Here is a 136,399-nt window from a genome sequence, read left to right as displayed (position 1 = left end):
AACAGTTAATGGTGGAAAAATATGCTACGTTTATTTTGTATTTTATTTTTTTAAGAGGAAATGAGATTTGCTTTGGTCATCTGGCTGTATAAAAATCACTTTACGATCACTAAATCATATACGTATAGTATAGTAGCCTATATGGGAAATCCTCAGTACGCTGGAGGATTTTCATGAGACAGACAGGACATGTGCTTTGGTCCACAAATTGACACCTTGTACACTGTCTCCTGTGTCCATTTGTTGTTGAACGCAGAATAAACCCCCACCTGAGCTATTGCCACCACATGAGTTCCAGAGTGTGATTAATGCAGAGAAGACATACATCGGTCACATTGGTGCCGTGACTCGTCGAAGACTGTCGGACCGGGTTGGTGTCTTCTCATGACTGCATCACTGGAGCTGTATTCCTTCGTGGTGGACTCTCAGCTTAATTATTAATATTATACGAGTGGGAACTTTGTTATCACAAAACAAAACATGAGCTCTGGTCAGTCTGGTGAGTGTGATGGAACCCCTGTTAGTTGGGGTAAGGATATTGCATGTGGGTTAAATCTCACACCTGTCCCATTTTCATTACATGAGGATCAAAGGAGGGATGAAACATGTATAGTTATTGATCCTGTGGACAGTCCTGTTGAATATGACAATGTATCCTCACCACATGATCAGTCTATGCATGGGTTACATCCACCTCAGTGCGCTAGCACCTCCGCCCAAAACCCTATCCCTGATGAAGTGAGATTTGCTGAACAAATGAACACTGTTGTACAACAGATAGGACAGCAGATAGCAAATAGTATTATGACACACTTCACATCGACCCCTGCATCACACCTCACATCAACCCCTGCAGTTACGGTGCACGCGGCCCATGGAGATGCATGCAGGAAGGAAAGCTCTCTGCCCAGCCAGACACTAGACCTCTCCCAGGTCCAACTGGTCACTCAGAGGCAAGTCAAAGAGCCACCTCCATTCAGAGGGGAAAGCTCAGATACAATAGCTGTTGATGAATGGGAGGACTTAATGAGAACCTACATTAGGAAGAGCGATATTCGGGTTGAACATCAGGCTGAGGAGATTCTCATCCATCTGAGGGGCAGGGCAAAGGATGTTGTGCGATTTGGAATAAGGAATGGTGAGATTGATGTGCAGCAGAACCCACAGGCCATCTATTTACTCCTGCGTAGACATTTCAGTTCTAGCCACTGCTCCTCTGTTCCCCTAGCTGACTTTTATTCCACCCTGCCAAAAGACCAGGAGGATCCATACGAGTATTGGCTTAGGTTGAACAGAGCTGCTGATGTTGCTGCCAGTTGTCTGAATGCACAGGGAAAGTTGTTCGACAACCCTTCTGTTGAAGTTACACGTATGTTCATCAGGCACTGCCCCAGCAGGGACTTGGCCCTTACCTTTAGGTCCAAGACAGTTGATAAGTGGTCAACTCGCGAGGTTCAGGAAGTGTTAGATGAATATCATCTGGAAGGTGGACTTAGGTCCTCGCCTCAGTTGTATAACAGAGTCAACTTGAATAAAATTGAGGTGAGCCCTAATGCTACTTTCGACGCAGGCATACCTGAACAGAAAACAACTGTGAGTCAAGATAACCCTACCCTTGAGAAATTGATAGGCATGCTAGAGAAAGTGTTACTTCAGGGCCCGGTTCGTGCACGGGCAAATAGAAGGCCAAATAGCAGCAACAAATATCCGAGGATTGAGGGCTTGAATGACATACCTTGTTCTATATGTAAAGACAGCTCTCACTCTGCCTTCACGCACTGTCGAGAAGGAGGGCTGTGCTTCCTGTGTCACCTGCCTGGCCATTCAAGACTTAACTGCCCAGAAGGCAAGCGTCCCCATTCCCGTGGCCAGCAGGGAAACTGAATGATCTGCGTGCAGGGGAGGACAACGCAGATCAAGTGAGTGAGCCTCCCACCTTAACAGACACAGATTATGAGACATTGTGCATGGCCTTCAGCAGTGCAGGACCATCTAAGAAAACTGTGATTTTCCAAGATCTGCAGAGACTCTCAAATACTGATAGCCTCTTCTACACGGATGTGACTACAGATGATGGACATGTCCTCAGGGCATTAGTGGACAGTGGTTCAATGGCATGCACTATAAGTGTGACTGCAGACACAGAGCTCTCACAGTCGACCCCTAACACTGAGAAGAAGTCAGCTGAGGGTTTCGTCATTGTTGGCTGTGGGGGTAACCTGGTCACACCTACTTCAATGTATGACCTCACTGTATCCGTTTATGGCCACAAGATGATAATCCCAGTTCTTGTTGTGCCAGGCCAACGTGATGATATGATTCTGGGCAGCAACGTCATCAGGTGGCTCATTACACAGACAAAGATGATTGTGAGCAGCCGGAGCACAGCATCTCCTGCGAAGAGTACTTTGAGTGATGGTTTGCCCCATCTAATGTCCCTGTTGTCCTTCTCAGGTGAATGTAATGGCACGGCGATGCCGCTCAGAGTTGGAACTGCTAAGCTCAAAAGGTGTGTAACTCTGAAGCCACTGTCTGAACATTTAGTGTGGGCTAAACTACCAGCGTTTGACGTCTCAGCGGTAGGTAGCACAGTCATGGTTGAACCCACCCAGTCTAAGACTAGGCCTGCACAAATTCTGGTGGGCAGAGTTGTCACTCCCTTATGGGGGGATGGCTATGTCCCAGTTAAGATAGTAAACCCTACTGATAAGCCACTGACACTTAGGAGAAATGCAAAGGTTGCGGATGTGTCCCATTGTCTTTCTGTGCAGGACATGCCAGAACCAGATCGTGTCCAGTCCAATACACAGTACACACAAGTCTCGTCACCTGCACCACGGTCAGAAGCTGAAATGTCAGCTGTTCTGTGTGACATGGGCCTGCAGGAGTTGGACCTCTCATCCTGTGAGATCTCCCTTGAGTGGAAGGAGAAATTGTTGCAGATCATTGAGCAGTATGAGTCAATCTTTTCAAGGCACAAAATGGATTGTGGTGAAGCAAAAGATTTCGTGCACAGAATCCGCTTGTTAGATGATAAGCCTTTTAGACTTCCATACAGGCGGGTCCCACCATGCCATTATGACAAGCTGCGGACTGCGCTGAATGAGATGGAGGAGCTGGGGATAATACGCAAGTCTCAGAGTGAGTACGCATCTCCCCTTGTCTTAGTTACCAAACCCAATGGTGACCTTCGCATTTGCAATGACTTTCGGTGGCTGAATGCGAGGACAGTAAAAGATGCTCATCCCCTCCCTCATCAAACTGACGCCCTCGCTGCGCTTGGTGGCAATGTGCTGTTCTCCACCATGGACCTCACATCAGGGTTCTACAATGTCAGGCTACATGAGGATGACAAGAAATTTACAGCTTTCTCCTCCCCATTCGGTCTTCATGAATATAACCGAATGCCCCAGGGCCTGACGAATAGTCCAGCTACCTTTATGAGAATGATGATGTCTATCTTTGGCGATGAGAACTTCACAAGCCTGCTTTGTTACTTAGATGACCTCATGGTGTACGCCCCATCTGAACAGGTGGCACTAGAGCGTCTGCTGATGGTCTTCTCACGTCTGGCTGCAAACAACTTGAAGCTCTCGCCTAAGAAATGTCACTTTCTCCGCAGGTCTGTTAAGTTTCTAGGACACATCATATGTGCAGATGGTATTAAGACAGACCCAAGTAAAGTTGAGGCCATAAATAATGTGCAGGAGACAGACTTGATGGAGTCCGATGGGATGACTCCATGTGCAAAGAAAATCAGATCCTATTTGGGGATGGTTCTTTACTATCACCATTTCATTAAGGGATGTTCTGCTAAAGCCAGGCCACTGTTCAACCTCATCGCTGAGCCTTCAGCACCGCACAAGAGAAGGGGCGGCCATACACCCAAGTTCAAAAAGGGCCATGTGAAACTGTCTCCGGCAGACTGGACAGATGAGTGCAGAGACGCATTCAGAGCTTTGAAACATGAGCTTGTGCAGAGTGTGACGTTGGCCCATCCAGACTTCAATACACCGTTCATCCTTGCAGTTGATGCTAGCTTTGATGGCCTCGGAGCTGTCCTATCACAGTTGCCCCCTGATGGGAAGATTGCTAGACCAGTGGCGTTCGCCAGTAAGACGCTCTCACAGTCTCAACTGAACTATCCAGCACACCGGCTGGAGTTTCTGGCTCTAAAATGGGCAGTGTGTGACAAGTTCAGCCACTGGCTGAAAGGTCGGAGCTTCTCCGTCTGGACAGATAATAATCCGTTAACATACATCTTAACTAAACCGAAGTTGGATGCATGTGAACAGAGATGGGTATCGAAGCTTGCAGCATACAGTTTTGACCTGAACTATGTCCCTGGCACAAAGAATGTAGTCGCCGATGCACTGAGTAGAGAACCATTTGTCAGGTCATGCATGAGCCACCGTCTGGTGACTGAACCCTACTCTTTGCTGCTGAACCAAGTGAATGGTATGGTGGATAGTACAGTTCAAGATGCTTTCAGATGTACTAATAACTGCCAGCTGGTTGTTGATCAGTCTGGGGAAGGAACCGACATCACCCCACCTGCATCTCAGGGTTCCCTCTCTTCGCGAGAAGTGTCAGCCGTGCTTGATGCACATGAGTCTGGTGGTGTTTGCCAAGTGAGGGGTACAGGTCCGACAATCCCTCAGCTTGCCAGAATTGATCAGTCTACCTCTTTACCTAAGAGTGAACTAGCTAATATGCAGGAGCAGGATGCTGTCTTGGGCAGGGCTCTCTTTTATGTCCAGCGTCACAGGAGGCCAACTAGGCGTGAGCGTGCTGATGAGTCTCGCAGTGTGTTGAAACTGTTGAGGCATTGGCCCAAACTCTCTATCTTGAACGGCATGTTGTACAGAGTTAAGAAGGACAGGCAGATGAACATGGCAATACACCAGTTTGTTGTTCCAGATTCCATGAAGGTTCAGGTCCTCCAAGGATTACATGACTCAGCTGGTCATCAGGGGCAAGCTCGAACACTTTCTCTCGCGAGGCAGAGGTTCTTTTGGGTGGGGATGGAACAGGACATCATCAACCATGTGAGGAACTGCTTCCGCTGCATTGTCGGGAAGACCCCAGAGCCTCGCGACCGTGCTCCCCTGGAGAGCATTTGCACAACGGAACCTATGGAACTAGTCTGCATTGATTTTTGGACTGCTGAACAGACTGATAAAAAGTGCGCGGATGTCCTAGTGGTCACAGATCACTTCTCCAAGTTGTCCCACGCGTTCCCCTGTAGAAATCAGTCAGCGAAGCAGGTTGCCCGTCGTCTATGGACTGACTTTTTCAGCATTTATGGATTCCCCAGACGCATCCATTCAGACCAAGGGGCCAACTTTGAGAGTCGACTCATTAAGGAACTCCTCGAGATGACTGGTGTTGAGAAATCCCACACCACCCCGTACCATCCTATGGGGAATGGCGTTGTTGAGAGATACAACAGGACTCTTGGAAGCATGATCAGGACTCTGCCATCGCAGTGCAAGGCTAGGTGGCCGCAAATGCTACAGATGCTGACCTTCTGTTACAATTGTACTGAGCATGAGACCACAGGCTTTGCCCCATTCTTTCTCATGTTTGGGAGGATTCCACGTCTGCCTGTTGATGTTGTGTTCCAGCATGCCCTCCCCAATTGTGCCGTCGTTGACCATGGCAACTTTGTTTCTCAATTGAGGCGAGACTTGTCTGAGGCTGCACGCATTGCCCAGCAAAACAGTAGGGTAGCACAGGCTCGTCAAGCTGAGAATTACAATCGCAGGGTGAAAGGATCTCCACTCATAGTGGGTGACAGAGTCCTGCTTGCTAATCGTGGTCTGAAAGGGGTGAAGAAAGTCGCAGACAAATGGGACTCTACAGTTTATGAAGTGGTTTCTGTGAAGCCTGGAATGAATGTGTACTGCATCCGTGACCCTGTTTCGTCTAAGGAAAAGGTTGTTCACAGAAACTTGCTCCTCCCTGTGAGCTTTCTCCCCATGGATGATGATAGTTTTGAGGCAAGCCGCTCTTTGGTGGCTGAAAGTGAACAGAGTGGCCCTGTAGTTCCTGTTGATGTACAGGACAGTGAGACAAAGACGATTAACTGGCTTCTGCAATTGGAGAATAGGAGTGATTGTGATGAAATAGCCAGCCAGTCTGACTGTTCCTCTGCTGGAGCTGTGGGTGCCCCATCGTCTGAGGTTGAAATGGCTGTAGTCCCCCACTCTTTGGGTGAAGTCTCTGTTGCCTCAGATATTCCGCCAGAGACTGCACAGTCCCCTTCTTCTACCCCCCCTCCTGGATGCGCAATACCCCAGGATTCACCTTCCCAGCCCTTGGCTGAAGCAGCACAACAAGTCCACTCCCCTCCCCTTGACATTGACATGAAGACAGATAACTCACAACCACACGCAGCTGACATGCAGACAGGTTATCTCACGCATGACCAAGTGTTGTCTTCACAGCCACGTCCACGTTGTACTAGGACTGGTAGAGTAGTTAAGCCGCCTGTTCGACTCATTTGTGACATGAATGAACAAATCATTGATGACTCAGTGTCAATATCAAGTGTTGATACTGGTTTTCTTTCATGAAGAAAATGTTTTCTGGCTAGATTGATGATTTAGTTTTGTTACTATTTTTTTTACATGTATTGATAGTTGCAAGAAGTATTTTCTAGTTGAGTTGACTCGTTATAGAGCATTGGTTATGAACTGAAAGGTGTATATGGCATCTTTTGTGTCTTATATTAGTGAGGTGATCCTTGCTGATTTAATTCCAAGTGGAAAGTTTTTTTAACTGACTTGAACTTTGGTTGCTCTTACGTGTCGGCTGCATTCTTTAACTGAAGACTTGAATTTTGAATTTTGGAGTTTGTCTGTGCCCCGATTTAGCAGGATTTTAGGGGGGTGTATGTAACATAGTTGAATAAGTTGTAGTTAAAATCCCGCTAAAATGGGGAAACTACGCCATCTACTGTTCTACATGTTTGCATCATGCCTGCTTCATGTTAGCGAAGCATGATGGGAAATCCTCAGTACGCTGGAGGATTTTCATGAGACAGGTAATGTCCGTGCGTCTGTGGACAAAATAAATTATAATTTTGAAAAGCACTTAACAGTTCATCTGGGATACATGCCTGAAAGGAAACACCATTAGACTAACTCTGTTTCATTTTGTGTTAGGTCAAACATTAACTTTGTGTACATTGTTTCACTTGTAAAGAACGTGTCCAGTACAGTTAGCTAACAGGTGGTATCGGTGTTTCCCCAGACAGGACATGTGCTTTGGTCCACAAATTGACACCTTGTACACTGTCTCCTGTGTCCATTTGTTGTTGAACGCAGGTATGTTGCAAGTGTTATAATTTAATGTGTATTTCTTATTGCAAGTTCATGTGATTTGGTTAAATAAGCTAAAATAATATAAAAAGATGGTAACAGTTAATGGTGGAAAAATATGCTACGTTTATTTTGTATTTTATTTTTTTAAGAGGAAATGAGATTTGCTTTGGTCATCTGGCTGTATAAAAATCACTTTACGATCACTAAATCATATACGTATAGTATAGTAGCCTATATGGGAAATCCTCAGTACGCTGGAGGATTTTCATGAGACAGACAGGACATGTGCTTTGGTCCACAAATTGACACCTTGTACACTGTCTCCTGTGTCCATTTGTTGTTGAACGCAGAATAAACCCCCACCTGAGCTATTGCCACCACATGAGTTCCAGAGTGTGATTAATGCAGAGAAGACATACATCGGTCACATATATATATATATATATATAATGTACGATTAGTTCACTTTTTTCCCCAATTAGCTTGCTAACATTCATCTACGGTATTCTTAAACGCCGCCCAGCGCAATCCATGATTTGCCAACACAATCTTACGTCACCACCTTAATTTTGGACTATTTTGGGCGCGCTTGGTTTATAATACCAATACTTTTGTTTTCATATGTTTAGTATGGAGATTGATATTATTGTTTTATCGTAGAATTTCCACGGGTTCCCGCTGGTTACATTGAAAAAAATATACTTCGTTATTTTGATGCTTTTATTTTGAGAGCTCACCGGAAAATAATATACATTATATCCGTGATTACGTCCAACTTTATATAAACTGTATGTTGGGTCTACACTGCCCTCCTGTGGTCAATGGCAGTATTACATATTCTGGCTTTACTCAGTTTTACCGTGATACAGCATTGGCGTACGAACAATCATCTACTTTACCTTCAGGAAACTTTGACGAGAAAGGAGAGGGGGCTACTGGTAGTTAGCATTTCGAGCACTTTTCCGATTGTATACATTTCAAATAGACATGTTAAACTCTATTCCTGATGAAATATTCAGAAGTCTCTTGATGGAAAAATGTTGGACGTCCTCCTGTGGCCAAAATGAGGAACTACAAATGATTCATTTTCATTTGATCGCAGGTGTAACACGATACCGATGCGTCTGGATGCAAATTTCAAAATAAAGCGTCAGAAGATAATTTTTTGTTACTTTAAATATCCTAACAAATCGAATATTTTTTATTTTACTTGATAGAAGGCAACATTTTGTTAAGATGAAAGAAACGAATTAAAATATTTCCTTCAAAATTGGAGTGACTGGGACGCATTCGGTTCGATGGAAATGGAGAATTATAATTCAACGTGCAACATTCTTGATTGTTGAATAAGTGAAACCAATAATTAAAGGATGTGACTACTGAGGTGAACTCAAAAACCAAAAACAACACAAAAACACAAAGACAAATAAAGCTTTAAAAGAAAGAAAGTACAAGAAAAACTGTTAATCTGTTAAATCTGTTAAACTATTCCGTGGAAAACTACACAACAAAGTTATTTCGGAAGACGTGTCAATAATTATTCTACGGTCGTGAATGATCTGTAGTCGCGATCCCCTCTTGTGGACATAGTGGGTAACTACAAAAACATTTAGATAAAGTTAGACGTTGTTAGACTGTCAATAACTTCCGGTTGTGACTATCACAATAATTTTAATCGACAGAACTAATTTTTTAAAATTAATTTTAATTTTTTTGAATTTTTTAATTTTAATTTTATATACTGGTTTGATCCCCGAAGGGAAATTAAGAATGCACACTCTAGCTAATGATTCAAACGCATGCATACATACACTAATGTGTGTTTGCTTGCCCCCTCCGTCACAACAAATCATCTTTATATTGTAATGACAATTTCGCGATTTTATATTTCAAATATTTCATGTCACTACTGGAGGAAAACAAGGTCTATGTTGTGAGATAAAAGTCAGAATTCTGACTTTAATCTAAGAACCGACTTGTTTGCCATCATTACTTGTATGCGTATGTTTATATTCTAATACATTTGTTTTGTAAATGTTTGTTTTCATACGCTAGGGTCAACTGGGGGTTCTGTAAATGATGCGTTTGTTTGGGAATCAAAGCTCTTCGTTTTGTCACTCTGGAGGCACCATGAGACCGAGTTCATGATCCCACCACAACATCTGTGTGTAACCTGATGCCCGCCATAGGAACCACAAAGTTGTGGATAATTATAGTGGTGCGTTCAAGTACAAGGATAGAGGCCCGCTTTATATCAGTCTGGTGTGTTTGGATCCCAGGGGCCCCATTCAGACAGACGGAAGATCACATGTTGTGTGTGTTTGCAAAGAGGGAACCACGTCCTGCAAAAACAATTCTGGTATCGTTCATTAACACTTTTACTGAAGTGACTGCAGCGTCGCTTCAGAACACGCAGCTGATATTTGATGCATGCACCTGCGCAGACGCCCAAACTCAACAGCAAACCACGTCTCCAAATCCGATGCTACTTGTCCGTGTGCGTTCTCATGTGTCGTGCCAGATGCGACGAGTCAAAGTAGGTTTTCCCACAGATCTTGCAGAGGTACGGCCGCTCGCCGGTGTGGGCTCTCCTCATGTGAACCGTTAAGTCTCCACTAAACCTGAAGTCTTTGCCGCAGGTCTTGCAGGTGAACGGCCTCTCACCCGTGTGGATTCTCATGTGGACTCTCAACTTCGACATTTCAATGAAACTTTTCCCGCAGATCTTGCACAGGAACGGCTTCTCCCCCGTGTGGGTCTTGGTGTGAACTTTCAGTCTCGACATTTCGATGAACATCTTCCCGCAGATCTTGCACGCGTACGGTTTCTCACCCGTGTGGGTTCTGATGTGGACTTTCAGCTTTGACATGTCCACGAATCTTTTGTCGCAGGTGTTACAGGCGTACGGCTTCTCGCCCGTGTGGGATCGCCTCACGTGGACTTTCAAGGCGTTGCTGAACGTGAACTCTTCCCCACAGGTCTGACAGGAATACGGCTTCTCCCCTGTGTGGATCCTGATGTGGGAGGTCAGAACCTTGGAATGACTGAAAGTTTTTCCGCAGATGTCGCAGGAATACTGTCTCTCATCTGTGTGAATGTTTAGGTGATTTTTCAGGTCTGACGCCTGGCTGAATCTTTTCCCGCAGATGTCGCAGGGATACGGTTTCTCACCCGTGTGCGTTCTCATGTGGACCGTCAGACCGCTGCTAAATCTGAAGTCTTCTCCACATATTTTGCAAGAATACGGTTTCTCCCCCGTGTGGATTCGAATGTGGGCGTTTAAAATCGACGACTGGCTGAATCTTTTACCGCAGGTGTCACATGAATACGGCCTCTCACCTGTATGAATTCTCAGGTGTGTCTTCAGTTTGGACTTGTACCTGAAAGCTTTGCCACATATCTCACACTGGACGGACTTTTTATTGATGAGAGGTGTGAGTTCATAAGCACCTTCCTGACATTCCTCCTCCGGTCTTTGCTCTTCATCCCCCTCGACATCAGAGTTGTCGAGGGGGAGCTGGGGGACAGGTTCAGGTTCGCTGTCCTCGTAGATTGAAGATAAAATAAAGGAATCAGTCTCCTGTTTCAGTTCCAGCTGCTCTACCTCCTGACTGGTGCACGGTTCCTCCTCTTCCTCTTTAATCTGCAGAGGTTCTGGATCGTCTTGGTCCAAACTGCAGTCGCTTTCATTGTAAACTGAAGACACAGCAAAGGTGTCGGGCTCCACCTTCAGTACCAGCAGTCCATCTTGATCGGTGCAGAATTCCTCCTCCTCTTCTTTTATCTGTGGAGGCTCTGGATCCGGGCTGGAACTCGTCTCCTGGTTGTAGAGCTGCTGGTCAGCCTGAAATGTCTCCTCCTCACAGCCAGGTTCTGGTGGGGGGGGCTCTGGAAGAACAGGAGAAGAAAAGGAGACTGAGCTGGTTTGATGCAGGAGTGCTCTCAGCCTCCTTCGTTCTCTCACTTTTCTGATCCCCATATGCAAACCTCTACATGTGGGCTGTTAGCAGGTTTGAGATAATGACTTTAAACTGACTACTCATATGAGATAAATGAAATTGAATTTCATTAAAGACAAAAGTGAAGATCTTAAAATCAAACTAAAATAATTTCCAAACCATCAAAAGACGCCTCAGGGGGTAAAATGTGAAGTTTTCTGCCTTCACACAAATTATTCAGCACTGTAGTAGTCTGTAAATTAGGTTTTTAATACTATTTTTAAGCTTTCCCTGTAAATGTAGTCCCAATGTACCAGAAGGCTGCTCATCTTGTCCCTAACATGTAACCTACACTACATCCTACATCCCTGTAGGCCATGTCGCACACCGGCAGACCTGCTGTAAGAGTCTGGAGGCTGTGACGTCATCTCCAGATGACTCTTGTTGGTGTTTCTGCTGTCTGATTCCAAATGGCATTTCTATGCTGCTTCTACTCTAACATATTTCTGTTTCTGGCCACACCAGGACTCCGTAGTTTGCAGTTTGTTTGTAGTCGGATTATCCTCACCGATCCTGTGTAATCTGAGCTCGGGTTTCCAGCAAATGTCCAACAATCTGCGCTGACGGTCGATTTCTTCTTCATAACGGACGACAGTTGTGTTAAAAAATCTGAATATCTCGTCGGCGGCGGCAGTTAGCCGCTGGTTGACGAACTCTCTCAGGTATTCAGCCGAAGACATCCTGGTCAGGGTCCGGTACGATCAAGACAGACGCGCCACGGCCACGATCCTCCATACAGTCATAAAGTAATGCTAAAGCTAGCGCCGTCCCTCCCCTGACGTCACGGTGGAAGTGAGGCGTTCAAGGGGCGGCAGAAGAATGGGAAAATATGCCTGTAGGTTCTCATTCATCCAGGTTGTTGTTATTCAAAGTTAAATCAATCCACTGGACTTTAAGAGTTTCTTGAAAACGTTTCACCTCTCATCCAAGAGGCTTCTTCAGTTCTGGAACGTCTTCAAGAAACTTTCGTAAAGACCAGTGGATTCATTTAAAGAACTTTAAATGTGAACATTTAAAGAATCCAGTTCACTGAGGAACATTCACCTCTTTTTCAAGATTATTACAGAACTTCACCAGTGCATGTTTACTTGATTTCATTTAGCTAAAAATTTAAAACTGTGGCACCAAGACCTCTAGACTGAAAATATTTCATACACTTAAGAAAGAATACGTTTTACTGTGTAAATTTGAAGATATATTAAATAAGTGTATGGAAGTAACATGAACCCAGAACTTCGTCAGTTTTGTGAACCCCGTCTACAGGCTAACTTTTGATGAGTTTTAAGTCATCTTCAAGCTAATTTATTGTTTCTTCATGTCTGATGTTTACTAACAAGCTTTAGTTTAAGTGGCTGATTTCTTCATCTTTTGAGAAATACTTATTCACACACAAAAAAATAGAGACATTCATGTATTACAGTTACATTGATTTGAACAGTGACACTATTTAGCGCGTCATATACAATATCTGTCAATATACTAGTCAGCAGGATGACAACAGAGCATTCTTAGAGCATTCACAATCCACTAATTGAACTGAGGTATTGAATAAAACGATCAAATCATTTTCATTACAGGTTCACAAAATTCATGAAAGCTACAAAAAGTCTGTGACAGGAAGATTATAGTGCAGATAATTAGAAATATGACAAAGTAGAATAACTTAACAGAAGTCAAAGTAATCGATAATTAGACAAAACAATTAAGACATCAAATTCAAAGTAATAAATAGATAAGTCAATATATAAATAAAATATAACTCTTAAACACTTTTTTCCAACTCTAAATCATTGAAAAAAACAGAACTGATCAATATATTCAACAAGAAGCCCATGTCTGAAAGATTCTTATTCTATAAGCTGTTATTTCTCAAAAAGTCCACATTGGCAATCATCGATCAGCCGTACTGAGAGATCAGCTGACACTGAAGTTACAGCAAAGACTTCAAAGTAGTTTCGGCAAAAATTACACAACCAATAGAAACATGAACACTACAGTAGTGATTACTGAAAATGTGTTACTTCATAACACAAACATCACTTTATGTCACAGATATTAAATCAGGGCTGCACAGTAAGCTGTTTTCACATGGTGAGATGCAGTGTGACGCAAATAAACTCAATCACATCGCGTTACAGAAGATAAACAGTTTGGATTCATCTGTCGCTGCCGATGAGAAGAGAAATGCCTGAAAGGACAGAATTATCTTAACTCCACCATGAAGCAGCAAAAAAAAATTTTTGTCAGGTATTTCCTCTAGCTGAAGTAGTAGCTGGTTTTCACTGAACTTCACACACATGTAGGTCTTGCGTGTGGAAAAACATTCAGCTGTAGGCCTGCCTTTGGAGAGACATATGCTCCACTGACAGACATTCTAAATAGTCGTGTTCTCTGGTGTTTGTGGTCCCACATTTCATCGAGTTCTTCTGTTCTGACCTGAATCATGTATCTTAGACACACAACTCTACTCACTTGTGTGTGTTCTTATGTGTTTGGCCAAACTAGAAGCATCTCGGTATCTTTTATCACAGCTACGACAAGCATACGGCCTTTCACCTGTGTGGGTTCTCATGTGCTTTTTCAAGTCGCCGTTAAATCTAAAATCTTCCCCACATGCGTTACAAGAATAGGGCCTTTCTCCTGTGTGGATTCTGATGTGATTTTTCAGTATTGATGTGCGACAGAATCTCTTCCCACATATGGTGCAGAGGTACGGCTTCTCACCAGTGTGGGACCTCGTGTGGACGGTCAAGTCGCCCCTTGACGTGAATGGTTTCCCACAGGTGTTGCACAGGTATGGCTTCTCACCCGTGTGGGTCCTCATGTGCCACCTTAAGGCGCTGTCGAATCTGAAATCTTTGCCACATAATTTGCATGTAAACGGCTTCTCACCAGTGTGAGTTCTAGTGTGGAGTTTTAAGTTTGACATTTCAATGAATCGTTTCCCACAGATCCTGCAGAGGTACGGCTTCTCGCCCGTGTGGGTTCTCATGTGTCTCGTCAGGACGCTGTTAAGTCTGAAATCTTTTCCACATACTTGACAAGAATATGGTTTCTCCCCCGTGTGGATTGTCATGTGAGTCTTTAAAATGGATGGCTGACTGAAACTTCTTCCACAAGTGTCACAAGAATACGGCTTCTCACCTGTGTGGCTCCTCAGGTGAGTTATTAATCTGGATTCATGCTTAAAAATCTTGCCACACGTGTCACATTTAAAGTTCTTTTTACCCTGAGGAGTACTTCGAGGTTTGTGATTGTTGTCACATCCATGCTCTTCTCCTATCTGATCGTAACTTTCAGCTACATCAGGGTTCTCAGTTTCTGGTTCACTGTCATCACTTCCTTCATAAGGAGGCAACATGAAGGTATCAGTCTCCTGATTCAGCAGAAACTGTTCTCCACCTTGGCTGGTGCAGGGTTCCTCATCCTCCTCTTTAACCTGGGGAAGTTCTGGATCCTCTTGTTCCAGACTACGTTCCCTTTCTTCACAAGTGAGAGATGAAGTGAAGGCATCAGTCTCCTGCTTCAGTACAACCTGTTCTTCCTCCTGACCGGCACACACTTCCTCCTCCTCCTCCTCTTTGATCTGCGGTGGTTCTGAGACAAGACTGGAGTTCCTCTCCTGGTTGTAGAGCTGCTGGTCAGCCAGAACCTCCTGCTCTGTGTGGACATGCTGCTGCGGGAGCTCTGGCAAAAAACGGAACAAAACATACAAGTTAAAATACCGCAGACCTTGATCAGTTAATCAGCAAAATCAGATGAGAGGATCATATATAGGTAAATAGAAAAGACATTGCCCTACTTAATTCTCTGAATATCATCATCAGCAGAGACAAGCTGTTAAAACACGGAACCAGCCTCCATAGACCTGCTTGTGTCATCGGTTATTAGCGGCTAATCAATAGTAGATTTTTTTCCAGTAAACTGGGGATTGAATCAATTTGCTTCCAGCTTGTATAGAACATATTTATCTCTTGTCTTGAAGCTCGACAACCGAAGCAGTCACTAACACGATTATGAAAAGAATTCCATTCCGGCTCACCGATCTGTTTTACGGACTCTGGTTTCCACACGTTCTCCATCAGTCTGCGCTGGCGATTCTTTTCTTCTTCATACTCGACAACAGTTTTAATAAAAACTCCTAATATTTCTTCGGCAGCGACAGTCAGCCGCTCGTTGACAAACTCTCTCAGAAACTCAAGGGACGACATCGTTTTTTTTAAAACCACAACAATCAGCTGCGCTCCAATGACAGGAACGTCCTCTAATTAATGAAACGCACTCATCACGCTAATGCCGCTAGCTTATTGTAATGTTTACTTCCGCTGGGCGTGTCCCGGGAGTTTAAGCACCGACTGCGAACATGACAGATATTTGGTTCCGTCTCATCTGAAAGCCTGTGGCGACCAAAAAATAAGAAAAAGAATGACGATAACAACACAGAAAGCCTGAAATAGAAAATGAATGTTTAATTTAGAATTTAGAAGCTGAATCGATTCCTGTGTCTGCTGGATTACTCAAAAATTCTGAACCACACTTTATTTTTGCAGGGGGTTTTGCTGCTGCCATTAGATTAAGGAACGGTCAGGACTAACATGTAAAATCAGTTTGTGTAATTTTCTTCAGGATTAATAAAGTAAATATTTGGACATTAATGTAATGATTAATTATTAATTTATCTAATTATTACCAAAATTCAATTATTGCTGCTAATAATTATTTGTATTTGTAATACAAGTTCAATTACAGCAGCAGTTAAGATTCACTTGAAGGTGTTTTACAATATGCTATTAAAAACAATGCATAAAATACTAAAAAAAACCCTAACCCTAACCCTGATGGCCACAGGTAGGAAAGATTTCCTGTGGCGTTCAGTAATATATTTAGAAAGGGTCATCCTACTACTGTGTTCTCATGTCTAATCCGATAAGAAATATCCAAACACGCATCTCCACAGCTTTGACCAGCATTCAGTCTTGTGTTAGTTTGTACCGTTTCAAAACACAAATCTAAACCCGTCCAAACGTTTTAACCTGTGTCATCCCACAGGTACGGCTTCTCACCAGTGTGGCTCCTCAAGTTCAATTTCAGGACACTGTTAGATTTGAACTGTTTCCCACATGTTTTACAAGAATACGGTTTCTCTCCTATGTGGCTCAGGATGTGGACCTTCAATGCTGGCGCCTGCCTGAAACGTCTTCCACAGATGTCACAAGAATACAGCTTCTCTTCGGTGTGTTGTCTCATGTGGATGGTCAACCCACTTGTGAATGCTAAGGCCTTCCCACAGGTGTGACACAGGTACGGCTTCTCACCCATGTGGGTCATCATGTGCCATTTTAAAGCGCTGTGACATCTGAAATCTCTGCTACATAATTTACATGAAAATGGCCTCTCACCTGTGTGAATTCTGCTGTGGCATTTTAAAGCTGACGCATGAGCGAATTTTTTCCCACAAATCTTGCACAAGACTGGCGTCTCACCTCTGTGTAATCTCATGTATTTATCTACGCCTGATTTCCAACTGAATCTCACCACATATGTTACAGAGGTACGTCTTCGCACCGGTGTGGACTCTCATGTGTTTTGTCAGGGCACCGCTACATATGAACTGTTTCTCACATATTTTACAAGAAGGCTGTTTCCCTCCTGTGTGGATCCATGTGATTTTTCAGTAATGATGCCTGATCGAATCTCTTCCCACATACGGTGCAGACATGTGGCTTCAACCCGTTGTGGCGCCTCATGTGGCCGGTCAACTCCCTCGTACATTTAAAGACTTTCCCACAGGTGTCACACAGGTACGGCTTGTCACCACTGTGAGTTCTGTTGTGGCGTTTTAAAACTGACATTACACTGAATACTTTTCTGCACAAGGTGCACAAGAACGGCTTCTCACCTGTGTGGATTCTCATGTGATAGTTCAAGAGACAGTTCTGTTTGAACTCTTTCCCACATATTTCACAAGAATAGGGCATCTCACTTGTATGGACGCGCATGTGTGTTATAAACTTGGACTCATACTTAAAAACTTGCTAGATGTGTCACATTTAAAGTACTTTTTACGCCCGGGAGTACTTTGAGAGTTGTGGTCATTATCATCCCTTATCAGCAGAAGCTTCTCTCCACCCTGGCTGGTGCACTGTTCCTTCTTCTCCTCCCTGTTCTGTGGAAGTTCTGTATCCTTGTGGTTCACACTGTGGTCCCTTTCTTCACAAGTCACAGAGGAAAGGAAGGCATCAGTCTTCTGCTTCAGTACAACCTGTTCTTCCTCCTGATGGACACACATTTCCTCGTCCTCCCATCTGATCAGTGGTAGCTCTGGATCTTCTCGGTTCAGACTATGGTCGTTTTCTTCATAAGTCTCAGAGGAAATTAAGGAATGTATATGTATACATATATGTATATGTGTATATATATATATATATATATGACAAAATATTTTGTCATCTTTTTGAAAGATGCAAGCTTTTTGTTTTGTTTTTTCAGTTTGATGAGGGAACAGTCAAACTAATAATGATTCAAATGTGATTCCAGATTCCAGTGACAGGTTTTCATAGTTCAGGGGTTTAAGTATTATGTTTTGACGGTCTACATTTCATCGGAATCGGACTACTGCTTTTGATGACCTATTAGGCAAAAAAAGCATTGCCACTTCGAGAATTTGTTCGAGCATTACAATAACTTTTGTTAGAAAAAATTTGACAAAAAACACACAAGACATTTCATGTACTGCACTGTACATCATATCCATTACTGTCACTTGGTTTTTATTGCTTGTAATTCATGAGATACAAAAGTCTGACAAGCGCCGATTAATTTTTTACTAGATTTTTGTTCCAAATATGTAAATAAAACAAAGCTTCCCAGTTGGTGCTAGACAAATTCATTACACAATATCACAACATAGACATGAATTAATGTTAGGGAAAAAAACACAGAAAAAAATGGCATTCAAAAAGGAGTGACAAGAAGCATAGCTTGTTAGCTACCACGCCAATGACTAAAACAAATTGAAACCCTAACCCTGGGCTATTTGAATGAATGCTGGAATATGATGTAATGCTGGACTAGACCAGAGAAATGTCGGCCTTTATCCTCACCAATTCTTCTACAGGGATTCTTGAAGATATAGTGAGTTAATTTTTTTAACATTCTTATACAACCAGTCATGTCCTGTAACAGCTTCCCCTGTGTATGGTTGTGGGTGTTCATCACAGCACTACACAGACAGACACACAACCAGCCACACTCACATTCATTCTACTGTAAGAATACAAACACCAATTCCCCTCTACTGCACGTTTTTGGTGGAGAAACAGGCTTGAGACCTCGGAGGGAACTCGTGCAGCCACGGGGAGAACAAGCAATCTCATCACAGTTCTAGGTCCTCAGTATTTGTCTGTGTGTGTTCTCTCATCTAATCAGACAAGAGACATCCATCTTGTGTTGGTTTGTGGTCTTTCATAACATTTAAATCCATCCAAATGTCTTAACCTGTGTGGTTCCTCATGTGATTTTTCAGTAATGATGCCAGATAAAATCTCTTCCCACATATGGTGCAGAGGTACGGCTTCTCACCCGTGTGGCGCCTCATATGGACGGTCAACTCACTCCAAGACGTAAAGGCTTTCCCACAGGTGTTGCACAGGTACGGCTTCTCTCCCGTGTGTTTCCTCATGTGCCATTTCAAGGTGCTGTCAAACCTGTAACGTTTGCTACATAATTGACATGAAAATGGCTTCTCACCTGTGTGAGTTCTACTGTGGCGTTTTAAATTTGACATTTGCACAAATCCTTTTCCGCAAATCTTGCACAAGAATGGCTTCTCATCTGTGTGGATTCTCATGTGTCTCGTCAGGACACCGTTCTGTTTGAACTCTTTCCCACATATTTTACAAGAATAAAGCTTCTCACCTGTATGGCTCCTGAGGTGAATTATTAATCTGGACTCATATTTCAAAATCTTACCACATGTGTCACATTGAAAGTACTTTTTACCCGTGGAAGTGCTTTGAGAGTTGCGACTATTATCACGTCCATGCTCTTCTCCTGTGTGATGATAATTTTCAGCTACATCCCAGTTGTCAGTTTCTGGTTCACTGTCATCACTTCCTTCATAAGGAAGCAACATGAAGGTATCAGTCTCCTGCTTCAGCAGAAACTGCTCTCCACCTTGGCTGGTGCAGGGTTCCTCCTCTCTGATCTGTAGAAGTTCTGGATGCTGTAGGTCCAGACTATGATCCCTTTCTTCACAAGTCAAAGAGGAAATGAAAGCATCCTGTTTCAGTACAACCTGTTCTACCTCCTGATTGACACACACTTCTTCCTCCTCCTCTTTGATCAGAGGAGGCTCTGGAACAAGACTGGAGTTCCTCTCCTGGTTATAGAGCTGCTGAACCTCCTGCTCTGTGTGGACATGCTGCTGTGGGCGCTCTGGAAGGAACAAAGAACAAAAGAAACCAGACATCAGTGTAGTATTTCCCTTTTGTAGTTTCGGACCACGTAATGACATGTTCCTCACCTATTCTCTGTAACCTGACCTCGGGTTTCCAGCACATATCCAGCAGTGTCCGCTGCCGCTCGATCTCTTCTTCATACTGAACAACAGTTGTGTTAAAAACTTTGAATATTTCTTCAGCAGCAGCTTTCAGCCGCTGGTTGACGAACTCTCTCAGATACTCCGCTGAGGACATCTTTAATTGGCGTTACAAAGTCAATAAAAAGGCGATAAAGCCGTCTGTTAACGGTAGCATCAGGCTCGGCGCCTGTATTGTTTACTTCCGCTCGGTGTCAGGCTAATACATTCCGACAGTCCAAGAGCCGGAGTGTTTTGTTCCGTTTTCTTCTATTGTGTCTGCTGTACTATTAAAAGTTATTTATATTTGCATTACAACTTTCATTTACTGATGCAGTTACGTTCTGGTTATATAATAATAGTTACCTGTACGACCACCAGAGAAAAAAATTCTCCTTAAATTTGGATGATTGGGATTTCTTTTTGTCTCTGCACCAATTTGCTCATCAGCTCTCAAACAATTATATGATGTCCGATAGAAATATAAATATTTGTCAGGATTTAAAACGATCTTTTTAGCATTGTTGATAATAGTTTCGTTTATACCGTCATCATTAGGTCGGTTAAGTTCTGATATACTGTACTCTGTTAATACATTTTTGCAGAGGTTTATGCTGGCGATCAGTTTACCTAATTTTCTTCAGGATTAATAAAGTATGAATGAATGAATGAATGAAAATCTATCTATCTGGCGGTTAGGCTTTTGCCAACATCACTTTGTCTGATGTCAGGAGGACACAGAAACTCCCCATTGATTTTCATGGCACCTGGTAGAGGTTGGGCTCTGAATAAAGGGATGGAGGCAGAATCTTTAGTTATCTTTTTGAAAGATGCAAGCTTTTGGTCCGGTTTATGTCACTGGACTTTGATGAAGGGAAAGTCAAACTAATAATGATCCAAATGTGATTCCAGATTATAGTGACAAGTTTTCGTAATCCAAATGTTATGTTTTGTAAGTCAAAATATCATAGCAGTACTGATTTTTGATGATGTATTATTATTATTTAGTATTCAGTTTATTTTTTCGGACATGTTATTACAACAGACTTTACCACCTTCATCTCATTTACAACATCAACAACATCCAAAAAAAGGGCTGACAGGTAGAAGCCGTCTGGTTTGTGTAGTTCTCGTCCCCAGAATCAAATGAAATACCTCTCTCATCACGATGTTTTCAAAAATTCATACAGTAAATCTTGACAATCACTTAAGCAGATTGTTGTTTCGAACCATCCATTCATTCCCGTTGGTCATGTGTGTGTTTACACACATGTCCATCAGTTCACCTTGAATGAAACATCCGCTAAACTGCAAATCCAGATATCATCTGTCATGGGTAAAAAGAAGCAGCATAACTACTTAGATTAGATATACTTTAATTATCCCAAACTGGGAAATTCTAATATTGATTTCAGCAAAAACCATCCAATAATCAGGTTTTCAATTAAATATTTCAGATTCAGGGAGAATTTTCTCTTCTAGCATTACAATAACATATTTATTAGAAAACAAATGTGATAAAAGTACATCCAGTGGTATGAAAAAGTTTGGGCAGCCTTGATCATTTTCAAGATTTTCTTTATAAATCACTAGTTGTTTGGATCAGCAATTTCAGTTAAATATATCATATAGCAGATGACCACAGTGATATTTGAGAAGGGAAATGAAGTTTATATGATTTACACAGAAAGCGTGACATAATTATTGAAATAAAAGTAAGCAGGTGTCGCGCCACACAAAAATCACATCAATATTTAGTAGTTCCTCCTTCTTCAGAAATAACAGCCTCTAAATGCTTCCTATAGCTTCCAATGAGGGTCTGGATTCTAGTTGAAAGTATTTTTGATCATTCTTCTTTACAAAATATTTCCAGTTCAGTTGGTTTGATGATTAACTTGACCTGTGTATATAGATGAAGGATCAATGAACTGACCAAACAAATTTTATGTTTCAATAATGAGTGCTAAAGATATTCAAGTCAAGAAAGCGACGAGTGTGCCCAAATGTATGCATCTGCATTCTTGTGTTTAAATAATTATTTCACACTTTCTGTAAATTCTATAAACTTTCACTTATCACATATCACTGTGTTCGTGATATATTTAACTGAAATTGCTGATCCAAACAAACAGTGATTTATAAAGGAAAATCACTGATTTTTTTCATTCAATTTTCTCATTGTACTGTTTGTTCCAAATATGCAACTAAAACAAAGCTTCGCAGTTGCTGCTAAACAAATTCTTTGCACAATATCACAACATAGAATGTATTTCAGGACGAAAAAAATAAAACAATAAAAAATAAATGAGTTGGAAAGGAGTAAAAAGAAGCATAGCCTTTCTATGTTTTTTTATTGTCTTGATTTTGCCTCCTCAAATTCAAGTTGATGTTGTCTCATTGTGCAAAAAATCTGTTTGGTAACCAACTGGGGAGCTTTGTTTTACTTGCATTTTTGAAGCAAACAGGCAAACCTCGGTTTCCGACCACAATTTGTTCCAGAAGGCTGTGCGAGTAGCGATTTGTTCGAATTCCAAATACATCTTTCCCATTACAAATAATGTAAATGGTCTTAATCTGTTCCAAGATGTTAGAAAACTACCTTTTTTCAACATGTTATTTCATGATGTCATTTATATATCAAATTGTATAGAAATGAAACATATCAAAGAAAGCTACAAGAAAGAAGCAAACACGAGAAAGAAAAACAAAACATCGATGTAACCAGGTTAGCCTAAGGCACGAGTTACCGTCGTCTTTTGGAAAGAAGTTTATGGTACTGTAACTCGTACCATAGGCAATGGAACGCAAATTACTGTATTCAATAATTCTTCACTTAAACTAAAATAAAAGGCACATTACCATCACGTTTTCTCTTGAATTTTTCGCCTATTCTCGTGCTTGGCGGCAAGAAAAAGGCGTTTGTTTCGCCTTCCAAATTTTGTTCGACTTCTAAGACAAAAAAGCTGGTCAAATTCCAATTTGTTCGATGTCTAAAGCATTTGAAAACCAAGGTTTGCTTGTATAGGACATATGCAGAGACTCACACACACCAATTCACCTCTATTTTGGGTGAGAAGATGGTGACCCTTGAAGGGAACCCACACATAGGAGAAAAATGCCAGCTTAACACAGTTCTAGGTCCTCATATCTAACAGGATTAGACGTACAAAGATGTTTCTCTACAGCTTTGACAAGCATACCATCTTGTTGGTTTGTACAATTTCAAAAACACAAATCTGAAACCACACATATGTCTTAACCTATGTGGCTCTTCATGTGTGTTTTCAATGCTGATGTCCAACGGAATCTCGTCCCACATGTGTTGCAGAGGTACGGCTTCTCACCGGTGTGGCGCCTCATGTGGACGGTCAAGTCACTCTTAGATATAAAGGCTTTCCCGCAGGTGTTGCACAGGTACGGCTTCTCACCTGTGTGTATTCTCATGTGTCTCATCAGGACACTTCTACGTTTGAACTCTTTCCCACATATTTTACAAGAATACGGCTTCTCATCTGTGTGAATTCTCATGTGTTCCGTCAGGACACTTTTCTGTTTGAACTCTTTCCCACAAATATTACAAGAATATGGCCTCTCTCCCGTGTGAGTCCTTGTGTGCCATTTTAAGGCGCTGTGAAATCGGAAATTTTTGCTACATAATTTGCATGAATATGGCTTCTCACCAGTGTGAGTTCTGCTGTGGGATTTTAAATTTGACATTTGACTGAATCCTCTTCCACAAACCTTACACGAGAATGGCTTCTCACCTGTGTGGATTCTCACGTGATTCCTCAGGACACTGTTCTGTCTGAATTCTTTTCCACATATCTTACAAGAATATGGGTTGTCACCTGAATGGCTCCTCAAATGTTTTATAAAACTGGACTTATACCTCATAATCTTACCACATGTGTCACATTTAAAGTTCTTTTTACCGGTAAGGGTACTTTTAAAGTTGTGATTGTTATCACATCCATGCTTTTCTCCTTTCTGACCGGAACTTTCACCTACATCAGGGTTCTCAATTTCTGGTTCACCATCATCACTTCCTTCATAAGGAGGCAGCATGAAGGTATCAGTCTCCTGGCTGGTGCAGGGTTCCTGCTCCTTGTCTTTGATCTGTAGAAGTTCTGGATCCAGACTATGGTCCCTTTTTTCATCAGACGGAGAAGAATCCTGTTTCAGTACAACCTGTTCTTCCTCCTTACTGGCACACAATTCCTTGTCCTTGTCTTTGATCAGTGGAGGCTCTGGAACAAGACTGGAGTTCCTCTCCTGGTTGTAGAGCTGCTGGTCAGCCAGAACCTCCTGCTCTGTGTGGACATGCTGCTGTGGGAGCTCTGGAAGAAACAAAGAACAAAAGAAACCAGACATCAATGTCATGATTAAAGTAATTTTTTTGTATATACAACACACACACACACACACACACACACACACACACACACACACACTTCTATACATATGTGTGTGTCTATTCACATATGTGTATATATACATCTATATGTATATACAGTATATACACTGCTCAAAAAATATGTAACACTTTTTAATCAGAGTATAGCAACCTATCAGTCAAACTTCTGTGATATTGATCCGGTCAGTTAAGAAGCAGAGGGGTTTTTTAATCAGTTTAAGCTGCTTTTTTGTGAATGAAATCAACCACTGGTGCATGAGAGGGGCAACAACGTGACGGCCCCCAAAACAGGAACGGCCACTGGAAAACCCGTCCTCATCTATTTTGGCTGATTTTTTACTGACTGACTAGATCTGATGTGTTTTCGAAGTGTTTCTCTAATTTTTTTTTCAGCGGTGTATAAAAACACGGCTGTTAAAACCCATGCATTAAGTGAGAAAGTTATTTCCGTTTTTGTAGTTTCGGACCAGGTAATGACATGTTCCTCACCTAATCTCTGTAACCTGACCTCGGGTTTCCAGCACATATCCAGCAGTGTCCGCTGCCGCTCGATCTCTTCTTCATACTGAACAACAGTTGTGTTAAAAACTTTGAATATTTCTTCAGCAGCAGCTTTCAGCCGCTGGTTGACGAACTCTCTCAGATACTCCGCTGAGGACATCTTTGTTTAATTCACATTAGAGATTCAATAACAAGACGATAACGACGTCTGTTAACGACAGGATAAGAATCGGCGCCTGTGTTGTTTACTTCCGCTCGGTGTCAGGCTAATACATTCCGACAGTGCAGGAGCTGGAGTTTTTTTGTTCCGCTTTCTCTTTGTCTCTTCGGATGTGCAGGGATTGTCTTGGTTGACACGTCTCTGTAACATGACATGTAAGTCATGGACAGTACCTCTGGATTGGCAGACCGGGGCGGTGGCCCCAATTTCTAAAGGGGGACCGAAGGATGTGGTCCAACTGTAGGGGGATCACACTCAGCCTGACGGGGAAATTCTATTCCAGGGTACTGGAGAGGAGGAATTCACTGATCTTGGATTCAGGAGACACAACGCAGTTTTCTTCCAGATCCAGGAACACTGGACCAGTTCTCCAATATCCACTCAGGTTTGTGTCAGTTTGCCCACAAAGCCTGATCCCTTCATGACCCAAGCCAGAGCTTGGTTTGTATTGTAAGTCAGACCTGTTCCAGGTGCATGTTGGACTTCAGCAGAGCTGCCCTTTGTCAACGGTTCTGTTCATAATCTTAATGGAGAAAATTTCTGGGCCAGGGGCCTCAAGGGGTCCAGTTTGGGGACCAAAAGATTTCATGTAGTTTTTTGCAGATGATTTCCTGTGGGCCTCATCAAACCCAGACCTTCAGCATGCACCACTGGGTGGTTTACAGCTGAGAGCAATGTGACTGGGATGTGGATCAGCACCTCCAAATCCGAGGCTGATGTTTTATCCATCCACCAACTAGCAGTGGTGTCCTGAATCACGACTTATAGCTCTGATTTCTGCTCTTACCTCGAACATATTGACCAAGCAATGGCTGGTATCTCAAAAAACTGGTATGCTGAGTTTTTAACTCAACGTACTACTTTATGATGTAATGTACAGTATATCACAACTGTCACTTGGGTTATTGTATGTAATTCATGTACTCCTCTAGTTATCCGATGGAAAACATCAGTCTGAAAAGCACAGGTTGTTTTTGATTTAATTTGATTTTTTGATTGTTGTCTTTATATTTAAAAAAAAAAAAGCTTCCCATTTGCTACCAAACAAATTCTTTGCACAGGTATCGACCGAATTTGAGGAAGTAAAAAATAATTACATATTCATAAAGGAGTTAGAAGCATAAATTGTTAGCTCTCACAACTTTGACAAAAAAAGAAGAATTCAGATTAATTTCCAAAGACAGTATGAAATGAAATCAACTTTATTCAAGGTACCCAACTTTACATCACACATTAGATGACATTGATGCAGTCAGAAATGTATTAGGCAACATGACCTAAACATTCATTCGTGTTTTGTGTTTGGCTGCTCATCTGAGTGGTTCTTCATGTGTTTTCTAAAGGTGCTGTCAAATAGGAAATATTTGCCACATAGTGTGCACAAAAATGGCTTCTCCCCAGTGTGGATTCTCACATGTCTCATCATGACATGGTTATGTTTGAACTCTTTCCCACATATTTTACAAGAATACGGCATTTCATCTGTGTGGATTCTTATGTGTTCCGTCAGGACACTTTTCTGTTTGAACTGTTTTCCACAAATATTACAAGAACATGGCCTCTCACTTGTGTGGGTCCTCATGTGCCATTTTAAGGAGGTGTGAAATCTGAAATTTTTGCTACATAATGAGCATGAATACGGCTTCTCACCAGTGTGAGTTCTGTTGTGCCGTGTTAAATTTGACATTTGACTGAATGCTCTTCCGCAAATCTTGCACAAGAATGGTTTCTCACCTGTGTGAATTCTCATGTGTCTTATCATGTCATAGTTATCTTTGAAGTGTTTACCACATATTTTACAAGAAAACGGCCTCTCGTCTGTGTGGATTTTTATGTGTTTTGTCAGGACATTAAGTAGGAACTCCTTCCCACAAATTTCACAAGAATACGGCTTCTTATTTGAATGGCTCCTCAAATGTTTTGTAAATAGGGACTTTTGATTAATAATCTTACCACATGTGTCACATTTAAAGTTCTCTTTACCTGTTTCAGTACTTTTAGGATTGTAATTATTATCACGACCATGCTCTTCTCCTGTCTGATTGAAACTTTCACCTATATCAGGGTTCTCAATTTCTGGTTCACAGTCATCACTTCCTTCATAAGGAGGCAGCATGAAGGTATCAGTCTCCTGGCTGGTGCAGGGTTCCTGCTCCTTGTCTTTGATCTGTAGAAGTTCTGGATCCAGACTATAGTCCCTTTCTTCAAAAGACATAGAGGAAATGAAAATATCCTGTTTCAGTACAACCTGTTCTACCTCCTTATTGACACACACTTCCTCCTCCTCCTCTTTGATCAGTGGAGGCTCTGGAACAAGACTGGAGTTCCTCTCCTGGTTATAGAACTGCTGGTCAGCCAGAACCTCCTGCTCTGTGTGGACATGCTGCTGTGGGAGCTCTGGGAGAAACAAAGAACAAAAGAAACCAGACATCAATGCAATGATTAAAGTGTTTTATACGTGTATATACAGTGTATGTACACACAAACACAGACATTGTGAGTGTGTTTATATATTATATATATATAAACACACTCACAATGTCTGTGTGGAACAACATCTGAAGCCTCAGTCCAGAAGAGCGCAGTCGTAGGAACAGCTAAGATACTACACAGAACCCTCAAACTCCCAGGCCTCTGGTAGAGGACCCAAGCTTGAGGATGACACACAGATACCACCCCACAAGGGTGAGAGGGATATTTTTTTAAATACTTACTACCGGGAACCCATGGAAATTCCACGATAAAACAATATCAGACTTCATGCCAAAAATATGAAAACAAATGTACTGGTATTATAAACCAGACTCTAAAATTATGTTTACTGGGAAGTCCATGTACAGTATAGTTATTTCTTCTCCTAACATAGCAGATGCCTTACGGCGTATTGTTCACGAGATTCCTTCTGGCGGATGCGCCGTGATTGGTTGAGCGCTTGATTGACAGGTAGTGGATGGAGTTGTGACAGCGTGAGAATTTTTCAAGTGAGCTTCTTCAAGTATATAGGTGGGGAGATTATTTTATATAACACAGCTGTTCTTAACTTAATGCATGGGTTTTAATTCCGTTTTGTATTATCGGGCCGCGGAATGACATGTTCCTCACCTATTCTCTTCAGTCTGACCTCGGGTTTCCAGCACATATCCAGCAGTGTCCGCTGCCGCTCGATCTCTTCTTCATACTGAACAACAGTTGTGTTAAAAACTTTGAATATCTCTTCAGCAGCAGCTTTCAGCCGCTGGTTGACGAACTCTCTCAGATACTCCGCTGAGGACATCTTTGTTTAATTAACCGTAGAGATTCAATAAGAAGACGATAGCGCAGTCGGTGAATTGAATTAGAATCGGAACGTTTATCCTTTACTTCCGCTCAGTGTTACGCAAATACATTCCGACAGTGCAAGAGCCGGAGTGTTTTTGTTCCGCTTTCTCTTGTCTGTTCGGGTGTGCAGGGATTGTTTTTGTTGACACGTCACTGTAACATGGCATGTAAATCATGGACAATACCTCTAGATTGGCAGACTAGCAGAGGTGTCCCGGATCTCGACTTGTTGCTCTGATTTCTACTCTTATCTCAGAAAAATATTGACCAAGCGCCTATACATATCCCAAAACACTTGTATCCCGAGCACCTTTTCTTTCAATGTACTACTGTATTGTATCCACTACTGTCACTTGGGTTATTTTAATTTATGTATTCCTCCAGTCATCAGATGGAAAACGTCTGAAAAGCACAGATCAATGTCTTAAATTTTGTGAATGTACTCTTTATATGCAAATAACGCTTCCCAGTTGCTACTAAACAATTTTTTGTACATCGCATCGACATGAATTTGAGGAAGAAACAAATAAATGATGTATTCGAATAGGAGTGAGAAGAATAGCTTGTTAGCTCTCACAACTTTGACAAAAAAAAGAGACTAATTCAGACAAATTGTCAAAGACTGAAATGAAAACTTTATTCAAGGTATCCAACTTTACATCACAAATCAGATGACATTGCACTTAGAATCCAGCAACATGACCTGAACATTCATTCATGTTTTGTGTTTGGCTTGTCACCCAATTGATTCTTCACTTGTTTTCTAAAGGTGCTGTCAAATTTGAAATCTTTGCAATATAATTTGCACAAAAATGGCGTCTCCCCAGTTTCAGTTCTGCTGTGGTATTTCAAATTTGACTGAATGCTTTTCGACAAATATTACACATGAATGGATTCTCACCTGTGGATTCTCAGGTGTCTCTTCATGGCATAGTTATGTTTGAATTCTTTCACCACACATTTTACAAGAATACAGCTTCTCACCTGTGTGGGTCCTCATGTGCCATTTCAAGGAGGCGTGAAATCTGAAATTTTTGCTTCATAATATGCATGAAAATGCATATTCTCACCTGTGTGAATTTTCATGATTCGTAAAGACACTGTTCTTTTTGAAGTCTTTGAAGGCCAATTTATTTATATCTCTTTTGCATAGGATGCTTGCATCATCCCCAAAAAGTATCTAGTCTGTTACTAAACAGCTTCTCTGGAGTTTCTGATAACTGTGGTAGTATTGAAACAGATTTATAATTTGTAAAATGTTTTGCATCGCCATTCTTAAATATAGGTACAAGTTTGGCAATTTTCATTGTTCGGAAACAGCCCAGTTTGAAATGACAGATTGCATATGTGCATCAGTGGTGACAGCATTTTGTCCAGTATGTCCTTGACTAGTTTCATATCAAATACATTCATATCAGTAGAAGTTTTTGCTACGCATTGTGTGACTTTTGTGACTCATAGCATTTATTTCTGTATTTCTTATATCTAGCTTCTACTTGGTCTGTCCTTTTCCTAAAAATCTTTTATATAACATACTGTAACTGCTACCAAAGTTTTCTTCTTCCAAGACAGAGAAGCCACGTTCTGACTGATGTTTGACCAGCGTTTATTTCCTTCATTTAATCGCAAACACTGTGGAAAAACTGAAATTAAGTATTACAAACACAGGCATTTTATTCGTACAAAAATGATATAAACATAAATATTATACATGCAAAATAAAACAAATATAACTTGTGCGCTTTCTTCCCAGAAATTTCGGAGGAGTTAGGAGTTGTTCTAATTGCTGACCACACAGCTTCTCTTCTATGCCACTGTCTGCTGCATGTGGCGTCTGCAGACAGCTTCCACCAGAACAAACCTTGCCACACCCTTACAACAATTAGGTAGCAGAGTAGCACAGCTGCTAATCACAACACAAAGGTTTGGCCAGTATATCTCGGGACTTCTTTCAAAACAAAGGTAAACATCAAAAGAAAAAAAAAAATTACGATTTCTCCAAGACAAACAAAACAGACATTCCACTCTCTGGTGATGAACGTTTTCTGGGACAGCTGTACATACTCTTTATTCGACAGGCATTTATCAGTGACATAGTCATCCATGGTTTCTTTACCCCCCTTTTCTTGACGTGGATTTTCTTCACCGGGCAGTGCATTTTGTATAGTTTTTCTATTTTATCAATGGAATGGTCATATGCGGTGTTAACATTCTCAGCAGTGTAAACATAAAACCAGTTTTGAGTGAATAGGTCATCTCTTAATGCATTCATCCTTTCTTTGGTCTTGACTCTCTTGTAGAATACTTGGACTTTTTCCTGACACATAGTTTGCTTCCAGTCATAGTAGGTAAATATTGGGAGGTGATCACTTATGTCATTGATCAGCAGTCTGCTCATTGTATCGTTGAGCATAACATTGGTGAAGATATTATCTCTGGATTGGCAGAACAGGGTGGTGGCCCCATTTTCAAAATGGGGGACCGAAGGGTATGGTCCGACTTTAGGGGGATCACACTCCTCAGACTGCAGGGGGAAAGTCCATTCCAGAGTACTAGAGAGGAGGATTCGACTGATATTCAATCTTGGATTCAGCAGGGACAACACGGCTTTCTTCCAAAAATGGCTTCTCCCCAGTGTGAGTTCTGCTGTGGGATTTTAAATTTGTCCTTTGACTGAATGCTCTTCCACAAATCTTACACATGTATGGCTTCTCACCTGTGTGAATTCTCACGTGTGTCTTCATGACATTAATATCCTTGAAGTCTTTCCCACAAATTTCACAAGAATACGGCCTCTCATCTGTGTGGATCCTCATGTGCCTTTTCATGGCATTGTGAAATCTGAAATCTTTGCTACATATTTTGCAAGAAAATGGTTTCTCACCTGTGTGAATTCTGCTGTGCCGGGTTAAATTGGACATTTGGTTGAACCCTTTTCCGCAAATCTTGCACAAGAATGGCCTCTCACCTGTGTGAATTATCATGTGTTTCGTCAGGACACCGTTTTCTTTGAACTCTTTCCCACATATTTTACAAGAATATGGCCTCTCATCTGTGTGGATTGTCATGTGTTTCGTCAGGACACTGTTAAGTTTGAACTTTTTCCCACATATTTTACAAGAATACGGCTTCTCATTTGAATGGCTCCTCAAATGTTTTATAAATCTGGACTTGTATTTCATAATCTTACCACATGTGTCACATTTAAACTTCTTTTTACCCCTCGAAGTACTTTTAGGATTGTAATCGTTATCACGTCCATGATCTTCTTCTGTCTGATGGGAACTTTCACCTACATCTTCATTCTCAGGTATTGGTTCACCGTCATCACTTCCTTCATAAGGAGGTAGCATGAAGGCATCAGTCTCCTGGCTGGAGCAGGGTTCCTGCTCCCTGTCTTTGAGCTGTAGACGTTCTGGATGCTGTAAATTCAGACTATGGTCCCTTTCTTCATAAGAGAGAGAGGAAATGAAAGTATCCTGCGTCACTACAACCTGTACTACCTCCTGTTTGACACACACTTCCTCCCTCTCCTCTTTGATCAGTGGAGGCTCTGGAACAAGACTGGAGTTCCTCTCCTGGTTGTGGAGCTGCTCGTCTGCCAGAACCTCCTGCTCTGTGTGGACATGCTGCTGTGGGAGCTCTGGGAGAAACAAAGAACAAAAGAAACCAGATATCAATTTAATGATTACAATAAATGTTTTATATATACAGTGTATGAACACACACACACACAAACACAGAATTTGTGGGTGTATTTGTATCTCCCCACCTATATATTTGAATAAGCTCACTTGAAAAAGTCTCACGCTGTCACCAGCTCCACCCACTACCTGTCAATCACAGGGCCCAACCAATCACGGCGCATCTGCCGGAAGGAATCTCGTGAACAATACGGCGTAAGGCATCTGCTATGTTAGGAGAAGAAATAACTATACTGTACATGGACTTCCCAGTAAACATAATTTTAGAGTCATACCTGTTCCAACAATTTTCATGTTTTTGAGCAGAAAGTCCAAACAGCAGGAACGACACAGAAAGCTCCAACGATTTCTGAGTGAAACTAGCTGGCTAGCGCCAACAGTCTGTCCAGCTATGGTTTCTGTTTGGAATGGGACAATCGATGTATCCAAAATGCTCCTCGGGCATCTGACAAAAACGCTCTTCAAGTAACTACGTACAGTTCTGTTCATGTCGTCAGCTAACAGAACTATCACTTCTCTTTGTATATATATAGAGAAGTGATAGTTCTGTTAGCTGACATATGTGTGTGTATATATATACATATACATATGTATATAATATATACAGGTGTATATATATGTATGTATAAATACAGTACAGTAGAGAGAAGAGGATGCAGAAAACAAAGTTAAATGGAGGCAACCATTCGCTAGGGCGACCCCTGAAGGGAAAAGCCGAAAGGAAAAGAAGTATGAATATACAGTATTGTATATATGTACATATATGTATGTATAAAAATACAGCTGTTAACTTTCTAACTTAATGCACGGGTTTTATTTCCGTTTTGTAGTTTCGGACCACGTAATGACATGTTCCTCACCTATTCTCTGTAGCCTGACCTCGGGTTTCCAGCACATATCCAGCAGTGTCCGCTGCCGCTCGATCTCTTCTTCATACTGAACAACAGTTGTGTTAAAAACTTTGAATATTTCTTCAGCAGCAGCTTTCAGCCGCTGGTTGACGAACTCTCTCAGATACTCCGCTGAGGACATCGTCGTTTAATAGACGTTACAAAGTCAATGCAAAGGCGATAAAGCCGTCTGTTAACAACAGTACCAGAATCGGCGCCTGTATCGTTTACTTCCGCTGGGTGTCAGGCTAATACATTCCGACAGTGCAAGAGCTGTAATGTTTTTTGTTCCGCACGGATTGTCTTAGTTGACACGTCTCTGTAACATGGCATGTAAGTCATGGATAGTACCTCTGCATTGGCAGACCGGGGTGGTTCTGTTCATTATCTTAATGGAGAAAATTTCTGGGACAGGGGCCTCAAGTGGTCCGGTTTGGGTACCAAAGGATTTCATCTTGTCTTTTTGCAGACAATGTCCTGTTGGCCTCATCAAACCCAGACCTTCAGCATGCACCACTGGGTGGTTTACAGCTGAGAGCAATGTGAGTGGGATGTGGATCAGCACCTCCAAATCCGAGGCTGATGTTTTATCCATCCACCAACTAGCAGTAGTGTCCTGAATCACGACTTATAGCTCTGATTTCTGCTTATCTTGAACAAAAATATTGACCAAGCAACGACTCATATCTCAAAAAACTGGTATGGTAGTTTTTTATCTTTTACTACTTTATGATGTAATGTATATCAATACTGTCACTTGGATTATTGTAATGTAATTCATGTACTCCTCTAGTTATCAGATGAAAAACTTCAGTCTGAAAAGCAGATTGTTTGATCGTTGTCTTATATTCAAATAGTTTCCAAGTTGCTACTTAACAAATTCTTTGCACATCGTATCAACCGAATTTGAGGAAGGAAAAAATAAATGACATATTCAAAAAGGATTAAGAAGCATAGCTCGTTCACTCTCTCAACTTTGAACCCCCCCCCCCCCAAAAAAACAACAACAAAATTTCAAATTTCCAAAGACCATATGAAATGAAGTCAACTTTATTCAATGTACCAAACTTCACATCACAAATCAGATGACATTGACGCCGTTAGAAATGGATCCAACAACATGACCTGAACATTCATTCATGTTTTGTGTTTGGCTTATCATCCGAGCGGTTCTTCATGTGTTTTCTGAAGGTGCTGTCATATTGGAAATTTTTGCCTCATAATTTCCACAAAAATACCTTTAGTTTATTTTTTCGGACTTGTTAATATCAGACCTTCATCACATTTACAACATCAAAATATATATATTAAAAAAAAGGGCTAACGGGTAGAAGCCAATAGGCTTGTGAAATTCCCATCCCCCAGAATCAACAAATATATCTCTCATTATAATATGTAATCAACAAACTCAGACATTAAAAGTTTTCAACCAGTTCATCCATATAATTTTGACAGATGTTCATACTCTTATCCACTTCCAGATATTAGCCTTTTCACATAGAGCATAAACATGTTTACATTCCTCCTAGGAACACTTTTGTTAACATCATAGAGTCAAAACAATAAGTTGATCTTGCCAGTGTTCTCCATAAGAATATAACGATCATATTAACCTCTTTCAGCAGACTGTTTGTACAAGAATTAACTAGTTTGTTGCACACACTTAAACAGTTTCACATGCTATTAAATTGTCAAAAAATATCAACATGCTCTTTAAGGTCTCAAACTTAATGTTATCCCAAGTTATCAGAAATCCATATTTGTTTTTGTTTTTTTGTTCATTAGTCCATGTTTCTGACATTGATATTGTTGGTTTTTTCAACTGTTCCATGTAATATTTGACATGTCCAAAATTGGTGTAGTGCTCCCAATATTGAAGTTACTGTTGTACTGGTCTTTGGTGCAGTAACAATTCTTGTCCATCTTTATTGCTTGTATTTCACCAACTCTTCTGCACTCTTGATCACCATTGTTTTCATCTGGTCCGGAGAAAGTCCCTTTGTTTTGACGAAGATCCTGCAGTTATTTGTCCAGGTGTTGTCGATCAGTCTTTTTCAGCGATATCAGCATTCTTTTTAGTGAGATTCTCATTAATGTAGAGTTTGAAGCCTTGTTTCAGAAGAGCAATTTTGTGTTTACGATTGTTGATTTTATCAGCACTGCAGGTGGTCTCCTACCTCCAGATGGTCATGGGTAACATGTCTCAATCTGGTCCGGATCCATAGTTATCTCCAGATCCCTCAGTTGAGAACTCACTTGTTGCTCCACAGATTCAATGTCAGTGCTGTGCAGAGTTTCATCTCTCCTGGCCACAGCATTTTGTAATTCCTCGGCTTAATTTTGATTCCAGTGATGATCACATCATTTATACGAATGCTTTGTTCCAAATCATCCATTCTTTGTTGTCCCTTTTCTAAGACAACAATTCTTGTCTTTTTCATCCATGTCTGCATTTTCTTCATTTCGTCCTTCATTTCTACCATGGCGTCTAGCACCAGTTTTAGATTTTCTTCCAACTTTTTATCAAAGTCACTCCTTAACTGATAGAAGTCCCTCTTTAATAACTCTTTCATAGAAGAGACCATCTGGTCATTAGTATCCTCCGATTTTCCTCTTCCTCTCGTCATTTTGCAGAGAATCACTGAGTCTCCCCAGCGTGAGTTTTGCTGTGGGATTTTAAACTTGCCATTTGACTGAATGCTTTTCCACAAACCTTACACATGAATGGCTTCTCACCTGTGTGGATTCTCAGGTGTCTCTTCATGACAAAGTTACGTTTGAACTCTTTCCCACATATTTTACAAGAATACGGCTTCTCACCTGTGTGGATTCTCATGTGTTCTGTCAGGACATAGTTATCTTTGAACTCTTTCCCACAAATTTCACAAGAATACGGCTTCTCACCCGTGTGGATTCTCATGTGTCTTGTCAGGACACTTTTACGTTTGAACTCTTTCCCACATATTTTACAAGAATTCTGCTTCTCACCCGTGTGGGTGCTACTGTGGACGGTCAAGTCACTCCTAAATGTGAAGGCTTTCCCACAGGTGTTACACAGGTACTGCTTCTCACCCGTGTGGGTCCTCATGTGCCATTTGAAATCTTTGCTACATAATTCGCATGACAATGGCTTCTCACCTGTGTGAATTCTGCTGTGGGATTTTAAATATGACATTTGATCGAATCCTTTTCCGCAAATTTTACACAACAGTTGCTTCTCACATGTGTGAATTTTCATGTTTTTCATTCGGACACTGTCCTGTTCGAAGTCATTCCCACCTATTTTACAAGAATACGGACTTTCATCTGTGTGGATTCCCATGTGTTCCGTCAGGACATGGTTATCTTTGAACTCATTCCCACAAATTTCACTAGAATACGGCTTCTCACCTGTGTGGATTCTCATGTGTCTCGTCAGGACACTTTTACGTTTGAACTCCTTCCCACATATTTTACAAGAATAAAGCCTCTCATCTGAGTGGATTGTCATGTGGTCCGTCAGGACACTTTTCTGTTTGAAATCTTTCCCACAAATTGTACAAGAATATGGCCTCTCACCCGTGTGGGTCCTCATGTGCCATGTTAAGGCGTTATGAAATCTGAAATTTTTGCTACAAAATTTGCATGAATATGGTTTCTCACCAGTGTGAGTTCTGTTGTGGGATTTTAAACTTGACATTAGACTGAATCCTCTTCCACAAATCTTACACATGAATGGCTTCTCACCTGTGTGAATTCTTATGTGTCTCGTCATGGAATGGTTATTTTTGAAGTCTTTCCCACATATTTTGCAAGAATACAGCCTCTCATCTGTGTGGATTTTCATGTGTTTCGTCAGGACATTGTTATCTTTGAACTCTTGCCCACAAACTTCACAGGAATACGGCTTCTCACCTGTGTGGATTCTTATGTGTCTCGTCAGGACAGCTTTATGTTTGAACTCTTTTCCACATATTTTACAAGAATACTGGTTGTCACCGGAATGACACCTCAAATGGTTTATAAAACTACACTTATCCTTCATATCAATAACACGTGTGACACATTTAAAAATCTTTTTACCCATGGAAGTACTTTTAGAGTTGTGATCGTTATCACGTCCATGTTCTTCTCCTGTCTGACAGAAACTTTCAGCTACATCATCATTCTCAGTTTCTGGTTCACCGTCATCACTTCCTTCATAAAGAGGTAGCATGAAGGTATCAGTCTCCTGGCTGGTGCAGGGTTCCCGCTCCTTGTTTTTGATCTGTGGAAGTTCTGGATCCAGACTATGGTCCCTTTCTTCATAAGATAGAGAGGAAATGAAAGTATCCTGCGTCAATACAACCTCTACCACCTCCTGTTTGACACACACTTCCTCCTCCTCCTCTTTGATCAGTGGAGGCTCTGGAACAAGACTGGAGTTCCTCTCCTGGTTGTGGAGCTGCTGGTCAGCCAGAACCTCCTGCTCTGTGTGGACATGCTGCTGTGGGAGCTCTGGAAGAAACAAAGAACAAAAGAAACCAGACATGTGACATGAGCGTGTTTATAAATATATGTACAGTGGATATAAAAAGTCTACACATCCCTGTTCAAAGTCTAGGTTTTTGTGATGTAAAAAAACTAAATCAAGACAAATGATTTCACAACTTTTTCCAGCTCTAATGTGACCTAAGCTGTACAAGGTAATTGAAAAACAAACTGAAACTTTTAAGAAAAAACATGGAAGATAAAAAACCTTAAGTAACCAGATCACATAAATATGCACACCCTCAAACTAATACAGTGATACCTCTACTTACGAAAAATTTCTCAATAGGAAAATATTACCTCTACTTACGAAAGAAATTTCGACTTACGTAATGTAAAAACACAGTATCGGCTGATGCTCGAATAAAAATACAGTATCGGCTGATACTCGAATCTCCCACAGGCTCCTGAACGCAACATTCTCATAGCTGCTCTGCCATTGGCTATTACCTATGACGTATCTTCCTGGCATCCCATTGGCTAAGAATGATGCCACTCAACCTCTGTGTGGAGCTAGAACAGTGCTTATGGAGTGTCTTGGCATTCGGCACTCGACCCGTGAGGTAGTCTGATAGTTTTGCGCAAATATAATAACTTTTTCAGTACGTATTCGCTATGGACCCCAAGAAAGTGACGGAGAAAAGAGGAAAAGAAAAGACGAAGAAAATAGTTTTTTGTACATACAAACAAAGCAAGAGATAATAGAAAAGCATGAGAAAGGCATGCGTTTAGTTGATCTCGCCAAAGAATATGGCCAAAAATCAACAATCGCCACGTCATTAAAACAAAAGGAAGTTTAAGGAGTTTAAGGCATTGCGTGGGTGGTTGGAGAAGTTCAGAAGGTGGACTGGAATTCACTCTGTTGTTCGGCATCGTGAGATAGGAGCGCATGAACCAAATAGGGCCAAAAACAATGGGGACAGCAGAATAATAATGACCATCATTATTATTCTTTACTTTGTTTTTTATGTTATGCACAACTCTCATTTATTGCGTAATAATCTAATCGTAATATGTATTTGTTACATGTTTTGATGCATTTTCATGCTTTATAAAACATTTATGTCAGAATTTTTGTGGGCTTGGAATGGATTAGGGCATTTACATGGAAAACGCAACTACGTAATTTTCTACTTAAATACTTTCTTCCAGAACCAATTAATTTCATAAGTAGAGGTACCACTGTATTTTGTTGCAGCACCTTTGGTTTGCCTTTGTGAAATGGGCCCAGTGTGTACACTGAAGAGGAGGCATTGTTGAATGCTGGAATAGGAAACACTGACGAAAATGTTCCTCCTCCTCTAAGTCAGCTTCCAGCCAGTATTACACACCCCCAAGTTTCCCAAGATGCATCAGTCCCTTCTTGCTCTGAAAGTAAATGTGCCCAAGGAACCCAAAGTGTTCCAGTCCACTCTTGGTTTTAAAGAAGGCCTGAACTAGAGCCAAAAGAGAATGAAGCCTCACTGATTCCTACACCAGTGCCAAGACAGAGTAAAGCCTCCTTGTCCAAAAGACGTTCTAGTAATGACAAGACTTCCAGCGGGAGAGCCATTTATATTTACAGGGGGCCTACTGAAATACATTGAATGGAGCACCTGCTTTAAGGCTCTAATCAAAACAAGCTGCACACACCCAGACTCCACACACTACCTGTCAATCAAGCGCCCAACCAATCACGGTGCCCAACCAATCATGGTGCATCAGCCAGAAGAATCACATGAACAATATGGCCTATGGCATCAGGCAGCAAGGCTTTTTGTTTTGCGGTTACGCCTTTCGTCCACATGACAACACAGATATCCAGGAAGAAAACGCTGGCCAAAGTTAAGCTGTGACATTAGCGTGTCACCTGTGTCCACATACAGGCAAACCTCAGTTTCCGACCACAACTCTTTGCGGAAGGCTGTTCGAATACCGATTTGTTCGAATTCAAAATACATTTTTCCCATTACAAATAATGTAAATGGTCTTAATCCATTCCAAGACGCTAGAAAACTACCTTTTTCAACATATGTTATTTCATAATGTCCTTTATATATCAAATTGTAAAGTAATGAAACATATCAAAGTAATGTAAAAGAAAGAAGCAAACACAAGAAAGAAAGAAAGAAAGAAAGAACAGAAAACGACGTAATCAGGCTAGCCTAAGGTACGAGTTACCGTCGTCTTTTGGATAGAAGTTTACAGTACCGTAGCTCCTACCATAGGCAATGGAACACAAATTAAGTGAAAAATTAAAGAATACAATAAACTAAAATAAAAGGCACATTACCGTTACGTTTCCTCTCGACTTTTCTCAACTTTTCTGGAAGTTGGCAGCGAGAAATAGTAATATTAATAATAATAATAATGATGGATTAGATTTATACAGCAATTTTCTGGACACTCAAAGAAGCTTTATGTTTGATCCATTATTCATTCACTCCTCATTCATACGTGGTGATGGTGAGCTACTTATGTAGCCACAGTTGCCCTGGGGCAGACTGCAGAGAGTTGGCTGCCAATCTGCGCCTAGGGCCCCTTTGACCACCAGCGGAACAATCACACACATTCACACACCAGCGAGTGCCCCACTGGAGGCAAGGAGGATAAAGTGTCTTGCCCAAGGACACAACGACACATGCTTCCTAATTTTGCTGTCAGTTTTATTCACAGGCGTCCTGCAAATTGCCACACACTTCAAACTCATGCCAACTGATATTTTAGCATCCAGTAGATGGCGTACTAGAGCAGATGAAGCCTCATGAAGCTTTGAACCGCAGTGAACCGATTGGGATGAAAAGCTTCAGTGCTACAAGGCACTTGCTACAATGCCACTTAACATAATTTTAGAGTGTCATAATTGTTCCAACAATTTTCATGTTTTTGAGCAGAGAGTTAAAACAGCAATACCAGTGCATTTGTCGTCATGTTTAGTACGAAGTCTGATATTATTGTTTTACCGTGGAATTCCCACGGGTTACCGCTAGTGCATATATAAAAACACAGCTGTTAACTTCCAAACTTAATGCATGGGTTTTATTTCCGTTCTGTAAATGTTCCTCACCTATTCTCTGTAGCCTGACCTCGGGTTTCCAGCACATATCCAGCAGTGTCCGCTGCCGCTCGATCTCTTCTTCATACTGAACAACAGTTGTGTTAAAAACTTTGAATATTTCTTCAGCAGCAGCTTTCAGCCGCTGGTTGACGAACTCTCTCAGATACTCCGCTGAGGACATCTTTTTTAATTGGCGTTACAAATTCAATAAAAAAAATGCGAGAAAGCCGTCTGTTAACGATAGCATCAGGATCGGCGCCTGTATCGTTTACTTCCGCTCGGTGTCAGGCTAATACATTCCGACAATGCAAGAGCTGGAGTGTTTTTGTTCCGCTTTCTCTTGTCTCTTCGGATGTGCAGGGATTTTCTTGGTTGACATGTCTGTAACATGGCATGTAAGTCATGGACAATACCTCTGCATTGGCAGACAGTGCACTTTAGCGTGCATCACTGGGTGGTTTACAGCTGATAGCAATGTGAGTGGGATGTGGATCAGCACCTCCAAATCCAAGGCTGATGTTTTATCCATCTGCGCAACTAGTAGTGGTGTCCTGAATCATGGCTTGTCACTTTCTGCTCTCATTTCGAAAAAAAATATTGACCAAACAACGGCTCGTATCTCAAAAAACTGGTATGACTAGTTTTTATCTTTTACGCTTTATGGTGTCATGTATATCATTACTGTCACTTGGATTATTGTAGTGTAATTCATGTACTCCTCTAGTTATCAGATGGAAAACTTCAGTTTGAAAAGCAGATTATTTGATTGTTGTCTTTGATTTCAAATAAAGCTTCTAAGTTGCTACTAAACAAATTCTTTGCACATCGTATCAACGGTATGTGAGGAAGTAAAAAATAAACGACATATTCAAATGGATTGAGAAGCATAGCTCGTTCAATCTCTCAACTTTAACTAAAAAAAAATCCAAATGTCCAAGACCATAAATAATGAAGTCAACTTTATTCAAGGTACCCAACTTCACATCACAAATCAAAACACACTGATGCAGTTAGAAATGGATCCAGCAACATGACCTAAACATTCATCAATGTTTTGTGTTGTGTGTTTTGTTCTTCATGTGTTTTCTAAAGGTGCTGTCAAAACGGAAATTTTTACCACATAATTTACACGAAATAGTGTGAATTCTGCTGTGGCATTTTAAACTTGACATTTGACTGAATGCTTTTCCACAAATCTTACACATGAATGGCTTCTCACCTGTGTGGATTCTCAGGTGTCTCTTCATGACAAAGTTACGTTTGAACTCTTTCCCACATATTTTACAAGAATACAGCTTCTCACCCGTGTGGGTGCTACTGTGGACGGTCAGGTCACTCCTAGATGTGAAGGCTTTCCCACAGGTGTTACACAGGTACTGCTTCTCACCTGTGTGGGTCCTCATGTGCCATTTTAAAGTGGTGCGAAATGTGAAATCTTTGCTTCATAATTTGCATGAAAATGGCTTCTCACCAGTGTGAATTCTGCTATGGGATTTTAAATATGACATTTGATTGAATCCTTTTCCGCAAAAGTTACATCAGAATTGCTTGTCACATGTATGAATTTTCATGTTTCGTCAGGACACTGTTCTGTTAGAAGTCTTTCCCACATATTTTACAAGAATACAGCTTGAAATCTGAAATTTTTGCTACATAATTTGCATGTATATTTCTCACCAATGTGAGTTCTGTTGTGGGATTTTAAACTTGACATTAGACTGAATCCTCTCCCACAAATCTTACACATAAATGGCTTCACACCTGTGTGAATTCTGATGTATCTTGTCATGGAATGGTTATTTTTGAAGTCTTTCCCAGATGCATGTTGGACTTCAGCAGGACTGCTGTTTGTCCTTTTCTCTCAAGGTGCTACCGTATAATGTAATGTATATCATACCCACTACTGTCACTTGGGTTACTGTAATTCATGCATTCCTTCCATCATCAGATGGAAAACATCAGTCTGAAAAGCACAGATCAATATTGTATCAAATTTTGTAAAAGTACTCTTTATATGTAATGTACTCTTTTAAAGAGCTGCTCTTCTTTAACCATCATTAGTTTCCAGATTGAAGTGTTTAAGGTAAATGCTAAGTAAATATGAGGACAATTGAGATTGGAATTCATATAAATTGTAATTCAGAAAATTGTCAAAGACAGTATCACAAATTATATCACATTAATGAAGTTACAAATGCAGCGACATGATCTAAACATTCATTCATTGTTTGTGTCTGGGAGTGTCTAAGCTGCCTACTCCCTCTCTCTATACAAGCAAACTAACCCAGGTCTATTTGCTGGGTAGGTAGGTAGATAACTTTATCAGGGAAATTGTCATCTCTGTTACACTAAACACAGCACAGTAAGCACATAATAAGAAGTACCCGACACCATTCAAGATATAAAAAGTGGACACACCATAAAATATAAAGAAAAAGGCATGAATAAGCATAATGAGTCTGCTATTCAAAATACAGTATAAATAAGTATAAAATTTGAATGAATGCTGGAATACTATGTAATGCTGGACTAGACCTGAGAAATTTTGACATCCAAACACGTTTCTGCAGAGCTTTGACAATCTCCTGGTCTTGTGTTGGTTTGTGCTGTTTCGAGATACAATTAAATCCAAAGCCATCCAAATGTCTTAACCTGTGTGGCTCCTCATGTGATGTTTCAGTACTGATGTCCGACAGAATTTCTTCCCACATATGGTGCAGAGGTACGACTTCTCACCGGTGTGGCGTCTCATGTGGACCGTCAATTCATTCCTACATGTAAATGCTTTCCCACAGGTGTTGCACAGATACGGCTTCTCACCGCTGTGGGTACTCATGTGCCATTTCAAGGCGCGTTGAGATTTGAAATCTTTGTTACATAATTTGCATGAAAATGGCTTCTCGCCAGTATGAATTCTGCTGTGCCGTTTTAAATTTGACATTTCAGTGAATGCTTTTCCGCAAATCTTGCACAAGAATGGCTTCTCACCTGTGTGTACTCTCATGTGTCTCGTCAGGACACTGCTGCGTTTGAAGTCTTTCCCACATATTTTACAAGAATACGGCTTCTCACCTGTGTGGATTCTCATGTGTTCTGTCAGGACATAGTTACCTTTGAACTCATTCCCACAAATTTCACAAGAATACGGCTTCTCACCTGTGTGGATTCTCATGTGTCTCGTCAGGACACTTTTACGTTTGAACTCTTTCCCACATATTTTACAAGAAAAAAGCCTCTCATCTGAGTGGATTGTCATGTGGTCCGTCAGGATACTTTTTTTTTTGAACTCTTTCCCACAAACTGAACAAGAATATGGCCTCTCACCCGTGTGGGTCCTCATGTGCCATGTTAAGGCGTTATGAAATCTGAAATTTTTGCTACATAATTTGCATGAATATGATTTCTCACCAGTGTGAGTTCTGTTGTGGGATTTTAAACTTGACATTACACTGAATCCTTTTCCACAAATCTTACACATAAATGGCTTCTCACCTGTGTGAATTCTTATGTGTCTCGTCATGGAATCGTTATCTTTGAACTCTTTCCCACAAACTTCACTAGAATACAGCTTCTCACCTGTGTGGATTCTCATGCGTCTCGTCAGGACAGCTTTTTTTTTAAACTCTTTTCCACATATTTTACAAGAACACTGATTGTCACTGGAATGACACTTCAAATGTTTTATGAAATTACACTTATCCTTCATAATCTTACCACGTGTGACACATTTAAAGTTCTTTTCATCCGTGAGAGTACTTCTAGAGTTGTTATCATTATCACGTCCCTGCTCTTCTCCTGTCTGAGGTAAATTTTCAGCTACATCATTGTTCTCAGTTTCTGGTTCACCGTCATCACTTCCTTCATAAAGAGGCAGCATGAAGGTATCAGTCTCCTGGCTGGTGCAGGGTTCCTGCTCCTTGTCTTTGATCTGTGGAAGTTCTGGATCCAGACTATGGTCCTTTTCTTCATAAGACAGAGAAGAAATGAAAGTATCCAGCTTCAGTACAACCTGTTCTACCTCCTGTTTGACACACACTTCCTCCTCCTCCTCTTTGATCAGTGGAGGCTCAGGAACAAGACTGGAGTTCCTCTCCTGGTTATAGAGCTGCTGGTCAGCCAGAACCTCCTGCTCTGTGTGGACATGCTGCTGTGGGAGCTCTGGAAGAAACAAAGAACAAAAGAAACCAAACATCAATGCAATGATTAAAATGTTTTATATATACAGTGTATGTACACACACAAACAAGATATTCTGAGTGTGTTTATAAATATATATACAGTGGATACAAAAAGTCTACACACCCCTGTTCAAATGCTACCCCGACCACCCTCCCCTCACTGTACATGTTTACTGTATTTTTCATTTTCGTCATGTCCAAATGATCATTTTCCACACTGCCAGTGTGTGTGTGTACTGCATACGTGGGCAAGCATTTGGAGTTAACCAAAAAAGTCATTTTTCCTACGGGAGTTATTAATAGATTTGATTCATTTCACACACACACACACACACACACACACACACACACACACACAGTGTACTGCCATCACTAAACATTAGTAACATTAGTGATGTGACGCTGGGGATCCAAGCTGTCCCGAGTAGGTGAGAGTTGGCTGGTTCCGTCAAGTTGTTTCAAGTCTGACATTGTTTTATAGTGGAATTTCGACGGGTTCCCGCTAGTGTATGTATAAGAACACACCTGCTAATTTCCTAACTCAATGCATGGGTTTTATTTACGTTTTGTAGTTTCGGACCACGTAATGAAATGTTACTCACCTAATCTCTGTAGTCTGACCTCGGGTTTCCAGCATATATCCAACAGTGTCCGCTGCCGCTCGATCTCTTCTTTATACTGAACAACAGTTGTGTTAAAAACTTCGAATATTTCTTCAGCAGCAGCTTTCAGCCGCTGGTTGACGAACTCTCTCAGATACTCATCTGAGGACATCTTTGTTTAGTTAAACTTATAGTTTTAATAAGAACACGATAAAGCCGTCTATTAACGATAGCATCAGGATCGGCGCCTGTATTCTTTACTTCCGCTCGGTGTCACGCCAATACATTCCGACAGTCCAAGAGCCGGAGTGTTTTGTTCCGCTTTCTCTTGTTGTCTCTTCGGGTGTGAGGGATTGTCATGGCATGGAAGTCATGGACAGTACCTCTGCATTATTAGACCGGGGTGGTTTCCCCAAATTCAAAAAGGGGAACGGAGGGTGTGTTCCAACTGTAGGGGGATCACACTCCTCAGTTCGGTTATGGTTATTTTTGAAGTCTTTCCCAGATGCATGTTGGACTTCAGCAGGGCTGCTGTTTGTCCTTTTCTCTCAAGGTGCTACTGTATAATGTAATGTATATCATACCCACTACTGTCACTTGGGTTACTGTAATTCATGCATTCCTCCAGTCAACAGGTGGAAAACATCAGCCTGAAAAGCACAGATCAATATTGTATTAAATTTTGTAAATGTACTCTTTATATGCAAATAAAGGTTCCCAGTCAATACCAAACTATTTTTGCGCATCGTATCAAGATGAATTTGAGGAAGAAATAAATGACAAGTTCGAATAGGAGTGAGACCAATAGCTTGTCAGCTTCCACGACTTTACTAAAAAAAAGATTTTAATTCAGACAAACGTCATAGACAGAATGAAATGAAATCAACTTTATTCAATGTAACCAACTGTACACCTTCAATTAGAGTATAACTTTATTTTTCCCTTAAGGAGGTTCCGTCAGGGCAATTAACATCTCCGTCACACACAGCACAGTGAGTACACAAAACACAGAAAAAGAACACAAAGCACCAGCACATACAGTAGAAAGTAGTACTGACATCAAATAGAGTAATAAATAACCCATTAGGAATATACATATAGAAAATCATAAATAGGCATAGAAATTAAATAAACAGGCAGTTAGGCATGGATCGAGTGAAATGTCTCGTGTTTGCATTGTTTTCTGTTTGGCTTCTCATCCGAGTGGTTCTTCATGTGTTTTCTAAAGGTCTTGTCAAATCTGCATTTGACAACACTTGGGTTGTTATTGTAAGTAATTCATGCTTTCCGACACTCATCAAATGGAAAACAATCTAAAAGGCACTGACTGTTTTTTTTAAATTGTACTGTTTGTTCCAAATATGCAAATGAAACAAAGATTACCATTACTACAAAATCTTTTCACATTATCACAACATATACATGAATTTGATGAAGCAAAAATAAAACAGAATAAAATAATAACATCAGTTAGCAGCGTAGCTTTTTAGCTCCCACATCTTTGCCTAACAAGATAAAAAAATATATTTGGGCTGACACATATGATTATTTTGATAGTCAACTAATCAACCATTTTTTTCACTGGTCGACTAATTGGATGATATAAAAATTGAACGTCAAACATCCACCTTATACCACCAGCATGAAGCTGCTCTTCTTTAACCATCATTAGTTTTCAGATTGAAGTGTTAAAGGTATATTCTAAGTAGATATGAGGACAATTGAGATTGGAATTCATATAAATTGTAATTCAGAAAATTGTCAAAGACAGTATCACAAATTATATCACATTAATGCAGTTACAAATGCAGCAACATGATCTAAACATTCATTGTTTGTGTCTGGGAGTGTCTAAGCTGCCTACTCCCTCTCTCTATACAAGCAAACTAACCCAGGTCTATTTGCTGGGTAGGTAGGTAGATAACTTTATCAGGGAAATTGTCATCTCTGTTACACTAAACACAGCACAGTAAGCACATAATACCCGGCACATAAGTACCCGACACCATTCAAGATATAAAAAGTGGACACACCATAAAATATATAAGTAAAAAAATATAAAATATAAAATAAAATAAATAAGTATAAAATTTGAATGAATGCTGGAATACGATGTAATGCTGGACTAGACCTGAGAAATTTTGACATCGAAACACGTTTCTGCAGAGCTTTGAAAATCTCGCTGTCTTGTGTTGGTTTGTGCTGTTTCGAGATACAATTAAATCCAAAGCCATCCAAATGTCTTAACCTGTGTGGCTCCTCATGTGATGTTTCAGTACTGATGTCCGACAGAATTTCTTCCCACATATGGTGCAGAGGTACGGCTTCTCACCGGTGTGTCGTCTCATGTGGACCGTCAATTCATTCCTACATATGAAGGCTTTCCCACAGGTGTTGCACAGATACGGCTTCTCACCGCTGTGGGTACTCATGTGCCATTTCAAGGCGCTGTCAAATCTGAAATCTTTGTTACATAATTTGCATGAAAATGGCTTCTCGCCAGTGTGAATTCTGCTGTGTCGTTTTAAATTTGACATTTCAGTGAATCCTTTTCCGCAAATCTTGCACAAGAATGGCTTCTCACCTGTGTGTATTCTCATGTGTCTCGTCAGGACACTGTTGCGTTTGAAGTCTTTCCCACATATTTTACAAGAATACGGTTTCTCCAATGTGTGGATCACAATATGGGTCTTTAATATTGATGCCTGACTGAAACGTCTTCCACAAGTGTCACAAGAATACGGCTTCTCACCTGTGTGGCTCCTCATATGTATTATAAATCTTGACTCATACTTCAAAATCTTACCACATGTTTCACATTTAAAGTACTTTTTACACATGGAAGTACTTCGAGAGTTGTGATTGTTATCACGTCCATGCTCTTCTCCTGTCTGTTTATAACTTTCAGGTACATCAGAGTTGTCAGTTTCTGGTTCACTGTCATCGCTTCCTTCATAAGGAAGCAACATGAAGGTATCAGTCTCCTGATTCAGCAGAAACTGTTCTCCCCCTCGGCTGCTGCAGGGTTGCTCCACCTCTTCTTTGAACTGTGGAAGTTCTGGATTCTTGTGGTTCACACTATGGTTCCTTTCTTCACAATTCACAGAGGAAATGAAGACAGTCTCCTGCTTCAGTTCAACCTGTTCTTGGTCCTGACTGACACACACTTCCTCCTCCTCTCTGATCTGGGGAAGTTCTGGATTCTTCTGGTTCAGACTACGGTTCCTTTCTTCATAAGTCACAGAGGAAATAAAAGCATCAGTCTCCTGCTTCAGTACAATATGTTCTACTTCCTGACCAGTGCAGAGGTACTCCTCTATATTATTCTGTGGAGCCTCTGGAACAAGACTGGAGTTCCTCTCCTGGTTATAGAGCTGATGGTCAGCCAGAACCTCCTGCTCTGTGTGGACATGCTGCTGTGGGAGCTCTGGGAGAAACAGAAAAAAAGAAACTGGTTATCAGTGTAATGATTTAAAAAAAATATAAATTGCGCCCTCAGTCTTTGCGGTCAACGTGTTCCAGGAACCACATGTGAGTGAGGAATCCGCAATCATGATCTATTTACCTTGTTATTTACGGTAAATTAAACGGTTATGACCCTCCCCATACCAATATTAAACCACGTTCTATCTGTATTGCCTTTTCCCACTCTTATCGATTGCTTAAAGCACTTTTGTGTCTCACGAAAGTCCGAGACTGACGGAAAGGAGCACACTTCTGGGTGCCGTCGGCCAATAGAATGCGCCTACGGTATCACGTGACTGCCAACTAAAAATCCGTGATGAGGTGGAGTCGTAATCATTGATGCGCGAATGTGCGAGGGCTACTGTATAATGAATATACAGTATATACTAGGAGGTAGCAGAGATGAAGATGCTGAGGTTCTCTCTGGGAGTGACCAGGAAGGATAGGATCAGGAATGAGTACATCAGAGGGACAGCACATGTTAGAGGTTCTGGAGATAAAGTCAGAGAGGCCAGACTGAGATGGTTTGGACATGTCAAGAGGACAGATAGTGAATATATTTGTAGAAGGATGCTGAGTTTTGAACTGCCAGGCAGGAGGCCTAGAGGAAGACTAAAGAGGAGGTTTATGGATGTAGTGGAAGAGGACATGAAGATAGTTGGTGTGAGAGAAGAGGATGCAGAAGACAGGGTTAGATGGAGGCAACTGATTCACTGATTCACCGTCCTCAGGGCTGAACTTTTTCCTAACATAATGCATGGGTTTTGTTTCCGTTTTTTACTTTCCCGGAATGACATTCTACTCACCTATTCTCTGTAACCTGACCTCGGGTTTCCAGCACATATCCAGCAGTGTCCGCTGCCGCTCGATCTCTTCTTCATACTGAACAACAGTTGTGTTAAAAACTTTGAATATCTCTTCAGCAGCAGCTTTCAGCCGCTGGTTGACGAACTCTCTCAGATACTCCGCTGAGGACATCTTTGTTTAATTAACCTTACAGATTCAATAAGAAGACGATAGAGCCGTCTGTTAACGGTAGCATGAGGATCGGAACTTGTCGTTTACTTCCGCTAAGTGTCAGGCAAATACATCCCGGCAGTCCAAGAGCTGGAGTTTCTTTGTTCCGCCTATTCCTATTGTTACTCCTAATGAGAATCATTTGCAGTTGTAAAGCAACTTTCGATTACAGTTACAATTGAGATGCGCTTAAACCTACTTTATAATATACCCTTCGGAAAAATACACAAAATAAGGTAAAAACATAAGTGGTTCGGTCCACCAAACCTTAGGATGGGGACCGGAGGGTGGCCGGTTCAAGATCCGCGTCGGGCAAACATGTTCGGAGGCTGAACTGGTGTGTGTGTGTGTGTGTGTGTGTGTGTGTGTGTGTGTGTGTGTGTGTGTGTGTGTGTGTGTGTGTGTGTGTGTGTGTGTGTGTGTGTGTGTGTGTGTGTGTGTGTGTGTGTGTGTGTGTGTGTGTGTGTGTGTGTGTGTGTGTGTGTGTGGTGATATGGGCCTGTACCCACACATATAACCGTGCAACTACCGGTATCTGCCAGTATAATGAAGTAGCAGGATATTATGCCCTATAGGTCATTAATAAAGTGTCCATCCATCCATTTTCTTTCGCTTTAGCGGCTGCAGTGGGTCATGGGGAGCTGGAGCCTATCCCAGCTGGCATAGGGCGAGAGGCGGGGGACACTCCGGGTACGACGCCATTGTGCCGCTGAGCCACACACAAAGACAGACAACTAGGCACAGGCACACGCACACACACACACACCGCACACACACACACACACACACACACACACACACACACACACACACACACACACACACACACACACACACACACACACACACACACATACACACTCAAGTTTATTTTATTCAATTTCATGAATCAGTCAAAGCCCAACATTTCCTTTTTATGAAACCAAACGTTTGAAACCAACCTGACGTCTGGTTCTCTAATATTAGTTACTATATAGCCGCCAGAGAAAGACTTCTCCTTCTACAAACATTTTAAATTCGGATGATTGGGATTTTCTACATGACTCCGCACCAAATTACTCATCAAGCAATTATATGATGTAAGATTTCATATTCCTTCAGATAATTTAATTATCTATCTTGTCAGCATTCTTGAGTTTTGAACTGCCAGGCAGGAAGCATATAGGAAGACCAAAGAAGAGGTTTATGGATGTAGTGAAAGCGGACCTGAAGGTAGTTGGTGTGGGAGAAGAGGATTCAGAAGACAGGGTTAGATGGAGGCAACTGATTTGCTGTGGCGATCCCTGAAGGGGAAAGCCGGAAGGAAAAGAAGAAGATCTTGTCATCATTATTGATGATAATAATTATAATGTAATTCGATTCTTCATTATTAGCTCGGTTAAGTTCGGACGTATGCGCAGCTGAAGCGCTGTACGTCATGACGTCATGTTTTGTACGTAATTTCCTTACAGGCCCCGCTTCCTTGCTCCGGCGCGCCGAGCTGTCACCGGGAGAGTCGAAGGGCATCAGGTGTATCGGCGGCGGAGTAGCCGCTGAAAATCATATTTGGAGGTCAGTGACCTGGAATTGAGCTGGTATACACGCCAGTCTGTCCAGAGCGACTATTTGATATGTTCTTTCACATTGTGACTGACCAGTTTATCTCACGAAAGACAATCCGTCTAGAGGAATTTCAAAGACTAAACGTTTTAGCATGTTAGCTGCGTGACAGCTAACAAGGAGCCCGTTCAGGGAAACCTCACGCCGACTTTTAAGTCGTCTGTTCATTAAAATTGTCAATATTTATGGAAGCACGACTTTAAAAATGAGCAAAAATATTGACAAACCCGGACGGAAGCCTCATAATTACTTAACGTATTTAACGTTCTTTTAATCGCTAGCCTTGCTAATGACATACAATCGTCAACGGAAGCTAACTGGCTAATTACATAGCGTAACACACTAGCTATAAATCTATTAACGTAGTCATATTGTGTATGGAAATAGCTGCTACTGTATAGAGTCCACTGTATGGGTTTTGTCATTTACATGCTAATACCATCGTGTTGAGATCATTTTGCATTGTTTTGCTAAACCTCGCAGAAATTTTCAGGAACTCATGACTCGCGAAAGGACAAAATGACGGACAGTTGAGTTAGCCAATAGGAAGGCGTTTTACTTGAAATTCCATCCGGGATTACTCAAAGTCAGCCAATCACAACGTCGTGGAGTGCGATGGGCGTGTCCAGTGGTGGCCCGGGTGAGGGAAGGAGAAAGACAGGGAGTCGGCCCAACAAGGTCAAAACAGAGCTCAGACTGAGGAAGTAAATGTGGACGGAACAGGAGGAAAATTTTGTTATTCTGAAAAATCTCGAACCTTTTCTGCTTCTGACAGCTTTTACTCTGCAGTTGTTAAGATGTGTAAATAAGTGCAACGTGAACTATATACACGTTATTGTACTTTTTCAGATTACATGCTACTTTTATGGTAATTCTGACACAAAAAATGCAGTTTTACTAAAGTATAATTATATAAAACCTTAGGTTACATCAATGAAAGCATGTTAAGTGTGTTTACTTTAAGGAACAAATTCTGAAAGCATAAGCACAATAAAGTTTTCACGTGATGCATTTTGCACCATCAGTAAGTAGTATTTCCTCCATCTTAGTTGATTCCAGCAGTAATACCCTACCTCAAGGATTGGTGCAACCTCAACCTGATGTCATCCTGTGGAATGTAGGCCCATTCTACAGTCGGTATGAGACTGTTCAGGATATGCATAGTCTTTCTCACTCAGCCAGCATAAAGATTTTAAAAGGGCTTCAGGTTGAGGATCATTACTGACCAGTCTTTCTTTCCACAGCAACCAAAACCTGCTCCAGATTACTGGTGGTTTTTCTGTCATTCTAAAACGCTTTCAACTGGATGAGTGAAAATTTCATGTTGATCAGTTTGTCCACAGTTGAAACCCCTCTGTTTTCATTCTGTCTAACAGTAACATTCTTTCTCTGTCTTTCTCAGTGGACAAACACACCAGTGGACAGTGGATATTTCATTCATCCCTCTCTGTTCTGGGGCTGAGCTTTGTGGAGTTTGTATCCGGTTTTCATTCTGAGATTGAGGACATCTGCCTTGTTGGACTGAACACCACCCAGCGTGTGTGATATACTTTAAGGACTGCTGATGCATCGTTTAAGGACATGTGCGGCGAGATTGCGTCCGCTTACTGCCTCACAGGCAGCTCAGACTATTGGTCAGCAGCGGCCAATCACAATCACCTCCAAAGGTGGAACAAGGACGTTTCAGCCAATCAGGTGCTATACTGCACCTGTGGCATCGGAGCCCTTTCTTAATGGGACAAGCTCCAATTATGTGGAGGAGATGTACTATGCGTGGTTGGAGAATCCCAAGAGTGTTCACAAGGTAAGTTGTATTGATCTATGTTCAATTTACATGTGCCAAATTTCTGTACCCACTAACAGTGAGTCCTAGAGCAGGCTGAAGAGACTATACAAAAGAATAGGAGTAGGATATTTTGACCACAAGAAGTTGGTAGATTGAGGACTGAAAGTTTGGAGAACCAGGCACCCCATTTGTGTCTACACCGCCTGGATTCACAAACACTTTTTAACATAATCTTTGGATTTAAAAGGCAAAATTTTGCCATGGAGTTGAACTTCTCTTCATTGTTAACATTTAAGTGCTTGATCCCAATTTTCTACTTGATAATTTTAACTATATGTGGGAAATAAGTTCCATCATGTCGGTGACCCAGTGTACAACCTCTGGGAGACCCTTTGCTCCAAACGGGCTGAATGAATGTGATGGAGTTTCACCCATACATTCGAACTGAGTCGTAAAGAACAACCAGTCTAATAATAGCTTCCCGGAGCTCGGTCACATGATAGAGCTGTTTAAATGTCTAGTGTGAAGGTTAGAGTAGTCGGGTGGCTTGCTAGGTTTTCTCCTCCCGGCTGAGCTTTGCTGGATTGGTCTAAAAATGCTAACTGGGAAAAAAAAGATGGGCTGTCACACAGTTCTTACACGAGCCTGTTGAGTACCCCGCTTCATAGTTTCTATTCATGTGACACACAAACAGCTGCAGGAAGTGATGAGTCTGCATTAACATGAATCACAATTTGTGCTGCTCCTGTTGACAGTCTGCTGTTCTCGCTCTGATAGGCTGTCTCTTGAAACATTGACTGCTGGAATATAACTGGAAAATTTCCTCTACTGAGTTGAAATAGACTTTACTTTAGTTTTTTTATACTCTTGCTACTATCTACTTCTACTTCACTACTGTACGATTTGCTTCAGCTTTGAATGAGAACAATTTCAAGTGTCTCAGAATTTTTATCTTAAATTGAGATTTTGCAACTTGAGCAAATAATTCTCTATCTTTATTGAGGTAAGCTTAGCATAACTGTCGCACTGGAATATGGATGATTGCAGGCAATATTTGTGTAATATATTAATCAGTTATTCAGCTTGTTGTATTTGTCCTGAAGTGACCCACCCATTTGGACTCATAGTTTTCCTGTAAGCTGATTTGGTACTGTGAAGAGAGTTGAGAAAGAAATAGATTTACAAGCGAGTAAGCCTGTGACTAATTTAATTTTTTTGTGGTATGAAAAGGATCAACTTCATTTGCCAAGAATAAATTTCATTATGAAGCTGCAAGTCGAGGCAGATGGTTGGATTTTATGACAGTGTTGATTTAACAAATCCGACTTGTCTCCAATTCATATTACTGTATTCAGTTCAGGTTTATATATCTAGTACCAAAACACAAAGTAAGTTGTTTTATAGCACCTTTCAGGACAAGACTGACTCTTTAACCTACAGTGATCCATGAGAAGAACATGGAGACAGCAGAGAGAAACACTGCATTTAAACTTTTAGTTTATTCAAGACTGAAGGCGAGTGACCCTCTGCTGTGACTGGTTGGTGAGGGAGGGAGAGAAGGGGAACAGGGGGAGGAAGAGAGAGAGAAAAAAGGTCCAATGACAGTCATTATAATTGAAAGAGTACAGGTTGTAACTCAAATCTTTTGTTATTGTGGTCTCTTTCTCTGTTTCTCTGTCTCTGTCTTTCTCTCTCTGTCTCTCTCTTTCTCTCTGTCTCTCTATCTGTCTCTCTCTATGTCTCTCTCTCTCTATCTGCCTCTTTGTCTGTCTGTCTCTCTCTCTCTTTATCTCTATCTTTCTTTTTCTTACTCCCCAACCAGTCAGAACAAAAGGCCATCCACCTTGAGTATTCATAATAACCACAGCAGTAAGAATTTGGATAATAATAGTAATGGTGATAATGATGTCAGTGTTCATCAGTATCCCAGGAGTAGATCATCTCCATGGTAACCTGTGGGATGAGAAAGCACATTTACTCCAGGGAAGAAGTCAAGTTAGTCCCACAAATTAATGAGACGAGTTTCTCAGTGAATCATGGGACGTCACCCAGCAGTCTAATCCTATAACAGCGTAGCTAAATTCTAGCTGTTGTTTTGAGCTTGATTTAAAAAGGAAAGAATTTAGCCTACTCGTAAAAGTTAAGGGGTAACTGTTTGCCTCAGAGTTTGTTAATTACAAAACTTATTTAAATACATTATTGTAACAATGATACATCTTAAAGTAGAATAAGACCTGCAAGTCAAGACCTGCTCTATATTTAATGAAACTCACCTGAAATATCAGCTGTCTTCCTTCGAGCTGAGGTCAGAGGGGATTCTCGATAGTGAGGATGTCCTTAATAGATTTGTTGGTCTTACTCTGTGATCACATTATTCAACACATGAGACTTGATTTAACGTGGCACCCAAGGTTATTCATCTGACATCATTTGCTCCAAGGTTGCACGTCAGTTTTATGTGTACATAAATTTTACTCGATGATGTCTTTTTATCATCATACAGTGCCGTGTCTCTGCGATTGTGTTGTGGCTGTGATTTTGAGCTGGGTAGCTGACATGAAAGTTTCACAGAGATTTGACCTTAAACAACAGTAACCTTATTTTAGGAGCCTAAATACACCCTCCAGTGAACATTGATTAGTGGAATTACACATCCACTCCCAGAAAGCTTTTTAACGGCATGAGGAAATGGGCTGATCCAGTTATGTAAGGAATATAATAATGACTTTATGTTTGATGTGAACAAAAATTTTTTATTTTTGTTGGGTATTGTGACCAGAGTGACCGAATGATTCAGATTTTTTTCTTAAAGTAAAAAAGTTAAAACGTAAGCTTTGCTGTTGGGAAATCCATTTTCCCAATGTGGAGGAAAATACAAGCTTTCTTATCTATAAATGTATTTTTATCACATCATAAATATTTACGGAACACCATGAAGGTGTCATGATATGAGTGTGATGCAATTTTATCCAATTAAAACAGAAATAACAGGAAACTGCTGCTGAGGAAACACAAACATCTTCATCATTTTATTAAAAATCTGTTTCTTTCCTTCTTCCTCTTCTTCCTCCAGTCGTGGGATGTGTTTTTCAGAAACGCTAACGCTGGAGCTCCTCCCGGCGCTGCCTACATGTCTCCTCTGGGGTTATCCACTGCTTCGAGCCTCGCTGCTACTCCTCTGTCTTCCCTGGTCGGAGCTCAGCCGAACGTAGAGAAGCTGGTGGAGGATCACCTGGCCGTCCAGTCACTCATCAGGGCCTATCAGGTACACACATACATGCACACACAGGCACATGGGGGTGGAGTATCCCGTCCACATGCAACTTGTTTTTATAGAAACTGTTCTGCAGGGTCTGAGGGTAAAACTAAAATAAAATTGGGTCGGATGTAAACAGGAAGTGTACTGTTGCCATGCAATCTGTGGATGTGAACTACAACTTGAGCCAATTTTATCTCTTGATATGTTTCTTTTCATTAATTAAAAATTTAAATATCATTAAAGTGTGTTATGTTAGCGTTGACAGATGTTTCCTTTCACCGTTTCCTGTTGGATTGTCTACACTGCTGTGTTGCCATGATTAATTTACCTTTTTCTCCCACAGAATTTCTGAACGCCGGAGCTCAGCGGGGCAAGCTATAGTCATTGAATTTGTATTTTGATCACTTTATTGTTTAGCACATTTACTGTTATGAGTTAAGGTGGGGTCTTTAAGTGTGTATGAAATGGATTTAATGCAAGTTGATATATTTTATTTAAATCAAGTATAGGGATTAATAAACTTTCATTGAGTACGAAGGAGTTCAGGTTCTCCACCTTAGACTCATAGCTTCACAATTATAAGGGACATTTGTTAAATAGATAAAATGCATAAATAAAAATCGTGAAATTACGAAAATGCACTCTGCTGGCATGAAAACCGTGATTGCCGTCTGTAGACATCATTGGTTAAATGTAATCCTGACGCTAATTTACTCAATGGTGCTGAGAAAAGGTTGAGAAATCCTGATTACTGATTGGTCTTCACTGGTCGAATTGTGGACAAGTAGAAACCTGATTCGATCAAGTGAGACGGACCAATGTGGAACCAGGAGACAACTGGATTCAGGTTTATTTCTGTTCAAACCCCCTCAAAAGAGTTGACGGTTTGTTTATAGAATGACTGTTCCTCCAGATGGACGTGAACCCAACAGTTTAAAAGACAACACAAACATAAACATGTAAAGAATTAGTGCTCACCAATCATTTACCTTTTTACCCTCCAAATATTAATTGCTCCATTTTTCTGCTGTGTTTTCAATCGGTTTATGTTTTCAGATCCATTCCGAGTTCCAAGTTTTTCATGATCTTATTTACCACATGCCCAAATCTCTGTCATGACAATCTGTTTTGTAGATTTTGTGTACAGTAGTCCTGCTCAAAGTCAGGCAAACAGACATCAAAGAAAACATAACCCGAAGGTAAACATTTATGGAATGGATAGAATCTGAATTTAAGGCCTGTTAATAATTCTAACTAAGCCTGAAACTGAATTGTTCTGCTTGTGGCCCCTGATGTTCCCACCAGTGAAGACCTGCAGTAATCAGACACTCTCATCAGGGCCGTTGGTATTGTGATAATAGGTGTATGTGTGTGTGTGTGTATGTAGGTGATGGGGCATCATAATGCCCGGCTGGATCCTCTGGGAATCAGCTGTGTGAATTTTGATGATGCTCCGGTCAGTACCGGCTTCCAGGATGTCGGTGAGAACGCCTGAGCTAAAATCAAACTGCCTGAGTCTGTGGTGTTAATGTTGCTCTTTCCTCCCACCCTTCCTCTCCCTCCTCTCCTCTCCTGTCCTCTCCTCTCCTCTCCTCTCCTCTCCTCTCCTCTCCTCTCCTCTCCTCTCCTCTCCTCTCCACACCTCTCCTCTCCTCTCCTCTCCTCTCCTCCTCTTTTCTCTTCCTGTCTTTCGTTGTCTTTTACACTCTCACCCTGGTCTTTCTTTTTGAATCTTATTTTGTCATTCCTCCTTTTTAAATTTCAACATCACACCCTCCGTTCCTGCTTCTCATCCACTTCGCTCCCCCCATCCTCCCGCTTCTCATCTTCTCCTCCTGCCTCTCCTTCATTTCACCTTCTCTCCTCTATTCCTCCTATCCTGGGTGGGCTCTATGTTGTTGTCCCTCCCTGTAGATTCGAGGGCACCATGTGGCCCAGTTGGATCCCCTCGGCATCATGGACGCCGATCTGGACGCGTGTGTTCCTACTGACATTATCACCTCCTCCGACAAGCTGGGTGAGGAGCCACACCCTTAGAATATCTTTAGTTCTCCTGGACAACGACCGTCTCTAAATCCACCACTAGCCTGGGGAGTTTGTTGTCCTGGGAGTGTTTCTACAAATGTCTCAGTTCCTTCTTGTGTACAATAAGTTTCTGAAATCTAGTGCTAAACTGGAAACTTGTTGAACATTCTCATGTGGTAAATGTTTCAGAAAAGCAAAAAAAAAAAAAAACACCTGGAAACTTTCCTTTATCTAAGAGAAAAATTGATCACTAGAGTTTAACCGAAATCAGTTTTTGTAACGATGTCTTTTCCAGAACAGTTCCTGATCCATTTTTTTATAGAGCAAATTTTCCTTGAACATCTTAAACGGACAATGTGAGCACCCTTCCAAAAGTTGAATGTTTCTGAGTTAATTTGTTTTTCAACCTTAAATGTGGAACCATGAACTGAATGTTCACTTTAAAGGCCTTAGAACATTATTACAGCACAGGTTCCGTCACATGTCATCCGTCAAAACTAAAGCTTCTTTTTTAGCCCAAGAAAATGTGATGAAATATTGAAACGCTGTTGATGTGCTTCATGCCTAGACTCTGCCACACCTTTTGGTTTGATGGGAGAAATGTTTGTGTGCTTTGAAACGGTAGCTTTGGGCTGTGGCTACATTGGCTCCAGGTTTATTTTTTGTTGGCTAATTGCTTCTGAGACTTTGAGGCTATTGACCAGCTCAGCAGGTCTTTAAAAATGAGAACCTTTGGAAAAGTTTTTATTCCGAAACAAAGCAAACATCAGTACATATCCAGAATATAAAATATTTTGATGACACTGATGAAGGAAAAATCAGTACTCCGCTGGAAGTTTTGCAGAGGTATCCACTGAGTAATCCTGCAATATTTGGAATCTAATTCCACACATCAGGACCTGGTCTGTCTCTGCCGTCTCTGACTTTAAGCTCTCTTGGCTCTACTAACTGCTAATTAGCTTTAGAATTGCCTTACTGGGTTCTGCTTTTACTGAAATTAAAGTCCTGGTTCATCTTTGGGCAGTCCCTTGTACCCAACGTGTGAAGATGCATTGCAAGACTGTTGTAGCGATGGTGTTGATTGTTGTCTGGCTGCTCAGGAATTAGCCCCGTACCTGGCCTGTGGGTTGGTTGTGGTGTGACTATTGTCAGCATTGTGTAACCTTCATGTTCCTTTCAACACTGATTCGATAGAGGTGGTGGAGATGTTGAGATGCCGGGTCTGGCGTTGCGCTCTGTTTTGGCTGCAGACTGTTGAGGCTGTCTTGGTGTTGAGTTTAACAGGGTCATAGGTCACTAATGGTATCCGGGTGTTTCTCCTTTGCTGCCACCCCCCCTTCCCCCACTGCTGGCGACCCTTCCAGACGTGGCTGTGTGCAAGGACAGGCTGAGAATCCTATCGGTCGGAGGTATGACAAACAATATGCTGGTGTGTCACTGTGCAGTGCTGTGGAGCCAGTAGTTCCTGTTGTGTATTCTTACTGCAGTGTGTGTATTTAATTCTGCAGCACCTCCAGGCTAATGCAGATCGCTGTAGAGCTCACTGCTGTGGGGTGCGGGACGAGAAGGGATCTTTCCATTTGGTTCTGTGTCTTTGCTTCCATTAAAATGTTTCCACAGGAGTTCATGAGCATTCATTTGCCAGCAACAATTTATCTTTACCATTATTAAAGCTGAGCTAGACATGAAATGAAGAAGACATGAACATGACAGAACAGCCAACGATTGGAGGATACGTGTGTTCTTTATTCAAATCACACTCCTTAATATGTTACTCACATCTAATCGACTGATGCCGGACTCACACTGCAGGAGATTCTGGTTCAAATCGATTCACTTTGATCTGCATCTGTGTTGAGTTCTGATGTTGGCTCCTGATGTTCTGGCCTTGTGAGGCTTTACTAGATTCGGTTTTGCTTTTCTGATTAGAATTTGCAATCTCCTGTTGTGTGAGTCTGGGTGATCCACGCTGTTGTTCGCAGGCGGGTAGAAGATCTGTGTGATCGGAGTCTCAAAAAAACACCTGCATTGGTGATGGCATTCTGTGTCCACAGAAACCTGACATGCATATCTAATTTATAAATACAGTATGATAAAAAAAAAAGTGTTATAATCACTAGAGGTGGGAGGAACCTGGAGCCGCCCTTCAAGTTCTTTTGGTCTGTTTGCAAACTAGTTGTTCTTTTCTTTTAGTTTCTGTTCGTCAGGAAGTGTTCTTCGCTGTTTTTTTCCTGTCGTAGTCACGAGCCGAATGTTATCCTGACTTTGCTGTTCTTAACTTCTGTGGAAAGATTGAGTTTATGAAGTGGTGTGAGACACTGAACCAGAGGGAGGAAGGCTGGAGGACCTCAGCACACAGGAGACGTTCTGATGAAACCCAGATGGGTGACAACACAACGCTCTTTGGGGAAGGCTGTAGAGCTACTGGCTCTGAATGTCTCCTGAGTGTTGTGGTTGCTGTAGTTAGCTCTGTTAGCTTCTAGCTGCTGCTAGCGCCCTCTCTGTTTGGTGAGCTGTTGGTAGAGCTGTGATAGTTGTTCTCTCTCAGACTGCAGAAAAGGTGACATCAGGAGGTTGTTTTTAAATGATTCACGTGTAAAAATGTCATTTCGATTAACACTGAACTGTCGGATTATTATGAATACAATAAAAAGAATAAATAAAAATAACAAGAGATGCTTGCACTTTTTAAAATGAATCTTAAGACCAGATGGGCCTTTATTCATCCCACAGTGGAAAAAATTCTTAGTAAGTGTATGTAACAGTTTTCAAAGACAGTTTGGAATTTAAAAAATAAACAAGAAATCCAAGAAACTTATAAGAAACAAAGAAAAAACAAACACAAAATAAAGTGAACATGAAATTTTGTCTGGTAGGCTGCTCCTTTCAGTTAAGTTCCACTAATTTCAAAACCAGCTAATACCAGATTTCGGAACAGATTCCCCCTTTGCAGCACGAAATAATATTTAAAGTGCTCACTTTGAGGAATTGAACATATCCAACCCAACATTTAGTCTGTTGCGACCCTGTGTTGAATAAATGATGTCCTCATGTCACACTGAGAGTTAGAACTGCAACATGAGCTGAAATGTTCCCGTTAGCGTCTCAGTAATGAACTTCTGTGATCCCAAAGAAACTCAAAATAATTTTAAAGGAGGAAAGAAAATTTTCTCCATGACAATATTTTTCAAATGATCCAACTTAAGAAAAGATTTGGATGTTTTAGAAGAAGAAATTTTGGTTTTCTATGGTGATTTCTGATGAGCGTCACAAATAGAAAATGTTCAGCGTGTGTTGTTAAGCAGCGGCTAGCTTGTTTTAGGTGGCGCGAGGCTTTGTTAGCTTCCAGCACAGCTTCTCTTTGTCTCTCGCTCTCGCTCTCGCTCTCTCGCTCTCTCTCTCGCTCTCGCTCTCGCTCTCGCTCTCTCTCTCTCTCTCTCTCTCTCTCTCTCTCTCTCTCTCTCTCTCTCTCTCTCTCTCTCTCTCTCTCTCTCTCTCTCTCTCTCTCTCTCTCTCTCTCTCTCTCTCTCTCTCTCTCTCTCTCTCTCTGCTTCTTTCAGATTTGGGATTTTTCTACAGGTTTAGCCTTTAGAGGTTTTGTGATTTTAAAGTAATAATAAATAATAATAATAATCCACCTTTAATTGTCCACACAATGGGGAAATTATGTAAGGACAGGACAGAAGATATCAGCAACACTGTTTATACGGTGGCCATCATAGGACATATGTGATCACGTGTTTGATGGCAACACACTCACATTGATAACACACATGTGTCTTTTCTCAACGCATATCAGCGGCCTGCTTATTTAAAGGGACAGCAACCATGAAAACAAAATAAAGAAGTAAATAAACTTCTTCTGATCCCATCTTAGACATGCAAACACTGCAAGATTTAAAAGCGATATTTTATCACACCAAAACGTTTCATTGTGTGTTCCCTTCAGAATACGCTGCTTCGCGAGATCTTTCGCAGCCATGTGACATTAACGATATGACTGAAGGTGTTGCCATGGTGATTGGCTGTCTTTACAACAAGAACAAGCGTATAAATGAAAAAAAAAAGTTCTTCAGGGATGACTGGAGGACACATTTGAAGTCTTCTTTTAAACTTTGAATTATCGGAGTGGCTTTGATAATTCGAAGCATGTACGGCCCACCAAACTTGTTTAAACAACAGTATTTAATGTAATTAATTTTATGAAATGAATGCAGTTGTAAAGTGAATTTTACAGTAAGTCTTGCATACGTTTGGCTGCTTGTTAAAGCCCAAAACCCTATATATAATCGTTTTTACATGTCATTTGCATTAGTACAAATAAACACTCCATTCATTTGCTCCTCAGTTGGCCCGCCTGTCAAATTTTAGAACTCTGTGTGGCCCATTAGTCAAAATGTTTGCCCTCCCCTCGTCTAGAGCCAACATCTGGACCAACTGAAGGAGAGAATCCGAGAGCCGAGTGTCTGATGCTGATACTTGCTGTTTCCACGGCACTGGTGAAGGTTTAAAGTGAAACCGCAGCTCAGGTTACTGCTTTATGGATCATTTCAGGATCTTCAGACTTGCTATCACAAACTAACGATTATTGAAATGTCGGTAAAAACTAAACTTGAAGCTTTGAAGTATTTAGAGAAATTTAGTTCTTTAAAATCCTCATTTGTTTTAGTCACACCATTCAGGACAGCAGCTGTGAATGAATGATTGCTGTATGTTTCAGCGTCAGACTGCCTGCCTCTGTTTAGTGTCGGCATCAAACAGAGTGGTAAAGATCTTAAACCTGCTGTTTGTTGAACACGGCTGTCGCGTATTTGTAGCACAGAAAAGAGCGTTTCCCTTTCTTGCTGCCTTCTCCCCCTGAGGAAGAAGATGTGAGGAAAGTGGCTGAGTCGTGATTCATCGACCTGCTGTCTGCAGAGGGACATCTTGATTGGCCAGCTTGGCTATGAGTCATGTGACTGGCTCTTTTTAACCCGTATCGGCTTTCTGATTGGCTGTGGATGCTTTTGCGTGGTTGGATTGATCTTCCAATGGACTTCCTGCTGACTCGGCTCAGACGACCAATTTTCTCCTGTTACTTTTTGCAGCGGAAAGATACGACACGCTTCCTTCTTTCTCTCTCCATCTTTCCTCTTTCCTCCGTAACACATCCTCCTCTAACATCCCATAACCAGCTTGAAGTTGCAAAAATAACCGATTACATGCCCATAACCCCACCTCCGACATTCACCGCTGTTGCCGTGCTCTGTTGGTGTTGAAGTGACTTTGTTTCTGTTCTGTCTCACAAACAAACTCATTTTTTCTCCCGGCTTGTGGACTCTTCACCCTCCGTCTGGTCTTCCAGGAGCTGACATAAACGGGTGTGCAGAGGGCGAGCAGTCATGACGTGGCTCCTGAATGTAAATTAATGATGTCATAGCTGGATGACATCAATACAGAGAATAGATAAAAACTTTGATTCATCTACAGTTAACATTTTTTACATATACGCCTTTAATCTCTTTATTGAACTCAATAAATGCTGTCCTTTACATGTTTAGTTGTTGTTTCCAGCTCCACATTTTATTTTGTTCTTTTTCTTCTCCTCTAAACAACAATGAGACCAGGCTGTGATGCGTTCATTACGAACGTCACCAAACTGGTCGAGCACCACCGCCTCTGCTTCGACATGGAAGCTGCTGATTGGCTCAGATGATTGACACGAGCGACCTCTCCTTACTTTGGTTTTTTAATCATACTGGACACCACCTCTGCTGCTGTTACTTCAGTCTGTCCTCTCCTCTTTTGTCCTGCTCCTGTATGTATGGGCTCCACATGTCGTCAGAACACTCATCCATCTATGACTCATATATGCATGTTGTCCTGTTTGTGAGTCGGTCCACTTTTTTGGTGTCCACTTCCTGCGTTCTTCAATCGTTTCTCACCTCTTTACCTCTTTTTTTTCTCCTTGAACCCCTTTCCTCCCCTGCTCCACCCACCCCTCCTGTCCCATGGTGCATCATGGGACATGTAGGCTTCTACGGGCTGGATGAATCTGACCTGGACAAGGTGTTCCGGCTTCCCACCACCACCTTCATCGGTGGCTCGGAGAGCGTCCTGCCGCTGAAGGAGATCATTCGCCGGCTAGAGGTGAATGAACGCACACAAATGTTTAAATCATTAATAGAGGAAATGGATGTCGAAACACAAAGGAGGGTGCCTTCGTTCAAGTTTGGTGCGGAGTTCTTTGATAATTGTGTGACATCATCATCGGCAGCAACTTGAAACCAAATGTAAACGAGCTGTTGTTGATGAGGAAAGATGAATATCTTCTCTGTCACCTTATTGGATGAAAGCTCCAGGCGAACATGTGATGCAACGCTCATCTGTGCTGTCTGTGTTGTCCAGATGTCGTACTGTCAACACATCGGCGTGGAGTTCATGTTCATCAACGACCTGGACCAGTGCCAGTGGATCAGACAGAAGTTTGAGACTCCGGGAGTGATGCAGTTCACACTGGAGGAGAAGAGGACGCTGCTGGCCCGTATGGTCCGCTCCACAAGGTAAACGCCACGCCCACTATCAGCTGAAAGCGCGTCCGCAGCCGTGGGCATCAGGGCACGTTTGACTTGATCGCGTTTGTGCAGGTTTGAGGAATTCCTGCAAAAGAAGTGGTCTGCAGAGAAGCGTTTCGGTCTGGAGGGATGCGAGTCTCTGATCCCGGCTCTGAAAACCCTCATCGATGTGTCCTCTGCTAAGGGTGTTGAGAACGTCATCATGGGCATGCCTCACAGGTGACACACATCTTTTATTTCTGTGTGTGTGTGTGTGTGTGTGTGGAATAGGCGCACAAAGTCTGAATGTTTCCCTCCTTTCAGGGGTCGACTGAACGTTTTGGCCAACGTCATCCGTAAAGAGCTGGAACAGATCTTCTGTCAGTTTGACTCCAAGCTGGAAGCTGCTGATGAGGTATTGTAGCTGCTCTCAGTAGCGTTATTGCTTTTGCTACGTGTAATTCAGTAAATAACAAACTCTTAATCAGTGACTTTAAAGAAAGTTCTTGGAGTGATTTTTACATCTATGTCTGAGCTGTGTTTTCCTGCTTAGGGTTCCGGTGATGTGAAGTACCATCTGGGGATGTACCATCGTAGAATCAACCGTGTCACCGACAGGAACATCACTCTGTCTCTGGTGGCGAACCCGTCTCACCTGGAGGCCGTGGACCCCGTGGTGCAGGGAAAAACCAAGGCTGAGCAGTTCTACTGTGGAGACAGCGAAGGGAATAGGGTGAGACAAGACAAGTTCTACAGCTGCTTCGAACAGAAGAAGTCAGAACATATCTGGTTGTTGTTGTTACCCTTCCACTTCACGTGTGTGTTCAGGTCATGTCCATCCTGCTTCATGGAGACGCAGCGTTTGCCGGACAGGGCATCGTCTACGAGACCTTCCATCTGTCCGACCTACCGTCTTACACCACACACGGCACCGTGCACGTGGTCGTCAACAACCAGGTAACCGGATCGACGTCCAAACGCAGACAAACACTAAAAGGAATGCTGTAATAATTGTCCTATGGATGACTCAGCTGTTTGACGTCCCGTCTCCAGATCGGGTTCACCACAGACCCTCGCGTGGCCCGCTCCTCTCCGTATCCGACGGATGTCGCTCGAGTCGTCAATGCTCCAATCTTCCACGTCAACGCAGACGACCCTGAGGCTGTGACCTACGTCTGTAAGGTGGCCGCCGAGTGGAGGGCCACGTTCCACAAAGACGTGGTGGTCGACCTGGTCAGCAAATTCTCTTGTGATGTTTCAGGAAAAGCTGTGCTTTGTCTTGCCTCGTTTACATGTTTTGTGTGTCTGTGCGTACAGGTGTGTTACAGACGGATGGGTCACAACGAGATGGACGAGCCCATGTTCACTCAGCCGCTGATGTACAAACAGATCAAGAAGCAGAAGCCGGTTCTGCAAAAATACGCAGAGAAGCTGATCACAGAGGGAGCCGTCAGCCGGCAGGAGTACGAGGTACAAACGCTGAGTTCTCAGTTGTTTAAACTCCATTTCCCAGAATGCTCTCCTGTATGTCAAAGTAGGAATGGGAAAGCTGGGTTTCACATGCTGCTGGTGACACTAAAGGATAATTTAATCCTCTTTTGTAGAATAAGATAAACCAGATGATGTCATAAAGGAGCGCCAATCAAACAACGGCAAACAATGTGGGCATAGGGATGAAATTCAACATTTCTGTTAGATCCATGTTTTGCTTCAGATAAACTAAAACCTCAAACATGACACATTTGTTTGTTTGTTTGAATCTGTACACAGCTGCTGTTTGCTTCTGGTGCAGTCAGAACTCATGATGACTTTTCTAATCGTGTGTGACGACTGAACATGCTCTTTTGATTTGCAGGAGGAAATCGCCAAATACGATAAGATTTGTGAGGAGGCGCACGCTCGCTCCAAAGACGAGAAGATCCTCCACATCAAGCACTGGCTGGACTCGCCATGGCCCGGTGAGGAGGCGCTGTTCAGAAATGGCATCTGTTTCTCCTGGACCTGTCAGGTTGTTGACGCGTTGTTGTCTGTAGGTTTTTTTACTCTGGACGGACAACCGAAGTCCATGAGCTGCCCCTCTACCGGGCTGACTGAGGAAAACCTGAACCACATCGGACAGGTGGCGTCCTCCGTCCCCGTGGAGGACTTCACCATCCACGGAGGTCTGACACACTTTACCTTCCTCAGAAAAACATTCACCTGTGTCTTCATGCCCCTTATGACAAACAAAAGAAAATTAGTTAATTGTTAGGCTGTGTAATGAGGTGATTGCTGGCGGGCACACTGTAATCAAGTTTGTCGTTTTAGGTCTGAGTCGGATCCTCAAGGGTCGTGCTGAGATGGTTCGGAACCGGACGGTGGACTGGGCTCTGGGGGAGTACATGGCCTTTGGATCTCTGCTTAAGGAAGGAACTCACATCAGACTGTCGGGACAAGATGTGGAACGTGGAACATTCAGGTAAATGGTTCAGGAGCCGGAGTCTGATTCTGTTCAGTGCTATCCCTCAAGAGGATCAGCTGAGATGAAGCTAAATCCGTGTTGAGGTCAGAAAAACTCAAGAGTTGTCTGCTCACTCCTCCTTTTAAAAATCCAATCCAGAATGACTTTATTCAGCTGTATGGTTTAATCCAGATGTATTTGAGAAGATTTAATCTGTTTTTTGAAGATTAGGTTTTTACGGTAGGAATGTGCATGAGATTGAATGTGAATATATGTCAGGAGTCAACATCTATATTTATAATATGTATTTAGGTATAATCTTTTACCCGAGTTGCACTCAGCCTCCATTTTCATACAGCAGGAAAAGTGGGGGGAGAGGGCACTACAGGTCACATGCAGAGCAGCTTGTGAATTGACAAAAAATTGGTTGAAGTATTCCTACAGAGGTTAAAGTTGAGTCAGCTTTAATGTTTGTCCCTTTCCAGCCACCGTCATCACGTCCTCCATGACCAGAACGTGGATAAGAGGATCTGTATTCCCATGAACCACCTCTCTCCCGACCAGGCGCCATACACCGTCTGTAACAGCTCCTTGTCTGAGTACGGAGTCCTGGGTCAGTCCCGATCGGCTGCTTGCTTAGTTTATTTGTGAGGGGACAGTATAATTTCATAAAACACATGATTACACCGGGTTAAAAAAGCCAGAATTAGCCAGAAGGCTAGTTTTCATCTGTAGTCCTCTACAATGTGACCAGTCTTTCATCTGAACTTCCGCATCAAGTGGGACCATTCTCTAACTGGCTGACCTTCTATCTGCCTCAGGATTCGAGCTGGGCTTCGCCATGGCGAGTCCCAACGCTCTGATCCTGTGGGAGGCTCAGTTTGGAGATTTCCACAACACAGCCCAGTGCATCATCGACCAGTTCATCTGTCCTGGACAGGCCAAGTGGGTCCGACAGAACGGTATCGTGCTGCTCCTCCCACACGGCATGGAAGGCATGGTGAGGAGGCAACATGGATCACCTTACATGTCAGACTATTATGGGATGGAATAAAAAGTCATTTGAAGTTATAAAGTGATTCACCAAAGGCTAATCAATTTGGAATTAATTAAATTTTATACACTGTTATAATGCCTGAAGGGAAATGAAGAACGCACACTCTAGGATTTTGTTAGTCAATCACACGCATGCATATTAGTCTACAGGCCCCTGTAATACACACAACCACACACAAGGGGGCCTGTAAGCATGCAGGGGAGCTAGACTGGCGGGCAGCTCCTCCCTTGTGTGCCCAAATGAGCAGTTTGTGAGGGAGGACGGCGCCTTGTTCAAGGGCGCCTCGGCAGTGCTCCGGAGGTGAGCACACACATCCCACTGTCGGCTCACCTCCGGGTTTTTTTTGGGGGGAGCGGGAATCGACCCGCTCTACCGCCCGCTTTACCACTGAGCCACTGCCGCCCCAAAATACAAACAAATTGGAGTGAAATACCAAAATTAATGACGTGAATAATGAATTTGCAAATAGATGTCTGAGAAACTGACAGGAAACCTTTAATGAGAACGTTTTTTATGTTACACATTATTTGAATTTAGATGTGAGTGTACTCTGGTCTCTGATTTATTGGTAATGGATGAAAGATGTAATTGTGTTTACAGATTACACGAAACGGTTCCAAATCATTGATATAAAGGTTATTTCTGCTTCTTTTGGGTGAAAAGATCCAAATGAAGCAGATTCTGTCTAAAAGTGGTCAGGTCATGTCAGATGAAGTTCAACAGCTCCCCCTGGTGGACATTTAAAAGCACTGAGACAATGTCTCTGTCTGCAGGGTCCAGAACACTCCTCAGCTCGTCCAGAGAGATTCCTCCAGATGTGCAACGACGACCCTGATGTCATGCCGGTAAGAAACACACACACACGCACGAGCCAAGGAAATTCTTATCAGATCGAATTGTGGGCTCAAATCTTTTATGCATGTTTTATTGATAGCTGGAGTTCTGGTCTTTGTCTCTATCTGGTGGTTGAAAAGAGCCTCTGTCTCAACTTGAAGGGACATAAAGATGTTAACATTCCTCTCTCTCCTCCTCATCTCCCTCTTCTCTCCCCTCCTGCTCTTCTTCTTATCTGTTTCTCCTCTTCTTCCTCCTCCCGTCCATCTCTCAGACGATCACAGAGGACTTTGCGGTGCGTCAACTCTATGACTGTAACTGGATCGTCGTCAATTGCTCCTCTCCTGGAAACTACTTCCACGTTCTCAGAAGACAGATCCTCCTCCCATTCAGGAAGCCTGTGAGACACACACACACACACACACACACACACACACACACACACACACACACACACACAGTGTCCTAAATGTATAGACATGTTTAATTTGAAACCAACAGTTGGCGTTCATCTGTTTACTGAATGGATTTCAGTGGTTTTTAAAATGCGATTCATGAACTTCCTGTTTGTCTCTCCAGCTGATTGTCTTCACTCCAAAATCTCTGCTGCGTCACCCAGAGGCCAGATCCAACTTTGACGAGATGCTGCCTGGTAGTATAATACAGTAAAATCACTAGTATTGATGTGGAGAACATCAGCATCACTGTTCTTCATCTTTATCCTCCTCCTCTTCTCAGGAACTCACTTCCAGAGGTTAATCCCAGAATCGGGTTTGGCATCACAGCGTCCTGAGGAGGTGAAGAGGCTCATCTTCTGCACAGGGAAGGTTTACTACGAGCTCACCAAAGAGAGGAAGAACAGAGAGATGGAAGGAACTGTGGCCATTGCTCGCATTGAACAGGTAAAGAGTGGAAGACTAAACTTCATCATCACTATGATTTTTTTCATAAAATCTTTATGTTGCTGCTCCTCTTTTACCTTAGTGGGATACACCATGTTAAATAAAGACTAATTAAAAATAACCCTCCTCTTTCCCGCCAGCTGTCGCCATTCCCGTTCGACCAGGTGAAGGCGGAGTCGGAACGTTTTCCCAACGCCGACCTGGTTTGGTGTCAGGAGGAGCACAAGAACCAGGGTTACTATGACTACGTGAAGCCTCGTATCAGGACCACCATCCAGAGAGCCAAGCCCGTCTGGTAACAGTCTACACCGTCTATGTGTTACACCTCAGTTGCTGGTCTGTGATTTGACATTTGACCTTTGTGTGTGTGTGTGTGTGTGTTTCAGGTATGCTGGTCGAGAACCAGCAGCGGCTCCGGCAACTGGCAACAAAAACACTCACCTGATGGAGCTGCGGCGTTTCACTGACATGTCCTTTGACCTGGATGCATTCAAAGATCAACAGTAGATCTGGAATGAACCCTCACCTGTCTGACCTTCGACCCCGTCGGATTCAGTCATGACATCTTTAACGCACACACAAACAGTAATACTATATGCTGAAGTCTGTACTGCTGAAGGAGTCCACAGTCAGATACTGCCTCAGTAACTAGTACAGAATACTGCATTCATGTTGAGAATAAATGAAACTTGATTTTTAATTTCTGACAGAAACTTTCCCTTACTCAAATGTTAAGTGTTTTTGTTTATGAAGTCTGAACGGCATCAAAATTTCCAATGATAATTGATCAATGAACAAAATCGCTGACGTCATTATCAATAACTTTATGTGGGAGCATTTTTCTCTGCTGTCCAAATACTTAATAAATGTGTGCAGCATTGTGTATTTACTGCCGTGGGTGAGTAGTGTTACTACGTGTGGTACTTCAGCAGTACAGAAACGTCAGTATGCATCATCAGTGCTGTGTTCACTGTCGCCAGCATCAGGCTGAGCTCCACTACAGACACTTGTTAACATTTATAAAATGTTTGTTCTTCTTTCGTCCCTGCTGTGGAAACTTACAGTAAAGCAGCGCCTTGGTGGACATTAAAAAAAAAATCGTTTGAGTGAAATCTGAACGAAAACACCAGAGTTCAGGAACCAAAATGTCTGAGACGTTTTTTCTAGAAAGTCGACTCCACATGGGTCTCATTTCAAAAAGATTTGCTCCGTGAAGTTTGAATCGATCAGTCTGTTGGGGGTTTAGCCTGAAGCTAACGGTCAGAAACACACTCATCTATGTCCGTCCGCACACAGGCAGGTCAGTGGTTATGACGTCATCACCACTATGTACACAGTTTTATCAGTCTCCAAACTTGACTCTTCGTTTTTAGTGTTTTCTTAGCATCATTAGCTTTGTTAGCGCTCCCAATCAAAAACTTAATAGTTTTTTAATGGGGAGTTCAGCTAGCTGGGCTGAGTGTAATCTTTGAGCATTTGTATCACAGAGGCAGGTGGAGGTTTTTAGACCCATCATGGTTTCATAGCTCATTTAAGAAAGTTAATAGTTATTCACCAAGGCAATGCTTTACAGGCTGATTTAATTGGTCTTTACTTTAACGGGATTTTTGGGAATGAAATGGATGACATTTGCACAATGAGGCATCCTTACAAGAACCCAATGTCCTGCTGATCAGAATCTGAACCTCCTCTCTCTCTCTCTCTCTCTCTCTCCCTATCCCTCCTTCTCTCCCTCCCCCACTCTCTCTCATAAATCCCTCTCTTTCACATTTTACCCGTGCCAAAATGGATCGGCGTGTTTTTATTTGTTCTTTTTGTGTCCATTGAGCAGCTGAATGAACTCTTGTCAGCAGGAAAACAAAAACTCCAGAAAACGAAACGAAAGCAGAAGATAACAATCACTGCAGGTGTTTTGGGACTTCTGTGAAACAAAAGAAAATGATTTATTTATTTTCATAAGAGGGGATCGAGATTCTCTTCATTATTTGCTTCATTCAATAAAGAATCCTGTATGTACTGAAGAATATTTCACTGTGTGAATTTCTGAACTTTATATCTAAATATTTAACATTAAAGGTGAAGTGACATGATCTGAACCTTCAGGATAAAACTTCAAATTTCACCACATTTGTCAAAAACTGCACTGATAACTCCGAAAATACACAAAACCCAATTAGATGTCCTGATGCTCCTCCCTGAGCAGGTAGTATACGTCTGTTCGCTTCTAGAATAGCATTGGTAGCGCAGCACAGATTTTCCCATTGTCATATCAGTAACAAGGGTGTCGAGAAAACCCTGACACAATTTAAAGAGGAGACTTTTACACAACTTGCCAGGTCCCTTCCACATGAATGCTGATGTCACCCACTGACATTCCTACAACTAACACCCATTACAAACCAGCCAAAAGTATCCCAACCCTAAACTGGGATTTTAAGGAACCATTCTGGATATCAAAATGTCCATTTAGCCCGACGACGTGTAGATGACCCTGTACACAGACGGTGCTTATCTATGTCCAGATTGATTTTACGTGATTGAATTTGTTTTGATGTATTTTGGAATCGACTAAAAAGATGTCATTATTTTTATTGCATGTGGAATAAGCAGATTCTCCTTGTGAATTTAGTCTATCGTTGGTGCTTCCTGTCATCCATTCGATGTGTCTACACCATATTTCTTTTTCTGATTGATTGTTGAATTCCTTTGTTGTCATTCTTGCACCATCATGTTCTTCCTCCTCTCCTCCCTCCATTGTTTCCTCCATTTCCTCCCCTCCTCCTTCCTGGTCCTCACTCATCTTCTCTCTAATCTCACATTCCCATGGTCTGTTAGATGTCAAATCACTGTCACAGATGTGAGGACCAGCATCCGTTGCCATGGAGACAGGCTGCGGCTCACACACGCCTCATCAGATCCCTTCAAAATATTTCTGATGTCATGGTGACGTCATCGGGATGTTTCACACTCGTGTGTCACAGAGTGGAGGCGGTGGAATCTGGCAGACAGGCAGGAATGAAAGACGTTAGACCAGGTGCACCATGGGAGATGTAGGCGCCAGTTGAAAATGTAAAGTACAGAGTGATAAACATGTCGGGAGTTAATGTCATTAGGTAATAAATCATTAATTATTATCCAGCAAGAATGAGAACAGATTTTTTTTTGTGCCAGCCTGTTATTTTTGAAAATAAAAATTTAAACTATTATAAGCCTTAAACAAACCAACACCTCTCTGGTCTGAATGAAGAACAATCAGGAAATGAAGCAACGATTCTCCCAACCCAGAATCATCACCTTGAATGCTCCTTGGGCGCCATGAATATGACGAACAGGATCCAGTTCAGCCAGTCGGACCATCTTCAGGCACCATGTTCCTTGTAAGACAGTAATGTCTGTGGGCTTTCTGCTGTAAAGGCTGTGTCTCTGCTCAGGTATGGGGTTTAAACAGGGGGATGGGTCCGGACTGGGGCTTAGTACAGTGTCCTCCGGGTGTTCCAGCAGCAGGGTGCCCCCTCTGGCCCCACTCTTCAGTCTCTGGCCTGTTTTGGTTTGTGGAAGGAGTAGAACGTGGGGTAGAAGCGGACATGACTACAGTTACATCAGGGACTGTGGAGGATGTGTTCTTCATCATCCTCTGATGAATTTAACCACCTCACCCCCCCTCTGCCTCTCTCTCTCTCTCTCTCTCGTGTGTGTGTGTGTGTGTGTGTGTGTGTGTGTGTGTGTGTGTGTGTGTGTGTGTGTGCGTGCGTGCGTGTGTGTGTGTGTGTGTGTGTGTCCCACACAGCTGCAGACAGTCCACGCTAACCTCGTCTTCACAACCAGCAGCAATGCAGAGGGATCAGACTGAAGCGGCTCTCTCGACAAACTCACACTAATTCTCTGCAGAAACACTCGATAGATTTTATTTCTTCCCATCCAGCCGGAGCGATGGTGTCGCCTCCTTGAGGCCGGATAATCAGAACCAGAACCCGTCAGCTGGGACCTCCAGCTGGCTGGAGGTAAAGCCGGAGATCTTGGGTGAATCTCGGTGTCTGTGCAGGATTGTATCCGGTCTTTATTTTGGATCTGGGGACCGCATCTGACCGGGTGTTCCTGTCGACACTGACAGACTGTTGTGGCTTTGGGTGCGCTCGGTCCTAGATGCCCCGGAGGCCCGTCGAGCTCACACCGCGGAGACCCGGAGCAGTGCTTGGACACCGGTGAAGCACAGGAGGTAACACCGCTGTGAGAAACACGTTCTACCCGGTGTGTCTGAGCGTAATAATCGGTGTTGTGTGTCTGAATTAAGAGTGGTGTCGATGATTAAAATAATAAGTGGGCTGTTTAAAATGGTTTCACATACTATTTAAAATAAGGCGAGTGTTTTGTGTTTGAGGAAGAAGCTAGCTGGTAGCCAACTGTTAGCTTCGTAGCATTCCATTGTCAAAACCGTTGGGTTAGCTAAACTAGCTTTGTAACGTCTGTAAATGTATAACATATCAGTAATAAATCTTATACATTATGACAGGTTAGCCGACGCTTTAAACCTCATTTTGTGACACTGTGACTCCTAAACAATGTTTGGGAAATTGTTTTATCCGCTCAAATTCAGTCGCCTCTTCAGCATGCTAACGCTAGGCTCGTAGCTAGTGTGGAGAATTGAAGACTTCTACTATGACGACGCCATAACCCACCTTCCTCTGCTTCTGGTTGGTTGGCAGTCATGTCTTTTACTGATTCAAGCCAATCATCATTTACCAAAGTCAAAAATACAGCAGTTTGGCAAGTTTAGGCCAATCGACGGCTGAGGAGGGCGGGATATGCCTTCAGCATAGTAAACTTCAGATTTTTAGCTTGGCAGCTTGTAAGCGTTGGGTGCTCTCTATTAGCGCTTTAGCATTAGCTTCTACCTGATTGCAACTACAAGGAATCTCAAAATGTCTTCTGTGACACTCATTTTGTGGTTTCACTGTTCATCTGAGATATTGCAGCAGTTTCATCGCGCAACACCGGCCGCTTCAGCTTTTTTATTAAATAATATTAGCAACAATGTTGAAATTACTAGGCGCGTTCACGTACAACATGCACGCAAGGAGGGGAAGGAGTCTGTCATAGTTTGGGAGTCAGAAACCAGTTTAATATTTTTTAACGGAGGTTGACCTGGTTATTAATTATTAATATGCGTGTGTTTAAGTCTTTGACAACATTCAGTGAAGGTAATCAACTCTGATATTTTTCCACGTGCTGTGAATTCAATTGGCTTTAATTCAGTGAGACACAACATGATAAATTCCACACACTGTATGTCAAGTTTAAGTATCTAGTGGTCCAGCCCTTAGTGACCTGCATCTGCAGATCTTTCTGTTTCTGGCAGTGTTCTTGGCGAATCTTAACCCATTCCTCACAGACAAAGTCGTCCAGTTCTGGATTATTCCTGGTTTATCTGCTTCAGCCGCCTCCTTCAGGTCCTACCAGAGCCTTTCTGTGGATTCCAGTCACGGAACTGTGATGCCTCTCGAATGATCCAGGTTTTCTTCTGGAACCAGATCTTGGTGGGACTCTTGAGATCTACATGGGATCATTGTCCTATATGAATGTCCACGTTCGGGGGCGGCGGCTCCACAGAACAGCATCACAAACCTTCTGGGTCTGATCTAGATGGATCTGAGCTGCTGGAGCCTCTTCTGTGGGTCAGCAGTGGTCACTGTTAAAGTAACTCCATGAAGTGTTTGAGCTACATCTGGTCTGATGATGATGATGATGATGATGATGATGATGATGATATTCAGCAGGATGAGTCTGATATGTGAGTGGGTATAAATCGCTTTGTTTCCACCGGAAAGTGTTTAGATAATGTAGACGTCAATCTGAATCGAACTATTAATTTTTCAGAGCAGCACAACAACACTACCTGTCCCTGGGTTTATTGAGTGATTGTCTTACAAAGCCTAACTCCGTTTAGGAATCTGAGCTATGTGTGTAACCTGAAACCAGAGAGCACATACCTCCAGCATGGCTGCCTAAGCCGCTAAAATGACCAGCTTTGTTATCTACATGTGTTTTATGAGCACACGGCTAAATGACGGCATTCATTTTTACTTTCTCTGAGACCTCAGGTAAAAAGTTATTTAGCAGTCGCAGTGTTTTGTGTGAGAAAACGACTGTTGACATTTCAATCATCCTGAAACTGTTGAGTGATGTCTGTGTAATTTTTTACACTGTCAGACTTCACTGCAGCGTCTCATTAACTTGGCTGATGCAGACGTTTAAAACTACCGTCACATTAACGGGACACAAAGCGGGACGGATGATGAGAGCGTGAAGAAAGCGGCGTGTCCAGAGCCACATGTTATGCATGCGTTGACTGCTGGTGTTCATTCGTGATGAATAACAAATGAGTCCTTTCACAAATATTTCTTTGTTGCTGGTGATCTAATGACTCATATAAAACACATCGATGGTCACTTGTCTCCTCTGCCTGTAGTCACAGGTGTTTCCACCTGTACATATATAGGAACGCCAGCATCCGTGGTGTCAAAAACAAATAGAAATATGTTGTCAAACTGGTCGCCTTTGCGAAATTTTCATCTTGTTAGTTGGCTGAAGCTTCGCATGCAGGATCAGTGGGATGTTCCAGAACGCACCTTTGACAGGTGCAGCGTGATTATTTATCAGTTGATCTCTTGCTAGTTAATGTTTTTAAAGTTTAGACTGCGTCGCTCTGACCCTGTTGCTCTGGCTCACATGTGATAGGCTGATCAGATAAGGTGAACTGGGCGTGGCCACTGCTTCGATTTAGTCGTTTTACCTGTTTGATTGTGATGGGAGGAGGCTTACCTTTTCCAGGTTATTGGTTGTGCAATTCTGCTTTAAACTGGGAGTAGTGGGACACCCAGACCTTTGTGCTCTGGCTGGAGTTGATTTGTTATGCTAAATATTAGCTTTCCACACAATCTGACAACCTTGGAGAGACCGTTCACCGCTCAAGTGAAAAGTGAGATTTCTGGTCAGCTGACATCTGCTGTCTCTGATAATGGCAATCTGAGTGTTTACTGGCGCCCACATCCTGCCGTCCTACATACACCCTACCATCCTATCGCGCATACTGTAGCAGTTAAAACTCTGGGGTCAGGGATCTCATGTGTGACGTAACCCTATTATACTCTGGTAGGTGGGGCCTCAGTATTCTGGCGGTCAGTCTGATCCCAATAAATAAAGAAGTTCAGCTGCTGGTTCCAGTTTTCTCCACCTGTGTGATTGTCTCGTAACAAAGTCCACCAGCCAGTTAAATGTGACCTTTATCACCCAGTAGAAGTCCCTCCAGCTCTTCTCGTCTTTTAATAACTTCATTATTTACTGCCTCAAATGATTGTTAATAATCAATATTGGTTCATTTGTGGTAAAGTGGCTTATTAGAGGGAGGAAGAATGAGTTTAACATTTTAAAATTTGGATCAGCTGTTAATGAATGTTTTCATGTATGTGAATAGACTGAACAACATGTAGCTGTAATATTTCAGAGGTTACAACTCTCACTGGTCAGTGACTCTGAATCCTCCACATTGATGACGTTTTATCAAACTGTCACGTTTGTAATGCAGGTTTCCTTCTGAGGAAATCCAGATGTTAGTGAAGGTGATGATGCGTTTACTGACACAATGAGGTCCCGGAAAGTTGGCTCATTAATGAGTCGCTGCAGCGTGTTGCCTCAGGAAGGAATGAATGAATGAATGAATGCTTTTACTCGTCATTCTGGTATAATGACGTTTATTTAACCATAGCCAACCATTATGGAATCATTTATTCATGGAAAAAAATAAAGATTTTTATGTATTTACAGTGAACTCTTTAAGTATTTTGATTGTGGAAAATAATTTCCTGTTAATTTATCTGAGTGTAGAAAATCTGGGACATTAAGATCTTTAGATCTCTGTGTGTTTTTCTACTCAGGGTGAACTTCGGGTGCAGGGCTTCAGTTTGAAACGAAGGGTCGCCCTGATGAGTCTGATGGGAAATGTAGTTCTGTTTGTCTGATGTTACTGTAATTGAATCACTCTCTGTTTCTCCAGGAGTACATCTGATTGGACGCCGGTGAGCCCACTCCTCCCACCATGAACCCTCTGAACCAGATGAAGGCTGGACTGGCCAACAACCCACACAGGTATCCAGAGACACACCCACCTGTGATGTCACAGTACAGGAACCACTGAGACCAGGTGTACAGTGGCTGTTAGGGGATAAATGGGGTGTCGCTGATCACAGATCTAGGATCAGATCCAAACTAAATGTGTTTTAGTTGACCTCTGCATTTTTCTCATAAAACTCATTGGTTAAAGATGTAAATCTTTTAAATACGTGTCCAACAAACTCCACTGATTGAGTTTGTCGTTACGTACACCAGGAAATCATGGGGGGCCTGATGAGCCACTTGTATATCAGAGTAAGACAAAGTGTAATGTGTGTGATTAAAAGACTCACCCAAAACTCCCTCTCTGCATGAAGTGAAGGCTCGTACCCCTACGACCCCTCCAGCTGGCAGCAGCCCACCAATCAGCCCACAGGATCTCTCTCCGTGGTTACGACCGTGTGGGGGGTGACCAATCCCTCGGCCAGCCAGGTATGACACCATGTTTATTTTCATTCGAGCCTGTTTACCATTTAATAACCTCCTGATTAAGTTCTCTGTAACAACTGAAGAAAATGTGTGTTTCTGTCGATCAGGGTCTAGGTGGAGGAGTGATGGGGCCCGGGACCAATCAAGGTGGCGGACCCATGATGCAGGGACCAGGGGGTCCGAGCATGGCCGGTGGTCCTGGAGGCTACATGGGACAGCAGGGTTACGGAGAACCCAATAAAGGCTACATGAACCAGGGCATGTACGGCCGGACCACGGGGGGCTACCCTGGAGGACCGGGGGGATACACAGGGAGGTGGGTGTGTTTTCGCTACAGAGGAAGATGAAGAATTAATTCAGGGTCAAACGCCTCGTTTTTTTTCTTTGCTGTATGAACTGATTCGTGAAAAATTCCAGGAAACATTTCCTTTAGTTTGACCTTCGTCTTTGTCCATCCTCAGTTACCCATCAAACCCTGGAGGCTCTAGGGGGTCAGCTGACTTCACTCAAGCGGCTGCAGCTGCCGCCGTCGCCGCAGCTGCAGCCGCCACTGCCACAGCCACCGCCACGGCAACGGTCGCCGCCATTCAAGAGAAGCAAAACCAGGAAATGAGCTACGGCCAGGTAGGGCAGTTAGTCTTCCCTCTGCTGGAAACTTGTGGCATTATTAGGGGTTATTTTAGTTCATTCAGGTTAATTATTTATTCCTGAGTTTTGGTTCCTGTAGTGACGTTCAGGCCTGCTGATGTTTTTCAGACGCTCCAGACATTTATCGGTGTTTTCTTTCTGTTGTTGAGATCACAAGATGCTTCACTCAGAGCAACGTTTTCACTCGCAAAAAACTGAGTTGACATCTATAAAGCATCGTCGGTTTATTTGATCTGTTCTTCAGATGGGAGGTCCAGCCTATGGCAACCAGTTCATGGCTCATTCTGGCCCCCGTGGCCCTGCTGGCATGGCTCCTGGAGGTCTTGGCCCAGGACCTAACAGGGGCCCTCCCTCAATGAGTCCAATGTATGTTCCTGGAAGTGGCCCCCAGAGGGTCCCTCAGCACCCAAACTACAGTTCTGGGCCACAGCAGGGCCATCTCAGGCCCCCGCAGAGCCTGAAACGTCCCTACAGCACTGACGTGAGTCCAAATGTGGAATCTATTCATTAATAAAATTTACCAGGTCCTGTTGCATAAATTCATCACAGTTTATCTTATCTGGATTAATCTGATCTGGATTTATCAGGAGAAACTGTTGATTTATAACCAAAGCTGTGGTGTTTTAAAATGTAGAAAATATTTAATTTGTTCTTCCCCCCTATTCGCTGCATCATCTTCAGTCTTTCCCGGGGATGTCTCAGCAGTATTGCGTCCCGGTTGGTTCCAATGTGAACGTCATGTCAGGGCCTGGCGGTGCTGCTGGTTCAATTCCAGGTTCAGGTGCAGGGGGCCATGCCGGACCGGGGCTGTACTCTGGCTCCAACATGCTGTACCATCCAGGTGAGGCTGCAGGTTTCACCCAGCAGTTAGTTCTGCTGGGTTCTGTTCTTTTGTTAATGGATGGATGAATGGATACGTAAAGACAGTCTAACTTAGACGAGCTTAGCACAACAACAGGAAGCAGGAGGAACCGTTTGTCTGTGTTGTGTGTGATGCAGGATGTCTTTTCTGTACCTGCAGGTCCTGCTGGTCCAGGCCCCACCTCTCAGCGCTCCGGCTCCTCCCCCTCCTATCAGAGCCATAAGATGCCCCTTACACAGTACACCGGTTCTGGACCGCCCAACTCGCAATACTACAAGGTGAGGACAGTCAACATGAGGGAAATAAGTAGGAACAAAAATCAGAGGGTCACGGTTCTGTTTGTGCGTTTGCAGCAAGAACAGTTCAACGGTCAGGGAGGGGGACTGACCAATGTGACCACAGGGGGCGCTGCAGGGGTCTACAACTCCTTCAACCAACCATCAGGGGTAAGTTCATCCTCCATTATGTCCAGACAGACTTCACTGTTTAAAGATCACTTTTTAATCAAAAATTTAAAGGATTCAGTTTAGAATCTCTCTCTGTCTCTCAGCCTGGACGAGGGTTGCCAGGTTACCCCTCCTCCCCAGTTCCTGGAAACCCCACACCTCCCATAACCCCAAGCAGCTCAATGGCTCCGCCCTACATGTCACCCGGCAACAGTGATGTCAAGCCGACGCCCTCTTCTTTCCTGCCTGACATCAAACCTAACATGGCCGGCCTGCCGCCCCCTCCCCCTTCAGGTACACACACACTCACACACAGATGTCACAGATTATCTTTGTTCAATGACATAATTATTGGAAAAAGAATGTGTGTGTGTCTTGTGAATATCAGTTACTTCATTCGAACTTAAATTGACATCATACAGTGTAAAACAGCAACAATGCTCAGATTATGATGTCACAGTGTGAACTCGGTGTCACCAGGTAACCCAAGCGACGACCTGCGGCTGACCTTCCCAGTGCGTGACGGCGTTGTCCTTGAGCCTTTCAGATTAGAGCACAACCTGGCTGTCAGTAACCACGTCTTCCAACTGAGAGACTCTGTGTACAAAACACTCATTATGAGGTGACACACACACACATACACACACACACACACACACACTCCTGAGTGAATGATCAAAAATGGCAGAATGTTTTCTTGATTGATGGCTAACGTGTGTGTCTGTGTGTGTCAGACCGGACCTGGAGCTCCAGTTCAAATGTTACCACCACGAGGATCGACAGATGAACACCAACTGGCCGGCCTCCGTCCAGGTCAGACCTTCATCTTTTTCTCTACGAGAATCTTAAACTTAATTTAGCTACATGCTAACGACAGAGAACCAGCGTTATATGAGTGTTGGCGGGAGGAGCTCTACACCAGATAATGAATCAGAATCTTTGGAAATCCAGTCAGGGTTGACGTCCAGTCTGCTATTCCACTCCCAGTCATAGACTCAGTTAGAGCTGCTGCACCATCACTTATGACACCTAGTGGTCAAAGTGAGCGCACTGGTCTGTTGTTTGGCTCTGTAGTTTGGGTATTTGTTGCTTACTGATCAGAGGCCCTTTTCTGTTTATCTTCTTCTTGTTCCTCCTCCACTTCCTCCTCAGGTGAGTGTGAACGCGACTCCTCTCACCATTGAGCGAGGTGACAACAAAACGTCCCACAAGCCTTTGTACCTGAAGCAAGTATGTCAGCAGGGCAGGAACACCATCCAGATCACCGTCACCGCCTGCTGCTGTGTACGAACACACACACACACACACACACACACACAACCCCACAAAGTCACAACCAGACCAGGTGTGTTGCCCGGAGTGTAACGTGAGTGTGTTTCTCTTGGCAGTCGCACCTGTTCGTCCTCCAGCTGGTTCATCGTCCATCAGTGCGTTCGGTGCTGCATGGCCTGATGAAGAAGAGGCTGCTGCCTGCAGAGCACTGCGTCACCAAGAGTAGGTCACCCATCGAAGACCCGTCGCTGCTCACGACAGCTTTAACAACATCAATACGCTCGCCATCTCGGCCGATTGATCAGGTTCTTTTATTTAAGTGGAATCGGATTAATGAATGGATTCTCTGTCACAGTAAAGAGGAACTTCAGCAGCGGGTCGATTCCCGGGACACCTGGGTTAAACGGAGAGGATGGCGTTGAGCAGACCGCCATCAGAGTTTCTTTAAAATGTCCGATCACTTTCCGACGTATCCAGCTCCCCACCAGAGGTCACGACTGCAGACACATACAGGTCAGTCAGTTAGATCACACTGGGGTGTCATGGCAACCACTCGTCTCTCTTTTACAAACTGAAGCTAATCAGATGAAGATGATTGATTGATTGCTTGACCGGTTGTCTGTCTGTGCGCAGTGCTTCGATTTGGAGTCATACCTGCAGCTCAACTGTGAGAGAGGGACGTGGCGATGCCCTGTGTGCAAGTAGGTCCCATCAGACGTGCGGACCGGTCGCAGGATTTTACTGTTTTGAGGAAGACAAATGCCAAATAGGTCATGAGTGTGTCACCAACAGAGAGGAATATGTTAACAGATCTGGTATCAAATCTGATTAACATGATTGGAATATTCATTTTTATTAAAATACAAATACAGTAGCACCTTGAGAAACGAGATACTCCACATAGATATTATTTGTTCGACAAACGATCGAAAATCTGAGCTCTGAGCCGTGCTTTGGGACACCACCAGTAGTTGGCGGATGGATACGACGTCAGCTCAGACCGGATTTCTTTGTCATAGGTGGAGTCAAGACGTAGCTCGTGTGTTCTTGTGTGTTTTGTGTTTCTTTTCATTCATTTTCAGTGTTAACGTAACTTACATATAACTAATCATTGGTTGCTAAAAAATTATTTATCATAATTTAGAAGGAGTTTGGGGCTATTTTGCAAGGCTGGTTTGGATTAAAATGATTTTAAAAGGGGAAATTTTGTTTGACGTAGGAGTTCGGTCACGGAATGGATTAAACTAATATCTCGAGATTCTAGTGTAGGTCAGAAGCATCATTCTCAACCAGCAGAGGACAACAGTACTACTGTCATACACAACACTGCATAACTAACCTTCTTGTAACCTGTGTGTCCAGTAAAACGGCTCTACTGGAAGGTCTGGAGGTGGATCAGTACATGCTGGGAATCCTCATCTACATTCAGAAGTAAGTCTGCTGACCTCAGAAGCATGATGTAGTTACTTTGAAGTAGTGCTCCAGTTCAGACTCTCCAGGTCAAGGCATCAGTTTTTGAGAGAACCCCCACCCTCTCTTTTCCCCTCCCCCTCCTTAGTTTGGAGTACGAGGAGATCACCATTGACCCAGTATGTAGCTGGAAACCAGTTCCTGTGAAGCCCGACATCCATGTGAAGGAGGAGCCTGACGGTCCGATGATGAAGTGCTGCCGGACGCTCAGCCCTAGTCACATGGTCCTGCCCAGTGTCATGGAGATGATTGCATCACTAGGCCCCACCCCTTCCTCTGCCGCCGCCTCCTCAACAATGCCCTACTCCTCCCTGGCTGGAGGCAGCAGCAATGCCAGTAGCACCACCCCAGACTACCAAGGTCCAGGTAAGACTCATCTAGTCATTGTCTGATCAGATCAATAATCCATCAGTTAGATCAAAGGTTCATGGAGCTGAAGTTATTGATCGGGTTCCGTGTGTCCTCCTCAGCGCCGTCCTATTCCAGTCAGTCTACTGGTTTCTCAGAATTCACCAGTCCTGGGACTCCAGGTGTCGGGAGTGACTTTTCCTCCGCTGGTCCTCCCCCCCTCTCCTACCAGTCTGAGCTCTCCAGCGCCCTCCTCACCCCAGACAAGCCTCCCCCTCATCCGCTGGCTGGACAGGTAACGTGTCATAAAGTTAGGCAGTTTTCTCCAAAATGAAACCCAAAGGTCAACTTCTCCTCTTCCTCTCTGTCCTCACGTCTTCTTTTGCCTCCTCTCCCTCTCTCAGATGTCAGGCCGACTGGACTCCACTTCCCATGGTGCTCCCCTCTCTCAGCATCAGTCGCAGGGTCTCAATGCCAACTCACAAATTGGGAACCAGATGATGCAGCGTGGCAGCCAGAATTCTCGTCTCCAAAGTGACAGCTCCTTCGGTCTTGGGGCGTCATCGGACGTTCCAGAGCCGACTTTGGATGTGAGTGAAAACCAATCCATTCGACAATAATACCACCTCGATGGTGACACATCAAAATGCCCCACCCACTTCCTATCAGCAGCCTTTTTGGCTGGCCTGTTTCCATGGTTGCTATTCCAGCTGACAGTAAGTAAAGAACTACAGTGACCCCCGACCATCCTGCCTCTGTAGCTTTCAGATAGAACAGCAGCAAAAGAGTATCAGTCCTGCTCTAAACCAGATGTCGGAACAGTTCTGTTATCGTCATGACGACGATGCAGCATCATTTTTGTTTGGAATCTGACCATGTCACACCATTTTGATTCCTCAGCTGCTTCCTGAGTTGACGAACCCAGACGAACTGCTGTCCTACCTCGGACCTCCAGACCTCCCCAGCAACAACAACGATGACCTGCTGTCCCTGTTTGAGAACAACTGAACGCCTGTAGAACTGAACCAGAATCTGATTTTACTGTAAAATACGAACCCACCAACGTGACAGGCGGACCAACATGGCCGCCATCTTCACAGGATGGAGATCAGCTTTTAAATGAGTCTTTTACGCGGGACGATGAACTCCATTGTACCTTTTTTTTTTTTTTTTTTTAAATTCTCTGAACTTAAGCTCCTTTTTTTCCCCACAGTGACGCAACACCATCTGTCTGTCAGTCGTGTGTGTGAGGTCTCTGCTCCTAATGACTTTTAAGGTTTGAGAACGAGCTTTAAAGGAGCAGTCTGCTCGAAATGCGTCTACACCTGTTGTTTACACTCAGCCACAGCCTCCTGATGTTTGTTCTCGTCCTTTTTTTTTTTACATCTTTGATATTAATATTTTAGTCAAACAATAACTAGCCTTAAAAGTGAATATGAAACAAACACCACAGTCTAATTTCCAATATGGCTGCTCTGGAAATATTACCTGCTGTGACCAGTTTCTGTGGTTGGTTCACATGCTACTCAGACGGCCCATGTTCTTGTTCTGGGTATCTGCTCTTCTGCCTCTGGTATATTCATGAGCTTTAATGTGGGGATGGTGTGGATGCCACAAAGATGATGTGTCTTACTTTTTAGTTCAGAGTGTTTGAATGTGTTGATGCTGTTTTCAGACTTTGGTTACAGTGTTTCCCAGACGTTTTGCTTCTCCAGAGCGCTCCCTGAAGCTATTAATATTTGGATTAACCTAACAGGATATGATCATTCCAAACTAATCCAGGTCAATCTGTGTGGACTGGATTGTTGTGGACACATTTAACCTCTTCCGCTTCGACCCCGTTGTGTCCAAAATGTGAAAAATATCCAAATGTCCCGTTTCTGTCCGAAACGCTGGAGGTGATGGCAGAGAACTTCTGAAGGCAGAAAAAAAAGTTTTAATCCCACTTAAAATAACCCTCAACTGTGTTTCAGTGTAAATATGTGTGTTCAGAGGTGCTTGATCACGTGAACATGTGAAATACATTCAGGTTATTTCACAGGGTGCCCATCCTTTATGTAACAGGTGCAAAAAATTCTAAGTGATGTCATATTTGTGATGGTGCACTGAAAGTTAGCTAGCCTGTGCTTTATTCTACTAGCACCCAGCTAGCTGAAGTCAGTTTCAGCATCACTAACATTTTATTCCACATATACAAACCTGGCCTATCGAGCAGTCATGACTGAAACATCAGACTTTAGACACAAACACAAGTACAAACCGCTGTATTTTATGGAACGTATTAATAATATGTACTGTGATAAGCATTAGTTTGTAAATGCTGTTTTGTGCATAAAAAATAAATGTTTTAGCAGAGAGGTGTCTCCATGCCACCTTCACTTTTAGTTCATGTGGCTGAGTGTAAACTAAAATAAAAAAATTTACATGCATTTTATGTGATGGGAAAGTGTGTGAATGGACTGTTTTTGGAATGGTCTCACTTTAAAAAACTTCTGGAGGTTTTTATCAGGAGCATCGTTCCCTTCCCTCCTTCCTCCCTCCTTTAGAAAAAATGTCACAATGTTTTGAGGAAATTCAGAAAGGCAGAAGAAAAAGACGTCGGTTTCTCAGAAAGTTACAGCTGTTTCATCCAACTGTCAGTTCACACAGAGGTCTGTACATGTCATGGTTGCAAAGGGTCCATCTTCATTCTCCTCCTCTTCATTCTTTGTTGTAAAGTGAATAGAGACCAGACGTTTGCAGCGTTTCCACGTCCTAGTGAGCCCAATGGTCTCTGGGAAAAATACAGCTGATCACATGTAGTGATGCTAACAAAATAACCTTTGTAATTTAATAAACATGCTGGAAAGACACGTTTTTCAGGTGATTAATATCAGTTATTTACATACAATACATTGTATCGTCTGAATCATATGTGAATGAGTGAATGATCTTCATGACGTGTTGTAATGTCCTGTCGAATTTAGCTTTTGTGTCATGGGTCATAAATTAAACGACCGGAGCTCTGATAGGCTGAGGTGATTTATAGGCGTGGCTTACTCTTGATTATTTGCAGGTGAACAGGTGAGCGGAAGCACAAACAGATCTGAAACCCGTTGATACGAATCCTTTTATTAAAAGTTTAATTTCCGAGTAGAACAATATTATGTCATTTTATTTGTACCTGATTTTTTCGGTATTTGGATGCAATTATTGATCCAACAGAAAAGAATCAATCTTTTGTGCTGGATCACTCTGGGCTGTGGGATTTGAGCGGTACCGTGAGTAAATCGACAATATCTGCTTCATACCGCTTTATCATTAATGATGCTCAAAGCATCTAATGTGCCTGTGCCGTCTTCAGAATTATTTTTAAAGTAATAAACGTTAGAGATTATGTTGACTAGTCAACAAAAGGACTAGTGTAAAAACGTGAATAAGTTTATATACAAAAAAAATATAAAATTTAATTGTTTCCTTTTTAAGCATTTTCATAAGCATTTAGAATGTTTGAATTGTTTACATTTTTTACTGCTCCAAATTTTGACCGGGAAGATTTTAGTTACATGATTGGCATTGTGTGCTGATTGTATACTGACTTTCCGTGTACAGGAAAATAATTGACCGTGTGGTATTTTTAGCACAGAGTGGACAAATCGATCTTTTCTTCATCGGGAGGTTGAAACGAGGCAATTTGTCAAAGTGACCACTAGATGGCGACAAACACAAACAACCCCTGAGTTTTGAGTCCAAAACGGACGTTGATGCTGTGAAGTACAGTACTTCACATGGAATGATAATGGGGTGGGAATATCATGAAGCAGGTTTGTTTCTGGCCAGGTGTGTGTGCCCGTGGTAAAACAACATTGACTATCGAACAAGGGTAACTAATTGATACGTTTCAATTGAAAGAGGGAAGAGATGTCTCAGTCAGTCATCCATGTCGTGGTAGATCTGGTTATTCTTGGAGAGAAAATAATGCTTCGACTTTGGAAACTGAGCAACTGATCAATTTTCAACCTGTTGGAGTCACAGGACGTGTGACTCTTGCACCTGACCAACAATTACTACTTCTATGGTAAACAAATTTCTTCTACATAATAAAAGTTTTTGCGTCAAATATGACTCAATTATATGTAAACCTGCCAATCAGACGTATGTTCGTTTGTCAGAGGCGGGACATCATCTGCTTCTAACAAAAACGAATCGAAGTGAATTTAAAGTTCATACATTTTCACTGAAATTAGCGTTTGCGTGACTGGTTGCGTACAAACTGCGGCCGTGAACTTTCCGACCTGACGGACCGCACCCTGTCTGCTTGACCGAGTAGTCGCCCCCCTCGCCCCCCCCTACCCCCAGCGGGAACGCGCACTGACTGCGGGAGTCACCCTAACCTGTCTCGTGCTCCTTAGGTATTGGTCATACGTGCTGTCAGTGATTCCTGATGCGCGCTAATCCGGGATATGTCTGTTTAATTTTTTACCGAGACGTCGCATAGAGGCGGTGTTTGCCTGGATGCTGTGTTACTAACAGTCGACCGGTGAAGCGGTCTTCTCTGACGTCAGAAACAAACGTACCATTACGTCTATCCATATGGACACCAGTAACAAAGCATTCTTAGCTATCCTGGTTGCTGATTCGCCAAAGTAGACGTCAATCACGTATTCCACCGTTGCCAATTGGGTCGTTTATACCACCCAGCGGCGAGTTATATAAACTTAATCCGAATCCCTCCATCTTTTTCGGATCCTTGTGGCCAGCCCGAGCTTTTTCGCCGGTAACCCGTTGAGTCTGCCAGCCCCACTTTCAGCCCGCTAAAATGTCCCTGCCAAGAGTCTACTTCGACATCACCTGCGAAGGCAAATCCATGGGCCGGATTGTGATGGAGGTAAAACCGTTCTGTCATCTCATGCACCCGAGGATTCCTAATTGGATGAGGTGGTTCCCTTCGTTGACCGGTTATGCGTTCGGTCTGTTGCTGCAATGTAATATCAATGGGGGGGGGGCGTTTTTTTCCTGCATCTGTATTTTATTTCAAGCTCATGTTCTAACGGCTTGTCGGGAGCTGCGGTTGAATGAACGACGCACACGTGTGTGGCTCCCGGCCAACGCGCAAAGCTAACGGGACCGAGTAGAGGATCGCTGCCGGGCGTCATAGCGCAGATGTGGGTTTGGTTTATTCAGATGCCGCTGCGGCGAGGGCGGTGGTACGAAAACACTAAATGTGTAAGAGATAGTATAACAGTGAAGCGAAGGTTTAGTTGTTGTTGTTTTTTTTTATTATACGTGAATAATTGAATTAATATTGGACTTTTTAACGTACTGCTCTTGAGCTTGTTAAATGCTAATAGTTCGTATTCAAGAGCGTCTGTCGGACGTTTAGTTCGATTAGCCGCTGCTAGCCAAATATGATGGCTGCTCAGAAATGTGATCGGCCGTGCGCGTACGGTTCACGCTGAACGCTCTTTGTTGCAGCATTTTGCGGCCTCCGGGCAACCCCGGGAAACCACCGCTGTCCTCAGGGGTGGGGTGGGGGTGGGGGTAGGGGGGGGACCGCATCGACGTGTTTGTCACATAGAAAATGTATGAAGGGTTCAAGGGTCATGGCGGCGGCCAGGTGGAAAAATACAGAACGACCGGACCGTGAGCATTAGCGTCCGAGCCGCTCAAGCTAACTGCGCCGGTTCCCGTGGTCGTAGATGGCGAAGCAGTTTCTGGAAAGTTCCATGGATCTGGCGCGGTCTGGGAGGGGAGGGGGCGGCGGAGGGATCTCTACACTAAAAAAATGCGGCGTAAGGAGATGGCCAAATCACCGACACCTTTTTAGTCCTTTGTGCCCACCGTGAATGCGCATGGAAGTTACACAACACACAATAGTACCATTGTGGCGTGATGTTTGTCTTTTAACACCGTGACCGTTTTATTGTGAGTTTAACGGCAGCAAAAAAAAAAAACCCATTCAGGAGACATTCAGCCATTTTGTTCTATAGGACTAGCTGTGCCCCATCATGGGCGTTCCCCAGGAACAGATCCTGAACTATATTAGAACCTCCAGGGCGCACATGGTAATTTTTGGTCATGTGAAGGGAAACCAGATCGTCCTGGTCCTCCTTTAAATTATGACTGTAGGCTCTTACTGCTGAGCAGGTGGAAGGCTGCACCACCACCACCCCCGCCCCCCCAGGCTTGCATGGGAGCGCCACTGTTGTGCAGGGCATGCAGTCCCACTGCTGTGGTGCAGTGCTGCATTCCTATATGTCATGACAGCACTACCACACACCGAGGGACTCCTGGGACGGCTGTTCTCTGGCTCCACAAGCTGCTCCTAAACTCTTCATGTTGCTTTTTTCCCTGACTAAAATGTCAGCCATGCTGTAAATGTTTCTTTTATATGGAACTATTTTTAGAACGGGTCTGCAGACGTGATTGCAGCGGTGTCCTTTTGGAGTTACAAATATCCGGCGTTACAGAAGGATGTACGAAGCACGTTCTTGTTGATGCAGCGAAGCTTCATTTACCTACACAGCTGGACTTTGAGCAACTGGTGTCATGTTCTGGTTTCCCTCCTGGTTGTCGCACAATCGCCACACAGAACAAAGTACACAAGTACACACTATCAGCTTGTCTGGCTACAATCCAGGCCACAGACGGGTCACTGATTTCACAACCTTTTTTCTTTTTTTAAATTTTTTTTATGGTTGTTGAAGCTGATTCACACCTTGTTGGTTGAGAACAATCGACTGACTCAGGAAGCGCTTGTTTTTGTTTCCACAGCTCCGCAGTGACGTGGTGCCCAAGACGGCTGAAAACTTCCGTGCCCTCTGCACTGGCGAGAAGGGCTTCGGCTACAAGGGCTCCATCTTCCACCGCGTCATCCCTCAGTTCATGTGCCAGGTGATGCAGCAATGAGCGAAAAGTTAACCTGTCAGGATATTTGTTAGATTTGCACCAGATAAACCTTTTGGTTTATTATAGTCATCTGAAAAATTAATTTTTCCCTAACCCAACCCAAAGAAGCATCTTTTTTAATGATCTGCATGGAAGCAGGTCTCCCTCAACTTCCTGTATTTTTAACTTATTTTACAAGTTTATAGAAAAACAACAAAACTAAATTATCAAATTTCTGAAAATGAAATGAAAGTTCTTGTAAAACTATAAGCTTTAGCTCATTTGTGTTACTAGCTTGAAGGAGTAAAAGGAAGAAAAAAATGTAACTTCCACTGATTCAAATTCAGTGTCTCTTTTTTTGGAGGAGGCAAAACCCAGATGTGAAATATGACCACGACCCGAGGGTCACTTGAGTTCCCGTTTTTAAACTCCCAGCCGTGAACAAAGCTGCGTCCCACAGCCTGCACTGTTGGCGTGTTGATGCTTGTAGAACCATTGCGTGGAGGACCGCCACAGGGGTTGCGTTAGCATGATGGACTGAGCTGGTGAAGGGTGTTTAATTTGTCACTACTTCATGCAGGGAGGTGACTTCACCAACCATAACGGAACTGGTGGAAAGTCCATCTACGGCAACAAGTTTGAAGATGAGAACTTCACCCTGAAACACACTGGCGCAGGAATCCTGTCTATGGCTAACGCTGGACCAAACACCAACGGATCCCAGTTCTTCATCTGCACAACCAAGACGGCGTGGTAAGAGCAGGACCGACGAGATGTGGGGAATGTTTTGTAATCAATTAGTTTGTCAACAAGTGAAAGAAATCAAGATGAACTAGTTTCTAAATTCAGGAATCAAAATTCTGACAACTGGAATTGGTCTTCCCTGCTTGAGTTTTTTTTGCTGTAGCATTTTTATAAATGTTTTTCACAATCATTAATAAACTATCTCTTTGATGCTTTTTAAAATTTTTTTGAATAACTTGATTTGTGACGTGGACAAGTTCGACGTGGGCAGCTAACGTTAATATTTCTTCCCAGGCTCGATGGGAAACACGTGGTGTTCGGAAACGTGGTCGAAGGGTCAAACGTGGTGCAGGCGATGGAGAAACTCGGCAGCCAGAACGGCAAAACCTCAGCCAAGATCGCCATCGCTGACTGCGGCCAGCTCTAGCTCCAGCACTGAATCCTATCTGCTTGTCCTGTAGCCACACCCCCTGTAGGCTCCACCCCCTCAACCACCACAGTCATTCAACATTCCTATTGGAAAGTTATGTGACCCCGCCCCTTTGTTTATTCTCATGTTAAATCATGTTGCTACATTTGTGACATCCCTCTGAAATTTCATTTGCATTAACAATTTTCCAGTCCCAAAGTTTTGTTTTGTTTTTGTTTTTTTTTTGTTAAATAAAAAAAGATTAAGAGAATAAAATGAGAAGTTGCCTTGACAATTGAAATTTTTGGTTTTATTTAAAGTGGTCATGTCTGCAGAAAATAGACTCGTGTAGTGTTCTGTTTGGTGACTAGGATTTTGTCCCTTCGTTGCTGTACTTTGACGTAAGTTACATGACATTATTGGACCTTCAAAATGGACCTATGAGGAACAATTAACCTTTAAAATACTTTTAAAAAATTTTAAATTTTGTCTTTATTACATGATTGTAGATATCCTAGAGCTCATGTTAGCAATTAGCTCTGCAAGGTCACAGTTGTACTTGTAAATTAGAACAGAGTTTAGTAATTGGGGCTGGATCTCCACAGGTTTGGTGTCTGGTTCTGTTTGAAACCCGAGGCAACTTAACACGAAATGTTTGAGTCACAACTGCTTCCTGTGGGATTAGATGTCAAGTCATTACTATAGAAACACAGTAAAGACGGCATTTGGGTTGGTTCATGGATGCAAGAGATTGTCACGGTAATGCTGAGACGTTTGTTGTTACTTGATGTGTTCAGATTGGTCACACCATTTCCAAAATCTAGCAATTTTCAACTGAATTTCTGAATTTTTTGTCAAACTTTGGATGACAGTCAGTGCTTGATCATAAAGGAGACTTTGCTTTATGGGACTTTTATGAGTAAAAATCTGAGTGTATCATTTATCAAGATCATAGAAAACTTCTAACCTGATAAATCTACATTATATGATGAAGTCGTTAATAATAAGCCCTGCCTGTCATTTGTGGTGTGACACCATCAGTGTCCACTAGGGGGGCGGTTATTTGTGTGATACTTTTGGGGTCCACCGGGGGGTGCCGGTAACTGTTGTGATACTAATAATGTCCAACAGGGGGAGACTGGACTTAGAGTCATTTAAAAGCGTTTCAACCTGATGGGGATCACAAACAAGTGAAAAAATGTTTCTAATCAGCAGAATGATGAGAAATAACATTTTCAAAGGTATATGCATGAGAATATCTTTTTGCTCTCTAAAATTGAGAAGAAAATACTGGTCACTGGTAAATTCAACCCATGAAACATCGTACCATAAACCAATAATGAATGACTTTATACTCCGCATTCTCTGTGGTATCTTCTGCTTGAAATAAATATCACTTTTAAATCAGTAAACTGTGAAAGTATTTAGTACTTGCCTACAAACTTTGAGGTACTATGTGTACACTTTGTGACGTGATCTCACCTGTGCAGGTATTTCACCCGTAGAGAAATGGGTTTAGTGTAGCAGTCAGTGAACGAAGAGGCTTTTTTTTAAGCATTCAATTATTTTCTATACTAATTTTACCCAAAATGTAAATCTGCGTGAACACTGAGTCCTTTCTCCAAGCTAAAATCTAACTCATGACACTAAAAAAAAGAAATTTCCCCGCAAAGGGAATTAATAAAGTTGATCTTCTTCTTCTAAAGCATTTCGGCTACTGTAAGCGGTAAACTGAAAAACGACCAATGAGTGGTGGTTCTCCACAGACTCTGCCAATTTGTTTTTTCTTTGGGATCTTTGGTAGCTTCAACATCAAACATTGAGTCACAACCGTTTCCTGTTGAATTAGACATCTAGTCGACATGCCGTAGAAACGACCCCTGAAGGGAAAAGACTGACATGCTTTAAGTACAACTTCACCAAAAACATTAAGACAAACACAATAGTAACGTTGAATTTCCTAACTTCATATCTGTTAAACTGTTCCGTGAAAAACTACACAACAAACTTATTTCGGAAGACGCGTTAAGGATGTTATTCTACGTTCTTGAAGGATCTGTAATCATGATGCCCTCTTGTGGACAGAGTGGGTTACTACAAAAATATGGATAAAGTTAGACGTTGTTAGATTGTCAACAGCTTCCGGTTATGACTATCAAAATAATTTTAATCGCCGGAAGTAAAAGCGTGTTTGCCCCCCCCCCAAAAGCGATTAAAATTTTGTAAACAATGCAAACTAATAAATCAGTAATTTACATGACTTTTTCAGTTTTAAATTCAGTTAAATTTTTACATTTGTTTCTACAACACTTCCTTCTCCTTGAAGGAAGTGTTGTTTTGTCTGTGTGCCATAGATTTCTTTATTTTATGTGTTTATATTTATTTCAGTTGAATGCACTCGGGGAAAATTGCAGATAAGAGCCATGACAAAGAATACAACTGATTTGATTTACATGTATTTATTTATTTTATTTTACTCTTTGAAAGCAGTGATTGGTAGGATCATAGAGCAGCAGAATAATGCATTTTCAGTTTATGCCTCATGCAATTTCATTTATGCGTTTATCTTTCCACCTGAAGTTACTGACAGTCATAACAAAATATTGCTTTATTCATTTAATCATTAAGTAATAACTGTAATTAAAAGGCTGTGTTCATTTCAATATGTTTAATAAACATTGAACCAGTCCGGCCCTCGGCTTGTAGCACATTTGTTTTTTTTGGCCCTCAGTGTATTTGACTTTGACACCCCCGCCTTAGGGTCATTTAAATGTGAAAGTGTTCCTGAGAGAACGTGCACCGCTCTGGATTCAGACAGGTGTGTTTCAACTAACAACACATCTGTGTGTGATTGTTACAGGTTTTCATGGGCGTGTGTGTGTGTTTCTGTTTGGTTCCTCCCCCCAATGCGTCACCACCTTCAGTCCTGGCTCCGCCCACTCCACCTGTTCCATCCCCAGCTCCTGATTGGTGCAGCATGTCCTCCTCGGAGCGCTCCAATCCCAGACCCTCAATCAGAGCGGGAGCCCTCAAATCGTCTTCAGCTGTTCAGACAGTCTGCCTCGTTTCCTCCTGGAGGTGTTTGAACCAAATGTGTGACCACATTGTGGAGGAGTGGGCCGAGTTAGTCACCTGTCGACTGCAGGCAGGCGCTGGATTGTGTTAGCATTAGGAGTGGGGGGGCTGCTCAACACTTTTTTTGTACAACTGTAATCAAATTACTTTGTGGGTTTTGTTTTCATTTTTCTTGTAATTTACAGACAAATCCAGCAAAGAGACAAATCTCTTGGGGTTCTATTCCTCTGTTTGAGCAGCTTCCTTTGGCCCTTTTGTTCATGTTGAAAACCTGTACCTCGTCCAGGGATTAAATAATCTCTGGTTGATTGAATATTTTTACGTTAACCCTTTACATCGGTTTCTTCTTGTTACAACTCTTTTTAACGATCTGGGCCGTAACAGAGATCCATCCTGGAACTGGTGGATCATGTAGAACGGTGGTCAAACCCAGGCTCGTGGGCCGGATGCGGCCCACCTCCACATTTGGCACGGCCCCCGGAACAGAACCAGAAAAAGCCCCCCCACTGTATCACTTCGTTGGATTTCTTAACTTGATTGCTTTGTGGTTTTCAGGGAAGTTGATGAGAGAGCTGCAGACAGTCTACGAACCTCCTGGACCCGACAGAAGGGTCGGTCAGTCCAACAGGAAGTTCATGTCCAACAGGAAGTTCATGTCCGACAGGACGTTCATGTCTGACAGGAAGTTCATGTCCAACAGGAAGTTCATGTCCAAGGCCTTTTTCTCTGTGAAGATGCCAGAGAGGTTCTTATCTATTTCATAAATAGTGTCTGAATCCTGTTCAGTGTACTACTAGACGTTACTTCACGATAGTAAAATATCAGCAGCTTGTGATCACATTACAGGTGGTTCTTCTTAAAAACTTAATCCTGCCTTTTTTTCTGTTATTACCTACAAACCTGACGACATCGGAACGCTCTTCGCCTGGCGGCAGCAGCCACCCCTCCCACACATTAAAAAACTGATGTTCATGAAAGCAATAAAAGGTTAGCCGTTTCTGCCTCAGGGCTCCATAACCCCCTCTTTCTATAGCTCCAGACCCGCGGAGGGGACACGGCCCCCCCCGGGCCTCGTTACTGCGAGACACAGTTTTGATCCAGAACCTGCAGCGCTGGGTTGGGACATGAATGTAGAACTGAGGGCTCATCGTTACGGGCTAACCCACCACGCTACCGATTCCTTCACGCTCACACCCTTTCTCCGGGCGTATTTGTCTTCGTCTTTCACAAAACAGCCTGAAAAAATAATGGGGGGTGGGAGGGATTTGAACCTATAATGTCTGCACACCTGCTCAGCACCTTAACAGGCTGAGCTACCTGACTCCACACACAGGAAGTGGTCGGATGTTGTATTTATTATTCACAACACTCTGGAGAAAATCTAAAGGCAGAAGCTGGGATTTGAACCCATAACCTCAGGTCTGAGTTCCTCCTCTCATCTCTCTGAGCTGAACCTTCAGCTGCTGGGATTTGGTTTGGAACTTGTATTTATGGGGTGCACAGGTGGAGGAAACCCAACAAAAGACCCAGTTCTAAACCCAGTTTCTGTAACTGGGTTTAGAACCAGGTCCCCACTACAATGACCCCCCCTGGGTGTGTCCTCACACCCTCCTTCACACCTATGATCACTTTAACTCAGCTATGCGCATGTTTTTGGACCCACCAGACACGTGGAGAACATGCAAACTCCTCACAGAGAGGCCCTTGTGGGATTTGAACCCCAGACCTCCTGGCTGTGAGGCGACAGCGTTACCGCTGCGCCACCGTGCCGCCCTGATGAGGACGAGGACGACTTCAAGAACAATTCACGCTTCTGACAAGACCCCATTTTTACTGACTGCACTGTTTAACTGTACTAACTTCTGTTTTATTTGAAAATGTTTGAACCTTCTTCTGGGTTCTGACCCAAAGATTTAACCCACGACTTTCCAGAAGACAATAAATGTTTACATTTAGTCACCCCTGCGATTTCTGTTCCAAACCCATTGGAGAAAGGAAAAGTCATGTGGCCCTTATGGGAAAAAGTTTGGAGACCCCTGGGTTAAACCAACAAAGTATGTAACTCCTGAGGTGAACACAAAGAAAAAAGAACACAAAGAAAAGACACAAAAACCCCTAAAAGAAAGAAAATACAGGCAAAAGACGACATGCATGCTGAATTCATATTCGAGTTTGTATTCATACCACTTCCTGCTTAGGAAATACATTTCCTACCCTCCTTATAATTATAATTATAGCAGCAAAGATACATACCTTTACGCAATTAAATTAAAACAAGTATTGATATGCAGTAAGTACAACATCACCAAAAGCATTCAGACAAGCATAATAGTAACGCTGTATTTCCTAGCATTATATCTGTTAAACTGCTCCGGAGGAAAATACACAATAAAATTATTTGGGAAGATGTGTCATTCTCCGTTCTTGAAAGATCTGTAGTCACGTCGCCCTCTTGTGGACATAGTGGGTAACTACAAAAACATTGAGACAAAGTTGGACGACGTTAGATTGTCAACAGCTTCCGTCTTTGACTATCAAAATAATTTCAATCGGCCGAATGATTGAGTGTTTGCACCCCTCCCGGATGAAAGATTTATAGATTTATAGACTAAGATTTCATAAACAATGGACACTTTTAAATTAGTTGTTTGCATTACTATTGTTCCTTTAACTTCGAGGTTTGTAGGACAGACTGCACTGATGTCCCCGACAGAGTTAGCAGTAGCTTTAGCGCTACCGAGCTCATTCACCGGCTGACACCTTCTTTGTGGAAAAATCATCCATATGTTAAATTCGTGGCATTCTTTCAAAACCGCTGTAATGGTATTAAGAACGCGTCACTCAAATTTTCTCATATTTTCCTCATTACATTGAAAAATTACACTTCGTTAATTTGATGCTCTTATTTTGAGAGGCCACCGGAAATGAACCTAAATCGGCGATTCCATCCACCTTTATCCATGTTGTGCCTACACTGCCCTCCTGTGGTCAATGGCTGTAGGACATATTTTAGCTTTACTCAGTCTTCGTGTCTGAACCCAGACGAACAATCATCTACTTTACCTTTAGAAAACCCGAACGAGAAGGGAGATGGGGGCTACTGCTAGTTTGCATTTCTAGCAGTTTTAGGATTGTATACATTTCAAATAGTAAGACATGTTACACTCTGTTGCGACGGTTTTTGATTGACGTAAAGGGAAAATTATAATTTCAACGCGTAGCACTTCTAATTGCTGGATAGGTTAAACCAACAATTAAAGGATGTGACTCGTGAGGTGAACTCCAAAACAAAAAAGAAAACAAAACACATTCCCCACTACAATACTGACGCTTTTTGATCGATGTAAATAAAGAATTATTTCAACGTGCAACATTCTTGATTACTGGATAAAGTATACCAACAATTAAAGTGTTGTGATTCCTGAGGTGAGCCAAAAAAAACTAAAAATAACACAAAAACTTCTAACAGAAAATACAAAAAAAAAAAAGGACATGCATGCTTATTCCATATTCGAGCCCTGACCTCGGGTGAATGTAGTGAAACCACATCCTGCATATACATTTCCTACCCTCCTGTGGCCATACTGGGTATCCATAACAGCAATAATACATACCTTTACGCAGTTAGGATTGACATGCTTTAAGTACATAACCAAAAGCCTTAAGACAAACATAATAGTGACGTTGAATTTCCTAGCATTATATCTGATAAATTGCTCCGTGGAAGACTACACAACAAAGTTATTTCGGAGGACGTGTCAATAATGTAATTCCACGTTCTTGAGTGATGTGAATTCGTGATGCCCTCTTGTGGACACAGTGGGTAACTACAAAAACATTGAGACAAAGTTAGACATTGTTAGGTTGTCTACAGCTTCCGGCTTTGACTATCAAAATATTTTCTATCGACCGAACGATTGCGTGTTTGTGCCCGCCCTCTGAAAGCCACTAAAATTATGTAAATAATGCAAACTTCTAAATATTTTTTTTCATAGCTATAGCTCGTCTAACTTCGAGGTTTGTAGGACAGACAGCACTGATGTTCCTGACAGAGTTAGCAGAAGCTTTAGCGCTACCAAGTTTTTTCACCGGCTAACTCCGATTTGAAAAATCGTCTATACGCTCATTCGTGGCTTTCGTCCAAAACCAATTTTAAAAAATTGTACACATTAAGAACTCGTCATTCAAATTTCCTCATATAAAGGGACAGTACTTCGTTAGTTTGATGCTTTTCTTTTGAAAGGTTACCGGAAATCTACATATATCGGTTTTTACATCCACCTTTACATACGTTGTGCCCACACTGCCCTCCTGTGGTCAATGGCCATATTACACATTTTAGCTTTACTCAGTCTTTGTGTCTGAACACAAACAATCGTCTACTTTATCTTTAGATAAAGTAGCAGGTTTACGACCGTATACATTTCATTTATATATATATACATATATACAAACATATACACATTTCAGTTATACATTTCATTTTCGACTGTATACATTTCATTTGCTTCTGTCACTCTCCTTCACTTTCTTTATCTTTCTATGCTCCAAGAATTTATTACTACTGTCAAATCACACTCTTTGTCTGCACCATACTGCCGCTGTCTTTGTGCTTCTGTTCTACAGGTGGAGAACGCGGATAGAAAACAGGATATCCAAAGGCCTGTAAATCCCGCCCCCAATTCAGCGACAGCTCACTATGGACATTAAACTCAAACTGGCCTATCTGCCACACTTTCTCTCTCCCTCTGTCTCTTTTACTTGACCTATCTCTTTCCCCAATGTATTTCTCTTTCCCAACCAACAGGAAAAGGCGGATGACCGCCCTCCAGGGCCTGGGTCCTGGCTGGAGTTTCTTCCTAAATGGGGGAGTTTTTCCCCATCACCGTCGCTTATGCTTGCTCTGGAGGGCATTGTTGGCTTTCTATCTTAAAGCACTTTGAAATGTCTTCAGATGTGATTAAGCGCTAAATAAATAAAAGTTGATTGATTGATTGAAATAATAAGATATGTTAAAGTCCATTGCTGATGCTTTTTGATCGATGTAAATGGAGAATTGTCATTTCAACGTGCAATATTCTTGATCTTTGGATAAGTTAAACACCCCTCACCCCCATGTCAAAACACATCTCAATATCGTAATGATGATTTCATGAGTCTATATTTCATATAATATTTCAGCCTACCTTGAATGCAGAATATGTCCTAGAACGTCAGTAATGGTGATTGGACTTGTTCATTTGTGTTAGAGGGTGCCTGCTATGTTCCATAACCGCCAGAGGGTGGCAGCAGAGCACGGCAGTATGAAGTTAGGTAGAGCCGGCTGTGATTTCCGTGGTTATTGTGAGCGTATAATCACTATACACCATCACTGTGAGTAACCTACAGAGAGAAACCTTGTGCAATTTCCTCCAGGAATAATAAAGTAAATATCTATCTTTATGCTGTGGTTTAGTTGGAGCCTGTGTCCCGACCAACACTGAACTTATTCTTGTGTGTGGTTTATTGTTCTTAGGAATAAACACACAACTGATCCATCCACCTGGACTCCTGAGTCATTCCTTATCCAACCAGCAGAGCAGGGTGGTCACACATATATTATAGGAAACTGATTTAAGAATCCTCTAAGGGTCTTTGATCCGTACAGGATTTAATAAAGCAATAAGATGCATAAATTACATGTTCATACATGTATATGTAAAATACATACATACATACATACATACATACATACATACATACATACATACATACATACATACATACATACATACATACATACATACATACATACATACAGTAAAATAACACGGTCTCTATTGTGAGATAAAAGTCAGAATTCCGACTTTAATCTGAGAATTCGTTTGCCATCATTATTTGTATGCGTATGTTTATATTCTCATACATTTGATTTGTAGACGTTTATGTTTTCATACGCTAGGGTCAACTGGGGGTTCTGACGCATTTTTATTTACAAAGAATAGTTTTTCCACTGTCAAATGTTTGAGCAGATTCCTCTTTTCGGACACGATATCCCCAGCTTCTGTGATCTAATAACTCGCAGGATCAGGTGGAGGTGCGGACAGACACTGCTGCACCCCCACGATGGCATCAGCAGTGGCATTTCTGGAGGCTCTCGCCTCTTCAGCATCTCTGTCAAAGGCTGAAAATAAAACATAATAGAACATGTACTTGATCAATGGATGAATACAAATAAAACTATTCAACAAATTTCTATTATTTTCCTTCCTTGAAAGATGCAGCTGGTTCTGGCTGAGCTTCAGTGGAAGCCGGCGGCTCCGCTTCTCGGGGTAAAACGCGCAAAAACGCCACACGTGGTGTCTGTCACACGGAACTTCTCATTGACACTGCTAATGTGAAAATCTTTTCATTGCGTCAGTCCCTCAGTTTTTCTTCCTTAACCATCATGTTGACATGAAAACACACTAAAATCTGTGCTCTGATCGTGATGCTAATCTGGAGATGTACCTACCTGCTCAGGGAGGGGCAACAAGGACCTCCAGCCAATCAGCTCCATTTTAACGTGACGCTGAGGAAAGAAAGCAGACAGCAGCTGTGATGGTCACATGTTTAATTTCAGCCAATTAGCTTCTGGATCTCCTGCGGGTGGTCCTGTGGGAGGTGGTCCTGGTGCTGCTTTTGGGGCTTTTCCTTCCGTCTGCTCAAATGAGTCGACATTTTTTGGTCCACATATGAACAAGTGATGCTGATTGGCTAATCACATCTTCCTGTGCCCTGATTGTTCCATCCTCGATTCCATGTTCCATTATTCATGCCAGTTGTGACCTTGCACAGGAACTCCAGGTGTCATTTAAAGCAGAAATGAAGCTTTAGAACCTCAGCGGTACTGCTATGGATCCTTCTTTCCTCGTAGTGATACAGGTATCAGTGTGGGTTCACAACAGGAATCAGGCACACACACACGATCTATTGAAAAATGTTCAATTTTATTATATCTCTGTAGTTGTCATTGGTTTACCTATAGTGTCACAGTTTAAAGTAAAGAGAGTAAAGTAAACAGTCGGGACATCATTTCCAACTATTGAGTTTGTATCAATACTGCATTTATATCCATGTCCACACAATATTTCTGTTCATCCTCTTCATCAGAAATTAAGAACACTAATGTTGCTTCCACCATTGCGTGTTGAATGAACACGGTACCTCCCCTGACCGCGTCACCGAGGCAACCAACTTTTCATCTCTGCACTTCCGGCACTTCAGACCAAACACTAAGTGAATTCTCCCAAATGTCGCAGTTGGATCGCTTTAGTTTATCCTAACCAAAGCGTTTTTAGTTATCAATACCTGAAGTAAACACAATTGTCGTCTTGTGTTAGTTATTGATCAACGCCCTTCTGGCGTCTGAGAATCTCAGTGTTGATTGGTTTGGGTTTTATTGGATTTGTTGTCTGAAATGAAATTTCGCAACTTGTGCAAAGACATTAAAAGAAAAAAACTTGCAAAAAATTGACTTTGTATGAAATCTAGCAAAGCAAAAAATTCACGTTGCGTTTGGTTTGAACGTGCCTTGAGACCTCCAACGTGGCCGCCAGCGGGGAACTCCCACCATGATGGCTTTCTGAAAACATCTACAAACAGAATACAGGTTTAAATTAAATGTGTACAAATACTACAGAGTTTATGATGAATCCATTAGCAGCCTCTCTCTGCTGCCGTCCTTCTCTTCCCAGAATGCCTTGTTTTCCTCTGGCCCTGTCTCTGGCGGGGTTGACACACTCCTTGGCCCTTGCTTTTTCCCGAATCTGGCCGGCTGACGGCGGTGCAGGACAGCCCCACAGCGCAGTCGCAGCGTCCCAGCTTCCTCCTCATCTTGGTGGAGCCTCGCAGCAGGCAGGCCTCGCCCTCCACCGGGATCCTCTGACAGCGTTTACCGGTCAGGTACCGGACGCAGCACAGACCGTCTGCGCAGTCTCCTGACCGAACACAGCTGGACATCTCTGGAGCTGGAGAACAGGCCAATATTATCACCACCCTGTCCAGGATGTTTCAAATGCAGTGCACTCTGGGATTTGTATTTGACTCACCTTTGGTCTTGTTGAAGCCGTCCATGTTGCCCTGCAGGTCTATCTCTGGTTCTCGGCGTCGGTCGGCCTGGCGGTCCTGAGAGGACGGTCTCCTCTGAGCTCTGTTGCTGCAGCTTCCCTTCTGAGAGACAGACGGACAATCAGACAGAGTCTTGGATCTTTCACCTGCATCATAGTCATGATCTCCATGACAACTGCTACAACAGACATTTTTCTTACAACCATAAACCCACACACCCAACTTGAAAGAACTAACCCCAAACATGACGTCCTTCTTTCCCTTCAGGATTGACGTGTTGCTAACTAACATTACAGATGGGACTCACATCAACCACCAGAATTTGTGACTGATTTTCCCACTCATCAGTTTGTAAACGGAACATTAGCCCAAGTGGATCTTGATATTCTTCAGGTTCCATTCATTTTCCATTGACTAACCTGAGGGATGTCACAGTCAGGTGTGGAACATGAAGGTGTTGAGCCGCGATGAGAGTTGGAATTCTTCTCCCCCCGGCGTCTCGTTGGACGCTCTGACCGGTCGCCATTAGAGCGATCCTGATGGACAAATCAGACTAATGTCACAATGAGGGAATAAAATAATAAACTTACAATGTCATATTAAAATGAACTCAATATGCAACTATCAAAAGGCTAATACATAGCAACAGGCTAACATCTAGCAGTAGACTAAGATTGACAGAAAGGGGTGGAAAGGGGTTTGTATTGTGCTGGGTATTTATATAAGTTTATAATTCATACGGTACAAGGACTATGTGTTGAGAAAGACAATAAAAACTATGTTAATGTAGTGATTAGTAAATATAAGAAATCAATAGTTCATTATAGAGAGTACAAACTACAAACAGGTGAATTAATCTGAGCTGAGATAATTACTGAACAAAAATAAAATAAAATCTGAGCTTCAGATAGAAATCTGTTGAACCAAGCATCAAACATCTTTGCATTTAAATATTTTCTAAATTTGAGTAACAAATAAATCTTAAAACCAAAAAGCAGAATGTTCTGTTTCTGTCTTCATGTAATGACATCCAGCTCCCAGTTACAACAAACCAGGCCATACACCTTCAACAGGTGGATCCGAACCCACGACCATCTGACTGGGAGATGATACTAATGTCCAATCGATTGCCTAGCGTCAAGTGCCACTGCTACTGTCTGAACATAAGGCTGTATCACCTGAAATGCACTGATTTAAAAAACAACACATCAGGTTGTTTACCCCAGGTGCATGTATTTATTCCAGTTGAAGAAATTAAATTAATCCCAGGCAGTAAAAATATAATACAGGTGAGAAGTTGAACAAATATAACAGTGTTTTAAAATATCTACTACTTGACAAAAATGCCTTATCTTTTGAAAAATATTCCTGGATCTACATCCTGATCCGGATCCATTTGTCCCCGGTTAAATGAATAATCCTGCTAAACTAAACCAGTTTACTAACCAGCTAACTAACCCCAGAGGCAGAGGTAAAGAGAATCTCCAGATTCCTGCAGTAACTGTAGAACCTATAAACTCTGCATCAAGGAGAACCAGTGAAGCGTTACTCCTCTTACCGTCAGCTCGGAGCTCAGCTCCGACTCTTTGGAAGATCTGATGGTGTTGGAGTCCAGAGCCAGACCACAAACCAAGGACACACACAGGAAACTCCGCCACATCCACATCCTCCAATCCAGGGGTCAAACTCTTCTGCTGACGATCAATCACGTCCTTCTGTCACTCAGAGGAAGTCCTCCTGCAGATCTGATCAGATTCACTAATTCAATTCTCCCTGTTCTGACTCAAGGTTTAAAGTTATTTTTCTCTTGTTGAAATCTTTCCAAAATTGGAAAGATTCAACTTTTTAGCGTTTTAGTCATAGAGAGATGAAACCATGTAGAATTTCTTCAGATTATCTTGGGTGCTCCTCTCCTCTCTGTTTGTGCTGCCTTTAGGTGTGTTTGGTTTTTATACCTCTCCCTCCCCTCTGATCCGTCCTCTTTCAGCTGCCTTTCCTTCAGAAGTTTTCAAGTTGTGTTTGATGCTCGACCGCATCAGTCGAAGGCGACAGCGCCGCCTCTGCTTCCTTCCTGGAAGCCTGGCAGCCTCAGGTGAGACGGGACGTTTGATACTTGACACCGCAGAGAGATTAAAACACACCTGGAGACGGGTAGAGGGGCAGCAGCGTGTGTGTGTCTGTGGTTTGGCTTCATGTGGTTTGAAATGTTGCTATAAAGACTCATTAGAACTGAACCTGTCTCTGTGAAGCGGGCGGATGTTTACAGGTGATTAAAGCCGTTTAAGAGACAGAAGTGAATCCGTTTGATGACGACACCGACAGGTGAACAGTAATCTCAGCTCTCTGAACACCACACAATTCGACTGACATGTGCAGATGACATGTGATGAGCCTGAGAATCCCACCCCCCACCCCAGGATCCACCTTCACACGAGGTTTCAATGAAATCCACGTCCTGCTTACAAACAAACAAGCTGATGGATCACATGACCACCTCCAGCTTTCCTGTGCTGCTCCAGCTGAGGTGGAATCTGGGCCCTCAGGGTCGTGTTTGCCACCGATGAAGCATGAAAGTAATAGAACCTGATCAGCGGTCCGATCTGGAGACTACAGACTAACACAACCATCTAGACGCTGGTTCTTTCCCAAAGGAACCGTCTAGAAGTTGCTCACCTCTTAACACAACTGTATCCATCCATCCATGTTCTTGTGGATGAGCCAACTGTATACATACTATAATTTTCCAAATGTAAAAGTGTTAACAAACATTATTTTAATGTTTCTTCACCACCTGTTTTCAAATTGACCGAGTCTGGTCCAGACAACCCAAAGCAACATCCTCCTAAATTGTCTTTGGACTTCAACTGCATTTTCATAAGTCCAGTAGCACTTGGTTTAGTCTGGGTTTCATCATTCATTCAATGTGTTTAATCTGTAAAAAAAAAAAAAAAGGTGTATAAAGGGTGTATACATCTTTGGGACACCCTGTGTGTACACACAGAGTATTTGTATACCTTAATTTTGCTACTTTATTACTTCTAGTGGAAGATGCGTCATCCATCGCTGCACACGCATGAGCTGACAGGAAACATGTTACAAAGAGAAAACAGCACTGTAAACAGACGTGTGTGTGTGTGTGTGTGTGTGTGTGTGTGTGTGTGTGTGTGTGTGTGTGTGTGTGTGTGTGTGTGTGTGTGTGTGTGTGTATTTGTGTCAGTAATCATGAGCATCTGCTATCCTTTTATTGAAGTCCTGGAACAACCTGCAGGCTGGAGACCTTATCACACAGAGATCTAGACACACACACACACACACACACACACACACACACACACACACACACACACACACACACACACACACACACACACACACACACACACACACACACACACACACAGGTCAGAGGATGTATTGTTTGCTGGTGCGTAGATGAGTGTGTGTCTCCTTATTGTCTGTTTTTATCAGAAGAGCAGTGAGGAAACGTTCACCTCCTCCTTTCCTTCTTCCTCTCCTGATCCTCTGTCCTGTCCTTCCATCCCTCCGTCCTCAGGTCAGATAGAGGCTGCGATCGGTCCATCAGCAGCTCAGAGAAGAAGTGCAGCAGTCGTTCAGGTAGGACCCACCTGTCTCCTCCACACACCAGCTGTCGTCAATCGAACCTTAAATGACTTGTTAAACTGCACATTTTCATTTTACAACAGTCTAGTCCTTCAAATTTTATCTAACGCATTCATGAGCTTGTAATTTGAAAAAAATCTTTAAATTTTAAGTTTTGATTATTTTTTTCTTTAGATTGTATACTTTCTTGGTATAGATAATTCTTATATATGCTGAGCTCATATATGTATGCATATACATCTATAAAATCATTTGTTTTATTGTATTTTCATCTTCATATATGTGTATTTATAAATCCAGATGTTGACATGTATATGTTTTGTGACTTTTTACATTTTTTTAGCAGCAGTAATATTATTGATTATAGAATTCTATTGATTAGATTGACATTTCTATTTGCCGTATTGTTTTGTTTCAGGTTTCCTTTGGGCTTAAATGTGTTTCTGCAGCTGTTCAACACACTTGTGTGGATTGATTTTATATGAGTATATTTGTTGTTTATTGATTGTCATATGTGTATCTGTCATGTTTTTAACTCTTTACGGAACTGCCAGTTGAATTGAGCAAGAAACATTTTTACTAAAATGACTTCTAGGCATCGTGTTTACAGATTTGTTTCTCTGTGGGATCAAACTAAAATCACATTTCAGATCAATCAGAGAGAGAGAGAGAGGGTGAAGCTAATGAGATGACAGATAAAAGAATGATAGGAGGTGTGTGTAGAGGTAACCCTGTTAGTGATGGAGGAGAGAGCTTCTAAACCAATCAGCAGTAAGAACAGATGGACGGAAAAAGTGAAGTTTGTGCTAATAAAAAAAATAAATCTAAAAACACTGATCCCTTGAAAAGTTTCTGCTCTCCACTTCTTGTTTGGACAAAATCAGTTTTCTGTTTCTCAAGAAATCAAGAAAAACTGAGATGAAACTAAAAAAATCTTCATTGTTTCACTGGAAACACCCAAAGTAATGGTTGTGACTACAGCTGCATTGGCTTCATGTAATCTACCTGTTGATGTTCTCTTAACATTAGCTTTGCTTTATGGTGGCATTATGTTAGCTGCATGTTGGTTGAATGTACATTATGTTAGATTTATAATGACTTTATTTTGGTGTTTTAATAGATTTATGTTGATAATAAGTTGGATTCGTGTTGATGTTATTTTTGCTTTCTGTTGAGATTATGTTTGCTTTATGTTGTATTGTTGGCTTTATTTTGATGTTAATCCAGCTTTATGTTGGTGTTATGTCAGCTTTATGCTGGCTTTATGTCTCAAGGATAAAGACATGAAACAGATGTTAGCAGCTAACTTGTCTCCAGAAACACACCACGTCCTCTAAACAGACTTCAGATTGGACCTCAGGTATTGAAATCCCTGTCGGCTCTGTCTAATATCTGGAATGGCTGATAACAGGCCGCGGTTGTTTAATATTAAAGATCAGTTGTGATATGGATTCATTCTCACTGCAGCTGCTCTTCATTGTGTCTTTATTAAAACACAGAAACATGATGTCGCTGAAAAACTAACAAACATTTTTGACAGCTGCTTTCATGTTCCTTTCTTCATAAAATATTTTAAAATCTATACAATGTTTTAGCAGCAGGGGAGTGTGGACAACAGTGTGCCTTAAATCAATAGTTAATATACTGTATATGATTTGATATCACATAATAAAATGCTTCGATTTATATAAAATGATTTGTATGCTAATATTAATTATTTTTGTGTGTGGTTGTGTGTTTAGACATGGCGTGGTTCCATCAGAGTCGAGGTTCACCCAGACTCGTTCTGGTTGTGGTGTGTGTCGCTCTGCTGCTCGACAACATGCTGTTGACTGTAGTCGGTGAGAACAAACACACACACGCACGCTCGCACGCACGCACGCACACACACACACACACACACACACACACACACACACACACACACCACACACACACACACACACACACACACACCGAGTGTGATGTCAGATGTGTGGTTTCCCACAATCACCACAATTGTTGCTTCATTATTTGTTATGGATCGGCGGTTTCAGTGTCTTGTGATGTGTTCAGGTACAGATCGTCTAATGATTGCTCCTTGAGGAAGTTGCTGCTGCAAACTCATCTGTGACGCAACTACAAACCTAGAGATCAAAGTTGTCGACAGCAGTTAGCCTCAGAGCTGGATGTAAAGGCTGCAGAGGACACACACATGACCCCCTGACCCTGAACTTTAAATCATGCAGCCTCAGTTCACAGTTGTCTCCTTCACTCTCTTCTGATGTGTACGAGGCCATTGCTGCTAAAACTAAATTCTGCTCTGTAGAATTTTGTATCTTCTCCTCAGTTTGTATGACTGTAATCATATTAGTAAATTCTGAGATTTGTGAATATGCAATGGACTTTGCTAAAGCAAATTCAGGATCCATGTGTGCAAAATAATATTTGTATTTATAGATTTGTCAAGTCCCAGAGAACACACAAAATGTTTTACATGTTTTTTAAGTAATTTTATTAGTTACTTAACATACTTCTCACCAAATTCTGACATGCAACCAATCAGCACCTCAGGAGAGTGGTCAAAAGTAAAGATAACCAAACAACATTTTGGAAATTAAAAACGCTCCAAAACAAAACAGATATACTGTAGGTTGTAAAACTGAGATGACAAATGACTGGCAGAAATTTTAAAATCCTCTTTGTTGATGATAAATTTGTTAAAAGCTGCAGTGAAGAGGTTTTATTGGTCTAATGCACCTCACAGCCACCTGTGGCAGCACTGAGCACTCTGCTGCTGAGGAGGAGGGAGTGAGTAAGAAATACTGCGTCATTACTTATTTTACACTGATTGCAGGAAAATGTATTTAAATCCATCAGTAAGTCAGTCTTCTTCCACCAGTGCCGATCATCCCAACTTTCCTCTACGCTATGAACCATCCGAGTCCAGAGCCTCAGACTGCCGGGCCGTCCCTGCTCCCCCTGCTCAGCCTCGATGCACCACGTTCACCCATTGTGTCCACACAGTCCCCTTCTGAAAGCTCCAACCTCCAGACCTCCAGCAGGACCTTACCGCTCCCTCCGCCCAGGCCAAGTGCACCTGTCCTGGTTACTCAGTCGAAGCAGAACCCTCATTCGCCTACTTCCACCTTCCCTCTGGTATCTCTATTTGACAACACAACCTTCAGTCTGGAGGAGGTCCAGACTGAATCGAACCCCAACAACAAGCCAACAGACCAGACCAGCCCGATCCCAGACCTACTGATGAATGCGACTACTGACACAGTAGGTAGAGGCGGACACTGACTTGACTGACTGGCGCTTGCAAGGGATTTAATCCTTTTTCTTCTCTCACAGAACTCCTCCTGTCTCCAGGACAGTTTGTTTCTGGAAGAAGAAAATGTCCGTGTTGGCTTATTGTTTGCTTCTAAAGCTCTCATCCAGCTGCTCATCAACCCTTTTGTCGGTCCGCTCACCAACAGGTATCCTAATAACTCATTTCGGAGCACAAACATCTTCTAACATCCTTGTCTAACATTGATTTGTCAAACACAAGTACTTCAGTGATGTGCACAATGAGTGGCATACATGACTGAAGCTTGTAAACTAAAATGATCACATGGTAAGATTTTTGCAATGAAATATGAAATGAAATGTTGTTTATTATTATTTGTACTATGTAAATTAGTGGGGACTAAGCATAGAGCCTTGTGGTACACCAAGGTGAACAGAGTTGAAGCTGTTTGTTTGGATGCCACATTTGGCACTTTAAAGTGTACTAGTTGATCAATAACCCTTGTAAAAACGTTTCAATCACAATGAAGTGTGTCACTACACCTGACTGAACGTCGTCTGACAGAAAAAACTCAGTTCTAGATCAGTTAACATTGTTTGACAGTATTTCCAGGCAACAAATATTTGCTGGGGTGGCACGGTGGGACAGTGGGTAGCGCTGTTGCCACACAGCAAGGTGGTTCCGGGTTAAAGTCCCGCTCTGTGCGGAGTTTGCATGTTCTCCCTGTGTCTACGTGGGTTCTCTCCGGGTACTCCAGCTTCCTCCCACCTCCAAAAACATGTGCTTCAAGTTAATTGGCCGGTTCCAAATTGCCCGTAGGAGTGAGTGAGTGTGTGCATGTTTGTGTGTGTATGTCACTACTGGCGTTGCGCCTGGAGTTTCACCGCCTCATGCTCTAAGACAAGCTGGGATAGGCTCCAGCTCTCCATTACCTGCGCAAGCGGACAAAGCGGATTGAGAAAATGAATGAATCAATGAAATATTTGCTATGTTTCTCTTTTGTGATAAATGCATTTGAGAAGAAGGTTTGTATTTGCCCTCAAGAAATCCATTAAATCTCCACAGTGACTTTGAAGTGTAGAAAATCGACTTAGGGTTTTTCCATATGGATTAAATGCATGACCAACTGGAGTCTGTCAAAATTAAAGCAGTCACACATCTCAGAGAGGTTCTCTGATGAAGATTAAACAGACAAAATCTCTTATTCATGATTGTATTGTTATAAAATGAAAAATATTACCTGAGGCTCAGACCATACGGAACAGTTATTACCTACTGACGATCTGTCTCCGTCTTCAGGATTGGGTATCACATCCCCATGTTTGCTGGGTTCATCATCATGTTTGTGTCGACCATCAGTAAGTTTCACACACACACAGTAATAATGCATTTTCATGAATAAATGTCTAATGTGTGTGTGTGTGTGTGTGTGTGTGTGTGTGTGTGTGTGTGTGTGTGTGTGTGTGTGTGTGTGTGTGTGTATGTGTGTGTGTGTGTGTGTGTGTGTGTGTGTGTGTGTGTGTGTCAGTGTTTGCGTTCTCAGGGACCTACGCTCTGCTGTTCTTCGCTCGTTCTCTGCAGGGAATCGGTTCTTCCTTCTCTTCAGTTGCAGGTCGACATAAAACATTCAGGAAGTATTCATAAAAGAGTTTTATGTCTTTTCTGTCATCGTTGAATGTTCAATACCACAGAAGAAGAAGGTGAACGCTGGTTATGTGCGTCTGTGTGTGTGCAGGTTTGGGTATGTTGGCCAGTGTGTACACTGATGATGAGGAGAGAGGCATCGCCATGGGGATCGCACTAGGAGGACTGGCTATGGGAGTCCTGAGTGAGACCCACAGACATACACATCTATGATGCAGCAGCGGTAGAACATAAAACAGAACATGTATGTTATTTGTTTTAATGGTACGTCCCAGTTGGAGCGCCATTTGGCAGTGTGATGTATCAGTTTGTGGGGAAGAGCGCCCCCTTCCTGATTCTGGCCTTCCTGGCTGTGTTTGATGGAGGTAACTTCAAAATCATTCCGTTTTACGAACATCCATCTTTTCTTCCTTCTTCTGATTCCTTCAACTGGTTTTAGTCCGAATGCGTTCAGAAATGATGACGAGGTTGAACCTGTGACCACCTGGATTCATGCTGTTGTGTGTTTGTGTGTTGCAGCGTTACAGCTATGCATCTTGCAGCCTTCAAAGATCTCTCCTGGGGTGAGTCCACTTCAGAACCACAACTAGTCTGGTTGGGTCAGGTCAAGTCTGTCTGTTCAGGTCTGGTTGGTCTGATCCAATCTGGTCTACTCTGGTCTAATCATGTCTTGTCTAGTCTGGTCTGTTGTGATCACATCTGGCCTGGTTGCTCTGATCCTATTCGTTCCTGTCTGATCCAGTCTGGTTGGATCCAGTTTGTTCTAGACCACTATGACCAGGTTTTGTAATTGTGTGTTTCAGAGTGTAGAGGGGACTCCGTTACTGACGCTTTTAAAAGATCCGTACATCCTCATCAGTGCAGGTAAGAAGAGTCAAACTCACTAACAGAAAAACATAAAAATGTATCTATCTGTCTATCTGTCTGTCTGTCTATGGCTCTCTCTCTCTCTCTCTCTCTCTCTCTCTCTCTCTCTCTCTCTCTCTATCTATCTATCTATCTATCTATCTATCTATCTATCTATCTATCTATCTATTTAATCTATCTGTCTATTTAATCTATCTATCTACAGGTTCTCTGTGTTTTGCCAACATGGGTGTTGCAATCCTGGAGCCGACTCTGCCAATCTGGATGTTGCAGACCATGTGTTCGCCCAGATGGCAGCTTGGTATGTTCTGCTTCTTTGGTTCTTTGAAAAATGTAGATAATTACTGTGGACTTATACAAATCCAGGTACATATGGCAAAATTTGTGCTTGAGCATGGTACTCTTCTCGGCTACTGATTAATTCCCATAAGCAGCCTCAGATAGAACTCCCCATCAAGCCCAAGCAACCAGAAAGGAGCAGTCCAACAAAACATCAACAAATAGCAGATAAGCATTTCTGAGGATCCCAAACTAGATGTTCACCATGACTTTACCTTCAGGTTTGGTCCATGAATATCACAAACAGAACGGTAGACCTGGACCAATCTCAGTGCAATCCAACAACCACTGAGAACCTATTGGACTTGAGAATACAGACATAACCCTGGCTCTGATGATGTAGGAACTGAATTGCTCATCGTAATGACCCCATACTTCCGTAGTACCACCCACAGGCCACTTTAGGATACAAGGTATTTGGACTTATTACTCCAAAAGACATGTGGACTGGATAAACAAAGTACCTTGACACACAAATGATCCTTGGGTTCCTTGGTCCATGACCAGGATGGAACTGACTTTACTCCTCCTGACCTTAGGTTTGATAAAAGGTCAGAGCCGGCAACTATAAGGTCCGTCCTTCTTTTGTTCTCCATAGTCTCCCTGATTACTGCCACACATGAGGTTTTCTTCAGGGATTGCCAAACCTTCAGCCTCTTTTGTCCTCTTGGTACCTCTGTGCTGTTTCAGGAGAACCTGGACCAACCAACTCCTAAAAGCCAGCTTCACCTGGGTCTCTGGTTGTTGCCTTGTCAGGCACTAATGTTCTTTTGACCACAACTCCTACCAGCCACTGCTACAGAGCAGACTTTGAATGTGGTCCAGTCAAAATCCATGTTGTTGACCTTTCCTCATGAGCTCTCTGTTATTTTTCTTTAATTATGAGTAATAGTAACCTAAAAACCATGAAACAATCAGACAAGCCGACATCAAGCATTCTCCTGGTTCTGGGTTCCTCCCTTCCTCCCTCCGCTTCCTCTCTAACAGGTGTATGTTGATTACAGGTGTGGCCTTCCTCCCTGCCAGTGTCTCATACCTGATAGGAACAAACCTGTTTGGTGTTCTGGCCAATAAGATGGGAAGGTCAGTTTATGTGTGTGTTTGTTCACTTCATAGGAGCTGATTGATTGATCAATCGATTATTGATATTTCTTTCTGTCAGGTGGCTGTGCTCTATGTTAGGGATGTTTATTGTTGGCATCAGTCTGCTGTGTGTAAGTACATCATCCCTCAATCCAAACAAAACTCTACCGATCCTTCAGATCATCCCTCCATACTGATCAGTGTTGTGGTTACAGGAAGTGATGTAAAACAACCAGTTTAAAGGTGTGTGTTTGTGTGTGTCAGGTTCCCTTCGCCACCAATATCTATGGTCTCATTGGACCAAACGGAGGTCTTGGCTTTGCTATAGGTGACTATCAGCCTGTAGAATGAACGTCGTAGCGGTTTGTGCTGCTCTGAGCCTTGATAACACGCGTGTGGTTTCCCTTCAGGTATGGTCGACTCCTCCATGATGGCCATCATGGGTTATCTGGTCGACATCCGTCACGCCTCCGTCTACGGCAGTGTCTACGCCATCGCTGACGTCGCACTGTGTATGGGGTTCGCTATAGGTAACACACACGTTTGTTTACATCATCTTTTCACAGATGATATTTTATTTTAACTGGGAAAGAAAGGTTGGAGGTAATTTTCCCAGATTAGTCATTAAAAAAAGGATTAAGATGTATTTCTTTTATGATTACACAGTGCGCCCTCGTTCCTGGCGGTCAATGCGTTCCAGGAACCACACATGATAAAAGAATTCTGCGACAGAGCGACAAACTATTTATCTTATTATTTACGGTAATTTAAACGTTTATGAACCCTCTTCATACCGATATTAAGCTACCTTCTATCTGTATCACCTTTTCCCACACTCTTATCGATTGTCTAAAGCACTTTTGTGTCTTAAGTCCAAGACTCACAGAACGTAGCGCACTTCCAGATGCCTTCAGCCAATAGAATGTCCATACAGTATCATGTGACTGTCAACCAAAAATCCGTGATGAGGTGAAGTTGTGAGCATTGATGCGCAAATGCGCGATGGCGCACTGTAATACTTAAAAACCAGTCTGTTGTTCCAGGACCGTCCACAGGAGGCGCTCTGGTCCAGGCAGTGGGCTTCCCGTGTCTCATGGTGTTTATTGGTGTGATCAACATCCTGTATGCGCCACTCTGCTTCCTGTTACGTAACCCTGCAGTCAGAGAGGAGAAGATGGTAAATAAAACACCTGAGCAGAAGCTGACCAGTTTAAATCACTTCTTACCAGTCAGATTACCAGTTAAATGTCCTGCTCTCCTGAGGATCAATCCTTTAGACGACCCTCCCAACAAAAATCAACAGATTGGAGTTTTCTCCATTTTTATTCTGTGGCTTGATATGATAGCCATTCAGTGTTCTTCACTCTGATTGGCTGGGGGGTTTCCATTGATGCATTCAAGCATTTGTTTGTTTGGTTGTGTATTTCATTGACCAAACAAATCAATTTGCTTCTATATCAATAGAGAATAATTTTTATTCTCTATCGACATAATTTTCAAAAATGTCTTTAGGTCAGTTTTTAGGTCAAATTCAGATGAAATAAACAAAGTACAAAAAAAATAGACTTCCATATCTCTCTGTAACAGGGGTTCAAATTATTCAGGGTATTGACCTGGTGATCGGGAGAAATGGGAGCCTTGTCTGCAGAAACTTTGTTGTGAAAACTTTTGAATGTGAGAAGAGTTGAAGAATAAATTTAAGAGATGCAAACATGTTGGACCTCTAAGGGTTAACATTGCTGCATCCTGAACAAATTCCAAAAACACTCGACAGAACATAATCTGTCATGTTCACAAACTGTACACTGGTTATTAAAATCACACACACAGTGTGGTGGCAGGTCCAGGCAGATCCACAGGAACTGTGTGATGTGGAAGCCAAAGTGTTTGTGTGAAGTCATTACACAGTGATTAGACTGATCACAGATCAGAGGCTGCTTCCTTCAAAGCTGCTGAGGAAACGTTTCTACTTAATAAACTCTCAATTACACACCGATTACACAGACCTACAGGTAGGTTTATTGATCCACTGTATATATGTGTGTGTATGTGTTTGCAGGCAATCATCGACCAGGAGTGTGTGATGCACAGGAAAAGCTACAACACACAGAAGGAGAGTCGTGAATTTCCTCTGAGCGACTACAGTGAAGAAGAGGAGACGGAGGAGTGATGCTCTCACGCACCTGAAGATGCACACACTTTAGTTTTCTCACACAACTTCCTGTCTTCACACGGTCAGAACAGACATCAAACTCCTCTTAAAGGGTCACATTGATAAGATGATTGATTGTCTGTAAAGTATTAAGTTAAGCCTCCTAAAAATATCATCAATGAATCATTAGATGTTTCTGAGCAGATATTAACAGAATAAACAGAATAAATGAATTTAAACTCCATGGAAAGATACTGTACTTCATTGCTTCCAATTGACCATTAGCTTTGCCTCACCCCCTTTTTGTGTGTGTGATACACAAAATACATTGCAGCGTGTGGATTGGTAAGTAATAGAATGCTGCCTTTAATTATTGATTTGAAAAATCATCTTGGTGAGAATCGCCAAAATCCTCCCAAAGACCTGAAAACTGTCAGCAGTAGTTTTCTCTCTGGGTGGAATGATCACATGTTTAACTTCATCCAATCAGATTCTAGATCTCAATGTTCAGTAGCTTCTTAGGATGCTGATGGTTCTTGACCTAGACCACCTACAGGATCTGGACCAGTCTGTCTGGTTCTGTTCTGTCGGCTCAGTAAGTCCGCATTTTCAGGACCAGATTAAGACAAGACTAAGTTTAAAACTCATTCTACTAAATAACAGCCTTTGGGGTGAGGGTAAGTCCAGATTAAAGATAGTTTGATCTGAGGTCATCAATTTTTTAAAAAAGAACTCAGGAAGATTTACCTTGTAGAATTTTTTTTATTTTATTTTAAGGAACGCATCAATTCACACACGCTTCACTTAAGCTTCATTTCACTATTGTGTCGAGGTCTTCCTGTCGGTATCTGATCTCAGACCTGTGTCACCATTAAAACCTGCTGTAACTGGGACAACGAATGTTTACCTGTGTGTTTGTTGTAACCAGGACTTGCATGTTAAGCTGAGGAGTGTGAGACTGATAGATGGGAATCAACTTGCGTGTGTGTGTGCGTGTCTGTGTGTTCACATGCTTCTTATCTGCTCTTTAATTTCCTGCTATGTCTCATTTCCTCATCAGAGAAAATGACGACGGGACAAGTCGAAGCTCTGTCAGATGGAAAAGTAAACAGGAAGTGGCTGCATAGGGCCAAGTTTTCCTTACTGAAGAATCGTTTCACTGTAACCACAAACATTTTTATGATTAGCATTAGCTCAGATAGAACATTCAGAACACAAAACAACCATTAAAGAATGAGTCATGACAACATTTTTCAGGCAAGTAGAGGAGGCCCGACATGAGTGATGAGTTGGAAAGTAAAACCATCTTTTAGCATCAACCCAACAGCCTCAAGCTATTCCAATGGTTGAACTAATGTTTGTCTGAATTGCAACTAAAACAAGATTTAACTTACATGTGGCACAGTGGCTAGTGCTGTCGCTGCACAACACGGTGGGTCCGGGTTCAAGATCCACTCTGTGCTCCCACTCTGTGGGTTCTCCGGCTTCCTCCCACCTCCAAAAATATGCACTTCAGGTTAATTGGCCGGTCCCAAAATCGCCCGAAGGAGTGAGTGAGTGAGTGTGTGCGTGTGTGTGTGTGTAGTTGTCTGTCTTTGTGTGTGGCTCTGCAGCGCATTGGCGTCTCGCCCGGAGTGTCCCCCGCCTCACGCCCTATGCCAGCTGGGATAGGCTCCAGTTCCCCGTGACCCACTGCGGTGGATAAAGCGGAAGAAAATGGATGGATGGACATATGGTCTTAGTTATAACCTCAGAGAAAAGCTCTACTTCAGGCTACATGGAATTCAGATTTAGCTTTAAACATTATCTAATCAAAACCTCAAGCTAACATAAAGATGATAACTGTAAATACGAGTTAACCTGAACGCTCTGAGAAAGGAGACATGGGCTAAATATATTTCATAAATACAAAAGAAAAGCTGTGTGCAAAATGAGTCTATGAATCAATCAAAGGATTGAAAGACTGAGTTAGCCTGCAGCTACCAGATGTATTGATGCTAATGATACCAACCACAAAAATAAGGACAAATAAACAAAAGAAAACAAAAGTTCACAGACTGAAATGTTTTCAGAAAATTGTTGAGGTGTGTGTGTGTGTGTGTGTGTGTGTGTGTGTGTGTGTGTGTGTGTGTGTGTGTGTGTGTGTGTGTGTGTGTATTTTACATAGCTGGATGTTAATTATAACCTATGACAGTCACTTCAGCCCACACACACCAACCGCTTCAAAACATTTCCTCCTGCTTTGAAATATGAATAAACACATCTCATTGTGTGTGTGTGTGTGTGCGTGCGTGCGTGCGTGCGTGTGTGTGTGCAGTCACTGCAGGTGTTTAACCCTTCAGGTCGCTGCTCTGATGTGGTCATGTCTGTGTAAACAGCTCGCAAACAGTTCGCTCTTTCACTCTGATGAAGCTTTACGGAGCATTTTAAAATGTGAATATCGACGTTTAATCTGCCACTAATCTCACCACAGCCACCGCGACAGTCTGTCTGATGTTTGTCGGTCACATTTTCTCTTTTGATTTGGCTCTCTGATCTGTTCAACATGTGCGAGCAGGCCGGCCCATAGCCCTGAGCCCATCGTGTTTTTTAGTTTCATAGTTTTGATGACACAGTTATGTTCTTCACAATTATTCTACCTTGTTAAATTTTAAATTCTGCTCAAAATAAATAGTGTGAACTGCTTGTTTTGTATCTCAGAGTCTTGAAGAACCACAGAATGTGCTTTGAGCCAACAACCCAATTACAGACCCACTTACTGAGATGTAATGAAGGCTTTAACCACATCACACATTTTAGCTTTGGATTATTTTCTAAAATTATTATTGAAGGATCTTTTTCTCCAACCTCTTAATTCTTTCCCCTCACCTCACTTTTGTGTGCATAATTAAATTTTTCATTCATTATTTTTTATCCTCTTTTAGACTTTCTTTTTGCTACAAAACAAGCTGTGTTTCATAGTTTTGTTTTGTCACAGCTCACCTGGTACTTTCACATGCTCCAAAAATAAAAGTGTGATCTAAGTTTATCACCTGACTTGAATTAAATAAAGAACACTAACCAGATCATTAAAGACAGGATAAGATATGTTTTTGCAGCTATCCTCCAGCAGCCAGAGAGGTCCAATGTCGATAATGTGGATCCATGTAACAAACAGCAGTGGTGAAGACAGTGACCATGTTTAGTAGCATGTGAAAGTAACTCAGCTGCCATAAACACAATCAGAGCTGGTGAACAACTGATTGACTGATTATGTATCTTATCTGTCCATCCATCTACAATATTTTTGATATTTCATGAAACTGAACTACATTTCACTGTCCGAACCGAAGGTCGTCCCGTCCTTTCGATAATTATCCCACTTCAATTCAAAAACATCATCAGATGACTTCGAGGGGCGTGGCCCAAATCCTTCACTGACCAATCCGCGTTCCTTATAGATGGTTTGGGGGTAAAATCCCTCTTCAACTCCGAAAAATTAAAGAATATTAGGTTTTCGTGTAATTTCTGATTTGTAATTGACAACCTCCAAAACAAAGTTTTCCAGGAGTAGGGGGAAAATAATACTTTTCACAGAGGACGCATTGTAAGAGTGACCAGACTCTACAGTGTATGGCTGTAGTATTACTAGTTATACCTACAAAACTATCCGTGGACTCATTCTGCTACCTCTCTTTATGTGTCTGTGAATTAAATGTATTTATTTAGATGTGTTTCATCAAATCGTCGTTCTTCCTGTAACGTCTAATTTTTAGGAACAGTATAGTTCAAATCGCTGTATCCAGCCGGACGCATTTTCCCGAACACTCGCTCCCTCTCACTAAATGTTCCGTGTTTGTCGATCTATGTGAAATAAACTTTGCAGCAAAGAAAATCTGTTGTTGTTTTTTTCAAGTCGACGGAAGAGTAAGAAGAAGAGCGGATGATGAAGCGACTGAATTGAGGTCGGTGAAAATAAACACGAAGCCTTCAGTCTCCTGTTAGTCAGATGGAAGCTAACTGTTGTTAGCCTAGCATGTCTACAGTAGTAATGGAAGCTCCACGGCTCTGCTCCTGTACAAAGATGTTCGAGAGAGGAAACATGAATTATCTACACAGTTTGAAGAAATTTTTATTATTTTCTGTAGAATCTGGATCCAAAACCACGAGTCTGATTTAATCAAAACATATTTGTTCTACCGAGTGAACCTCTAGTTCAACTTTGCTTCCTAGTTTGGTTTTTGAAGTAAAACGATCGCCAATTGTTTGATTATCTCTGACAGTCCCAGAAGAACAGTGAGATATTTAGATATGTTACTTAATACTATCATTTGGTAGCATTTTGTTGAAATCTGATGAATGACAGGATGGATTTATTTAAATGTTTATTTTATTTTTTTGATTTTATATACTGATTTGATCCCCGAAGGGAAATCAAGAAAGAACATTAGAGAACGTTATTCTTGACAGGAATGCAATTAATCAGTTTAAAATTGATCAAAAATTTTTTTCCTGATCGAAGACTGACCAAGAATCTTCTGTTTATTTTAAAGCTGTCGAATGACGACTGATGAAGTCTGATCTGAATCAACTGTTTAAATTTCTGACGTAAACAGGACTATTAACTGTTATAATGAAATAGAATTACTATTGTAACCATTTGATCAGATTAGTGATTATTGATCTTTTATTGTCCCCTGTGTAGAGATAACTCTACAAGTGATATCACAAGTGAGACTGATAACACACATCATGTTTGAAAAGTCAGAATCAATCACTCATTATAACTTGTAATCTCTTCTTTCTGACTCCTCCCCTTCTTTCACCTCCCCTTCTCTCAACTTTAGAATGGAGATTTCATCTATTCTTCAGGACCTCCATCTCTCATCTTCTTCCTCATCAGAGAAGCCCCTCCACTCGCCTTTTCTTCCTCCAATCACAGAGGTTCTGTCTCGCCTTCAGAAGAAGCTGATTGGTGCTTCCTCAGACTCTGAAGCTATTTCTGCGATTGGTTGTGTGGAGCGCTTCTTCCAAACAGCCGATCCGCATTGGCTGTTCGCCCCTGTTTCTACCAATCAGGGTGATGACTGGGCGGAGCTTAAGGCAGCATATGTATCTTTAGTCAGTGCTCTGATTGGTTGTGCTGCTCTGCCTCTCTGTGAGGATGACTGCAGCACCCTACCTGCTGTAGCCTATCAGAGCATCCCAAGCCGAGCTATACCAGTATGCTCTGCCCTCACAGTTCTGCTGGGAATGCTGGGAAACGGAGGCAGTCAAAGTGGTCTGCTGTTGACTGTAGCTCCGCCCATCTGTGTGTTCGCCATCACACACTTCCAGGTGGGTTAGGAGGAAAAAATCAAACAGTGATGTTACGTCTCTTCAGACCCGAAGGCGCTCTCAATTTAACATTGAGGCCAAATTTAAATTATATAAATAAATCAGAAATAATGAGATTTAATGTTTTTACCTCTGTGTCCAGAATCAGGCTTGGACCAACTCCTCCTCTAGGCCAGCAGCTCAGACGCTGCAGGAGGCACTGTTGAAGGCGGGGGGCTGGAGAGGCTCCTCCGACCTCTTGATGGGAGACGGGAGTCAGGAGGAGGAGGGGCATGAAGGTGATCACAGAGGAATTTTTGGAGGAGTCCTTGATGTCCTTCTGCCTCAGATGACCAAGTGAGAATCATAATATTTGGGGGGTGGCGGTCTGTGTATACAGTTTATATACTGTATACTGTATTTGTGTGTCCACAGAACTTGATTTATATATATCTAGTTCATATGAAGGGTGTGTGTGTGTGTCAGGGACTCATGGCTGCGTTGTGAAGCAGTGAAGCTGGTGTTTGCGTGGACTCTCCTGCAGGTCAGTTTAGTCTTCTGATGATTTCATAATTTAAAATAGTGCAGAGGATCTCCATGGTAACAGTTCAACACATGTGTCATCACTCTTGGGTTTCTAACTGCATGTGTTTTTTTACAGGTTACTCGCCCCTCCCTCTGCCCCCACCTGCCCCGTGTTCTCGCCCCCTCTCTCCGTCTCAATGATCACTACAGACCAGAGAACTGCATCCTGGGAGTTCGATGCCTGCACCACATTGTGCTCAACACGGTGAGTCAGACACAGCATAAAATCCCGATGTTGATGATGTTGATGATGATGATTATGTGTGCAGCCTGCTGCTGACCTCCGTCAGTTCAACAGAGCAGAGGTTCTCTACCAGGCCTTGTTCAAACACCTGTACACCACAGAGGCAGCCGTCATACAGGTGAGACAGACGCCGCCACCCACTCCGTTCCACTTCACTCCATTACACATCAAATGAGGGCGAGATCAGGATCTCCATCTAGGGCAGTGATGATGAATGAACTACAGTAATACCTCGAGATACGAGTTTGATTCATTCAATGATTGAGTTCACAAGTCAAACGAATTTTCCCGTTAAAATAATAATTTTAATTTGTTCCAGTCTTGTAAGAACATTGTGTCTCCTACTGTACAGCATGAACGAAACAGCGAGGAAACAGCTGTTCACACTGTCAGTAGTCCTTACGCCTATTTTTGTTTGTGACATCTTTGTTCACTGATGAATTGTCCTTTTAGGGGCGTCACCAGCTGAAGGCGGCGCTCCTCTCATGTAACGGATCTGTACTGATTGGTTCCCTCTTTCTCTGTATGTGCAGCCGGTCCTGTCCTGTCTGTTGGACCTGCTGCTGGTTTTTGAGAAGCCCCCCTCCTCGCTTGCTCCATCCTCTTCCCGCAGGAAGCCCTGTCGCCATGACGACGTCCTACGTCTGGTCCTGACGCACATGGAGGCGGAGCACAAGGTGGTGTTGCGACATGTCTACGCTTCCGCTCTGCCGCCGTACATTGATAGGTAGGAGCGCTTGGTGTTATGACCTGCAGCAGGTGGGTGGAGTTATTTGAGTTGCAGCACGTTGAAGGGTGTGTCTGTTTTGTTTGTGGTGACAGGATGGGCGTGGCGGTGTGCAGACACCTGCGGCGGCTGGAGCGGGTGATGCTGGGGTACCTGGAGGTCAGAGATCCCCCGGAAGAGACAAGCCGACTAAAGATCCTGGACGCACTGCAGAAATCCATCAGAGCAGCCTGGCCACGGTCAGACAGATGCAGGATGTGATGTTTACTGATAAACGTTGTTGTTTACATTTATAAACAAAAACAGATCCTCATGTCGTCTCTCTCAGGATGGCGTGTCGCATTGATGTGTTGCTGCGTTGCCTCTTGAAGTTGCTGCTCGACGTGTCTTCAGACTCTGGTCTCGTTGATCCGGTCAAACAGGAGCTGATGGATCAAACTGTCGTCTGCCTGAAACTGTTGGACAGCTGTTGTCATGGCAACCTCCAGGTGTGTTTCCCTCAAGAGTTTGTGTAACATCGACTCTCAAACCCAAATTTAGATGTGGTATTTTCAAACTCTGGGACTAAACACAACTGGTTTAATTTCACTTGGTTTGTGGATAGTGGAGACATTCTGATGTTGGCTCTTAGAAGAAATCAAGCACATCAACATTTCACTTACAGAAATTTCTCTGTCAGCCTCTTCTCCAACAGGTGGACAGCCGCTGCTGTAGCCCTGAAGTACTCCGTTGCCTAGCGATAGTAAGTGAGGACAGACAGGTGACATGCCACAGCTCAATGACAAGACCATAAGAGACCTGGCACCTGTCAGACAGAACTGGGGGCGTATTCGACGCTGGGATGAGTTTAAAAACAGACTTTATTTCCTACATTAAAGAGGAAATTTGCAAAACTGTCTTTTAGATGTTTAAATAAAAGGTTCAACCACCTTAAGTGCTTAATACTGATGTTGCATTCAAAGACCTGAGGAATATTCAGTACTGTGGAATAACACTAGTGCCTGAATGTGATTGTCGACCATTGAACTTTGTAGATGTATCATCGCTTCATGATATTGTTGTTTTTAGCTAAAAGATTAGGAACCCACGACTTTTAATGTGCTGCCACAAAAGAAAAAGCATTTCCTGTTCACCTCCACGATGAGAAGGAAACTCAGTTGTAAACTTTCATTTTTGTGCAATCTGTTCCCTTAACCTTCCCAACGCTCCAGAGGGATGTTGTGCTGGATGTGTCCCCACTGATCACACATGAGACTCTGGATCTCTGAAGTAATGTCCACCTGAGGACTCATCGGTGTGTCCGAGCAGAGAATCCAGCTGGTCCAGTCTGTGTTTCAGTCCCAGTAAACTGTCCTCTGTCTCCACCCGTCTCACTTCCAGCGTCTCCTGCTGATTCCACAGGTTGCAGCGCAGACGAGCCTTCAGGACAGAACAAAAAAGCTTTTACTCCTCCGAAGTATAGAGGGCGTTTAAGCTATTTCTTTTGGGTAAGGGGGGGACTATTGATCTGTTACCAATCAATGCAAATAATAACAGAATATTGTTTACCTTTAATCTGTCGTCTTTTTGTCTGAGTTGTTCTCGCTGCATCTCCACCTCCCACGTCTCCTGACACACACACACAGACACGTGTCAATTGAATATATTTAACAATATATTTTCTGTATTTGTGTATTTGCTTTCACTTGATTGTATTAATGTTGTAGAGTTCAAACCTGGCTTCAAGCCGAGATGCAAAGTTCTCTCTACCGTTCAATCTGTGTTCCTACCCTCACCTATGGTTATGAGCGTTGGGCCATAACCGCAAGAATGCGATCGCGGATACAAGTGGCGGAAATGGGCTTTCTCAGTCGGATAGCTGGTGTCTCCCACAGATAGGGTGAGAAACACTGCTGTTCGCAAGGGGCTCAGAGTAGAGCTGGTCTCCTTCGCGTGGAAAAGAGTCACCTGAGGTGGTTTGGGCATCTGGTGCGGATGCCTGCGGGGCGCCTCCCTAGGTTGGTGCCCCTGTCACGTCCAGCTGGGAGGAGATCTTGGGGCAGACCCAGGACCAGGTGGAGGGATTATAGGTCAAAACTGGCCTGTAAACGCCTTAGGATTCCCCAGTCAGAACTCGTGGATGTGGCCAGGGAAGGGGAAGTTTGGGGCTCCCTCTTGAAGCTGCTGCCCCCCCGACCTGACTATGGATAAGCGTTTTTAAGATGGATGGATGGAGTTCAAACCTCCGCTATGATGTCGTTTACCTAAACGCAACAATCTGGCCCTCGTAATAACACACCTGACCATGATTCTATCACTTGAAACATTCTGCATCACCAGATCCAGATTGTGACTTGTTTTTGTCCCAAACGGTGGTATTTTATGGAGGGAAAGGTTGGACATGAAGCGGGAAATAACCACTTACTTTTTGAATTACAGCCAAATAATGACCTGTATCTAAATCACTGAATTTGATGTGACTATTTAACTGTTGTTTTTTAACTCATTAATGAACATTCATGAGATGTTTTCGGTTTAATGCCGATGGCGTTGCTGGAGCGATATGATCTCTTATTTCCAGTTTATTTAGTTCCAGAAGGTCACCTCAGGGCTGAAGGCTGATCTCAGGCCAGCTGTGGACAGGTAGATGGACTCGTCCCTGATGTTCTCCTACACACACATACACACACACACAACACAATACATTGTTTAATATAATATCTGTAACTTTATTATCAGTGATGTTTATGATTGATTGATTGGTAATTAATACTTCACCTCTTCAGTTGTGAGTAGTTTTTCTTCTTTCTTATCAAGCTCCTCCTCTGTCTTGTTAAACTCCTCCCATTTCAAATATAGCATCTTCTCCTGCTGTTTAAGTTCCTCCTCTTTCAGTTGCAGCTCCTTCCTCTTATGGTTAAGCTCCTCCTCCTTAAGGAGCATGTCTTTCTCTTTTTCCCACAGCTGCTCCTCTGCATTTGCTGAACAGAAATACTTGTTTTTAATGTTCAATAAAAAGTTATCTAAGACAAGATATCTGTGTAGGTTCTCAGTCATCCAGGTCATGGTTATCCAAAGCTGTTTAAATCAATCCACTGGACATTGAGAAAGTTTCTTGAAGAGATTTTGCCTCTCATCCAAGAGGCTTTTTCAGAACCAAAGGGAATGTAGAACTTAAAAGAACTTAGCGACACTGTTGTTTCATAAAGGGGAATTAGCTGAAGTGGTAGAGCGCTTGCTTCTTTAGAACCGAAGAAGCCTCTTGGATGAGAGGCAAAATGTCTTCGAGAAACTTTCTTAAAGTCCAGTGGATTGATTTAAACAGTTATGAATTATCTAAGACAAGGTCCGCATCAGTGCATCAGTGTCTGGTGAGTTGGTCGGTGGGTGAATGAGTGATTTCAAGGTGAACGTACTGAACTGACTCAGCTGCAGCTCCTGTTGAGTCAAACAGCACCCCCTGTCCTCCAGGAGATGCCCTGCAGCATTAATGATCTCCATCCCACCACACACCACCTAAGAGAGACAGTTACAAGAGTGAATAGTATCTCAGTGGCATACCTGTCTCTGTTACCCCTGTCTGTGTTGCACCTGTGTGTACCTCATTCAGGTGTTTCCCTCGCTGCTGCTGCCTGGACACTCTCAGCTCCTGAAGGACACAAACACACTGAGCATTAAAAAAAAAAAATCACACAGTTGGATGTGTGTGTTTGTATGTGTTTCTACCTGTTCCAGAGTCTGCAGCTGTTTTTTCCTTTCTTCCACTCGTTCACTGAGCAGAAACAACAGCTCTGAGTTCTCTGGAACACAAACAACACGCTATATTGTTTTAATATAAAAAACAGACAAATCACACAATAAAAGTAAATGTGAACTTGATGATGCTGTATTCATTTTTCTTTTCAACAGATGTAATATTTTGGAATGCATAATGTGAAGTCAATGTTTAAAAATCACTCGGTGACGTCCTGCTTTTATTCCCTCTACATGCTTTCGGACCTTGTCTCTCTTGTATTCTGTTGCAGCAGAATGGTAGGATTCATGAAATAAAAGACAATGACAACATGCTTGTTCAAAATCAATATTGAAGGCAGCAAAAAAAAAACTCTCTCTCTTGCATTTTGTTGCGGCAAAAGACTATGGGCCATATGAAAATGAAAAGATTTGACCAGCAAAAGGTAAAATTATGGCTACTGTGAACCTCACACGGGGCAGCCTTTTGTGAACACAAACCATTTCAACAAGAACAAAAGAATTGGGTATTGTTCACAATGTTTGTCACCAGGAACAGACACAAATGAGCAAATGGCTTGTGATGAAACCTGGAAGAGGGTTTGCGATGTAGGAATAACAGTTATTTAAATTTCTTGAAAGATAAAATTCTCACACACTAAACAGTAACTCGGCTCTCCTGTCAGAGTGTTTGACAAGCTTGACACGAAGCTAAAAGCTTAGCAGCTCAGGGGAATTAGCTCAAGTGGTAGAGCGCTTGCTTTGCATGCAAGAGGTAGTGGGATCAATGCCCACATTCTCCAGAATTGTTTTTACCCTCTTGTCATCCCTGATCATGACAATTTTGAAAAGTGTGACCAGTCTCGCCTGATACCCCATGACCAGGGACTTGGGGACAGTGTCACGGAACAATTATAGTTGATGCCTCTGCCCCATACTCTCAGGTTGAATGTACCAAGCTGTGTTGACAGCTCAAAGGTATTTGAACCTATGATGCTCTCCTGAGCTAGCTGTATCATGAAGTGTCCACTTGGATGGTTCTATGAAAGAACCAAAGCTCAGACATCCTACAAGATCAACGAGGAGCACAAGTCAGAATTGTTTGACAAACTTGGTAGGACTACATTTGTAAAGTCTTTGTGTCACATGTGGGGTTGTACCTATAGTTCATTAAGGGGAATTAGCTCAAGTGGTAGAGCGCTTGCTTAGCATGCAAGAGGTAGTGGGATCAATGCCCACATTCTCCACATAGATTTTGATCTTCTACTCAAACTGTATGATCCCCCATGAACAAAAACTTAGCAACACTGTTTCATCATAAAGGGGAATTAGCTCAAGTGGTAGAGCGCTTGCTTCGCATGCGAGAGGTAGTGGGATCAATGCCCACATTCTCCACATAGATTTTGACCTACTACTCAAACTGTATGATCCCCCATGAACAAAAACTTAGCAGCACCATTTCATCATGCAGGGGAATTAGCTCAAGTGGTAGAGCGCTTGCTTGGCATGCGAGAGGTAGTGGGATAGATGCCCGCATTCTGCACACTAGTTTTGACCCTCTGAACAGAAACTTTCTGAGCAGTCTGACCAGACTTGTATGAGAACTTATGACCAATGAGAGCTAATGCTCTGCTAGTGCTCTGCCATCAAACTGGGAATTAGCTTGAGTTGTAGAGCACTTGCAAAGCATGTGATGGGTAGTGGGATCATTGCCCACATTCTCCAATGGTGCTTTACCAATCTCTTCAGCCTGAGTCATAACTCTGTGAGAAGTGCTACCGGACCAAATCTTCCCTCACGATCAAGGACTTGGGGACATTGTTGCCAAACAACCTTTGTCCTTGTTTGACGTATTGCACATAGCAGCCTAGCAGTGGTAGGATTCATGAAATAAAAGACACTGACAACATGCTTGTTCAAAATCAATATTGATGGCAGCCAAAATAACCAAAACTGTCTCTCTTGCATTTTGTTGCGGCAAAAGACTCTATGGGTCATATGAAAATGAAAAGATTTGACCAGCCAAAGGTAAAATTATGGCTACTCTGAAAGACGGATGGAATGATATTTTTCAGGCGGTCCAACAATTCTTCATTTAAACTGACAGCTAACAGCCTCGTTGGCGCAGTAGGCAGCGCGTCAGTCTCATAATCTGAAGGTCGTGAGTTCAAGCCTCACACGGGGCAGCCTTTTGTGAACACAAACCATTTCAACAAGAACAAAAGAATTGGGTATTGTTCACAATGTTTGTCACCAGGAACAGACACAAATGAGCAAATGGCTTGTGATGAAACCTGGAAGAGGGTTTGCGATGTAGGAATAACAGTTATTTAAATTTCTTGAAAGATAAAATTCTCATACACTAAACAGTAACTCGGCTCTCCTGTCAGAGCGTTTGACAAGCTTGACACGAAGCTAAAAGCTTAGCAGCTCAGGGGAATTAGCTCAAGTGGTAGAGTGCTTGCTTTGCATGCGAGAGGTAGTGGGATCGATGCCCACATTCTCCAGAATTGTTTTTACCCTCTTGTCATCCCTGATCATGACAATTTTGAAAAGTGTGACCAGTCTCGCCTGATACCCCATGACCAGGGACTTGGGGACAGTGTCACGGAACAATTATAGTTGATGCCTCTGCCCCATACTCTCAGGTTGAATGTACCAAGCTGTGTTGACAGCTCAAAGGTATTTGAACCTATGATGCTCTCCTGAGCTAGCTGTATCATGAAGTGTCCACTTGGATGGTTCTATGAAAGAACCAAAGCTCAGACATCCTACAAGATCAACGAGGAGCACAAGTCAGAATTGTTTGACAAACTTGGTAGGACTACATTTGTAAAGTCTTTGTGTCACATGTGGGGTTGTACCTATAGTTCATTAAGGGGAATTAGCTCAAGTGGTAGAGCGCTTGCTTAGCATGCAAGAGGTAGTGGGATCAATGCCCACATTCTCCACATAGATTTTGATCTTCTACTCAAACTGTATGATCCCCCATGAACAAAAACTTAGCAACACTGTTTCATCATAAAGGGGAATTAGCTCAAGTGGTAGAGCGCTTGCTTCGCATGCGAGAGGTAGTGGGATCAATGCCCACATTCTCCACATAGAGTTTGACCTACTACTCAAACTGTATGATCCCCCATGAACAAAAACTTAGCAGCACCATTTCATCATGCAGGGGAATTAGCTCAAGTGGTAGAGCGCTTGCTTGGCATGCGAGAGGTAGTGGGATAGATGCCCGCATTCTGCACACTAGTTTTGACCCTCTGAACAGAAACTTTCTGAGCAGTCTGACCAGACTTGTATGAGAACTTATGACCAATGAGAGCTAATGCTCTGCTAGTGCTCTGCCATCAAACTGGGAATCAGCTTGAGTTGTAGAGCACTTGCAAAGCATGTGATGGGTAGTGGGATCATTGCCCACATTCTCCAATGGTGCTTTACCAATCTCTTCAGCCTGAGTCATAACTCTGTGAGAAGTGCTACCGGACCAAATCTTCCCTCACGATCAAGGACTTGGGGACATTGTTGCCAAACAACCTTTGTCCTTGTTTGACGTATTGCACATAGCAGCCTAGCAGTGGTAGGATTCATGAAATAAAAGACACTGACAACATGCTTGTTCAAAATCAATATTGATGGCAGCCAAAATAACCAAAACTGTCTCTCTTGCATTTTGTTGCGGCAAAAGACTCTATGGGTCATATGAAAATGAAAAGATTTGACCAGCCAAAGGTAAAATTATGGCTACTCTGAAAGACGGATGGAATGATATTTTTCAGGCGGTCCAACAATTCTTCATTTAAACTGACAGCTAACAGCCTCGTTGGCGCAGTAGGCAGCGCGTCAGTCTCATAATCTGAAGGTCGTGAGTTCAAGCCTCACACGGGGCAGCCTTTTGTGAACACAAACCATTTCAACAAGAACAAAAGAATTGGGTATTGTTCACAATGTTTGTCACCAGGAACAGACACAAATGAGCAAATGGCTTGTGATGAAACCTGGAAGAGGGTTTGCGATGTAGGAATAACAGTTATTTAAATTTCTTGAAAGATAAAATTCTCATACACTAAACAGTAACTCGGCTCTCCTGTCAGAGCGTTTGACAAGCTTGACACGAAGCTAAAAGCTTAGCAGCTCAGGGGAATTAGCTCAAGTGGTAGAGTGCTTGCTTAGCATGCAAGAGGTAGTGGGATCAATGCCCACATTCTCCACATAGATTTTGACCTTCTACTCAAACTGTATGATCCCCCATGAACAAAAACTTAGCAACACTGTTTCATCATAAAGGGGAATTAGCTCAAGTGGTAGAGCGCTTGCTTCGCATGCGAGAGGTAGTGGGATCAATGCCCACATTCTCCACATAGATTTTGACCTTCTACTCAAACTGTATGATCCCCCATGAACAAAAACTTAGCTTCATCATGAAGGGGAATTAGCTCAAGTGGTAGAGCGCTTGCTTCGCATGCGAGAGGTAGTGGGATCAATGCCCACATTCTCCAGAATTGTTTTTACCCTCTTGTCATCCCTGATCATGACAATTTTGAAAAGTGTGACCAGTCTCGCCTGATACCCCATGACCAGGGACTTGGGGACAGTGTCACGGAACAATTATAGTTGATGCCTCTGCCCCATACTCTCAGGTTGAATGTACCAAGCTGTGTTGACAGCTCAAAGGTATTTGAACCTATGATGCTCTCCTGAGCTAGCTGTATCATGAAGTGTCCACTTGGATGGTTCTATGAAAGAACCAAAGCTCAGACATCCTACAAGATCAACGAGGAGCACAAGTCAGAATTGTTTGACAAACTTGGTAGGACTACATTTGTAAAGTCTTTGTGTCACATGTGGGGTTGTACCTATAGTTCATTAAGGGGAATTAGCTCAAGTGGTAGAGCGCTTGCTTAGCATGCAAGAGGTAGTGGGATCAATGCCCACATTCTCCACATAGATTTTGATCTTCTACTCAAACTGTATGATCCCCCATGAACAAAAACTTAGCAACACTGTTTCATCATAAAGGGGAATTAGCTCAAGTGGTAGAGCGCTTGCTTTGCATGCGAGAGGTAGTGGGATCAATGCCCACAATCTCCACATAGATTTTGACCTACTACTCAAACTGTATGATCCCCCATGAACAAAAACTTAGCAGCACCATTTCATCATGCAGGGGAATTAGCTCAAGTGGTAGAGCGCTTGCTTGGCATGCGAGAGGTAGTGGGATAGATGCCCGCATTCTGCACACTAGTTTTGACCCTCTGAACAGAAACTTTCTGAGCAGTCTGACCAGACTTGTATGAGAACTTATGACCAATGAGAGCTAATGCTCTGCTAGTGCTCTGCCATCAAACTGGGAATTAGCTTGAGTTGTAGAGCACTTGCAAAGCATGTGATGGGTAGTGGGATCATTGCCCACATTCTCCAATGGTGCTTTACCAATCTCTTCAGCCTGAGTCATAACTCTGAGAAGTGCTACCGGACCAAATCTTCCCTCACGATCAAGGACTTGGGGACATTGTTGCCAAACAACCTTTGTCCTTGTTTGACGTATTGCACATAGCAGCCTAGCAGTGGTAGGATTCATGAAATAAAAGACACTGACAACATGCTTGTTCAAAATCAATATTGATGGCAGCCAAAATAACCAAAACTGTCTCTCTTGCATTTTGTTGCGGCAAAAGACTCTATGGGTCATATGAAAATGAAAAGATTTGACCAGCCAAAGGTAAAATTATGGCTACTCTGAAAGACGGATGGAATGATATTTTTCAGGCGGTCCAACAATTCTTCATTTAAACTGACAGCTAACAGCCTCGTTGGCGCAGTAGGCAGCGCGTCAGTCTCATAATCTGAAGGTCGTGAGTTCAAGCCTCACACGGGGCAGCCTTTTGTGAACACAAACCATTTCAACAAGAACAAAAGAATTGGGTGTTGTTCACAATGTTTGTCACCAGGAACAGACACAAATGAGCAAATGGCTTGTGATGAAACCTGGAAGAGGGTTTGCAATGTAGGAATAACAGTTATTTAAATTTCTTGAAAGATAAAATTCTCATACACTAAACAGTAACTCGGCTCTCCTGTCAGAGCGTTTGACAAGCTTGACACGAAGCTAAAAGCTTAGCAGCTCAGGGGAATTAGCTCAAGTGGTAGAGCGCTTGCTTTGCATGCGAGAGGTAGTGGGATCAATGCCCACATTCTCCAGAATTGTTTTTACCCTCTTGTCATCCCTGATCATGACAATTTTGAAAAGTGTGACCAATTTCGACCGATACCCCATGACCAGGGACTTGGGGACAGTGTCACGGAACAATTATAGTTGAGGCCTCTGCCCCATACTCTCAGGTTGAATGTACCAAGCTGTGTTGACAGCTCAAAGGTATTTGAACCTATGATGCTCTCCTGAGCTAGCTGTATCATGAAGTGTCCACTTGGATGGTTCTATGAAAGAACCAAAGCTCAGACATCCTACAAGATCAACGAGGAGCACAAGTCAGAATTGTTTGACAAACTTGGTAGGACTACATTTGTAAAGTCTTTGTGTCACATGTGGGGTTGTACCCATAGTTCATTAAGGGGAATTAGCTCAAGTGGTAGAGTGCTTGCTTAGCATGCAAGAGGTAGTGGGATCAATGCCCACATTCTCCACATAGATTTTGACCTTCTACTCAAACTGTATGATCCCCCATGAACAAAAACTTAGCAACACTGTTTCATCATAAAGGGGAATTAGCTCAAGTGGTAGAGCGCTTGCTTCGCATGCGAGAGGTAGTGGGATCAATGCCCACATTCTCCACATAGATTTTGACCTTCTACTCAAACTGTATGATCCCCCATGAACAAAAACTTAGCTTCATCATGAAGGGGAATTAGCTCAAGTGGTAGAGCGCTTGCTTCGCATGCGAGAGGTAGTGGGATCAATGCCCACATTCTCCAGAATTGTTTTTACCCTCTTGTCATCCCTGATCATGACAATTTTGAAAAGTGTGACCAGTCTCGCCTGATACCCCATGACCAGGGACTTGGGGACAGTGTCACGGAACAATTATAGTTGATGCCTCTGCCCCATACTCTCAGGTTGAATGTACCAAGCTGTGTTGACAGCTGAAAGGTATTTGAACCTATGATGCTCTCCTGAGCTAGCTGTATCATGAAGTGTCCACTTGGATGGTTCTATGAAAGAACCAAAGCTCAGACATCCTACAAGATCAACGAGGAGCACAAGTCAGAATTGTTTGACAAACTTGGTAGGACTACATTTGTAAAGTCTTTGTGTCACATGTGGGGTTGTACCCATAGTTCATTAAGGGGAATTAGCTCAAGTGGTAGAGTGCTTGCTTAGCATGCAAGAGGTAGTGGGATCAATGCCCACATTCTCCACATAGATTTTGACCTTCTACTCAAACTGTATGATACCCCATGAACAAAAACTTAGCAGCACCATTTCATCATGCAGGGGAATTAGCTCAAGTGGTAGAGCGCTTGCTTCGCATGCGAGAGGTAGTGGGATCAATGCCCACATTCTCCACATAGATTTTGACCTACTACTCAAACTGTATGATCCCCCATGAACAAAAACTTAGCAGCACCATTTCATCATGCAGGGGAATTAGCTCAAGTGGTAGAGCACTTGCTTCGCATGCGAGAGGTAGTGGGATAGATGCCCACATTCTGCACACTAGTTTTGACCCTCTGAACAGAAACTTTCTGAGCAGTCTGACCAGACTTGTATGAGAACTTATGACCAATGAGAGCTAATGCTCTGCTAGTGCTCTGCCATCAAACTGGGAATTAGCTTGAGTTGTAGAGCACTTGCAAAGCATGTGAGTGGTAGTGGGATCATTGCCCACATTCTCCAATGGTGCTTTACCAATCTCTTCAGCCTGAGTCATAGCTTTGTGAGAAGTGCTACCGGACCAAATCTTCCCTCACGACAAAGGACTTGGGGACACTGTTGCCAAACAACCTTTGTCCTTGTTTGGCGTATTGCACATAGCAGCCTAGCAGTGGTAGGATTCATGAAATAAAAGACATTGACAACATGCTTGTTCAAAATCAATATCGATGGCAGCCAAAAAAACCAAAGCTGTCTCTCTTGCATTTTGTTGCGCCAAAACACTCTATGGGTCATATGAAAATGAAAAGATTTGACCAGCAAAAGGTAAAATTATAGCTACTCTGAAAGACGGATGGAATGATATTTTTCAGGCGGTCCAACAATTCTTCATTTAAACTGACAGCTAACAGCCTCGTTGGCGCAGTAGGCAGCGCGTCAGTCTCATAATCTGAAGGTCGTGAGTTCGAGCCTCACATGGGGCAGCCTTTTGTGAACACAAACCATTTCAGACAAGAACAAAAGAATTGGGTATTGTTCACAATGTTTGTCACCAGGTACAGACACAAATGAGCAAATGGCTCCTGATGAAACCTGGAAGAGGGTTTGCGATGTAGAAATGACAGTTATTTAAATTTCTTGAAAGATAAAATTCTCATACACTAAACAGTAACTCGGCTCTCCTGTCAGAGTGTTTGACAAGCTTGACACGGAGTTAAAAGCTTAGTAGCTCAGGGGAATTAGCTCAAGTGGTAGAGCGCTTGCTTTGCATGCGAGAGGTAGTGGGATCAATGCCCACATTCTCCAGAATTGTTTTTACCCTCTTGTCATCCCTGATCATGACAATTTTGAAAAGTGTGACCAGTCTCGCCTGATACCCCATGACCAGGGACTTGGGGACAGTGTCACGGAACAATTATAGTTGATGCCTCTGCCCCATACTCTCAGGTTGAATGTACCAAGCTGTGTTGACAGCTGAAAGGTATTTGAACCTATGATGCTCTCCTGAGCTAGCTGTATCATGAAGTGTCCACTTGGATGGTTCTATGAAAGAACCAAAGCTCAGACATCCTACAAGATCAACGAGGAGCACAAGTCAGAATTGTTTGACAAACTTGGTAGGACTACATTTGTAAAGTCTTTGTGTCACATGTGGGGCTGTACCCATAGTTCATTAAGGGGAATTAGCTCAAGTGGTAGAGCGCTTGCTTTGCATGCGAGAGGTAGTGGGATCAATGCCCACATTCTCCACATAGATTTTGACCTACTACTCAAACTGTATGATCCCCCATGAACAAAAACTTAGCAGCACCATTTCATCATGCAGGGGAATTAGCTCAAGTGGTAGAGCACTTGCTTCGCATGCGAGAGGTAGTGGGATAGATGCCCACATTCTGCACACTAGTTTTGACCCTCTGAACAGAAACTTTCTGAGCAGTCTGACCAGACTTGTATGAGAACTTATGACCAATGAGAGCTAATGCTCTGCTAGTGCTCTGCCATCAAACTGGGAATTAGCTTGAGTTGTAGAGCACTTGCAAAGCATGTGATGGGTAGTGGGATCATTGCCCACATTCTCCAATGGTGCTTTACCAATCTCTTCAGCCTGAGTCATAACTCTGTGAGAAGTGCTACCGGACCAAATCTTCCCTCACGATCAAGGACTTGGGGACATTGTTGCCAAACAACCTTTGTCCTTGTTTGACGTATTGCACATAGCAGCCTAGCAGTGGTAGGATTCATGAAATAAAAGACACTGACAACATGCTTGTTCAAAATCAATATTGATGGCGGCCAAAATAACCAAAACTGTCTCTCTTGCATTTTTTTTCGGCAAAAGACTCTATGGGTCATATGAAAATGAAAAGATTTGACCAGCCAAAGGTAAAATTATGGCTACCCTGAAAGACGGATGGAATGATATTTTTCAGGCGGTCCAACAATTCTTCATTTAAACTGACAGCTAACAGCCTCGTTGGCGCAGTAGGCAGCGCGTCAGTCTCATAAT

The 136,399-nt window shown here is 42.5% G+C and overlaps 15 protein-coding genes, 1 long non-coding RNA gene, 12 other non-coding genes and 2 pseudogenes across 38 annotated transcripts in view; 17 read left to right on the top strand and 13 right to left on the bottom strand.

Annotated features, from left to right (window-relative positions):
• Window positions 1–8,745: 8,745 nt before the first annotated feature.
• Window positions 8,746–12,083, bottom strand: LOC137592110 (zinc finger protein ZFP2-like). Its single transcript, XM_068310021.1, has 2 exons — window positions 11,835–12,083; window positions 8,746–11,216 (listed from the first exon to the last, which is right to left on the bottom strand). Exons 1-2 carry the CDS (start codon window positions 12,004–12,006, stop codon window positions 9,814–9,816), a joined length of 1,575 nt encoding a protein of 524 aa, XP_068166122.1. The 5' UTR covers window positions 12,007–12,083; the 3' UTR covers window positions 8,746–9,813.
• Window positions 12,084–16,354: 4,271 nt separating this feature from the next.
• On the bottom strand, window positions 16,355–17,325 carry LOC137592575 (zinc finger protein 345-like; annotated as a pseudogene).
• Window positions 17,326–18,098: 773 nt separating this feature from the next.
• LOC137592116 (zinc finger protein ZFP2-like) lies at window positions 18,099–20,072 on the bottom strand. The gene is made up of 2 exons (XM_068310028.1): window positions 19,851–20,072; window positions 18,099–19,762 (listed from the first exon to the last, which is right to left on the bottom strand). The coding sequence occupies exons 1-2, from the start codon at window positions 20,020–20,022 to the stop codon at window positions 18,819–18,821; spliced, it is 1,116 nt and encodes a 371-aa protein (XP_068166129.1). The 5' UTR covers window positions 20,023–20,072; the 3' UTR covers window positions 18,099–18,818.
• An 875-nt stretch (window positions 20,073–20,947) lies between these two features.
• On the bottom strand, window positions 20,948–25,055 carry LOC137592115 (zinc finger protein OZF-like). Its single transcript, XM_068310027.1, has 2 exons — window positions 24,808–25,055; window positions 20,948–24,241 (listed from the first exon to the last, which is right to left on the bottom strand). The coding sequence occupies exons 1-2, from the start codon at window positions 24,977–24,979 to the stop codon at window positions 23,160–23,162; spliced, it is 1,254 nt and encodes a 417-aa protein (XP_068166128.1). The 5' UTR covers window positions 24,980–25,055; the 3' UTR covers window positions 20,948–23,159.
• A 1,206-nt stretch (window positions 25,056–26,261) lies between these two features.
• On the bottom strand, window positions 26,262–28,386 carry LOC137592113 (gastrula zinc finger protein XlCGF57.1-like). Its single transcript, XM_068310024.1, has 2 exons — window positions 28,142–28,386; window positions 26,262–27,436 (listed from the first exon to the last, which is right to left on the bottom strand). The coding sequence occupies exons 1-2, from the start codon at window positions 28,311–28,313 to the stop codon at window positions 26,325–26,327; spliced, it is 1,284 nt and encodes a 427-aa protein (XP_068166125.1). The 5' UTR covers window positions 28,314–28,386; the 3' UTR covers window positions 26,262–26,324.
• Window positions 28,387–30,090: 1,704 nt separating this feature from the next.
• On the bottom strand, window positions 30,091–33,156 carry LOC137592114 (zinc finger protein 345-like). Of its 2 annotated transcripts, XM_068310026.1 has the most exons (3): window positions 32,922–33,156; window positions 31,548–32,000; window positions 30,091–31,325 (listed from the first exon to the last, which is right to left on the bottom strand). In XM_068310026.1, the coding sequence occupies exons 1-3, from the start codon at window positions 33,091–33,093 to the stop codon at window positions 30,910–30,912; spliced, it is 1,041 nt and encodes a 346-aa protein (XP_068166127.1). In that variant the 5' UTR covers window positions 33,094–33,156; the 3' UTR covers window positions 30,091–30,909. The 2 variants fall into 2 exon arrangements, with proteins under 2 accessions (XP_068166127.1, XP_068166126.1); XM_068310025.1 differs by having other exon boundaries at window positions 30,091–32,000.
• Window positions 33,157–34,004: 848 nt separating this feature from the next.
• On the bottom strand, window positions 34,005–40,747 carry LOC137592108 (zinc finger protein 345-like). Its single transcript, XM_068310018.1, has 2 exons — window positions 40,507–40,747; window positions 34,005–37,427 (listed from the first exon to the last, which is right to left on the bottom strand). Exons 1-2 carry the CDS (start codon window positions 40,676–40,678, stop codon window positions 35,590–35,592), a joined length of 2,010 nt encoding a protein of 669 aa, XP_068166119.1. The 5' UTR covers window positions 40,679–40,747; the 3' UTR covers window positions 34,005–35,589.
• A 796-nt stretch (window positions 40,748–41,543) lies between these two features.
• LOC137592573 (zinc finger protein 383-like) lies at window positions 41,544–42,290 on the bottom strand (annotated as a pseudogene).
• A 334-nt stretch (window positions 42,291–42,624) lies between these two features.
• Window positions 42,625–45,538, bottom strand: LOC137592109 (zinc finger protein ZFP2-like). Its single transcript, XM_068310019.1, has 2 exons — window positions 45,278–45,538; window positions 42,625–44,655 (listed from the first exon to the last, which is right to left on the bottom strand). The coding sequence occupies exons 1-2, from the start codon at window positions 45,447–45,449 to the stop codon at window positions 43,145–43,147; spliced, it is 1,683 nt and encodes a 560-aa protein (XP_068166120.1). The 5' UTR covers window positions 45,450–45,538; the 3' UTR covers window positions 42,625–43,144.
• A 1,845-nt stretch (window positions 45,539–47,383) lies between these two features.
• LOC137592112 (zinc finger protein 121-like) lies at window positions 47,384–49,771 on the bottom strand. The gene is made up of 2 exons (XM_068310023.1): window positions 49,549–49,771; window positions 47,384–48,704 (listed from the first exon to the last, which is right to left on the bottom strand). Exons 1-2 carry the CDS (start codon window positions 49,718–49,720, stop codon window positions 47,521–47,523), a joined length of 1,356 nt encoding a protein of 451 aa, XP_068166124.1. The 5' UTR covers window positions 49,721–49,771; the 3' UTR covers window positions 47,384–47,520.
• Window positions 49,772–51,206: 1,435 nt separating this feature from the next.
• Window positions 51,207–72,220, top strand: ogdha (oxoglutarate dehydrogenase a). 4 transcript variants are annotated; one of them, XM_068310013.1, is made up of 24 exons: window positions 51,207–51,310; window positions 52,761–53,162; window positions 56,218–56,409; window positions 58,318–58,420; window positions 59,793–59,837; window positions 64,442–64,557; window positions 64,816–64,970; window positions 65,055–65,201; window positions 65,286–65,376; window positions 65,515–65,694; window positions 65,790–65,918; window positions 66,015–66,194; window positions 66,279–66,431; window positions 66,817–66,919; window positions 66,995–67,123; window positions 67,269–67,419; window positions 67,887–68,014; window positions 68,223–68,401; window positions 69,232–69,303; window positions 69,567–69,692; window positions 69,872–69,944; window positions 70,031–70,194; window positions 70,335–70,489; window positions 70,581–72,220. In XM_068310013.1, the coding sequence occupies exons 2-24, from the start codon at window positions 52,923–52,925 to the stop codon at window positions 70,699–70,701; spliced, it is 3,132 nt and encodes a 1,043-aa protein (XP_068166114.1). In that variant the 5' UTR covers window positions 51,207–51,310; window positions 52,761–52,922; the 3' UTR covers window positions 70,702–72,220. The 4 variants fall into 4 exon arrangements, with proteins under 4 accessions (XP_068166114.1, XP_068166115.1, XP_068166116.1 ...); XM_068310014.1 differs by lacking the exon at window positions 59,793–59,837; XM_068310015.1 differs by lacking the exons at window positions 58,318–58,420; window positions 59,793–59,837 and adding an exon at window positions 57,791–57,884.
• On the bottom strand, window positions 71,883–73,622 carry LOC137592118 (uncharacterized). Its single transcript, XR_011034995.1, has 2 exons — window positions 73,489–73,622; window positions 71,883–73,192 (listed from the first exon to the last, which is right to left on the bottom strand). It is a non-coding gene; the product is annotated as an uncharacterized lncRNA (long non-coding RNA).
• Window positions 73,526–86,682, top strand: LOC137592107 (zinc finger MIZ domain-containing protein 2-like). Its single transcript, XM_068310017.1, has 22 exons — window positions 73,526–73,625; window positions 73,982–74,410; window positions 78,245–78,336; window positions 78,678–78,792; window positions 78,897–79,105; window positions 79,251–79,413; window positions 79,682–79,918; window positions 80,119–80,278; window positions 80,459–80,577; window positions 80,653–80,745; window positions 80,850–81,039; window positions 81,226–81,367; window positions 81,480–81,558; window positions 81,898–82,029; window positions 82,134–82,239; window positions 82,373–82,530; window positions 82,651–82,718; window positions 83,380–83,448; window positions 83,576–83,853; window positions 83,958–84,130; window positions 84,240–84,425; window positions 84,736–86,682. The coding sequence occupies exons 3-22, from the start codon at window positions 78,287–78,289 to the stop codon at window positions 84,841–84,843; spliced, it is 2,835 nt and encodes a 944-aa protein (XP_068166118.1). The 5' UTR covers window positions 73,526–73,625; window positions 73,982–74,410; window positions 78,245–78,286; the 3' UTR covers window positions 84,844–86,682.
• Window positions 86,683–88,541: 1,859 nt separating this feature from the next.
• Window positions 88,542–92,156, top strand: ppiaa (peptidylprolyl isomerase Aa (cyclophilin A)). Its single transcript, XM_068310780.1, has 4 exons — window positions 88,542–88,702; window positions 90,589–90,708; window positions 91,283–91,455; window positions 91,741–92,156. Exons 1-4 carry the CDS (start codon window positions 88,634–88,636, stop codon window positions 91,871–91,873), a joined length of 495 nt encoding a protein of 164 aa, XP_068166881.1. The 5' UTR covers window positions 88,542–88,633; the 3' UTR covers window positions 91,874–92,156.
• A 9,755-nt stretch (window positions 92,157–101,911) lies between these two features.
• On the bottom strand, window positions 101,912–104,968 carry LOC137592357 (dickkopf-related protein 4). The gene is made up of 4 exons (XM_068310482.1): window positions 104,577–104,968; window positions 103,438–103,554; window positions 103,000–103,120; window positions 101,912–102,918 (listed from the first exon to the last, which is right to left on the bottom strand). Exons 1-4 carry the CDS (start codon window positions 104,682–104,684, stop codon window positions 102,608–102,610), a joined length of 657 nt encoding a protein of 218 aa, XP_068166583.1. The 5' UTR covers window positions 104,685–104,968; the 3' UTR covers window positions 101,912–102,607.
• A 1,528-nt stretch (window positions 104,969–106,496) lies between these two features.
• Window positions 106,497–116,654, top strand: LOC137592356 (chromaffin granule amine transporter-like). 2 transcript variants are annotated; one of them, XM_068310480.1, is made up of 17 exons: window positions 106,497–106,633; window positions 108,382–108,480; window positions 109,521–109,903; window positions 109,976–110,100; window positions 111,213–111,271; window positions 111,442–111,525; window positions 111,649–111,741; window positions 111,833–111,922; window positions 112,077–112,120; window positions 112,361–112,421; window positions 112,630–112,725; window positions 113,768–113,846; window positions 113,926–113,977; window positions 114,111–114,174; window positions 114,257–114,376; window positions 114,890–115,023; window positions 115,906–116,654. In XM_068310480.1, exons 2-17 carry the CDS (start codon window positions 108,384–108,386, stop codon window positions 116,014–116,016), a joined length of 1,692 nt encoding a protein of 563 aa, XP_068166581.1. In that variant the 5' UTR covers window positions 106,497–106,633; window positions 108,382–108,383; the 3' UTR covers window positions 116,017–116,654. The 2 variants fall into 2 exon arrangements, with proteins under 2 accessions (XP_068166581.1, XP_068166582.1); XM_068310481.1 differs by lacking the exon at window positions 106,497–106,633 and adding an exon at window positions 107,873–107,999.
• Window positions 116,655–119,804: 3,150 nt separating this feature from the next.
• tti2 (TELO2 interacting protein 2) lies at window positions 119,805–123,667 on the top strand. Its single transcript, XM_068310513.1, has 10 exons — window positions 119,805–119,942; window positions 120,825–121,314; window positions 121,457–121,650; window positions 121,780–121,837; window positions 121,955–122,083; window positions 122,148–122,240; window positions 122,656–122,849; window positions 122,945–123,088; window positions 123,178–123,337; window positions 123,529–123,667. Exons 2-10 carry the CDS (start codon window positions 120,826–120,828, stop codon window positions 123,640–123,642), a joined length of 1,575 nt encoding a protein of 524 aa, XP_068166614.1. The 5' UTR covers window positions 119,805–119,942; window position 120,825; the 3' UTR covers window positions 123,643–123,667.
• Window positions 123,668–124,091: 424 nt separating this feature from the next.
• The window catches only part of cntrl (centriolin), a 62,577-nt gene continuing 50,269 nt past the window's right edge, over window positions 124,092–136,399 (bottom strand). For 4 of the 6 annotated variants that reach the window (XM_068310510.1, XM_068310509.1, XM_068310508.1 and 1 more), the window contains exons 31-37: window positions 126,555–126,628; window positions 126,430–126,477; window positions 126,245–126,344; window positions 125,607–125,809; window positions 125,433–125,498; window positions 124,398–124,457; window positions 124,092–124,268 (exon numbers count right to left, since the gene is read on the bottom strand). In XM_068310510.1, coding sequence (XP_068166611.1) covers window positions 124,092–124,268; window positions 124,398–124,457; window positions 125,433–125,498; window positions 125,607–125,809; window positions 126,245–126,344; window positions 126,430–126,477; window positions 126,555–126,628 — 728 coding nt within the window. Of the gene's footprint in view, window positions 124,269–124,397; window positions 124,458–125,432; window positions 125,499–125,606; window positions 125,810–126,244; window positions 126,345–126,429; window positions 126,478–126,554; window positions 126,629–136,399 lie in introns of those variants that run through there. The other 2 variants (XM_068310511.1, XR_011035014.1) reach the window with 2 other exon arrangements.
• trnaa-ugc (transfer RNA alanine (anticodon UGC)) lies at window positions 127,291–127,363 on the top strand. Its single transcript has one exon. It is a non-coding gene; the product is annotated as a tRNA-Ala (tRNA).
• trnaa-agc (transfer RNA alanine (anticodon AGC)) lies at window positions 127,735–127,807 on the top strand. The gene has a single exon. It is a non-coding gene; the product is annotated as a tRNA-Ala (tRNA).
• trnam-cau (transfer RNA methionine (anticodon CAU)) lies at window positions 128,674–128,746 on the top strand. Its single transcript has one exon. It is a non-coding gene; the product is annotated as a tRNA-Met (tRNA).
• trnaa-agc (transfer RNA alanine (anticodon AGC)) lies at window positions 129,439–129,511 on the top strand. Its single transcript has one exon. It is a non-coding gene; the product is annotated as a tRNA-Ala (tRNA).
• trnam-cau (transfer RNA methionine (anticodon CAU)) lies at window positions 130,378–130,450 on the top strand. The gene has a single exon. It is a non-coding gene; the product is annotated as a tRNA-Met (tRNA).
• Window positions 130,699–130,771, top strand: trnaa-agc (transfer RNA alanine (anticodon AGC)). The gene has a single exon. It is a non-coding gene; the product is annotated as a tRNA-Ala (tRNA).
• On the top strand, window positions 131,431–131,503 carry trnaa-agc (transfer RNA alanine (anticodon AGC)). The gene has a single exon. It is a non-coding gene; the product is annotated as a tRNA-Ala (tRNA).
• Window positions 132,368–132,440, top strand: trnam-cau (transfer RNA methionine (anticodon CAU)). The gene has a single exon. It is a non-coding gene; the product is annotated as a tRNA-Met (tRNA).
• trnaa-agc (transfer RNA alanine (anticodon AGC)) lies at window positions 133,133–133,205 on the top strand. Its single transcript has one exon. It is a non-coding gene; the product is annotated as a tRNA-Ala (tRNA).
• Window positions 133,865–133,937, top strand: trnaa-agc (transfer RNA alanine (anticodon AGC)). Its single transcript has one exon. It is a non-coding gene; the product is annotated as a tRNA-Ala (tRNA).
• Window positions 134,804–134,876, top strand: trnam-cau (transfer RNA methionine (anticodon CAU)). Its single transcript has one exon. It is a non-coding gene; the product is annotated as a tRNA-Met (tRNA).
• The window catches only part of trnam-cau (transfer RNA methionine (anticodon CAU)), a 73-nt gene continuing 34 nt past the window's right edge, over window positions 136,361–136,399 (top strand). The window contains exon 1 of the tRNA in view: window positions 136,361–136,399. This exon is cut by the window's right edge and continues 34 nt beyond it. This is a non-coding gene — a tRNA (tRNA-Met).

This window comes from Antennarius striatus, chromosome 3, assembly GCF_040054535.1.
Source record: "Antennarius striatus isolate MH-2024 chromosome 3, ASM4005453v1, whole genome shotgun sequence".
NCBI lineage: Eukaryota > Metazoa > Chordata > Actinopteri > Lophiiformes > Antennariidae > Antennarius > Antennarius striatus.
Note: the sequence above shows the minus strand (reverse complement) of the source record. Positions and strands in the feature narration are given on the sequence as shown.

What these genes read in the sequence shown, in the direction of transcription:
- LOC137592114 (XM_068310025.1), bottom strand. Translation starts at nt 33,093, where the DNA reads ATGTCCTCAGCGGAGTATCTGAGAGAGTTCGTCAACCAGCGGCTGAAA. An exon ending in GGTCAGGCTACAGAGAATAG is followed by an intron (nt 32,001 to 32,921) that starts GTGAGGAACATG and finishes TGTTTCTCCCAG; the next exon opens with AGCTCCCACAGCAGCATGTC.
- LOC137592113 (XM_068310024.1), bottom strand. Translation starts at nt 28,313, where the DNA reads ATGTCCTCAGCGGAGTATCTGAGAGAGTTCGTCAACCAGCGGCTGAAA. An exon ending in GGTCAGACTGAAGAGAATAG is followed by an intron (nt 27,437 to 28,141) that starts GTGAGGAACATG and finishes TGTTTCTCCCAG; the next exon opens with AGCTCCCACAGCAGCATGTC.
- ppiaa (XM_068310780.1), top strand. Translation starts at nt 88,634, where the DNA reads ATGTCCCTGCCAAGAGTCTACTTCGACATCACCTGCGAAGGCAAATCC. An exon ending in TCCCTCAGTTCATGTGCCAG is followed by an intron (nt 90,709 to 91,282) that starts GTGATGCAGCAA and finishes TACTTCATGCAG; the next exon opens with GGAGGTGACTTCACCAACCA. An exon ending in TGCACAACCAAGACGGCGTG is followed by an intron (nt 91,456 to 91,740) that starts GTAAGAGCAGGA and finishes ATTTCTTCCCAG; the next exon opens with GCTCGATGGGAAACACGTGG.
- LOC137592108 (XM_068310018.1), bottom strand. Translation starts at nt 40,678, where the DNA reads ATGTCCTCAGCGGAGTATCTGAGAGAGTTCGTCAACCAGCGGCTGAAA. An exon ending in GGTCAGGCTACAGAGAATAG is followed by an intron (nt 37,428 to 40,506) that starts GTGAGGAACATT and finishes TGTTTCTTCCAG; the next exon opens with AGCTCCCACAGCAGCATGTC.
- LOC137592356 (XM_068310480.1), top strand. Translation starts at nt 108,384, where the DNA reads ATGGCGTGGTTCCATCAGAGTCGAGGTTCACCCAGACTCGTTCTGGTT. An exon ending in CATGCTGTTGACTGTAGTCG is followed by an intron (nt 108,481 to 109,520) that starts GTGAGAACAAAC and finishes TTCTTCCACCAG; the next exon opens with TGCCGATCATCCCAACTTTC. An exon ending in ACTGGCTATGGGAGTCCTGA is followed by an intron (nt 111,742 to 111,832) that starts GTGAGACCCACA and finishes GGTACGTCCCAG; the next exon opens with TTGGAGCGCCATTTGGCAGT.
- LOC137592109 (XM_068310019.1), bottom strand. Translation starts at nt 45,449, where the DNA reads ATGTCCTCAGATGAGTATCTGAGAGAGTTCGTCAACCAGCGGCTGAAA. An exon ending in GGTCAGACTACAGAGATTAG is followed by an intron (nt 44,656 to 45,277) that starts GTGAGTAACATT and finishes TGTTTCTTCCAG; the next exon opens with AGCTCCCACAGCAGCATGTC.
- ogdha (XM_068310013.1), top strand. Translation starts at nt 52,923, where the DNA reads ATGCATCGTTTAAGGACATGTGCGGCGAGATTGCGTCCGCTTACTGCC. An exon ending in GAGAATCCTATCGGTCGGAG is followed by an intron (nt 59,838 to 64,441) that starts GTATGACAAACA and finishes TGGGACATGTAG; the next exon opens with GCTTCTACGGGCTGGATGAA. An exon ending in CAGAGAGCCAAGCCCGTCTG is followed by an intron (nt 70,490 to 70,580) that starts GTAACAGTCTAC and finishes TGTGTGTTTCAG; the next exon opens with GTATGCTGGTCGAGAACCAG.
- LOC137592357 (XM_068310482.1), bottom strand. Translation starts at nt 104,684, where the DNA reads ATGTGGATGTGGCGGAGTTTCCTGTGTGTGTCCTTGGTTTGTGGTCTG. An exon ending in AGCTGAGCTCCGAGCTGACG is followed by an intron (nt 103,555 to 104,576) that starts GTAAGAGGAGTA and finishes TTTGTCCATCAG; the next exon opens with GATCGCTCTAATGGCGACCG. An exon ending in CGGCTTCAACAAGACCAAAG is followed by an intron (nt 102,919 to 102,999) that starts GTGAGTCAAATA and finishes CCTGTTCTCCAG; the next exon opens with CTCCAGAGATGTCCAGCTGT.
- tti2 (XM_068310513.1), top strand. Translation starts at nt 120,826, where the DNA reads ATGGAGATTTCATCTATTCTTCAGGACCTCCATCTCTCATCTTCTTCC. An exon ending in TCGCCATCACACACTTCCAG is followed by an intron (nt 121,315 to 121,456) that starts GTGGGTTAGGAG and finishes CTCTGTGTCCAG; the next exon opens with AATCAGGCTTGGACCAACTC. An exon ending in CTGCCGCCGTACATTGATAG is followed by an intron (nt 122,850 to 122,944) that starts GTAGGAGCGCTT and finishes TTGTGGTGACAG; the next exon opens with GATGGGCGTGGCGGTGTGCA.
- LOC137592107 (XM_068310017.1), top strand. Translation starts at nt 78,287, where the DNA reads ATGAACCCTCTGAACCAGATGAAGGCTGGACTGGCCAACAACCCACAC. An exon ending in AGAGCACTGCGTCACCAAGA is followed by an intron (nt 82,240 to 82,372) that starts GTAGGTCACCCA and finishes TCTCTGTCACAG; the next exon opens with TAAAGAGGAACTTCAGCAGC. An exon ending in ACGACTGCAGACACATACAG is followed by an intron (nt 82,531 to 82,650) that starts GTCAGTCAGTTA and finishes GTCTGTGCGCAG; the next exon opens with TGCTTCGATTTGGAGTCATA.
- LOC137592110 (XM_068310021.1), bottom strand. Translation starts at nt 12,006, where the DNA reads ATGTCTTCGGCTGAATACCTGAGAGAGTTCGTCAACCAGCGGCTAACT. An exon ending in GCTCAGATTACACAGGATCG is followed by an intron (nt 11,217 to 11,834) that starts GTGAGGATAATC and finishes CTGTTCTTCCAG; the next exon opens with AGCCCCCCCCACCAGAACCT.
- LOC137592112 (XM_068310023.1), bottom strand. Translation starts at nt 49,720, where the DNA reads ATGTCCTCAGCGGAGTATCTGAGAGAGTTCGTCAACCAGCGGCTGAAA. An exon ending in GGTCAGGTTACAGAGAATAG is followed by an intron (nt 48,705 to 49,548) that starts GTGAGTAGAATG and finishes TGTTTCTCCCAG; the next exon opens with AGCTCCCACAGCAGCATGTC.
- LOC137592116 (XM_068310028.1), bottom strand. Translation starts at nt 20,022, where the DNA reads ATGTCCTCAGCGGAGTATCTGAGAGAGTTCGTCAACCAGCGGCTGAAA. An exon ending in GGTCAGGTTACAGAGAATAG is followed by an intron (nt 19,763 to 19,850) that starts GTGAGGAACATG and finishes TGTTCCTTCCAG; the next exon opens with AGCGCCCACAGCAGCATGTC.
- LOC137592115 (XM_068310027.1), bottom strand. Translation starts at nt 24,979, where the DNA reads ATGTCCTCAGCGGAGTATCTGAGAGAGTTCGTCAACCAGCGGCTGAAA. An exon ending in GGTCAGGTTACAGAGATTAG is followed by an intron (nt 24,242 to 24,807) that starts GTGAGGAACATG and finishes TGTTTCTTCCAG; the next exon opens with AGCTCCCACAGCAGCATGTC.